General features: G+C 44.2%; 1 protein-coding gene across 1 annotated transcript; it reads right to left on the bottom strand.

Annotated features, from left to right (window-relative positions):
• Positions 1 to 34,394: 34,394 nt before the first annotated feature.
• Positions 34,395 to 125,112, bottom strand: PRL1 (pleiotropic regulatory locus 1). The gene is made up of 17 exons (XM_086522797.1): positions 124,828 to 125,112; positions 106,366 to 106,390; positions 106,165 to 106,279; positions 105,868 to 105,940; positions 105,701 to 105,772; positions 105,532 to 105,616; positions 105,169 to 105,261; positions 105,029 to 105,092; positions 104,768 to 104,853; positions 104,535 to 104,636; positions 35,945 to 36,028; positions 35,803 to 35,863; positions 35,659 to 35,725; positions 35,508 to 35,585; positions 35,246 to 35,310; positions 35,090 to 35,167; positions 34,395 to 34,969 (listed from the first exon to the last, which is right to left on the bottom strand). The coding sequence occupies exons 1-17, from the start codon at positions 124,959 to 124,961 to the stop codon at positions 34,797 to 34,799; spliced, it is 1,455 nt and encodes a 484-aa protein (XP_086378923.1). The 5' UTR covers positions 124,962 to 125,112; the 3' UTR covers positions 34,395 to 34,796.
• Positions 125,113 to 144,179: the final 19,067 nt, after the last annotated feature.

The following is a 144,179-nucleotide window of genomic DNA, read 5'->3' as shown; positions in this document are numbered from 1 at the left end:
CCTATAAAAGTTAACGTGAAGGTGACCACTTGATGGTGAGAGAATTGCACGTTTTTCTCTACCACTTCCCTATGGCCTTCTTGGCCAAAAACCAAGTGAAAGGGTCACGGTGGCTTTATGAAACAATAAGAAAGTGATCATTAGGTTGACTTCAACTGGATCCCCTTTTAAAAAATTATGATCTTAAAAAAAAAAGTAACAATGAATTATTTAAATTATAATCTATTCCAAAAGTATAATAAATAATGTTTGACATAATACTCAATGTCCCTCTTTAAAAAAGAGAGGTACACAAATGTCAACATACTCTTACAAGGGCTTAAAAAAAATAATAATAAATTTTTTACTATTATCATAGCTTGTCACGTGGCACTAATCTACAAGCTTTATCCAATGGTCCAAAGATGCGGCCAAAATCCAACCCTTTACTAAGGACTACTCACCCTCATAGATGTAGACTTATATTCCTTACATGAGCAACTATCACATCCAATTCCTCAACCAACCGTGTAGTAGTAGGAAAGTTATCTAGAAGAATTGTCAATGTCCTCAATGAGACATCATTGCTTGTTCAATTGGTAAATGGCAAGAAGAGGTCAAAGACTTGATCCAAGTTGATCTTCCTATGTCCCCACATTGAAGTGACATATTTCACAAAAGTAACAAAGATAAAACAAGTGAAAGGGTCGCTATGGCTTTTTAAAACAATAAAAAAGTGATAAAATCATTAGGTTGAGTTTAACTGGAATCAACGTTCCAAGAAGGACTGCCTCAACTTAGCCTTGAGCCGACTAAAAATCAAGACTAGCTGATTGCAAACCATGGTAAAGGGAAGAAAAATCGGTGAAATATGTGAAAAAATGGTTCAAAAATCCTACAAATTTCAAATTTTTTGCTACTATTTTTGGTTTGCTTCTTTTAGAGGAGAAAACTTGGCCGACGATTGCGTAACAAACAAGACTTTCTCAAACATTGACTAGAATTAAGCTATAGAATGCAAGAAAAGTCAAGCCATGTGAGGCTGTGAAATGAAAGGTGAAATAAAAAGAACTCCTTAATGTGTGCGTGTGTGATTTACTAGAATTATCCAAGATGAAGTTTCATTTTAGTATTCTAAAACAGTAGAATGCAAGAAAAGTAAAGACATGTAAGGATGTGACATAAAAAGATCCATTTACTATTTTAAAACCGAAATAATATTTAAGGTAAGTTTCAATCCTCGCTGAAAACATTAAAAGTATGCCTAACTCGACTCTCCTCCAAAGCTTCTTTTAGAAAGCCAAAAATGTGGGACTTCATTCCATGTTGGCACCAAACTAAAATTTGATTCTTATTGCAAGAAAGTTGTGAGACTCAAACCCAAATTATAATTGTAAACGCTATTTAAATTTAGGCAAAGACTTGACACAGTAGGCCATCCCTAATGAAAAGAAAATTGTGCAAAATCACTCTTTTATAGAGAGTGAAGGTAGTTGATGGTAGAAACTTTGAGTGCAACCACGGGAGCTTCACTCTCTCGCGCACACATGTATACAAAACCCCTCACTCAAAACAAGACAAAAATGAAAACATCAAAGCTCAATTCATATGTGATCATGGGTAGGATAAAAGGGATAAATGATATATTAATGGCGGCTAACCTTTGTGGCCCAAGCATGCTACAAACTGTCCTTTGAAATTACAGTTTAGTGCTCAAAATGATATATATATTTTGCCTAGCAATTGGGACAAGCTATGTATATAAATATTTCGGGCTCATAGCGAAACCAAGCAAAGGCTCAATTCTTAGAGAAAGAGGAATTTCTTTATGGCTAATACTTTGATGGATATTACAAGCAAAAAGGATGGAAGTTAATTTTGCTTGGGTTGTTCCTCTAGATACTTCAAGGCAAGTAAACAAGATGAGAGACTTCTAAGTACTAGACACAAAGAAAGATAAAGATTGGAAGGAAAAAGAAGAAAATCACAGCATGCAATTCCTGCACCAAGATATGAGGAGTATGACACAACTTTTATCATCCAAGCTCCACAAACTTGATGCCAATTCGATGAAGGAGTAAGAAGAGATTCTCTTTGACACGTTTTTTTAACCACCAACAATAAGGCTTTATTGATAAGAGATGATTATATAGAGCATATGAGAGTTTACAATGCTAATTGTGGGGGCAAGAGTAGTACACGATGATAGTAGTATGAGCTTGGTTTGATTAAGTGGAAGAGCTTGGCTTGATAGGGTGGAGGAGTTTGGCTTGAGAGAGCTTAGCTTGGTTTGAGATAATGGAAGTGTGGTTGAGAGATTAGGACTTGGCTTCATACAATACGATGCCCAAGTCAGGGAAGAAGGGTCCTATTGATAGGTGAAGTTGTCTCCTTAAAGAAAATATATTTGGTAGCATTCAAACAAGTGTTGAACCAATTGTGACACAAGTGTTAACCCTATGAAGAATATGCACTACAAGAGAATAATTAGTTACCGACGCTAAGTTACTGAAGCCGTTGGCGGGTGTCGATAATGTGCTGATAAAACTGAAGGGAGTGTCAATTTAAGTGAAAATTAATTCTTTAATTTTCAACGCCTATACTGACACCTATTCCGACACTGATATCGATGGGTATTTCGACGCTCTTACCGACTAATATTTCAATGCTGGTACCAATGGATATTCCAACACCTGCTATAAAACGCAAACCCAAGACTCCTTTCTACGTTTTTGTCTCACTTTTTTTGCTGCTACTTCTCTCTCACCAATGCCAAACCTCCTCCATGCTTGTAGATCTAATCATATCGATATAATCTCTCATTGACATTCCTCCACGCTTTTAGAACACAAAGGTATGTTTTTTTCTTAATATTAATGAGTGAATGTGTGTGTGTGTGCGCGTAACAAATTGCCATTTGTTTGTTGGTTTTGCAAGTTTTGTTTGCTCCCGCATTGCAAATTATTCAAATGTGAGTGCACTATCTTTCTTTTGTTTTATGTATACACAGCCACATGCACATAAATACACACACATAACCACATTGTAAATACACTCACACATAAATATGCGCGCGCGCACACACACACACACACACACACACATAACCACATTGCAAATTGTTTAAAATTGAGTGCTCTATCTTTCTTTAATTTTAAGCATATACACACACACATAAATACGTGTGCACACACATATATTTGCACATAAATATGCATTAGATTTACACACACACACACATATCGATCATATTTACACACAAAATATTGTAATTAATATTGAATTCTTAAAATAAATTTTTAATTTGCTAATTTCAACATGAATGTTCAATTAAGCAAAGTAATTTGAATATATTGTTAATTTTTTCATGTTTAAATTAAAACTTAGTCCGCTTAATACGTTTGACCATTTTAATATGTTTAAACTTAAACACTTAGATTAAGGTGTTAGGGTTGACCATTTTAATCAGTTTAGAACTTGCTGCTTACCATTGGTTAGCTGCATGTTTTAGTCGGCTTAAACTTAGTGTTTGGCCGTTTCAATCTATTTAGGGTCATTCACTCCACTTAGAGCTAGCCGCTTAGGGTTAGTAGCTTAGGGTTAACAGCATAGGATTAGCGTATGACCATTTCAATTTGCCTAGGGCTAGCCACTTAGGGTTATTGACTTAGGGTTTGTTCGCTAATAGATGGCCATATTTGGAACATTAGGGGAGACTGTGTAAAGTTGCTTAGGTTTGCCCGCTCCAAATCGGGTTAGGGTAGCAATTGGCCATTTCAGTTTGCTTAGGGTTTAGCCGCTAATAGATGGATGTGTTTAAATAGTTAAGATAGGCTGTGTAAATCCGCTTAGGTTAGGATGCTCCATATCAGATCAGGACAGTGTTTAGCCATTCCAATCCGCTTAGAGTTAGCAGCTTTTGGTTTGGCCGCTAATAGATCACCGTGTTTGGATAGTTAGGGTAGGCTGTGTAAAGCGACTTAGGTTTGGCTGCTCCAAATTGGGTTAGGGCCAGCTGCTTAGGGTTTGGCCGTATTTGGAGAGTTAGGGTAAGCCGTGTAAAGCTGCTTAGGTTTGACTACTCTAAATTGGATTAGAGTAGCATTTGGCCATTTGAGTCTGCTTAGGGCTAGCCGCTTTGGGTTAGCAGCTTAGGGTTTGGCCGCTAATAGATGGCTATGTTTAGATAGTTAAGGTAGGGTATGTAAAGTCACTTAGGTTAGGCCACTACAAATCAAATTAGGACAACGTTTAGCCAACTCAATCCGCTTAGGGCTAGCCGCTTAGGGTTAACGGCTTTTGGTTTGGCCGCTAATAGATCGCTGTGTTTGGACGGTTTGGGTAGGCCATGCAAAGCCGCTTTGGTTTGGCTGCTCCAAATTGGGTTAGGGCTAGCCGCTTAAGGTTAGTGGATTAGGGTTTGGTCGCTAAAAGATGGCTGTATTTGGAGCGTTAGGGTAGAACACGTAAATCCGCTTAGGTTAAGCTGCTCTAAATTGGATTAGGGTAGCGTTTAACCATTTGAATTTTCTTAGGGTTAGCGGCTTTTGGTTTGGTCGCTAATAGATTGCCGTGTTTGGATGGTCAAGATAGCCCGTGTAAAGTCACTTACGTTTGGCCGCTCCAAATTGGGTTAGGGCTAGCCGCTTAGGATTTGGTCGTTCATAGATGACCGTATTTGGAGCGTTAGGGTAGGCCATGTAAAGCTGCTTAGGCTTGGTCACTCTAATTGGGTTATGGTAGCATTTAACCATTTGAATCTGCTTAGGGCTAGTCATTTTGGGTTAACGACTTACTAAGGTTGACCGTTAATAGATGACTATGTTTAGACAGTTAAGGTAGGGTGTCCAAAGCGGCTTATCCTTCTAAAGCGGCTTAGGATAGGCCACTCCAAATTTCATTAGGATCATTTCAATCCGCTTAGGACTAGCCGCTTAGTATTAACTGCTTAGGGTTAGCAGCTTTTGGTTTGGCCAGTAATAGATCGCCGTGTTTGGACGGTTACGGTAGACCATTTCAATCCGCTTAGGGCTAGCTGCTTAGGGTTAGCGGTTTTTGATTTGGTCGCTATAGATGACCGTGTTTGGATGGTTAGGGTAGGCGGTGTAAAGCTGCTTATCTTTGGCTGCTCCAAATTGGGTTAGGGTAGCGTTTGGCCATTTTAGTCTGCTTAGGACTTGCTGCTTTGGATTAGCGGCTTAGGGCTTGGCTACATTAGGACACCGTTTGGCGGCTAATAGATCATCGTGTTTGGGCGGTTAGGGTAGGCCATTTCAATCCGATTAGAGCTAGTTGCTTAGGATTAGTTACTTGGCCTCGCTCTAATAGATCGTCGTGTTTGGATAGTTAGGGTAGGACGTGTAAAGTCGCTTAGTTGTGACCGCTCCAAATTGGGTTAGGGCAACATTTAACCATTTCAATTTGCTTTGGGTTAGCGGCTTAGGGTTTGGCTGCTAATGGATGGCTGTGTTCAGATAGTTAAGGTAGGGTTTGAAAAGCCGCTTAGGTTAGGTCGCTCCAAATCTGATTAGGGCAGTGTTTAACCATTTCAATCCGCTTAGGGCTAGCCACTTAGGGTTAGCGGCTTAGGATTAATGGCTTTTGGTTTGGCCGTGTACAGTCGCTTAGGTTTGGACGCTAATAGATGGTTGTATTTGGAGCGTTAGGGTAGGACGTGTAATGCCGCTTAGGTTAGGCCGCTCTAAATTGGATTAGGACAATGTTTAACCATTTGAATCCTCTTAGGGCTAGTTTCTTAGGGTTAGCGACTTAGGGTTCGAACCAAGGTTGGATCAGCACGTACGTTTGGAACCGATCCATACCGTACGGATATTCTGTACAGATCTGTACTATACGGAACGATCCGTACGGTGCTGTTTTTTTAGTAAAAAAAATGTCCGGCTTTTATCATGGCTGAGGGTTTTGCAAGGCCTAGGCGATTAGTTTTTCGGTTATACTTTTAAGCCGTTCGAGCCGTTCGAGCAGTAAGAGCAGTAACCAGTTGCATAATCTCTTCTCTCCACAGAAATTGCAAAGAAACGGTGTGCAGGTAAATTCTCTCTCTCCCTCTCTCTCTCTCTCTCTCTCTCTCGTGTCTGTCTTATTGTTTGCGACAGAATCATCATGCCTAAGCCATGCAACCCGTATTGGAAGGAACATACCGGTGTCATCCGCATTATCAACACTCCAGGCCAAGCGGGTTCCGACACTTGACAATGGAAATGCAATTACTGCAATTTTGAGCTCACGAGTACAATTTCTCATGTCGTCATGCACCTGACAGGCATTGGCACGACCAAAAATTGTGGAGGGTGCAAAAAGGTTCCACAAGATATTAGGGCCAAGCTGATTGCAGAGAGCTTTTTGGAAGTACCAACACCAAAACAAAATACAGGTGGACAACACACACAATATGCTCTTCGTGATGATCTTATTGGGGATTTTGGTGGTTCATCTTCCAAGGTTCAACAGGAGCAGCCCACTGCTAGTTCTAGTAGAAAGAGGGCTCGAGTTGTGCACGAGGAGGAAGATGGAGGTGATATGGATGCATGCAGGCAAAGCACCTTGCCTTCGCATGTGAACTCTCTTTCTTGGGTGAAGGAGCATCAAAAGAAGGTGGCTGAGATGGAGATTGCTCGCACTCTCATTGAGTGCACCATCTCCTTCAATGTTTTGAGGAGGACTGAGCAATGGAAGAGGATGGTCCGAGCTATAGCTGATGTTGGCCACACAGATTCATGGTTAGGGGTGGAGTATAAGAAGATGCGCACTACAATGCTTGATGAGAACTCTCTTTCTTGGGTGAAGGAGTGTCAAAAGGTGGCTGAGATGGAGATTGCTCGCACTCTCATTGAGTGCAACATCTCCTTCAATGTTTTGAGGACTGAGAAATGGAAGAGGATGGCCCGGACTATATTTGATGTTGTCCACACAGATTCATGGTCAGGGGTGAAGTATAAGAAGACGCACACTACAATGCTTGATGAGCAGAAGGCTTTGATAGATAAGGCTCTTGTCCCGGTCAAGGCTGGTTGGCAGCAGTTTGGGTGCACCATCATATCAGATGGCTGCAGTGATGTTCGTAGGCGGCACATCATTAATATTCTTGTGTCGTCTTGTCTTGGCACATACTTCTTGCACGTTGTGGATGTAGGGAAGGTTGGAGAGCGCATCAGTGGTGAGTTTATCTTTGGGCACATCAAGAAAGCTAATGATGAGATTGGGCCAGAGAATGTGGTACAGGTTGTGACTGACAATGCCTCAAATTGTAAACTTATGGGTGAAATGGTCCAGGCAGCTTACCCTCGGATTTCTTGGACTCCATGTTCTACGCATTGTCTTGACTTACTTATGGAGGATATAGGCAAGTTGCCTTGGGTATTGCCTATTGTTATAGATGCCACTAAGATGACCACCTTTTTCCACAAGAAACATCAAGCTTTAGCTATCTTTAGGAGCCACAGTACACTTGAGATGGTGCGGCCCTCGAAGACTAGATTTACTTATATGTATTTAGTGCTACGGAGACTCTTCAAATTGAGGGATCCACTTCTTTAGACAGTCGTGGACCCGAAGTGGATATTGATGCATCACTCGCAGACGGAGCCCACTAAATACATACAACGACGGGTGCTCAATGAGTCCCTTTGGACACAGCTTCAAAGTTTGACAGCGGCATTGCAACCAGTGTATGTGCTTCTTCGAGTCATAGACATGGAGGGCTCTACATTGGGCTTAGTCTATCATCTCTTCATGGAGATGAAGAGACACATTATAGAGTGCAGGTCTTTGACATAGAACTGGTAAGTACTTGTCTTTTGAAATCAATTATTGCTTTTGTTGTGCAAATCTTCTTGTTGTCATTTGAATTTGCCAATTCGACTTTGTTTTATTGCTGAAAATTTTAGCTGAGATGACATCATGGCCATTGTAGAAAGGAGATGGACTTTCATGAGTCGTCCCATTCATGGGATGGATGCAGTGCTTCATCCTTTCTACAAGATGCTAGAGCTTTTCCATGAGAGGAGTCTCTTAAATCTCAGGGATGATTACATCAATATGATGTAGGACATTGACGATCAGCTGGAGATAGATGATCAGCTTCATGAACATTCTAGGACCATCCTTTGCTAGAGCTGTGGTGTTGAGGCCAGAGGCTACCTAGTTTCCTCTTACATGGTGTGTAGAATTATGGGAGACAAGGTCTTCCAACACTTACACATCTGGCTTTACGAGTACTTTTACAGGTAATTGAAAATCTTGAGACTTGTAGTTTTTGTACAATGTACTTACTATTGCCATATATTAAATCTCAATGCTCATTGCTAGAGGATTGGTCGACTGGTGCATGCAAGTGCAACTGAAGCGATTATTCCTTGATACATATGAAGATCCGCAATTGTCTCAGCACTTCTCAACTAGAGAAGTTAGTCTATTGCCTAGCAAATATGAAGCTTGTGCGAGCCTACCACGATTTGGGAACACCCAAGGAGGTCCACTATTAATTTTCACATGAATGATTGAATCATGAATCATGATACACTCAACCATTGAGTACTTAGTACATACTAAATAATATTTTTTCAATTTTCATTTTTTAACAGGCGGACCCAACACGCGTGAAGATGGTGGCAGATCCTAGTGCTATAGACGAGGTGGAGACACATATAAAAAATGAGCAGAAGGAGATTATTTGACTGCTTCACAAGGAGTTGGAGAGTGTTGATCGGCGTGTGACGCGGTCACGCTCACGAGCTTTGGCTATTCCTCTGCGTGAGCATGCTCCAAACCCAGATAGTGCTCGAAGGGAGAGCATTCATAAAGGGAAGCTTCTTGTTCGTTCTTCTCGAAAACAGGCAAATGAGGCTGTTCGTCTCATTGAGGCTTCGTTAGAGGGAGTAGACGATTATCTACATGTGGCACAGGTGTTCGTGATGGTAGAACCAGAGTACAACGAAGAGGGCAATGTCCTGACGGATGGGGACTTGGTCTCTTCAAGAGAGTCTTCATCTGCATTTGATGATGATTTTTGAGGATGGGGCCATCAAATGGATGATGGGCTAGCTTTGAGCTAGCTATTTAGTGCTTTCTACTCCTATATAGACATACTTTTTTGAGTAGGATGGTTTCATTTATGAGCTTTGTACACTCTATGATGAGCTTTTTGTTATGGCATGAGCCTTGTAGGCTATCACCTATGGTACTTTGTCATTTGATGTTTTCAGCATTGGTGTGTTCACTGTTATTTCAGATCTCATTTGACTCTTGAGCTTTGATGTTCTTGTTCAATTATCAATGTCGACTTAACTTTTAAGTCTCTTGCAGTAGTTACACAGTATGTGGTTGTCTTGTAAAACATGTCTTTGAATGTCTCTATTAGTTGTTGGCTTCTCCCTTGTTTTATATTGAAAATTTCCTAGAGAATTTATTATTTTGCGGTTTTTTTACAAGAGTACATATTTTTACATACATAAATTTTTTTCCTGTACAGAACAACGTACAACACATACATATACGCCACGTACCCTACAACTTTGGCAATGCTTAACCTATAATCTATTTATGGATGGTCCGACACGAGTGTTACATAGTTTTACAGGTAAATATATATATGTCATACTAATTTACCTGAAAAGTCAACTTTCTTGTTTAAATTTTTTAAATGGTTTTCACAAATTGTTCAACAAGCAGATTTTGCCATAAGGAAATCACATGCCCCCTACCCGTCGACCCGCCTCCGCCAAACAATTGCTTATGAACTTGGGGATGGATTATAATAAAATTCGTACGTGTCCTACTGATTGTGTACTCTTTTGAAATGAGTACGAGTATTTGGAACAATGTCCCAAATGCGGATCAAATACGTATAGAGAGGACACACAAGGGAAATTTATCCCTGCAAAGATTCTGCAAAACTTTCCAATCATTCCAAGGATAAAGAGTATGTTCAGGTGCAAGTCTATAATAACTTTGATGACATGGTATCAAAACACTAGATCCACAGATTATATCATAAAAAGATGTGGAACCCTTGATGTGCATGATCTTCAGTTCAAGTAACTAAATGCCCACTGGGATGTGGAAATCTTGTGGATGTAGCTACCATGGAAGAATTTTTGTCTTCTGTAAGTGTCAATCACTAGCGTAAAATTGACATCAAGTAAGCTCCTTTGATACTTCAGAAGAAGGATTCATAACATCTACTTTGCATACACCTTATATTTGTTTAATATTGAACTAGTCATATTTAGTCACTAGTAAATGGTGTTCCACATTTTTGATTGCACACTAAAGGTTTTGTTAAGACACACTATTGTAATGCCTTTATTATACAACAGGAAGAATTACATAGCATGAAAGATCATTAAAGTACATTTTATACAAGGAGTCAATTAGTATAAGTGTGTTGGACTTATTGAACTCTGAGAAGATGCCAGAAGGTATCCAACTTTTCAAAGAACATTGGTCTAGGAGGATTATCAAAGAACCAATTAATATTGTGTTGGAAATAGGAAATCAAGTTAGGTGAACAGGTATTTGGTGGTGATCACATTGACCATGGATAATAATATGTCTGAGGACAACATGTAGACACTGACCAATATGACCTTGCACGCTCATAGAACCAAGTGCCTCCTTCAGGATGTCTACATCTCCAAGCCAACACTTTTTCCAACATCCATAAACCGACTTCGACCCTCAAATTTTTTGTATTTCCTCATCAAGGCGTCCAAGTCGAAGGGCTCGTCCACATCATGTGTGAATGAGGTGGAAGCCCCCTCGTCAGCCTCTAGCTCACCTGAGACATAATATACAATCACTATACATATCAAAAGTAACACGATTCCTATTTTATGAGGGAGGCATGCCTTACCTATGGACTCCCCACATGCATTCCCAAGAACCAAATATCTTGCTACAACATGTATTTCCCACTGATAGTCCAAGACAATGCACTTGGGCTCGATCATACAAGCAATGAAAAAGCAAAAAGGGTGGTACTTGTGGGCACATGGAAGATAATAAAGGTTGGCCACATGTTTTCTCGACAGGCAGGTGGCTACAAGAAACATAAGATCACAAATCAGGACAACGTTAGCACCTAAGATAGACTTGGAACGTGGGGTAGGCACTAGAAGGGCCGTGCCCTCTCTCTTCAGGAAGGTGCATGCCTTCTTCATGAAGGAGGCATGTCTCCTAAGCTCACATATCACATGATCCATCTTGATCGAAGCCTGCACATAATGAAAAAAAACTATCAGTAATTTCAAGCACTTTCAAATGCTCTTAGCACTCCCAAGTGGTCTAAGCACTTGTAATTGGTGGTAGCAGTTGCAAGTGGTTTGAGCGCTTGCAAGTGGTCTTAGAACCTGCAAGTCATCTAAGCACCTACGAGTGGTATGAGGACTTGTAAAAGTGATCTCAGCACATATAAGTCTGAGCCCTTGCAAGTGGTCTTAGGACCTACAAGTGGTCTAAGAACGTGCGTATAAGTTTTCTAAGCTCCTTCCAATGGTCTAAGCACTTGTAAGTGGTCTTAGCACTTTTAGGTGGTTTGAGCCCTTGCAAGTGGCTAAGAACATGCATGTGAATGGTCTAAGATTCTGCTAGTGGTATGAGCACTTGTAGGCATTTGTAAGTGTTCTAAGGACATGCATGAGATCCATACATCTGCAAGTGGTTAGGGTGGTCTAACCACTTGCAGGTAGTCTTAGCACTTGCAAGTTCTTAGACCACTACTCTCAGCATAATAGTACTCTTGAGTGTTTGAAAGTACCTGTAGGGTGGACGCCTCCTCCTTCGTCTTTGCAGTAGCGATCAAGGCACTTGCCCTTGACAAGACCATCTCTAGCACTCCTCTCTCAGCTTCCATCTTGACAATGACAACTTCATTTTTTAGGGGAGATACTTGTAATATAACTGGAGCACAAGCCGAGTAGCTCCCTTCGTTGTGCAACCACAAATCTCTCTTCTTTGCTAAGACCAATCTAGCGGAAGCGAATTTCTCCTTAGCAGTATGAACCTGTCCATCAAGATTGTTGGAAATTTTATGAACCCAATCTTTGTATAGGGCCTAGGATGCAACCTCACTTGCTTTTGCAGGGTGATTGGACACTGTTGCACTATAGGAGTCAATAACATACTTTGTTTGTCCATGTAAGATGGGCGCATCATAATCGGAGAAGAACCTGTTCACCTTGTGATCCAAGCCTCCCCTTTGGGTCTTTACATTCTCCAAAACCATACCACCCATCACAACCCATGCAATCTTGTGACTTTCAGGTTTAGCTTGAGCTGCTACATAATTCTCATAGGTGAATGCCCTAGCAAATTTTTTCATTAGTTCCCCATTAGAGAGGGGGTAGCTTGTTATACTTTTTGATACAAAAGTCGGCAAGCGACGTAGAGATTATCGTGCACCATATGCAAGAAGACCTTTGAGTTCTTCTTCTCAAAATATTTGAAGACGGCTAGCCATTGCTCATGTGGTAAATCATGGTCGGTAAGGTCTTTGGGCAGCTTGCCCTCCAAGATGAAACCTTACTCAGCATGCAACTCAACAAATGAGTAGCAAAATCGAGAGATGCCGGCAATAAGAAAGAGAACAAGTAAACATTAATCTTCGAGGGGGCATGCATGCACCGACAGGGTAACAATGTGTAAACAAAATCCAATGGAGGAGACATGTACTAAGCTTATGTACATGTAGCACACATGGAAGAAGAACTCAATACCTTTTCAAGCATCAGACTTTGCAGTCAGGGGAGCAATTTTTGTCAAGGAGGCTTCACCTTGCTCTAGAAGTGGTGAAGGGATCTACATGATAGAGTCGACATCTTTGGAGGGTCTCTTGCTCCTCCTTGAGGGGTGTTCCTCCTAAGGGTGGTAGCACTCATCTCTGTGCACGAAAATCGGTGCGACTTAGCAGAGGGATGAGTGAGCATGAAAGCGTTGGCGAGAGGGAAGGCAGGAAGGAGGTAGCACAGAAGGTATGACACACGCATTCAAGTCTCTAGTTTAGAATAAGAAGGGCAACGCAACATGTAAATTAATGGGAAACGCGACATGCAGATTAATGGAGAAAGATCCCAACTCCGTCTAATGATTACTCGCATGCATACGAAAAATAGGGAAAAATTTCTCTCCCTTTTATAGATTTCTATTCTAAAGGAAAAATTTATCTCCCTTTTACAAATTTGAAAAACACTAAAATTCCCTCCTTCTCTTAGCTATTTGGTGGTACCACCAAAACATGGAAAAAGTGGTACCACCTATAGATGCTCTCACCCAAGAGTAACATTTCTATGGAGAATCCTTTCTTTTTAGACCAAGCAAAAGTGTTCCATAATTTTTTTTTGTGTTGACTATATGTTATTTTTGGGAGTTTGGAATGTTTAGGTAGTAGAATTCCAGGATTCAATGTTCATATTTCTATCTTTGATGTACCTTAGGAGTGGATTGAAGTTTTTTATGGCAATTTTGCATACAATAAATAAACTGAGGATATGTTTTTTTACTATCTACAATCCGAATATTACAAAAAAATAGGTGTTTTTCTAAGGTATGGGCGTTAATCAATAATCAAAGTCATACGCAACAACATCATACTCTAAAAGTCCTAAAAGGAATAAGTCCTAAAAGGAATGTTAGTGTTTGAATGTCTAGTTTAAAGGTTACAGGGGCTACACGTAATATTTCTTTTTGAGTATATTTTGTTATTAATGCTTTCATTCTTTGAGTATAATGCTTCATTAATGCTTAAATTGTCTCATAAAGACAAAGAAAACAAAAACAAAGATTGAGTTGAGCTTGCAACATGAAAAGACCTAAATTTAATGAAAAAGCTCTAACTTCAAAGCTAAAAAAGAAACAAGATGAAGAGGCACTAAGGCCAGCTAATTTAAGTTAGAGGGGGAGTGAAATTTATGGAAAGTAAGTTTAAATTGAATGTCTACAATTACATGACATTTTTATCGTGTTTTAATATAAAATTATATTATCTATTATGCATATATAATTACAAATGGTTTATATATTAGAAAAAGTCTCACTTAAATAATAAGGTGAAAGATGCACATTACACATTATCATTTGAAACCAAAATAAAATAAAAAAATATATTCTATTATTTATTATGCATACACAAGTTAGATTCAAAAGAGTCGACGGTAAAAACCTTGTACTCTTTTTTCTATCTCTCTCTTCATTCACAAGGGACGGAGGTAGCTCTATAAAATTTATTGCGTACAATTTTGACGTCCAATGAGTTCTAGTGTAGTGGTATTGTTGTTGAGTATGTAACCATTGGATTCCATTCAATCACACCGATCTACGTTTCATGTTGAAAAGTGGACGGTAGAACTGCTCTTCCGAGGGGGGGAAGGCTTGCTAATTTTTTGTGGGTTCAGAGAAATATAATTTCCTTTTGTGCCAATGGACAACTTCCATGGTGCATGTCTTTCATCAGCTCCCGTGAACCCAACCATAATCTCGATTGTTATATATTAGAAAAGGTTCCAGTCAAATAATAAGGTGAAAAGTGCACATTACACATTATTATTTGAAAACAAAATAAAATGAAAAAGAAATAAAATAAAAGCAATAAAATATAAAACACATTAAAAACTACAACAAAAGAATATATTTTCATTAAAAAAGATAGATTTAATAAGCGTAGAGAATGATAAATCAATTCAATAATTTAATAAATTGAATCTTTGTGAAGTCTTTCAATAAAAGGACTCTTTACAAGAAGGGGGTACTACTGGAGAAAAATAATGGTGGTATTAATTTGATATGAAAAAAAGAAGGATTTACAAGGGACTCATGGAAGGCAAACGAAAGACGAGGACGTAGGTAGGCCACATGGAAATGGGGCATACTTTCCCTTTTCATCTCTCTCTCTCTCTCTCTCTCTCTCAGGCTTGCAAAATAATTGCCTCCTCTATGCACCCCGCGCTTTGTAGTCCCACTACAAAACTTTTCACGTGAAGAAGGGCTATTAGAATGCAGATACTGTGCGAGATAATTGGCTCCTTTGTGCACCCCGCGCTTTGTAGTCCCACTATAAAACTTTTCACGTGAAGAAGGGCGATTAGAATGCAGATATTGTGCGCGCGGCGTGAGAGAGAAAGAGAGAGAGAGAGAGAGAGAGAGAGAGAGAGAGAGAGAGAGAGAGAGAGAGGCTGTTAACCCTCATGCACATTCCTATCACCTACGACGGACGCTGTATTATTTATTTGGTAGAGTAGGTACCGAACTTGTCGGTCCAATAGGAAAAGGGTAAGAGTGATCGTTGATGAGAGACGCACTCTAATTGGAACATTCAAGGGATTAGTTGGCATGGGCGTCCAAGTGTGAATGGGGTGAGCTCATATAAAAATCAATCTAAACCTAAAAAACCTCATTCTTTCATTTGTGCAATTGAAAAGTGCTCTTGCTCCATCTCCATCTTCTTCTTCTTCATCTCCTTGTGTGTGTGTGTGTGTATGCGTGAGAGAGAGAGAGAGAGAGAGAGAGAGAGAGAGAGAGAGAGAGAGAGAGAGTGCGATCGAGCATTGCGGCGGCATGACGACGGCGAGGCGGTTGAGCGTGGCATAACAGCGTCTCCCTTTTCTTCGCGACGAGAAATCCTCCACGACAGCAAGCGTAGAGCGGTGAGTGACACACCATCGCCATCTTTGAGCTTGCTACTTTAGGCTTGTTGTGTGCTTGGAGCCATTTGTGTCTCGCACACAGTGTATCGGCAAGTTTCTTGCATTGACACGTGCGACATACGCGCACATTTTTGGCGCCGTTGTCGAGGAATGCCATACACTAAGCTTGAATGGCACTCTGTGCTTCTTTTGTGGTGCAATTTCAATTGTAGGAAAGGTAGGGAAGGAAAGTGTGTGTGTTGAGAAAAAAGATTTTGTGTTGCTATTGTGTATTTCTTTGTTAATGAAGTTTTGAAAGGTTACTGTGTTTTCTTTGTGCTAAGGTGTTAGTATTAAAGTTGTTAGTTCTGTGTAATGCAAAGTACAGTAAGTAGGAAGTAGATCTGTGAGAGATAATGAAGTGTGTTAGTGTGTAACAGTAGGTGTATTAGTTGTAAGTAGGTAGGTAGAGTGTGTGTGTGCTCGCGTGCAGGTCGTTGCTACTTTATCTTAAAAAACATAAAAAATAAAAAAAAATTATTTTTTGAAGGTAGGACCACGATCGAAAATATCTCCCAAACCCAAGCCCAAGCTTATGCTCGGGCTCAGGCCTCAGTCGCCCTTTGAAATTACGTATTTTAGCTTCACACGTAGCTAAAAATCGATTTTTTTGAGGACCAACGAAGCTTCAGGTGACCGAACGTTGTGCTGTAAAACACACAGCGATCCTCTGAGTGATACGCTCGTTTTGAGCTATCACACACTTTAATAAAAAAATCGATCATTAAGAAACATCAAAAAACATAAAAAGAAAAAGAAAAAAACGAGTGAAAACGAACGCCTAAAAAAGTACGCGATTAATCTTCGAGGTTATTCGCTGACATTTGTAGGGTGTCAAAGGCACATGCATCTGTGCTTTGGTCGTGTGCTAGAGACGGAGCAACTAGAGAGAATTTCGACTTACGCGAGTTCTCATTATCCACTTACTTTAGGTTCCGGGCCCTCGACGGGGATCGAAGGTAGTACAAACCAAAACCTGAACATAGCGGCTAGTGACTCTTCCTCTGACTACGACATCATGGAGGGTTTCCCAATGCCTAATCCCGATAGCTCAAGCCAAGACATACATGCCATGGACCCGCGGTCCGTACCGAGCGTGCTTAGCCGCTTGAAGAAAACCTTTAGTAGAGCCACTCGCTCCGAACATGGGGCTAATGATGTAAATGAGGGGGGTGGGGAAGTAAATTCTCCATTCATGACCAATTTAGACCCTATGTCCTTAGAGAATGTACTCGTGAATACTTCATTCACTGCACCTCCTGACTCTTCATAGCTATTCCCCTCCGAGGTCATATTACTTGATGGTAGAAACCTTGCCGAAGTGCAAGAGGTTGAGTGATATATCCTTACAGCAAGGGAAACGGAAGTCGAGAGCTTACGCAAGGCGGAGCAACGAAGAGAGTTAAAAGCGAAAGCTCCTATGTCAATATCCTTGCTAAGAGAGCAATCGAGTGCTCCTAACTTAGCAACTGCTAAGGGCCAATCCTTAGAAAGCAACATTGCATCTAGCTCAAAGGACACCCCTAGCACCTCAATCCTAGATGGAGCATTCTTAAATGAGAACTGGGAGTACGAACTAAAAGGAATGTTAGTGTTTGGATGTCTAGTTTAAAGGTTACATGGCTTACACGTAATATTTCTTTTTGAGTATATTTTGTTATTAATGCTTTCATTCTTTAAGTATAATTTTTCATTTATGCTTAAATTGTCTCGTAAAGACAAAGAAAACGAAAACATACAAAGAGCACATGAAAAAGATTGTGTTAGTAAACAAAGAGTGAGTTGAGCTTGCAACATGAAAAGACCTATATTTAATTGAAAATGCTCTAAATTGAAAGCTAAAAAAGAAACAAGATAAAGAGGCACGAAGGCATGCTAATTTAAGTTAAGAGGGGAGTGAAATTTATGGAAAGTAAGTTTAAATGAGTGTCTACAATTACATGACATTTTTATCATGTTTTAATATAAAATTACATTATCCATCATGCATATATAATCACAAATGGTTTATATATTAGAAAAGGTCCCACTTAAATAATAAGGTGAAAGATACACATTACACATTATCATTTGAAACCAAAAAAAATAAAAAATACATTCTATTATTCATTATGCATACACAAGCTAGATTCAAAAGAGTCGACGGTAAAAACCTCGTACTCTTTCTTCCATCTCTTTCTTCATTCACAAGGGACGGAGGTAGTGAAGGAGTACGAGCGGAAGTGCGACGCGAGAGAGAGTGCGAGAAGAAGAGCACGACGATATGGTGAACTCGCTCTACTGTAATGTGTAGAACATAGTGAGTTCTTATTAGGTTTTAACAAAAGAATACGTGTACATACTTGGCGGCCCGCCCACTTGGGCGACCACATTGGGCTTTGTACCCCAACAACCTCCCACTTAAAGTCCAATGTGGTACTTTAAGTGTGAGAGAAGCTACTATACAAGCTAATATACAAGAGATGTAGAGAAGTGATGTACTACCCTACACCTAACTGCTTGCGAAAATGCGCAAAGCTCTCTGAGGAAAGTCCTTTTGTAAGTAAATCAGTAGGATTTTCTGTGGTGTGAACTTTGACAAGTTGAAGTTGCTTATCCTCGAGCATTTCCCTGATGAAATGATACTTTACATCCACATGCTTTGTCTTTGAGTGATAAACTGGATTGCGAGCCAATTGTATAGCACTTTGACTATCACAATATAACACAGGCATCTCTTCTTTGATTAAGCCAAATTGATTCTTTGCATGCCTCTGATGCTGCAACATATTCAGTCTCTGTAGTAGACTGAGTAACACAATCTTGTAATCTAGAACGCCATGATACTGCTCCACCACCCAATGTAAAGACATACCCTGACCTACCCACTGTAGACGCATATGGAATCTTATCCATTTCAGTCTGTTCTTCCTTAGACACAGGACAATCTTGTTTGCTAAGTTTCACATATGGTGGCAATGGAACACTCAATGCCTTTCCCTTCTCCATATTGAAACGTTGCAAAACCTTGTCAATATACTCTGAATGAGATAACCAAATCAATTTCTTTGATCTGTCTCTCTCAATGCGCATACCAAGTATATGACTTGCCTCACCCATGTCTTTCATGTCAAACGATTTTGCCATCTTTGACTTCAAAGATGAAATATCTTCCAAGTGCTTGCCAGCAATCAACATGTCATCCACATACAAAATAAGGATGAGCCAATTGTCATCCTTAGCCTTCTTTGTATATAGACAGTGATCGAACTCACTACGTTTGTAGCCTTGAGAAAGCATAAACTTGTGGAACTTATGGTACCATGCCCTCGGTGATTGTTTTAAGCCATAAAGACTCTTTAACAACTGGCATACCAAATCTTCCTTGCCTTTCTAAACAAACCCTTCTGGCTGCTGCATGTAAATTTCCACATCTAAATCACCATGCAAGAACGCTGTCTTGATGTCCATTTGGTTCAACACCAAATCTAATATGGCAACCAATGCAAGAAAGCATCTCAATGTAGTCATCTTGACCACCGGAGAGAAGACTTCATCAAAGTCAATGCCTTGTTCTTGCTTAAAGCCCTTGGCAACAAGCCTTGCTTTGTACTTTGGCTGACTAGCATGAGCGGTGATCTTATACCTGTAAACCCATTTACAAGGTAGAGCCTTTTTGCCTTGTGGTAATTTAACTAGCTTCCATGTCTCGTTTTTATGCAGAGCTGTCATCTCTGACTGCATGGCCAATTGCCAATTCCCGGAGTCCTTCATTTGCACTGCTTCCTTGTAACATCAAGGCTCATTGCAATCAATCAACATGACATAGTTCATAGAGGGAACAAACCAATCAGGAGGTCGTGAGATCCGTCCCGATTTACGCAAAATAGGTGGCTGAGGCTCAGCCACAACCTGTGGTTCCACTCTATCCTGTCCTTGCTCCTCTTGGGCCCTGACATTTTGTCTTGCACGTGAAGGTTCATCTTCTTGGAAGGCAACTCTTCTAATCTCCTCGACCCTCTCTGGTTTAGAATGATATTTGGCTTCATTAAAGTGAACATCATTGCTGCGGATAACCTTTCTGGATTCGGGATCCCAAAGTCTGTACCTCATCTCACCAGAATTACCATAGCCTAGAAAGATGCACTTTCTACTCTTTGGCTCAAGTTTGTTCCTAAATTCCTTTGGAACTTGAGTATGCCTCACAGCCAAAGACTCTGAGATGCTTGTATGAGGGCATTTTGCCTGACCATACCATTTCTGCCACTGAATCCTTCTGCAAAACCTTGCTAAGAGATCTATTTATAAGATGAACACCTGTTGATACAGCTTCAGCCCAAAATCCATTTGGCAGTTGTGCATTAGACAACATACTTCTGACCTTCTCTTGTATGGTCCTATTCATCCTCTCAGCAACACCATTTTGAGGAGGATTGTAAGGAGTAGTAAGTTCACGTTTTATATCTTTTGACTCACAAAAGTCCTGAAAGGCCTTTGAAACATACTCTCCATCATTGTCAGTGCGTAAGCATTTAAGCTTCTTGCCACTCTGATTCTCCACAAGTGTCACAAACGTTTTGAAAACACTAAACGCTTCATCCTTGTGCTTGAGAAAGTAAACGCATACTTTCCTCGAGTAATGCTTATGTGGCTGCTGTGTTTGCTTACCATACAGACAATGTTCACAGAATTCAAAATCATTAAATGAAAAGCCAGGCCAATAACCAGAACAAGACAAGATTTCCATTCCCTTCTTGGACATATGTCCTAACCGGCTATGCCACAAAGAAACGTTCGGCTGCTCGGTTACATTGATTACATTTTTAGAGACATTTGATACATAAATCATGTAAAGTCCTCCAGACTTTACTCCATGTGCTACTGTCATAGAACCCTTGGATATCTTCCACATGTTCTGTCCAAAAGTGGTGACGTAGCCAGCATCATCAAGTAAACCTGTGTTGATCAAGCTCTTTGTAATTGCGGGAACATGTCTCACATTCTTCAACGTGAAAGAAGAGCCATACTGAAACTTCAATTGAACATCTCCAACACCTAAGATCTCACATGTCTGCCCATTGCCTAGCCGAACATGATCTTTAGTGGTCACATAAGAGGTAAACCACTCCTTGTTTGGAGACACATGAAGTGATGCCCCTGAGTCTATAATCCAGTCACTCAGTGCATTTCCATCAGATGCTGTAAGAGGAGCTGAGTCCATTGTATTCTTCAAGAAGTAGATGTCTCCTGACACTACACTGTCACCCTCTGCAACAGTGTTTGTCACATTTATTTCTTGAATCTTCACTGAGGACTTATTTTTCTCACCATGGTCTTCAGATTTCTCTTTGCCTTTTTCTGCTTTCATGTGACTCTTCTTGCCACAATAGTAGCATTCTATGTCACTCTTGCCTTTAGCAATGGGGGATTTGCTATGAGACTCATTCCTCTTTCCATCTTTGTCCTTTTCTTTGGTCCTTCCCCTGACAACTAAGGCTGTTCCTTTGCCTTTGTCCATTGTCTTTCTGTTGGTTTCTTCAGTAAGCAGACTGCCTTCTATACCTGCTATGGTCAAACCATCTGGAGGTGCAGAATTACTCAAAGCTGTGCGAAAAGTGTCCCAACTTTCCGGTAATGTGATCAACAGGAACATAGCTCTAACAGGTTCATCAAACTTGACACCTTGAGCTGACAATTGACTGTAGATGGTGTTGAATTCATTCGGATCATTGGACATAGGTGTCCCTTCTTTCATCTTCAAGTCAAGAAGCTTCTTAAGCCAGAATACCTGTGAAGCTGCACTCTGTTTCTCATAAAGATCACTCAGCTTTGTCCATGCTTCATAAACCGACAATTGATTGTAGATGGTGTTGAATTCATTCGGATGATTTGACATAGGTGTCCCTTCTTTCATCTTCAAGTCAAGAAGCTTCTTAAGCCAGTATACCTGTGAAGCTTTCTGCCAAAGTTAACATAATGGTAGAAAGTGCCAATTCATCCATTTCGCTCCATTCATCTTCGTCCATATCTTCTGGTTTTATCTCCTTGAGCTATATAGGTTTTATCTTCTTCTTTTGTACCAACACGTGCCAAATCTGCTTCTTCCACAATGGGAAATTGGTTCCATCCAGCTTCTTGATATTGTAAAGAGCAGTGTCCTGTGATCCAGCCAAAACTACGCTTCACAGTAGTTTTACTTTCCTGGGAAAAATTCGGCAGAGTTTCCCCTGTAAACTGACCTCTGAACCAATATCAACCTGTCAAATGAACCAAGAAAGCTTCAGATTCTGCAAAAATTTTGACAAAGTCTCCTTTGTAAAATGGCTATGGTGTACTAAAAAACAAACAAAAAACAGCTCAAAAAACCACTATCTCTCTAACACTGTAAGCTGTGGGTAAACCTGTCTTGCACCTGTACTGTCTCTCACTGTCCTGTAAGCATAGACTGCGACAATGCCTCAACGGCAGTAAAGCAAAGATGCAATCCCAACTGTCTAACTCATAGTCAATACATCCTAGCTGCCTATCTAAGGGTGCTCGAGGGATCGCTCCAAGACCTGTATCACCGAAAGGATCTCAATATTCGAGAATCCCCAGCTCAATAAAACCTCACTCGACCCTCAACAAAGGCTGCAGTAAATCTGACAATACATAGACTTCCCACAAAGTCATACATCCACAAATTTCCCACTATATGCTGTAACCGCTACGGCGGTTGTTTGCTGCGTGACTCACAGCCAGCAACCCCTCAACAGACATACATCATCTCTGACAATACATCCCATGTGGAAGTACCTGCAATGTCAGGATGAAATCTGGAATATCAAGCAGCATACACAAGCTACCTGATGAACTAGTGGATGTCGCCTACAGTCTGTGTGTAGGTGCGCCCGTGTCGTATGTGACACGCCTTCAAGAACTATGAGCCATCCTTCGTTGTGTAAACAGCCACAAATCAACACTTTGGAAGTGCAGATATCCTGAGCACTTGCAATCGTAGGCCGAAACCCCAAATTTGCAGAGTCGGATCTGCACCCGCCAAGACCACGTAGTCGAAAATGGCATGTGCAGAGCTTTGTCGAAGCCGAACGGTGGCCAAGATAACCTCAGAATGAAATTCTGAGAGCACCAGCCCTTCTGCATACCTGCAAATGCTGCCCCGAGCCTCGAACTGAGCTCTAATACCAGTTGAAGGAGTACGAGTGGAAGTGCGACGCGAGAGAGAGAGTGCGAGAAGAAGAGCACGACGATATGGTGAACTCGCTCTACTGTAATGTGTAGAGCATAGTGAGTTCTTATTAGGTTTTAACAAAAGAATATGTGTACATACTTGGCGGCCTGTCCACTTACCTGGGCGACCACATTGGGCTTTATACCCCAACAGGTAGCTCTATAAAATTTATTATGTACAATTTTGATGTCCAATGAGTTGTAGTGTAGTGGTATTGTTGTTGAGTATGTAGCTGTTGGATTCCATTCAATTACACCGATCCACGTTTCATGCTGAAAAGTGGACGGTAGAACTGCTCTTCCGAAGGGGGGAAGGCGTGCTAATTTTTTTGTGGGTTTAGAGAAATATAATTTCTTTTTGTGCCAATGAACAACCTCCATGGTGAAGACTCATTCCTTTTTGCATGTCTTTCATCGGCTCTCGTGAACCCAACCATAATCTCGAAAAGGTTCCACTCAAATAATAAGGTGAAAGGTGCACATTACACATTATTATTTGAAAACAAAATAAAATAAAAGCAATAAAATATAAAACACATTAAAAACTACAACAAAAGAATATATTAATGTTTTCATTAAAAAAGATAGATTTAATAAGCGTAGAGAATGATAAATCAATTCAATAATTTAATAAATTGAATCTTTGTGAAGTCTTTAAATAAAAGGACTCTTCATAAGAAGGGGGTACCAACTGGAGAAAAATGGTGGTATTAATTTGATATGAAAAAAAGAATGGTTTACAAGGGACTCAGGGAAGGCAAATGAAAGACGAGGAGGTAGGTAGGCCACATGGAAATGGGGCATACTTTCCCTTTTTATATCTCTGTCTCTCTCTCTCTCTCTCAGGCTTGCAAAATAATTGGCTCCTCTGTGCACCTCGCGCTTTGTAGTCCCACTACAAAACTTTTCACGTGAAGAAGGGTGATTAGAATGCAGATACTATGCGAGATAATTGGCTCCTTTGTGCACCCCGCGCTTTGTAGTCCCACCATAAAAAATTTCACGTGAAGAAGAGCGATTAGAATGCAAATATTGTGTGTGCGCGTGCGCGTACGAGAGAGAGAGAGAGAGAGAGAGAGAGAGAGAGAGAGAGAGAGAGAGAGAGAGAGAGAGAGCAAGGGACAAAAAGAGACCTAGAGCACAAGTCGTGTGTGTGTGTGTGTGTGTGTGAGAGAGAGAGAGAGAGAGAGAGAGAGAAGGAGAGGGGGTGGGGGGGGGCAAATGAGAATATTCTCGCTTAATACATTTTTCTATCGTGCGAGCAAGTATGTAAAGCTAATATAGTGTGTGAGAGTATGTCCGTACTATATTAATTTTTTTTTATTGAATCAATACTTCACATTATGGATCAAACTCCTACTAAAACTCTTCAATCCTTTGTTCTTTCAAGTTTTTTTCAGCATGCCAAAAAATAATTGAAGTAGCCTTGGGAAGTAGCATTGGAAAGGAAATGCTTTCTTTCTCTTCAATTTTTAAAAGGACACTCTGTCAAGCAAACAAATGTGAATGACCTTCACCCATATGGATACTAAGGCCTTTGGCCGAAAAAAGCAATCAAGTTGTTTGGGTGACATAGCCCGACTTGAGATATTGAAGCTCTTTATTAAAAAAAAAGGGCTCAAAATCAAGTTGTATCAAAAGGCTCGAATTAAAAGATCTAAAAAAATTAGCACTTGCGTTGTTTGCACTAGATGACGTATGCACTAATATGGGTGGTGTTGCCAGCTTCACTCCATTTGTGGCAAATTATGCTAAAGATCATCATGCCGTGTTGTTACCCATTTCAACGGGGAGTTGAGAGCTCTAGGTTTTGCTATGACACTATGGTTCGAGAGGGGAGTGGACAAGGAGGCCCGAGCAGCCTGGGGGGAACCTGGCTGAGTAGCTCCACCTCTCCCTCTTGAAGCGGCAACCTACCTAGTTTTTTTTGTATCATTGGAAGGAAATACTCCGTCTGCGTCAGGCTTGGTGCAAGTGTTGATGTTCGGGGCTTCCATAGCAGCTGTGAGGCCACTTCCCATGTGGTGGTTGGACACCCCTCGATATCAATCACGACAAGTGCATGATGCAGGGCTTGCGAAATGCTGAAGAAGGGCTCCACATGTGTCGGTGTCCTCGTGGTTGGGCTTCTCCTCGTGAACTCTTCGATCGGGTCCAAGGTTGGTGTGCCGGAGGTGCTTTCGGTGCTCAAGCTATGGTCACCCAAGGCTTAGTTATCAATAATTTGAATTGATAACTAAGCTTCATTCTTGTTACATGCACTTTGTAACTATGCCAATTTTGGCATAGTTGTGAAGTTCAAGGCATAGTTGGGAGGTTGAATGAATAACTAAGCCTCTTGCATGAGGTTGAGTTATTCATTCAATGCTCTGTTTGGTGGTTGACATAGTTATATATAAGTGATAACTAAGCCTCATGTGACTATAGCCTTAGTTCGGTGGCGTTGATGGCTGCTTGATCCTCCAACTGCTGGAAAGGTTTTCCTTGGTAGGTCCTCGTTTTCGGTATGGATTTGTCTCCTTTCTGGGTTTGTGTGGACTTACCTTGCTCAATGACAAGGGGCGGGCCTCCAGCAGAGGCACCCATGCAAGCCATGTTTTTATGCTCAGATTGGTTGTATTGCGTTAAGCTTCTCGCTGTTAGGAACTTGTCGGAACTTTCTGTTATAAAAAAACTCCTCCAATTAGTTTGCATTTGCATGCATGCCAATAACCCTTGTGGTTATTAGAAATGAGTGTGTGACCTGTCCTCCAGAAGAAACAGTCGTGGGGCCTGCAACCTTTTGGGGGGGGAGGGGCTCCCATCGTTTTTTGACGGCTCACCTTCCTTAGTATATAGAGACAAGAGTCATAGTTAATCTCTACCGCATGTTGTCTATCAATTTCTCAGAAGTCTATGTCTATTTATAGGGGAAGTTGTTAGCGATAAAACCTCCTATTTTCATGCATGTAATAGCCATTGTGGTTATTTAAAATATAAAGTCTTTTTTTATCAATAACACTCCTCTTGGTTGTACAACTTTTTGTCTGCATGAGCTATGGTGATAATTCATGCTCGAATATCCTAATATTATGGTCTCTTAACTTGTGTCCACCATGAAGATGTAAGACTTAAATTGTTGCTACATACACCATGGCAAGGATGTCAAGAAGACACCCCTTTGTGGGGTCTCCCAGAAGTGCGCTTGGTGGTAGCATTGCTTATCAAACATACCCTCTAGTGAGCCTACTATCTTTGGCTATGCCCGCCCCACTAAGAAATTTGCATGTGGTGGTTGTAAAAGTAATCCCAAGGTATCCAAATGAGCCTAGAACCTCAACTTTCCCTCTACCTATTGTGAATAGGGCCCTACTCATGACTTGTCTAGATGTATGAAAAATCAGCTCATCCAAAGCCAGGAATTTAGTCCTTCCCATGGCTCATGTACCAAGACAACATAATCATCATATAGCAAAATATGAAATGGTGCACGTATTAACTCAACCCCCATCCCTTCTACACAAAGAATGTACTCTTATATGTCATCGATGTAGAAGCCAAACAAAAGTGGTGAGAATGGTTTGCACAACAATGGGCTTTGAGGTTCCTCCTCCGCAACATACTCATTCTGTCACATGCTCATAGAGAGATCATCTTGGATGGAGCACCAAGTGTTTGTAGGTGGTGGAAGAGTTCGTCACGTGGGACTATGTTGAAAGGTTGACAAAAATCCACAAAGTAGAAGTGTAGTCACCCCTTTTGTGTCTTTTCTTGATTCTTCAAGCAATGCAAAGTGATGTAGTCTATGGTAAGAGAAGGATTGTCTAAAATCATCATTTGATGTGGTTCGTAGGCCCTTTCTTTGTGCATCTGAACTCGAATGTGCCTCAATCACTTCACATAAGAGTTTGGCTAGGGTGCCCCTTGACTTTTTGATAGGCAAATTAGTGTGCCTAGTCCACTCCGTGGGTAATCCCTTTACTGATGCTCTACTAAAGAGCAAGTCAATGAATGGGGCAGCTATGACGTATATGAGGTGCTCACTTTGCATGCATGTGTGATTTAAGAAACGACCTTGCTGCATGTGACGATTATCCCTCTCTAGCACTGCAAATGTAATGAAAGTAGACGTAGCCTGGCATGAGTATGGAGGCTTTGGAATTGGTGGCTGTCCAAGAACTTGGTAGAGTCTGTGTACAAATTCATCTCATCTATGGTTTGTCAATGGGGGTTGGTTGGATGGGGTTCCTGTAGTCGACGTCCGTAGGGCGGGGGGTTTGGTATATAATCATGTTAATATGGCACGTGAGTTGTGAAGAAGAAGGGTTTTTATATTTAAAAATTTAAGCAATTTAATGAAGATACATTAACAATGGGGTGTTTTTTTAACCATTAAAAAGAAAACCCGTTAATTCATTAAAAAAACGAGTCAATCTATTCATGTTCTCATTTTAGCATAGGGGTTTTTTAAGTACCATAAGAATGCAATTTATATAGGGGGTCTAGCTCTTGGAGCTTCTCAAAATCCTACCTTTTTCCCTATCGATCAAGTCCTTATCTCACTCACTATATGCAGTCATCTGTATAGTTCTCTGTCATCATACCATATATTTTGAGACAACCTCGGAGTATGTAGTGTTGCTTGAGCAATATGGTGTGGAAAGCTATTGAGGCTTGATGTTTGCAAAAATGGAAGGGAGCTGGGTAGTGAGTGTCTCAAGTGGTGTTGAGGACTCTACCTGGTAATTGATGTCATAGATGTGCTAAGTGTAGATATAAGACAAATTGTGTGCGAAGTATATGGTGATGTGTGAGGTGCATGCAGATGGTGTGTGTGGTGGGGGTGTGTTGTCAAGGGAGAGAGATGTATGGATGTAATCAAACATGTTGTCTCCCTAGATCAAGAATGTAGTCAACTGTGATACCTTCCTTTAAGACCGGTGGTGGGATACGTGTAAGACCTCTCAAATCTAGACATGGAGCCATCTTGTTATAAATAGCAAGATGGTGTTATGATCCCAATCTTAGCAGGTGTCGTCCATAAGTTGTGAATTTCATTGAGTTTTTTGAGGTACTCTCTAATGGTCTTATCAAAGGGGTGTAGCATTGTGGACTCCTCAAGGTCGTACAATGCTTGCTCTATGTTCACCTATTAAAGTCTCCACAAGGAAGACCTTGCAGAGGCTAGAATAATCCTTGATCTCCCCTACAAATATGGTGAGAGTGTTTCACCTTCCTCCTCTAGTGAGTCTCGTTCCTTTGCATCCAAATTTTGACTCCGGGGGGTCGCAATAGCACAAACCAATCTATATGAAGCTCTCCTAATGTAGCTATAGTCTGATCCTTATAAAGTAGGCCTTTGACTCCCACGTGATGATGTGTATCCTCCCTTGTAGCTCTCCTTAGTTAAGATTGGCATCGCCCTTGATCCTTGAGAAGTGTTATGTCGATATACGGACTTCCATACCCGTGCCCTCCATAGGCCCCGTTCAAGGCCATCATGTGTTTGAGTGAGAAGTATCATATTCTACCCTTCGTCACTGCCTCAAGTCACGATGGGTGCGTCCATGGGGATCCGCAATTTCAAACATGTTTCCATGGGAGCGCAATAGGTTTGCAATCCTCATCCCACAATAGAGAGTGTATTACTTAGTGTGCAATGGAAAGATAAGATAGTGATCGTAAGTGTGTTTACACACATCACTACCACATCTATATGGTAACATGCGGTGCATAACATTACCCTCTTATGCATATAAACGGTCTTCTATATCTCACTCCAAAATTGTATCATAAGACTCTTCTTCTTGGTTATGTCTTTGTTGGCTCTCCAAGCTTTTCTAAAGGTGAGGGACTCCTCTTACTTACAGCCAATCTTCTTGCATGGGGTCTTTCCATCTACTTCAAAAGTGTAATCTTCTCGAGTATGCCGATGATACAAATGTTGAGACGGCAAGCTTACCTCATCTTCTCCACAATAGTGTGCATAATCTGTAATTGCTCTTTTTGTGATTCTTCCCATACCTTTTTGTTAAGGTTTTCTTCACCCCCTCCATGCATCCACCTTTCTTTGTAGCAATCTTCTCCTCTACGTTTGAAGCAATAATCTTGGTAGCTCTTGCTGGATGGTGCGTATGTTCATTACTCCTTCTACTCAAGGGCTAGCCTCATACAAACATCACCTTGCCTTTGAGGAGAACAATCTCTTTTCTTGTCATCTTGTGTTCCCATGCTTTCTTCACGGCCCTCAATTCCTCCTATTTGTTCAGCTCCACTTGAAGCAAATTGACTTGGCCACGAAACTTGTGGCTCATCGCACACATGAACCCGCGTCCTTGGTGATATCCACAAGATCCTTTAACTTGGCTTTGAGTTTCACTTCCTGTTCATCGGGACAAGTGCTTGTAACAAGAGATGAATACAGTGATCCCCTCGAGCCCCGCCCTCTGTGCTCTGAGCGTGTCTCCTGTCTGTAGGTCGTCTCCCACCTGTATCCACTGATGTGAGGCATGGATTGCCCTGGGGCATGGTGTGTCTCAGAGTAAAAGATGATGTCTCTTCCAATAAAGCTATCCTCAAAGGCACCCACATAAAGACACATAGATCCATTGCAGTTCCACGCAGCTACTTTGAGTGTGGTCCCATAAGTCTCGCACGGTCATGTGGAGCGTCGTTCTAGTATTACCACTTTTCTGTCTCGGTAAAAAGCGATCTTGCCTTTTTCCCTTGCCGCTCTAATCTCCGGCATTACTTCCTGCATATGAGCGATCTGCGAGAGGGTGAGATCATCCCCGAGAAAGATGCCAGTCTCTTTAAGAGTTGGTCTTTTCTTCAAGAATGACTTCTTTGCTTCCATGAAGGGAAAACGGAGGATGAGTGCTCTTTCTTTTGAGGTTTCTCCACTACCTCCATTTTTCTTTATGTTGCCCACTCTCCATGCCCTTGTGTGTGTCAGCTCATGAATCCCCATCAAGGCTGTGAGTTCTTTTACTTCTTCGTCCACATTGCCTTTGTCTTTATGACCGCAAATTCTCACATGTAAAGCGCGCACTCTTCTCCTCTGCTCCTCCTCTAGTGTCTGATTAATGATGTTGGTTGGGTGTGGGCGTTATCTCCTTGCCTTTTCTTTTCTTGGCCACCTTGATCCATTTCTCGGCTTCGTCCGCCTTCTGTTGAGTTTTTGTGAGAACATCCACCCAAGAAGTCGTCATTTCTTTATGATGCTCTTCTCCTTCTGTGATGGCTCGTACTTGCTCCTTGATCGTGTTGATTTCTTCGATTACTGAGGGTTGCAGTTCACCCTCTTCCAGTGTGTTTCTTGATCGTGCTTCGGCGAGCTCTTTCTTGAGTGACGCGATCTATTCCTCTGCTGCACCCTCGCGCCCGCCCTGCCCGTCACCCGCTGCCCCTCGCACCCCCGCTGCTTGCGCCTGCTCCCCTGCCTTGCTTGCGCGCCCACCCCCCCGTGGCGCCCTGTTCACCCGCCCACGCACCCCCCCCCCCCCCCCCCCCCCCAACTTTCTACGCGTAGCATGTCTCCCCCCCCTCTCCTACGCGTAGGTTATCCCCCCCTACCCCCCCTCTTTTCCTTTCACGCGTAGGGAGTTAAAAACTTTATTTTATTTTTTTTTATATATTTTTTTTTCCTTTGAACCCCGCCCCCGCTCCCGCCCCCACCGCTTTGTAAGTTTCGGGCCTCATAGGTCATTATGGCCTTTTGAAGACTTTAATATAACATTTCATTTCATTTCATTTCTACCATACTTTATCCCCCCTCCCCCACCTCCTTCACTTTTGTTTTTGACACACACTCACACACACACAACTACACAACTGAGCATATTGAGGAGACCTGGCCACACCGCCTCGCGCTCCACCACTCGTCGCGATCGCCGCCAGTGTGGGTGCACACGTACATCCAATGACTCCCAGCCGCCGTGCCTGCTGCTAGGGTGGGTGCGGTGCACACATACACCTAACTCCCTTGCGGACGACGATCAAGCATGAGGAAGATGAACGATAAAGCCGACCCCCTAGAGGATGCCATTCAAAAATGCAAAGAGGAGATGACGGAGATCATGACCAAGATGAACCGCAATCTATGGGACACAATAAACATACTCGAAGGACGCGTGCTGATCAAAGAGAGCAAGATAAGCACGCTGTAAGACCGAGTGACGACCCAAGAGGAAGAGATCGCATCACTCAAGAAAGAGCTCGCCGAAGCACGATCAAGAAACACACTGGAAGAGGGCGAACTGCAACCCTCGGTAATCGAAGAAATCAACACGATCAAGGAGCAAGTACGGGCCATCAAAGAAGGAGAAGAGCAGCATAAAGGGTGGATGTTCTTACCAAAACTCAACAGAAGGCGGACGAAGCCGAGAAATGGATCAAGGTGGCCAAGAAAGGAAAAGGCAAGGAGATAACGCCCATGCCCACACCCAACAACATCATTAATCAGACACTAGAGGAGGAGCAGAGGAGAAGGGTGCACGCTTTACATGTGAGAATTTGCGGTCTTTAAGACAAAGGCAATGTGGACGAAGAAGTAAAAGAACTCACAGCCTTGATGGGGATTCATAAGCCGACGCACACAAGGGCATGGAGAGTGGGCAACATAAAGAAAAATGGAAGCAGTGGAGAAACCTCAAAAGAAAGAGCGCTCATCCTCCATTTTCCCTCCATTGAAGCAAAGAAGTCATTCTTGAAGAAAAGACCAACTCTTAAGGAGACTGGCATCTTTCTCGGGGACGATCTCACCCTTTCGCAGATCGCTCATATGCAAGAAGTAATGCCGGAGATTAGAGCGGCAAGGGAAAAAGGCAAGATCGCTTATTACCGAGACGGAAAAGTGGTAATACTAAAACGACGCTCCACATAACGGTGCGAGACTTTTTGCGCGCTTTACATGTGAGAATTTGCGGTCTTAAAGACAAAGGCAATGTGGACGAAGAAGTAAAAGAACTCATAGCCTTGATGGGGATTCATGAGCCGACGCACACGAGGGCATGGAGAGTGGGCAACATAAAGAAAAATGGAAGCAGTGGAGAAACCTCAAAAGAAAGAGCACTCATCCTCCGTTTTCCCTCCATGGAAGCAAAGAAGTCATTCTTGAAGAAAAGACCAACTCTTAAAGAGACTGGCATCTTTCTCGGGGATGATCTCACCCTCTCGCAGATCGCTCATATGCAGGAAGTAATGCCGGAGATTAGAGCGGCAAGAGAAAAGGCAAGATCGCTTTTTACCGAGATGGAAAAGTGGTAATACTAGAACGACGTTCCACATGACGGTGCGAGACTTATGGGACCACACTCAAAGTAGCTGCCTGGAACTGCAATGGATCTATGCGTCTTGATGTGGGTGCCTTTGAGGATAGCTTTACTAGAAGAGACATCATCTTTTACTCTGAGACACACCAGGCCCCAGGGCAATCCATGCCTCACATCAGTGGATACAGGTGGGAGACGGCCTACAGACAGGAGACACGCTCAAAGCACAAAGGGCGGGGCTCGGGGGGAGTGGCATGCTTCCCACACAGACATGGAGCCAGCACAGTGGACTATGTCATGGCACAGCCGAATCTCATCTCTAGTATCCAGGATCTCACAGTTGAGCCCAGACCAATGGGGGTGGCAGTGAATCATGCTCTGCTGTCGATGACCATCTCCTTCCAGTGCAGTGTAGCACATAAGCCAGGAGTAGCAACCCCTACTCGCTACACATTCACACGGGAGACGGATTCTGTATGGCTTTTTTGGCTCGACTCGAGCAGGATCTATATCAGCTATACTTGAGTTAGGACTCGCGTGAGGCGTGGCGCCTCTTTCATGAGCAGTCCCCCCCCCCGCCCGCTATTTCCTCCACAGAGACCTGGGGGCAGTACGCATCATCTTTGTACACAGTACCTAGACAGCCGGCCCTCCCCAACCCCCCCGATCCATGCCCACACGCATGTGTCTTTTTCACCGCTGAGATGGTGAAGAAAGCTATTGACATGATGAAGACTGGGAGAGCATATGATCATGATGGCCTAGTCGTCGCTGAGCATTTCATGCATGCCAAAGACCTACTAGCAGAGCTTCTAGTAGTTATGTTTAACTGGGCCATGTGTGAGGGCCTATGAGACTCTTGGAGCCTATCTACGATCGTACCTATCTTCAAATCAAGAGACCCTATGGAGCCTGGGAATTATCGCACTATTATGATTGGGCGCACACTGGCACGGTTGTATACATCCATTCTGGAGCAACAGCTGAGTAGATGGGCAAAGAGGGAAGGGATACGTGCAACTGGGCAGCCAGGATTCAGGAGAGGCTTCTCTACTCTTGACCATATCCTAACACTCAAGGCCATCATCGAAGAAGGCAGATCTCATGGGAGACGTATCTATTGTAGCTTTGTGGACTTCCGCAAAGCTTTCGACACGGTACCCAGAGCTAGAGTGATGCGCAGACTACAGGAAATGGGAGTACCCACAAAACTCATTTGGGGGATCATGGCATTGTACAGATCAGTAGTAGGGCATGTACACACCCCGGAGGGACGTTCTACACCGGTTCACTCCACTATTGGGGTGAAGTAGGTCTGCCTGCTCTCTCCTACTCTTTTCGGTATGTATGTGGATGAGGTTTTTGACTACATTGACAACGATAGGGATAAAGGTGATCAGTTGGCAGGGACATGGATTCCACTTTTGTTATATGCTGATGAAATAGTGTTGATCTCCGAATCCCCAGAAGGAATGCAACGTCAATTGGATGCTTTGCATACGTTTGCCCACGAAAGTGGTTTGTCTGTCAGCCTGGGTAAAACCAAGGTTATGGTGTTTAATACCACCCCACAGTGGATCAGGAGGTTAGCACCTACATTCACATACGGCCAGGAGACTGTGGAGTACACAGACGCATACACTTACCTTGGAGTGGTTACTTACTAGAGCCCACGCAGCATTGGGTAGATTGGAGAGGGAGGATATGTTCGTAGGTTCAATTTCAAGAGCCCCGGACGAAGCTCTGGCTCTTTGACACCTTGGTGGCTTCAGCATTGCTCTATGGAACCGACATATGGGGACCTTCACTGGATCACCACGGGAGGCCGGGTCGCTCAGATGGATGGGGGAACATGGAGAAACCTCTCGTCTCTATGATCTCACGGCTCATTAGAGCCGAGGCATCAGTACCACGGGCCATTATCCGAGCAGAGCTAACGCCCCCCCCCCCCCCCCCCCCCCCAACTTGTGGTGGAGACGCTCACCAGATCAGTCTCCTTCATAAACCGCACATGGGCACTTCCTAGAGACAGATATGCTCGCATAGCACTTAATTTCTCTCGACAGCTAGCCATACAAGGAGATACAACATGCTGGTATGGGGAGATGAAAGCCCACATCTCACCCAGCTGAACATCAAGCAAAGCCTCAGGACCTTGGATTGTGCAAGTAAAAACTTGCCGCTGCCACCACCAAACGGGTGGAAATGTCTCAAGGCACCTTCACGTGTGCAATTTGGTCCAAATACTGAACAACCTATATCTATACAACTGTCAGAGTGATTTGCTTCTGAGAAAAAAATGAAATTTATGTTGGCCAATTACACATAGCCACTGTTTAACCAAGGAGCCCCCATTATGGGGGCTGATTGAAAGAGAGCACTCTAAACCAGCTGTTTCTATGAAGTGCCTTCACAACAGTCGGACCACAGACACTGCTGACCTCTCTGCCAGCTCACAGTGCCAAAAACTTGCACAGTCTTACATAGTTGCGTATTGCCCTGAATGACAAAAACATGTACTGCCCGAGTAGCTGAACTTACTGGAGCCTTCATACAGCCTCAGATTCCTGACGCTCACCACGACTGTTACAGCTCCCCCTTTACCTCTCCCTTCAGTACGGAAACATATAAATTAAATCCTTGGCAAAGAGGCTACTTGTGTCTAAAACCGCCGCATTTCTTTCGGAGGCTTGAAGTTCAGAGGATGTGTCTCTGGAGTCGCATTCTCATCCTCTTTCCACATCTTTATTGTCTTGTCAGCCTCACAAGTAACCAGCCTCGTCCCTGTAACATCGAAGGACGATGCATAGATGCCTGCTTCACTGTCAAGGGATCCTGCAAAACACATACCATACATTCAGCCACTGTGCCTACAACCTTCAACACCATGAGACACGATACCAAAATCCATAAGACACAATATCACAAACATAACAGATCAAGAAAGTTACCCACCAGGCTGAACAATTGTCTGTGTTTGCTGAAAGTTATGGCCACTTTTCCAATCCCAGAACCAAATGCTTCCATTATCGCCTACAAGATCAGAGCTTCCCATCTGAGTTGTCTGCCCTACACATTGCCTAAACCTTAGTATAATTACGTTGAACATACCTCCTGATACCAGCACATTCTCTTCATTTATGGCCATGCAATTCACAATTGTCCGTTGTTGCGCCCTGTTAATAAACAAATTCTTAGAAAATCTACTCCTGAACAAAAACTTTTGAATATTCATTGCACTCGCACTGGAGCCGATAAAGACGGAAAAAAGCAGCCGCGTACACACATGCTGCAAGCCCATACAGCACGCTTACTCTTTTCCCCTTCAATGCAAAGAATTACCACAACTCAGGCTAAAGTTTTCATCACTTACAGCATATTATGTAAAAATTCACCCTTGGGAAGTCTGAACTTCTTGATATTGTCAGCAGAAGCAGATGCAAAAGAGGACCTTTTCAGAGGTAACAAAGTTAGGACTGAGAAGTGATTCTTGATATTAGAAATTGCAAAGAGGTTGTACTCACTCAAAAGGATGCATTGCTAGTGCTCGAACAGATTTCTTATGAAAAGTGAGGGTCGACATGGATTTGCCTGCATAGTAAGCCAGTAGAGATCAGTAACAATGTACCATATTTTGACGCAAGTAAATGAAGCCAAACAACTCCAACCTGCAGCAAGATCCCAGAGTTTGATGGTTGTATCATGAGACCCAGTAACAACTTGAGGGTCCTAGCAAAACAAGAACAAAACGAGGAATATAAAGGAGAACAAATTGAGAACATACATCCTGATAGAAACTTACATACATACCACGGCTTGAGTTATAATTGAGCACACAGTATTTTCATGCCCCGATAAGGCATGAACTTGGGCTTTTGTACGCATATCCCAAACCTGCGCCAAAGTAAGGACAACTGAAACCAGCTCGCACTAATTTGACAAGCGGTGGAGAACTAAGAAGGCTTCAAAACTGCAAACAATTCACTTTAAACTACCCGCAAGAGACCATCACTAACACTAATATAGCCCTTGTTGCTAATAGAAACTCTTAAGAGCAATTACTTTAAAAACCCGTTCCGTCGAAGCAACTTGTACACAAACATAGCCCACATGTATTTTCAGTAAAAGGCATCTGCCAAGGAGAGTTGCATGAAGTACCTACTACAATTTTCCGGAAAACACCCCCAAGTGGACTAGGAGATGACTCTCATGAGTTCTGAGCGGAAGCTTTGGAACAGCTAGGTGGGCCGATGTGAGAACATATTAGTCACGGCTGTGTTAGTTTTAACACATCCAAGGATTTGAGCTGACAGTACTCTGCCCGTTAGACTTCTATGAGGGATGTATGTCTGCAGCATACTATCTCTCGGTAACTAGTCCATTGGTACACCTGGATGGGTTTGATGTGAAAGGTCAAACCAAGTTGTAATGGCCCATGATTGACCTCTGCACGAGTCTAATGTGAAAGGTTGGACCAGGAGGTGAATCCAATGTGAAATGTTGGATCAGGATACTACGTCCAATGAGAAATGTTGGACCAGCATGAATGTGAAACGTTGAGCCAGTATCCATGTTGATAGTCAATGAATGCATTATGGTGTCTAGGCCATACTCTGTAGTGATGCAATGACATGATAATTCACATACATGTTTGTAAGTCCTGCTTACTAAACTTCTAATTTGTCTACATGTGTAATTGGAGATGATTACACTTCTTTGAAGGGGAGGGGAAGTCACAGATTTTGGACATTGCAGGGCTGATCTGCAGCTGTCACCAATTTGGCCCATAGCCAGGAACAACGTTAAATATCTACAAGTGTTGAATGCATTGATATGCTTGTTGGATTTCTAGGAATCACTTGAGAAACTGCAAGAGAGTTGCAGGAAATTATGCTACTTGTGACGCTACAGAAGCTTGACCTATGCAGGGCGCTCTGGAGAAGGGAAACCGGCAGAGCATGCATAAAAGAATGCAGGGAAAGGGGCAAGTCTATTGGCACCTAGCAACTGGCATAGCATGCAAGCAGGTGGACACTCACAAGTCCATGCATGGGAAGTGGGAGTCCTTACATGGCAAGTGGCAGTCCATGCAAGTTAGCTAGAGTCCTTGCATGGGAGGTGGCAATTCAAGGAAGGCGACCCTAGTGAAGGGCAGTTCAAGCATGAGAGGTGCATGGCAGCCCCAAAATTGCGAAGTTCAGCCAGGGTGACCACACACACAGGCACTGGGAGTTCAGGAATGGCCAGTTGTCCAAAACAGCCCATCAGAGCCTCATTCAAAAAAAGAAAGTGCACACACTTGGCACTTAGGCTATGTGTAAACACACACACACACACACACACACACACATCTCTATTTAGAGGGCTGATTTAGCCAATTGCAAGGTTTCTAATCTGCTGGCACTCTCTCTCTCTCTCTCTCTCTCTCTCTCTCTCTCTCTACACGAGGAGGACATGGATAGAGCCGATACAGGAGTTGGGCACAAAGATGGCTTTCTACAGAGAGCATCTTCTCCACCTCACGGGGGATGGGTTTGTGATTCGACCTAGCTATATGGACATGCATCTTTCTCATGGTTTGCGTTGTGCCATTGGCCAGATACGCACACCCTCACATCAGCTCGAGATTGAGACTGGCAGATTCAGAGGGACACCAGCAGATAGCAAGATATGCCACTTACGCCATCTAGAGCCAGAGACAGAGAGGTACAGTACATATGTCATTGCACAGTGTATGAGATACGAGGCCGTTTTCATTGTCTATTCAGAGAAGGTTTTGGGCCTCTATCTAGGGTCATGAGTTATGAGGATCGGAGATGTCTGGGGCTATATCTACTTGAGTTACACAGGCATAGAGAAACTTTACTGAGGAGAGCTGAAGAGAGACAATCCTAGAGACAGATCACAGATTTCTTTACACTAGATACTGAACACCCAAAAGAACAGACAGAGGAGCAGCCAACAGTGGAGAGGTCTTACCCGCACCACTGGCATTCTCATAGACCGAGCATTGGAGCTAGGGAGATCTAGACGACCCCGATGGAGAAGAGCAGCTACACACTTTCGAAGGAGGCTACAACAAAGGATTCGAGCCATTCTTTTTCGTCGTCCAGAGTGCAGATGAGGATGGATCTCTACTTCCCTCCCATATTGTCTACACATTGTACTGCTTAGTTCACACATTTCACGCCTTTCACCTTTCACACCTATCAACTTAGTTTAGGATTCCGCAGTATTTATATTTTGTTATCCTAGTTTAATTTTTTTGCTAATCTGACTTTGTATCAGATACACCGCATTGTAACTTTCTGGTCTCATAGGTCAGTTTGGCCTTTTGTAGACTTTAATATGACATTTCATTTCATTTCTCTCTCTTTCTCTCTCTCTCTCTCTCTCTCTCTCTCTCTCTCTCTCTGCCCTCACAGAGGTAGGGCACCATCTCTGATGAGCTTTGTACTATTGAAATTTTACATGAATAAAAGAAATACCTAAAGATACAGGGGCCAGTACCGCATAGGGAAGGAACTCCACCTCTCCATCTCTTTCGATCCCATCTCTATCTCTCAGTCTCTCTATCTCTCAATTACTATCTACATTATTATGTGCTGAAATTTTGGTTTACAAAGCTGAAAATTAATGATTTGTTGTCACGCATTGCCTGGATAGTAGGCCAGCCAAGAAAGATTTTCACTTTCTCAAGGCGGAAGATCAGAAGAAAGCATTGCAGTTTCTTCAGCAGTTCGACAATATCTTTTCACTCAAGAACAGTATCCGTCATCTCATTCAAATAAACATCTTGATGCACTAGAATTTCATTCAGTTCACATTCAAATTTCATTCACTTAGCCATCACATCCAGATCTTGTTGATCTCTAACATAAGTCTAGATGCACTAAGTTCAAATCATTCATCTAACAAAATGTTGCAGTCATTTCATCTTTCTCTACATGTCTCTTAACAATTTACAAATGAAAGAGCACATGTTTTCAATTCAATTAAGAAAATTTACAATTCAGTGCACATTTGTTCATAAAGTCATTTTGCAAAATACCGTCAACCTGTCAGTACCCTAAAATGTCAACGAGAAATCAGTGACCATACTCAATCTAGGCAATCTATGACAAAGGAGTGGAGTGGCTTCCCTCTCGTGCAGTCCGCACCGCACCAGATTCAACCTCCTGATTTTTGGCATAGACACTGCTAATAGCCAAAAAGCTTCAAGGTACAGCTCTCTCTGAAGAGAATTTGCGATGTTCTCCTCCTCCAACCACTTTGCATCGAGGGCCAAAAAGTACCCTTGACCAAATTATCCGGTGGACCTAGCTTACCTTTCTGTTCTTTTCTTGTGTCCTATGACCTATGGGCAACACTCCTCGCCTCCATGTCCTGGCACCTCAATCTAGATCTTTGGAATTCTTTGATCCACCAACTGATTCCCTTTATGTTCTATCCTTGTGCTCTAGGACCTGTGGGTAGCCTCGCTGGCCTTAGCCTCCCCTGTCCGCTGGCACGTCAATTTCAATTGTCCGAAGTTCGAACCCTGGGACACACTTGTCCAAGGTGGCAACGAAAGATGTGATGAGGACCTTGACTCCGATCTAGAACACCTGCAATGCCAAACACATGAACTAGGCACACCTGTGGAGAAGAAAATGAAAATGAAATGAAATGTTATATCAACGTCTTCAAAAGGCCAAAGTGACTTATGAGACCAGAAAGTTACAATGGTGGATCTGATACAAAGTCAGAGTAACAAGATGACAAAATGACAAAATAAAATATTATGGAATCCTAGACTGCTGGGTGTGGACTAGGCAGCTAAAACAGCTAGCTGGCATAGGTAGATCATAGGAGATCTAGCATCGGTCGCTGGCGGATCTCATCAATCTCCTCCATGGTCAGTAGTCTAACCGGGCGTTGTGCATGTCGAGCTAAAGTGGCCTGGATCCTCTGCTGCAGCCTCTGTCGATGTTGTGTAGTCCTCCGCAGTCGTGGCCGTCTGGATCTCCCCAGCACAGTCGCTCGTTCGCTCAGTATGCCTCTGGTGTAAAGCGACGAGCTCTACTGTGGTAGTAACTCCTCCGGGTGTCCAACAGCAGCTCTAAAGAAGTCTGTGATCTGTCTCTGAGACTGGCTAATCTTTCCTCTCATCAGGCTCTCTCTATGTCTACGCAGCTCAAGCAAAAACAAACCCAGGCATCTCTGATCCTCGTACCGCATGACTCTAGAGAATGGTCCAAAGCCCTCTTTGAACAAGCAATGGAAGCGGCCTCGTATCTCGTAGTAGACGAGGCAGTGGCATGTGTAGTGCAAGCTCGATGTCACACAGGGGGCATGTCCTGGCCTCTTCTGGTACTCCGCTGTATCTCCCAGTCTCGATCCGCAGCTGGTGTGAAGATGTGCGTATCTGGCCAATAGCACATCGCGCCCCATGAGACAGGTGAGTGTCCATGTATCTGGGCCTCGTCACAAAACCATCCTCCGTAAGCTGGAGGAGATGCTCTCTGTAGAAAGCCATCTTCGTGCCTAGCTCCTGTACTGGCTGTATCCATGTCCTCTTGGTGTCTAGCTGAGTCAAGTCTTGGCGAATGAGCCCGGTGATCTAGGACTGTGTAAGAGTCAGAGAGTGCGCATCCAGTGAGTACTGGAAAGGAGGCAATCTGTCTATGTTGAACCCATGCGTCTGAAACCATGACGTCATCCCCCCATACCAGCATGTTGTATCTCCCTGCACGGCTAACTGTCGAGAGGACTCGAGTGCAAGGCGTGCATATCTGTCTCTGGGGAGTTTCCACATGCAGTGTATGAAGGAGACCGATCTTGTGAGCGCCTCAACCACCAATGGGGAGACAGCTAGCTCTGCTCATATAATAGCACGTGGTACAGAAGTCTTGGCCCTAATGAGCCGCGAGATCATAGAGACTAGAGGCTTCTCCATGTCCCCCCATCCATCACTTCGGCCTGTCCTCCCGTGATGGTCCAGTGAAGGCCCCCAAATCTCAGCTCCATAGAGCAATACAGAATCCACCAAAGTGTCAAAAGAGCCAGAGCTTCGTCCGAGGCTCCTGAAACACGACCTGTGAACACATCCTTTCCAATTTACCCAATGCTGCATGGGCTCTGGTCAATCGAGTCTCTGCTGCCCTCCTCAGTGAAAACCACTCCAAGGTATCTGTATACTCCACCTTCTCCTGTCCGTATGTGAAAGCGGGCGTTGACCTCCTGATCCACTGTGGGGTGGTATTAAATACCATGACCTTGGTTTTGCCAAGGTTGACGGACAAACCACTTTCTTGGGCAAACCTATGCAAAGCATCCAGGTGACGTTGCATCCCCTCCGGAGAGTCAAAGATCAAAACAATATCATCAGCATATAACAGTAGTGGAATCCATGTCCCCGCCAGCTGTGCACCTCTATCACCATCTCTCTCAATGTAGTCAGAAACCTCATCTACATACATACCAAATAGAGTAGGAGAGAGTGGGCAGCCCTGCTTCACCCCAACAGTGGAGTAAACCGGTGTGGATAGACCCTCTAGAGTGCGTACATGCCCCACTACTGACCTGTATAATGCCATGACCCCCCAAATGAGCTCTGTGGGTACTCCTATCTGCTGTAATCTGCACATCAATCTCGCTCTGGGCACTATGTCAAATGCTTTACGGAAATCCACAAAGCTGCAATTGATCCGTCTCCCACGCGATCTACCCTCCTCAATGATGGCTCTGAGTGTCAAGATATGGTCAAGAGTAGAAAAACCCCTCCTGAAACCTGCCTGCCCGGCTGCGCACATCCCCTCCCTCTCTGCCCATCTACTCAGCTTCTGCTCAAGAATAGATGCGTACAACCGTGCCATTGTGTGTCCAATCATGATGGTGCGATAGTTCCCAGGCTCCATAGGGTCTCCCGACTTGAAGATAGGTACAATAGTAGATAGGCTCCAGGTATCAGGCAAGCCCTCACACATGGCACGGTTAAACATAACTGCTAGAAGCTCTGCTAGTAATCTCTAGCATGCATGAAATGCTCAGCCACTAAGCCATCATGATCATATGCTCTCCCAGTCTTCATCCTGTCAATGGCCTTCCTCACCATCTCAGCGGTGAAAAAAACACGGGTGTGCGGGCATGGATCGGGGGGGTCGGGAAGGAGGGGGCTGCTCAGGAACTGTGTACAAAGATGATGCATACTGGCCCCATGCCTTTGTAGAAGTGATGGCACGGGGGGAACACTCTTCATGAAAGAGCCTCCACGCCTCACGTGAGTCCTCACTCAAGAATAACTAGTATAGATCCTGCTCTAGGCGAGCAAGGAATGCCCTCTTCTTCCGCCGCACTAGGCGTCGAAAGGCGTCGGAAGTCAATCTGTGACTGCCTATGAGTGATGTTCCCCAAAAGCACCTCCCTCTGACGTCTAGTTCTAGTGTCCCGACATTCCTCATCATACCAACTGTTCTGGGGCATGCTCCCTGAACAGCGTCTCTACTCAGGCTGGGTATGTGGGTATGCCTCTGTTGCTGCATCATGTAGTGTCTGTGTCAGTATAGTAGTAAGCTCCTCCAGAGGTCGCCCGGGTTCCTCTGTGCACAAGCGTCTGTAGATCCCATCTATGTATACAGAGTCCGTCTCCCGCGTGAAGGTGTAGCGAGTAGGGGGTGCTGCCCGTAGCCTGTGTGCTACACTAAACTGGAAAGAAATGGTCAGCGATATAATCATATAAGAGCATGATCCACTGCCACACCAACAGGTCTTGGTCCAACCGTGAGCTCCTGAATACTAGAGATGAGGCTTGGTTGTGCCATGACATAGTCCACTGTGCTGGCTCCATGTCTATGTGGGAAGCATGTGAAACATCCCGAAGCAGGAAACCTCTGTAGGCCATTCAAGATGGCTAGTCCATTTGAGGTGCCCATATCTATCAGGTGTCGTCCATACTCAGTATGTTCCGCATCGTGTGATAGTCTAGACAGGCCCGTCTCTACAACATCTAGCTCTCTCATCATCTCCTCTGAAGTATCATAAAACACTGTCTGGTGATGGGCAGTCCTAGCATTGAAGTCCCCTAGAATGATAATGTCACCATCTCTAGAGAACTCCCATATGTCATCATCCAAAATAAAAAAGGGGGACTGTCCTCTGGGTGATGCATAGCCCGACGTACTCGGGAATGTAGAGATATTTGCCTGTCTCTGCTTTCAATCTCACCCACAAGTACCTAGCCTGCTCATCCCTATGGGCTATATGTATCAATGGCTACAAGTCCTCTCTAAATAACACTGCCACACTCCCCGAACCCCGTCCTCTGTGTTCTGAGCGTGTCTCCTGTCTGTAGGTTGTCTCCCATCTGTAACCATTGATATGAGGCATGGATTGCCCAGGGGCCTGGTGTGTCTCAGAGTAGAAGATGATGTCTCTTCCAATAAAGCTATCCTCAAAAGCACCCACATCAAGACGGATGGATCCATTACAGTTCCAGGCAGCCACTTTGAGTGTGGTCCCATAAGTCTCGCACCGTCATGTGGAGCGTCGCTTGAGTATTACTACTCTTCCATCTCAGTAAAAGGCAATCTTGCCTTTTCCCCTTTAATCTCCGCTATTACTTCCTGTATATGAGCAATCTGCGAGAGGGTAAAATCATCCCCGAGAAAAATGCCCGTCTCTTTAAGCGTTGGCCTTTTCTTCAAGCACGACTTTTTCGCTTCCATGGAGGGAAAACGGAGGATGAGTGCCCTTTCTTTCGAGGTTTCCCCACTGCTTCCATTTTTCTTTATGTTGCCCACTCTCCAAGCTTTTGTGTGCGTCGGCTCATCAACCCCCATCAAGGCCATGAGTTCATTTACCTCTTCGTCCACATTGCCTTTGTCTTTAAGACCGCAAATTCTCACATGCAAAGCGCGCACACGTCTTCTTTGCTCCTCCTCTATTGTCTGATTAATGATAGTGGGTGTGGACGTGGACGTTATCTCTTTCCCTTTTCCTTTCTTGGCCACCTCGATCCATTTCTCGGCTTCATCAACCTTCTGCTGAGTTTTGGTAAGAACATCCACACAAGAAGTCGTCATCTCTTTGTGTTGCTCTTCTCCCTCTTTGATGGCCCGTACTTGCTCCTTGATAGTGTTGATTTCTTCGATTACTGAGGGTCGCAGTTCACCCTCTTCCAATGTGCTGCTTGATCGTGCTTCTGCGAGATCTTTCTTGAGTGACGCAATCTCTTCGTCCCGAGTCGTCACTTGGTCTTCCAATGCGTTTATCTTGCTTTCTTGGATCAGGACACGTCCTTCCAACATTTTTATTGTGCCCAACAGATTGCGGTTCATCTTGGTAATAGTCTCTGTCATTTCCTCTTTGCACTTTTGAATGGCATTCTCTAGGGGATCGGCGTTGTCACTCAGCTTCCTCATGCTTAATCACTGTCCGGAAAATAGCCACTAAGCGTACATATGCATCCACACTATGCATACATTGTCTCTCGCATCAAGCATACATCCGCATCAAGCATTCCACTGCGTGTAAAGGTACAACCACAGCCCACTGCGGGCGTCAGCCTTAAAACAAAAATAATGGGGGGCCTTGAGTCCAATGTCCTGGTCTGCTCCTGTTCTAGCACCTGTAGGAGAATCGGCCTTACTGATTTTTGTGATTTTTCGGTGGGCAGTGTCTGCAGGGAAAATCAAATAATTAAAGCGCAGCATAGCAAAGCAATGCCATGCAATTTTCAATTGATTTGTGTTTTAATGCCATGGGCGATGGCGACCTTAGGGCAAGGACGAGGAAAAAAGGAAAAAAGGAAAAAGAGGAAAACGGGGGGGGGGGGGGGGGGGGGGGGGGGCGAGGAGATAGGGGCGAGGGGTGAGGCTAGGGGGTGGGGGACGAGGGGCGAGAGGCGAGGGATAGGGGGCAAGGGATGGGGGGGGGGGGGGGGGGGGGGGGGGGGGGGGGCGAGGGGGGGGGGGGCTAGGGGCGAGCTGGTGCAGGCCGGGACGAGGGCGAGCAGGTGCAGGGCGAGCGGGTGCAGGCCAAGACAAGGGCGAGCAGGTGCAGGGCGCGCGGGTGTAAGGCAGGCGAGGGGCGAGGGCTGGGGGGGCGAGGTGGGTGCAAGGCGAGCGGGTGTAGGCCAAGACGAGGGCGAGCAAGTGCAGGTCACGCGGGTGCAGGGGAGGCGAGGGGCGAGGCCTGGGGGGCGAGGTGGGTGCAAGGCGAGCCGGTGCAGGACAAGACGAGGGCGAGCAGGTGCAGGGCGAGCGGGTGCAGACCAGGACGAGGGCCAGCAGGTGGAGGCCAGAGAGAGAGAGAGAGAGAGAGAGAGAGAGAGAGAGAGAGAGAGAGAGAGAGATCTAGGAAAGGCTCTCCATGCTGGGAACAATCTGCTCATAGAAGTGACCAAGGGTGGTCCGGGATAGGACTGACATGCCAATGGATAGACTCGAGGACACACACAACTGAGACTGCTACTGACACTGCTAACTGCTCCTGCACACAAGACCATTGTCACGGCCTCCACATGGACTGGACTGTGCTGCATCTCCTCCCGGAAACAGGATGGATCTGGAGAGAGAGGAATCAAGGCTCAAGATCGCCGTCCGTATGGCTGCCCTAAAGAGGGAGAAGGAATCCTCTCCTCTCCTATGCCTGCATCAGAGTTGCAATGCCTCTCCAAGAGATCGTCCACCATAGGGATGCCCTGAAGAGAAAACGCTGGGAAGTAAGGCCTGCTGTCCATGATGTGCTGCCCAAGGAAAACGATGGGGCTGTACTGATGTGCGGGAAAACACCGGGCTGATCCAAGCCAAAAACGCTGGCTGATCTGCAGCACAACGCTGGGCTGCTCTGTAGAAGAAACGCCTGGGCTGCAAACAGAAAACGCTAAGCAGATCTGCCCCTCCTGCCCATCACCCGTGAAAGTGTTGCCCTCTAGGGGCGCCCTCCTGCCCTCAGGGCACTGCACACTGTAAAAGACTCCCCCCTGCTCCCTATATAGGGCCATCCGTAAACTGCCCGAACCAGCCCTCAGACCTCACGACCTTGGTAAATGGGGGAAAATAGGGAATAGGTGTGAAGAGGGCACTGGATGCACATAGGCTCCGGGGGAAAAAAAATGCCAGGGCTAGGGAATGCTATTCCCAGCCTGCAAGATAACTAGAGACCATGAAACCAAGCCAAAACTGTCACAAATGGGTGACGTGGCATGGCCCTGGACAGAGTGGAAACAGACCTCGGAAACACACACCCGTAAAATGCGGAGACAGGCTGACGTGGCAGTCCCGGATTTCACGCTTTAAATCCCGCTGGCATGCTGACGTGGCAGAGCGTACGGACTTCCGCTTTTTACGATGATGATTGTACGGAAATCTGTTTTTGTGCTGCTGAAAAGCTACGCTGGCTGATTTGAGAAGCTTTTGCTCAATTGCTTTATTTTGGAAGCTGATGATTGCTTTTGGAGCTCTGCTTTTGGGCATCCCTTGTAACTTATAAATAAGTAGACAGGGCCCTCACTTCTCGGAGCATCAGGACGCAGAGTCTGAGAGTGAGAACCCTCCCACTATCTTGTACTTTGAACTCAGATTAATACAAAAAGAAATACCGAAAGGGGCGCCCGTCTTTGGGGCCAATATCTCTAGGCACGGAACTCTCCCGGGCCGTGTCGAATCAATTGTGAATTGTGAACTGTTTTGAAGTGAATCTTTGTTGTGTCGCAGTAGAATCTTGGCTTGGAGTGTCCAAGTTTGTTATAGTGGTATCAGAGTGCGGCCGATTTCTCTTCTACCAGGAAATCAGATCCTTTTCTCGCGACACTTATGGATTCCGACAAAGAACAGTTGACTTCCTCTGCATCTGCATCTGGATGAGGGAAAGTGTTTTGGATGCGGGAAACATGGGCACATCTCCGTGAAATGCCCTAAAAAGGCACACAAAGAACAAGATGAAGAAAGGCCAGAGAGTTCGAAAGTAGATAAGGACGTGGACGAAAAGGCAAGATGAAAGCAGGACTAGTTCCAGATTGCATGGGTACTGACCCAAGCACGATTGATGAAAGTACAGAACTTTGCCGAGCTTGGGGCAAAGTGAAAGATCAAGAAGCCCTGATTTTCTTTGATGGAGGAGCCAAGGCCAACTTCATTTCACCTGAATTGGCGGCGCAGCTCGAGATTACACCCGATTGGATGGAACCACAAGCACGTGCAGTTCTAGCGGCGCCCGACAGGGACGTGGCCATTACACCTATCATTGGCAAACTTCGGTTGCATTGTCAGGGGTATTTGGAAAATGAGGACTTGTACATAATGCCCTTGGAAGATTGTGATGTCCTCTTGGGAATTCCAAGGTACCATAAGAATAACGCCGTGGTCGACTGTCGGGCGAGAAAAGAGACTTTGACTACAGAAAAGGGCCGAACCATTGTACTTGATGTAAAGCTAAAGGGCGAGTCTGTCCCTATTGTATCAGCTTCGGCTGTTTCAAATTTAATTAAATCTAGTCTGTTTGTTTACTCGATCTTTTTGAAAGAGTTGAATGATGAACATAGGACAAATATGTCGGAACTTGATAAAGAACGCCAAGATTTTCTCCACACTCATGCCGATTGCTTTTCAGAGGGCTTGCCAGGCGAGTTACCACCCGCTCGTCCTGAGGATCATACCATTGATCTGATACCTCGAAGCACACCACCGAACCGGCCACCTTACCATGTGAGCCGACCTCAGCCGAGCTTAGAATGAAGAAATTATGAACCAAGTAAAACACCTCTTGGAAAAGGGTCTTATCCAACTCAGTACTTCACCTTATTGCTCTCCGATGTTGTTGGTTTTGAAGAAAGACGGATCTTGGAGAATGTGCATTGATTATAGAGCTCTCAATAAAATCAACATCAAGAACAGATTTCCGATTCCTAGGATCGATGATATTCTTGACCGACTACAGGGATCCTCTTGTTTCAGTAGGATCGATTTCAAGAGCAAATATCATTAGATCTGAATCGCACCGGGAGATGTCTACAAGACAGCTTTTCGAACGACCTTCGGTTTATTTGAATTTTGGTGATGCCTTTTGGCTTGTACCAATCTATTGTTGGCACTTTCTTTGATAACATTGTTGTCTTCTCCAAGGATGAGGCAGAACATAGAGAACATCTGCTAAAGGTCTTTCAGGCATTGCGAGATCACAAGTTGGTGACACAGAAAGGAGTCCCTTTCTCATGGGGACCCACAGACGTAACTGCCTTTCAGACTTTGAAAAAGAAATTGACTACAGGACCATTTTTTACTTTGCCGGATTTGTAGAAGTCTTTCGAAGTATATTGTGATGCTTGTGGTCGTAGTCTCGGTGCGGTCTTAAAGCAAGAAGGCCATGTCATTGCCTATGAGAGCCGATTGTTTTCAAGACGGAATTGACAGCACAGATTTAAGAGAAAGAGCTTTTGGCGGTTATCCAGCCTCTTAATCAGTGGCGACATTACCTACTCGGTCCCGATTTTACGGTCTTCACAGATCACCAGAGGTTACGCTACTTGTCACAGAAGCAGCTATCGGAAAAGCAGATGCGGTGGGCGTGATTGTCCATATGCATGGACAGAAGAATTTGGTGGCAGATGCTTTGTCCCGGAAGCCGTTGGTCTTGGCTATTTCCGCGATACATCAAAGAGCTTCGAGTATATGGTCGATCAGTACGCATACATCCAGATTTTGCAGATGGATTCGGTCCAATATAGAATGGGGAGGTAGTAGCGGGATATTCCATTCGGGATGGCTACTTGATGACGAAAACGATGTTGTGCGATACACAACCATTGAGGGAAAAGGTTCTAACCGAATGCCACTTTCCACCATTTACGGGTCACCGCGGCATTGATACCACCTTGGAAGGTGTGGAGCAATACTTCTTTTGGCCGAGACTCAAGAAGGATGTGGACAATTTTGTATGCAGATGCTTGGTATGCCAAAAGGTCAAGTTTGACAGGCATAAAGCACAGGGATTGTTACAGTCTTTACCCATTCCCACTCGCCCCTGGGAAAGTATTGCTATGGATTTCATTTTTTAACTCCCGAAGACACAGACTAGGCAAGATGGTTTCTGGACTGTTATTGACAGATTTAGCAAGCAAGCTCATTTCATTCCAGTGAAGAAAACAGTCAAGCCGGATCAGTTAGCGAGACTGTTCATTGCCAAGATAATCAGTAACATGGCATGCCTGAGACAATAGTCTTTGACAGAGATCCCCGATTCACGATGTCAAGAAGTGCGAAGTGCGACTAGGAAAGCGGCGGGCCTTTGACTGTGAGGATTCATAGCACAATCAAGCAAGGCGTTGATGATTTGAAGCCAAAGACACACTCAAATAGAACAAAACTCCAGCCATGAAAGCTCCACTTTGAAAAAGCACCAATACTAACTCAAAACTCTTGAGGGTGTGAAGATTAGGTGTAGCCTCGCTCCCAATTGCACGGATGCAGTGCTCATTCGACTTGTTAAATACCCTAAAATGACGCTTCGATTTCTCGTCGCGACCATTTCATGGAAGCTTCAGTACTTCATTGGAGAAACCCAAGTAGTTATTTGAAGAGTGGAAACCCTAATTCGAGGCCCCACAGCCTCAACCATGTAGTGGAAGCAGCACGGGACTGCACTAGCACCCTGTAAAAGGAATGCCTGTATCTCCTTGCTAATATGTCCAATTGAGCTCATTCTTGGCTCTAAAACTTCCCACTCTACTTGGGCAATGATGGCACCGTCGTTAATGTGGAATTTTGAGCTATTTTTAGGCTATTTTTGACCATTTTATGGCCATTTTCAGTCAAAAAATGGCCCTTTCTGTCCGTAAAAAGCCCAAACGAGCTGGGAAAAGTATTTGCCCTTGGTGGAATTTGCCTACAATAACAGGATTCACTCTTCGACGAGGAAGACACCATTTGAGATTATTGAAGGTGCTACGAAGGTTCCACCCTTCCTAAGCACGAAAGATAAGATTTTGAAGGCGACCAGTACACGAAGAACTTGGACACTGTTTTTACAAAGGTCCGGGAGGCTTTACAGAAATCTCAAGAAAGAGACAAAAAGGCAGCAGATCGACATCGTCGAGATTTGAAATTAAAGGAGATCCATTAGGTGCTTTTACGTTTTGAGAAGGCACCCCTGAGAAAGAAAAAGGGAAAGGAACGGTTTTTCCAAAGCTTAGCATGAGATACTATAGACCTTTCCAAATAACCGAAAATATAAATGATGTCTCCTTTAAACTGATGCCGAAAAAAACTTCGAGAATTCACAATGTTTTTCATGTGAGTCTCTTGAAGAATTTTAAAGGCGATGTGCCCGTTGATGGGGAGCCAGATGAGCAACCCGAAGTGGAGGAAAGCGAGGAAATACTCGTTCCAGAACAGATATTGGCACATAAAGATAGAAAGATAAAAGGTAAAGTGATAAGGTGGTTCTTGGTTAAATTCAAGAACTATCCCGCATTGGATGCGAAGTGGATGGAGGAGGACCTCGCAGATACTCCTCAGATTATGAACCTTTTGAACCTTTACCATGAAGCATTCGGTTTAGCATAGTCTACTCCGATAGAACCCCGATTTCAGCATGGGTGGAATTTGGTGCAGTGGGCTTGCACAAGAGGGGAGTCACTCCGCTCCTCTGTCAACAAATTGCCCCGATTTTTGATAATAGAGTCATTGATGTCCCTATTGAATTTCAGGGATACCGTGAGCTGACAGTATTCTCTTGTAATGACTTTAAGATTTGAAATTCCCGATAAAATGATATTGATTTGTACTTAGACTTGTTTAAGTGCAAGAACTGATAGACGAAATGACTACAACATTTCAGTCTGATAAATCTCTATAGGCATGATTGCAATAAGGATTAGTTAACCGGGCATCTGAGAGGTCCCGACTGGATCTAGTGCGATTGCTAAATATGTTGCCGATTAATCATGGTTTGAGATTGGAATGATTGTTGAATGTGACTTGTCATGTGATGTCCTGTGATTGATACATGTGCTAGATGTGTTGTTCCTAGTCCATCTGTACTAACAATCAGTGTCTGCTAAGACAGTTTATGGCCTTTGTCTGATACCGTCTAACTGATCATCCAAGTATCAGTTAGAAGGTATCAGAGTTGTGGAGCGCACGACCATGAAGAGGAGATGTTAGGTGTCACAAGGCGAGCACCACGTGCCAATAGAAAAGAACAGACTGAACAGACATTTAGCACTTCATTAACAACTGAACTGAAAGAGAGAGACGACACGCGACACAGAGTGGCGGAATTCCACCCCATAGGGTATTGGCCCCAAACCTTGGCGCCCCTTTCGGTATTTCTTTATATTATCATCAAAGTACAAGACGGTACTCCAGACTCTGCACCTTCTCCAGGAAGCATGCCAAAGAATGAGACCTAGCCTGCCTCATATTTAAAGGCCCTTGGTGAAAAGCTTTCAAACTCAAAAGCTTCTGGTCCCAAAAGCGGTTTACATGAAAAGCTTTCAAACTCAAAAGCTTCTCGTCCAAAAAGCAATGCCAAAAGCTGCCAGCGTAAATCACGGAAATCCGTACAGCCTGCCACGTCATGCAAGCGCAATTTTCGAAAATCAGCCACGCTGTTGCAGTTTTAGGGTTAGGGTTTCCAAAATTAGGGTTTGCAGGTTTTAGGGTTAGGGTTTTCAGAAGTTAGAGTTTTTGGAATTAGGGTTTCAACAGTTAGGGTTTCTGGCAAAAATTAGGGTTAGGGTTTTCTACTCTCGGGCAACCACGTCATCACTTTGTGACACTTCTTCTGTTACTTGTTCTTCTTAGGGTTTTAGGCTCCTCGGCCACATCTGTAAGTTGACTCCATTCTTTAGGCTTTGACACGTCAGCAGTTTGTTACATCTCCCCTTCTTGAAAGAGAGTAATCGTCCTCGATTACAGCATATCTCCAAAACAACTCAAGTTACCTCAAAAATTTCCGAGGGAAATTCCGAGGGACAATCAGTTTGCTCTTTTTATTAAGGAGTTAGCTTCTCCTTTCTGCTCTTTTGATCAAGGAGTTAGCTTCTCCTTTCGGCTGTTTTGATCAAGGAGTTAGCTTCTCCTTTCGTCCAGATCGAAACTCTTGATATTCCGGCGTAGTAAAATTAGCCATCACACCCAGACGGTACTGATCTTCCACGGGTGTCTTGATGCACTAAAATTACATACCCAGGTAATCTCATCCAATTAGGAATATTCAGTAATTGGCACATCACAATGCAACACAAATGCTTACATATGCATGTTACAAGACACAACAAATAGCGCCGCTGAGCACTCCCCCGAGACAAATGGTCTGCGGTATGAAGCTACTCAACGACTACCTCGTCACTCCCCCCGCAAATTGTCACAAAACGGGAGCGTACACGAGCACTTGGAAAATCTGAAAATTATAATTCTTTGAAAACATGAGAGAAGGGAGAAGATCGACACAGTATTGGGGACCAGAAGATGGGCTGGTCCCCCCCGTAAAGAGTATTCTTTTATTCAGGGAGAATTCTTATACAAGCACAAGAACCCGAGGAAACCCCTCCGCTCTGTAATCTTAGACCCGAAGGTCGTGCTTTCCCGTAAAGGGCTTGGGCACAAGGCCGTTCCTTCCCCTAACGGACTTAGGCGCGAAGCCGTGCTTTCCCGTAAGGGACTTGGACGTGAAGCCGTACTTTCCCGTAAGGGACTTAGGCGTGAAGCCGTACTTCCCGTTAAGGGCCTTCTCGTAAGAGGGGAGATTCTTGCAAAACAAACCACACAAACACGCGACAACAATTCGTATGGCAAATCCACAATAGATACCTGTCGCTCTTGTGTGGGAAAAAGTGACTTCCGTGCTTCGTAGTCTCGCGATCTCTTGCAGCAGAGTCTTCTCTTGCTGGCGTTGGTACCCCCTTTGAGTGAGGGCATGTGGTGCTTTTATAGCTCCCTGGCCACGGCACAAATAGCTGCTCGCGTAGAGATCGCGGCCGGGTTTTCTTTTTTTTTTTTTTTTTCGTTGTTCTACCCGAAATAGGGAGAGAGAATTCGCTGGCTGGTTTTGTTGCTTTATCTTCTAAGTGGCTGCCCACTTATTAAGTGGACGGCCGGCATGTTTTAAAATTGGTCTGAACCTGCCCAAAAACTGAATAAAACCTTATAAGTTAAAACCAATGCATTTCACAACACTTCCCAAGCGTCCCTGGATGCAACCACATGCACGAATGCAATGCAAACATAGATTCCTCTGGAGAAAGCGTCTGCCTTCCCGCGATTGTTCTTGCTTTTCGTAAAAAGCTTCATTGAACCCATCTTTATTCTTGTGCTTGCGTTCTTACGCGTATTTTCTTACTCAGTTCCGATTTCCTCCTTAGCCTACGGGATGCCCCCTTACTGATGCACCCGTCACCCATCATGTGACGCATCAGGGGCACTCGTAACCCAGCCCTTTCCACCGAACGTACGGAAACTCCTTCGCGATGTTTACCGTCACCCATCAAATGACACATCAGAGTTGTTCGTTCCTGATGGCAATTCTGTAGCTATAATCTTTTAATAGTTCTTAGTGCACATAATAAAATATCCTAAAAAAGAAATTAATCATTAAAAATAAGAAAATAGTCCAACTAGCAACACAAATAACCTTAAAAGGTTTGGGCCATGAACTCAGAGGACTGTCAAGAATCAACCGCGTCAGCACCAAATAACCACTTCAAAACAATTCACAGATCACAATAGATTTGCACTGGCCCGGCGGAGTTCCGTGCATAGAGATATTGGCCCCAAAGACTGGCGCCCCTTTCGGTATTTCTTTTTTTATTAATCAATCATCAAAGTACAAAGAGCGGTTAGGGTTTCACTCTCAGACTCTGTGTCCAGATGCTCTGAGAAGTGAGGCCCTCACCACTAATTTAAAGGTTACAAGGGATGCCCAAAAGCAGAGCCCCAAAAGCAGGAATTAGGGTTTCTGTCGTCCGCCACGTCATCACTTTGTGACATACCCCTCTCTTGAAAGCATTGTAATCGACCGCGATTACGCCTGCAAAACCGACAAAGCCATAAACCGTCTTAGCAGACACTGACTGTTAGTGCCTACGTACTAAGAACACACATCTAGCACATGTACGAAATGGACAGTCACATCACACGACATCACAGGACATCACCAGACATCACATGACATTCAACATTCATTCGGATCTTAGACCATGATTTATCGGTAATGTAGCTAGCAATCACATCTAGGTCCAATCGGGACCTCATCGATGTCCGATTGACTAACCCCTATTGCAACCATGTCTATTCGAGTCATACCAAAATGCTGCAGTCATTTCGTCTATCAATTCCTGCACTCACAAGAAGTCAAGAACAAATCAGTATCATAATCAAGAATTCCTTTTCATAAAGTCATCCAGCAGAATACTGTCAGCTCTCAGTATCCCTGAAGTTCAAAGAGACATCAATGACTTTAGTATCAAAATCGAGGCATCTGTTGGCAAAGGAGCGGAGTAACTCCCCTCTTGTGCATCCCACTGCACCAGATCTTCGGCCAAGCCGAGTTTCTGGGTTCCGTTTGGAGTAGACTATGCTAAACCAAAACATCGAGGTAAAGTTTCGCAATCCGAGGAGTATTTGCTAGGTCCTCCTCCTCCATCCACTTCGCATCAAATGCAGGAAAGTTCTTGAACTAAACCAAGAACCGCCTTCGGACTTTACCTTTCTTCGTATCATTATGTACCAAAATCTGTTCAGGAACAAGGATCTCCTCGTTTTCTTCCACTGCGGGTTGCTCATCAGGCTCCCCATCATCAGGCACATCACCCAAGGTTCAAGAGACTCACATGCAATGCATTGTGAATCCTCCAAGTATCTGGCAGTTTCAATCGGAAGGAGACATCATTCATCTTTTCAGTAATCTGGAAAGGTCCATAGTATCACATACTAAGCTTTGGAAAAAGCCTCTCCTTTCCCTTTTTCTTTCTTAGGCGTGCCTTCTCAAAAGTAAGAGCACCCAATCATCCTCCTTCAGTTTCAAGTCGCGACGATGGCGATCCGCTGCCTTTTTCTGTCGTTCTTGAGACTTCTGCAAAGTATCGCGAACCTTGGCAAAAGCCGTATCCAAATCTCGCGAATATTCATCCGCTTCCAATATCTAATCTTTCGTGCTCAGGAAGGATTGAACCTTCGCAACACTTTCAACAAGCTCACATGGCGTCTTCCCCGTCGAAGAGTGTATCGTGTTACTGTAGGCAAATTCCACCAAAGATACGTTCTTTTCCCATTGAGTCTTTTGATCCGAGATAAAGACTTCAATAAATCTAAAATCACTGAATTGGCAATCTCAAATTGCCCGTTAGTCTGCAAGTGGAACGATGACGAGAACTGCAACTGCGTGCCAATGTTCTCTCAAATTGCCTTCCAAAACAAAACTCATAAATCTGGGGTCTCTGTCGGAGACAATCGTCTCAGACATGCCATGTAATCGGAAAATCATCGTGATCATTCTGTGTTCTTGGGAGATCAAAAATGAAATCCATTGCAATAGTTTCCCAGGGGTGGGTGGGTACGGGTAAAGGCTATAACAATCCATGTGCCTTACGCCTGTCAAACTTGACCTTCTGGCATACCAAGCAACTGCGCACAAACTCTTCCACATCCTTTTTAAGGCTCGGCCCAAAGAAGTATCTCTCTACCCCCTTCATGGTGGTAGCAATGCCACGGTGACCCGTAAAAGGTGGACAGTGGCATTCAGTCATAACCTTATCCCTCAACGACTGTGTAACGCACAACATAGTCTTTTTCATCAAGTAGCCTTCCCGAAGGGAGTATCCAGCTACTGTCTCCCCATCCCGTATCCGTGTGAAAATATCTGCAAAATCTGTATTTGTGGCATACTGATCGACCATATCCTCGAAGCTCCTATGATGTATCGCGGAAACAGTTAGAACCAACGGTTTCCGAGACAAAGCATCTGCCACCACATTCTTCTGTCCCTGCACATGGACAATCTGGAAGTGGAACTGTGACAAGATGTTCGTCCACCGCATCTGCTTTTCCGAAAGCTGCTTCTGTGACAAGAAGTAGCGCAAACTCTAATGGTCTGTAAAGACAGTAAAATCCGCTCCGAGTAGGTAATGCCGCCACTGAGTAAGAGCATGGATAACCACCAAAAGCCCTTTCTCATAGATCTGTGCTGTCATCTCCGGCCTAGAGAACAAACGGCTCTCGTAAGCTATGACATGGCCTTCTTGCATCAAGACCGCACCCAGACTACGACCACAAGCATCACAATATACTTCAAATGACTTCTGCAAGTCCGGCAAAGTCAAAATAGGTCCCGTAGTCAATTTCTCTTTCAATGTCCGAAAGGCAGTCACCTTTGTGGGTCCCCATGAGAAAGGTACTCCTTTCTGAGTCAAGGTATGCAAAGGGGAAGCAACCTCTGCAAACTTTCGTATGAACCACCTGTAGTACGAACACAGTCCCAAGAAGCTTCTAACTTCATGGACATTCCTCAAATCGGGCCAATCACGGATAGTCTCTATCTTGGCCAGGTCCATTTGCACTCCTACTGCTGACACAATGTGTCCAAAAAAGTGTATCTCTGGTAGGAAAAATTCACTTTTCTTTGCATTAATCACTAACGTGTGATCTCGTAATGCCTAAAAGACTTGAAGCAGATGATCTCTGTGTTCTGCCTCATTCTTGGAGAAAACAATGATGTCGTCAAAGAAAGTGCCAACAAATAGCCTGTACTCTCGAAAAATCATGTCCATCATCCGGTTAAATGTCGCAGGAGCATTGGTTAAGCCAAAAGGCATCACCAAAAACTCAAATAACCCAAAAGTCGTCCCAATAGTTGTCTTGTAGACATCTCCTGGCACTATCCTGATCTGATGATATCCACTCTTCAAGTCAATCCTGCTAAAGCACGAGGATCCCTGTAACCTATCGAGTATATCATCGATCCTAGGAATCGGGAATCTCTTCTTGATGGTGATTTCGTTGAGAGTGCTATAATCGATGCACATTCTCCAAGATCCGTCTTTCTTCAAAACCAACAACACTCGAGAGCAATACGGTGAAGTACTAGGTTGGACAAGACCCTTTTCCAAGAGGTCTTTCACTAGGTTCATAATCTTTTCATTCTGTACTCGGCTCACACGGTAAGGTGGCCGATTCGGTGGCGTGCTTCCAAGTATCAGATCAATGGTTTGATCTTCAGGCCCTCTGAAAAGCAATCGGCATGAGTGTGGAGAAAAATCTTGGCGTTCTTTTGATCAGATCAAAACATATTCAACCTTTATCCATCGTTCAGTTCTCTTCCAAAAGAATGAGTAAGAAACTGAAGTTCATCAAGTACAATCTCTAAGCCCTTCATTTATCAAAGTCGCTTTCTCGGCCCGGTAGTCAACCACGGCATAGTTCTTGTGGTACCAAGGGATCCTGAGTAGAACGTCACTCGCGTGCCTTGAACACCCCTGTCATTGCAAACGAAGTTTGCAAATGCTCGGTGTAATGACAACATCCCATCCGGGTGCCACTCGAACTACCTCTGCCTGTGGCGTCAGTCTGTCGAGCGTAATTCCAAATCGAGCCGCCAATTCCAAGTGAAAAGAAGTTGGCCTTGGCTCCTACAGAGCTTCCTGATCCTTCACTTTGCCCCAAAAAGCGGCAAAGTTTGTACTTTCATTCATTTGATTCGGTGCAAGTCCAACGCCATGTGGTACCATTTCTGCTTTTCTATCTGCCTTTTCTGCCACATTCCTCAGCTGCTCTCGAACTCTCAGACCTGTCGTCGTCTTTATCATTCTGTTCTTTCTGTGCCTTTTTAGGAAGCTTCGCAGTGATATGTCCATGTTCCCCGCATCCAAAGCACTTCCCCTCTCTGATGAAGCGAGCTCTCTCCTCAGGAGTAAGCTTGGGTCGTGCATCCTTTTTTTCTCTGGGTTGCTCTTTTTCTTTCTACTTTCATTTCCATAAATCTGTTCGGCTCGTTGTGTCATGGCCTCATCTGTGGGGTAGGTCAGACTGCCACAGTGAATGGCAAAGCCCCGCTTCGCATGACTTATCAACTCCTAAATAGAAGCTGACTTCTATTCCAAGCAGTGATCTCGGATCTCTGTAGGTAGACCCAAGGTAAACTGTTCAATCTGTTGTCTGAACAAGATCTTCTTGAATGAAGAAGCGGGTAGAAAGAGCTCCAGAATCTTTCACAATAAGTATTTACTGTATCGCTCTTGGCCATCCGAAGATGGTTCCAAGCAGCTCGTATATCTCGTTCAAACTCTTGCGTCAACCAAGAAGAAATAAAATGCCTCTTAAATTTCAGCCATGTAACTGGCGCAGTCTTGTTTAAAAGAAGCGTGGACCACCAAGTACGAGCATTCTCCTTAAAGTAAGAGGCAGCTCTCTGAATCTTGGAGTGCTTTGAATAGCGTCCTCCCGCGAAAGTAATGTCAAACTGCTGTATAAAAGACAAAGCCTTCGAAGCATTTGAGTATCCTGAAAAGTATCAAACTTGATCGAGTGGCCACGTTCCTTAAACTCTCGGACTTTCTTGCTTTTATCTTCGAGAAAGTCATACTGGTTGGCTTTGTAAAAATTCTTCTTGTTCGCATAAAACTTTCCGTCATCGAAATCTAAGCCGTCTGTAGACGAGTCCTCAGTAGAACTGTCAGTCTCTGGGCGAGATGTAGCCTTCTTTGCCCTTTTCTTGCCCTTTCTGAAGCTTTGTTTCTTGCTTCGCTTTTTACCTTTTTTGTCTTCTTCGCTCGAATCCGAGGAGCTAGAAGAACTATCAGAAGAAGAAGAAGAAGAACTGGGTGAGCCTTCAAACTTGACACGCTTCTTCTGTTTCTTTGCCTTGTCGAATGTCGACTGACGACCCAAATAACCTGGAAAGTGAGTGCTTTTCTTCTGCTTTTTGCCGTGCTTTTTGGCTTTCTTTTGCGCGTCAAAAAGCTGAGCAATCCGTGCATCAACCACGTTCTCCAGTTCCTTCTCCGTATATTTCTTGAAGGCAGAAGGTTTCTTGAGAGCGGGTTTCGGGAGTGGTGTTGTGGTTCTCTGCCACTCCGTCTGTACCTCTTCCAAAGAGGTCTGGTTCATATATTTTGCCATCTTCGGGTCCTTGGCAAAATTGAGCATCATCTTTGTTGCATCGCCGATCGACTGGTGACGCTCCATCTCTCGCCGCTCCGCCTAAGTAGGCCAAGGCGGGCCATACTCTCTGCAGGAATCTTCGTTGTGATCCCTGCCCGCATCTCCAGATGCAGAGGGAGTCGACTGATCCTTGCGTGGAGCCATAGGTGCTGCAGAAAAAAAAGTCGGGGATCTGATTTCTCGTAGAAGAGAAATCGGCCGTGCTCTGATACCACTGTAACAGACTTGGACACTCCAAGTCAAGAATCAACCGCGACAGCACCAAATAACCACTTCAAAACAATTCACAGATCACAATAGATTTGCACTGGCCCGGCGGAGTTCCCTGCCTAGAGATATTGGCCCCAAAGACAGGCGCCCCTTTCGGTATTTCTTTTTGTATTAATCAATCATCAAAGTACAAAGAGCGGTTAGGGTTTCACTCGCAGACTCTGCATCCAGATGCTCTAAGAAGTGAGGCCCTCACCACTAATTTAAAGGTTACAAGGGATGCCCAAAAGCAGAGCCCCAAAAGCTTTTAAAATAAAAAGCATCAGTTCTCTCTCTCTCTCTTAGAGAGTCTTTTTCTCTTTCTTTTATTAAAAAAAAGCACTCACTTTCCCAAAAAAACAAAACACTTTTTAAAGCCTCTGCGATTTCCGGAAATTAGGGTTTTTGGCAGAAATTAGGGTTTCTGTTGTCCGCCACGTCATCACTTTGTGACACAACGAAACGCTCCCCAGGCATCGGCCTGCGTCGTTCCGAGGTTCAAACAATACCAAAACAGTATTTCTCACTTCTCCACCTGGGAGTAAAAATCACCAATCAATGAAACCAGTATTGAAACCAGAGTCAAACATTTCAAATCGGCACCAAAACAGGTCCAAAACAGATACCATCCATTTCAAACAGATTCCAAACAGGATCACCAAACAAGATCAAACAGAACTCAAACTTAAAAAGCAATCTCGACATCAGTCGACCTCAAAAAGTCGACTGACTTTCCATCTTGAAACCTGCACCAAAAATTAGGGTTAGCTTCCTTCCATGAGGTCGTAGCCGAGCACAGCATGGTCTATCAGCTCTTGGACAAACACTGTTTCTTTAGCGGCGATGGTAGTCCCAAGGGATAGCAATCACACCGAACCTCCAAGGTCATCTGATCGTGAAGAGACATCTACTGGGAGATGTAGAGAAACTTCAAGTTATAATCTGCTAGGGTTTCCATGGCAAGCATTTCAAGATACTCCACTTTGCCAGAAGTTGCACTCCGAAGGAAGATGTCAAAAACCATATAACTTCGGGCAAAAATTTTCTTGAAAGCTTGCCAAGTACTTGGAGTATGCTGCTTGGTAGCTGTAGACATCAACATCTGCATGGCACTACTTCTGAGAAAAACAGTGACTTGAAACAAATCTGGATCCTTCTCTTGCAAGTGATCTTAATTGGCTTATGCCCTGTAAGACACTGCGGTGAAGACGGGAGCGCACCCGATGCGCGATGAAGTAAGGGTGGGAGTCGCTAATAAGCCCGGGTTGGAGGACGAAGATACCTCAAATAAAATTCCAAAAGCTCTGTCTGCTCTATTGTAGGACCAGTATGCTTTCAGAAAAGCACACGCCTGATGCTCTGATACCACTGTCACAAGGCGGGCACCACATGCCAATAGAAAAGAACAGACTTTTAGCACTTCATTAACAACTGAATTGAAAGAGAGAGACGACACGCGACACGGAGTGGCGGAATTCCACCCAAGAGAGTATTGGCCCCAAACCTTGGCGCCCCTTTCGGTATTTCTTTATATTGCATCATCAAAGTACAAGCCGGTACTCCAGACTCTGCACCTTCTCCAAGAAGCATGCCAAAGAATGAGCCCTAGCTTGCCTCATATTTAAAGGCCCTTCGTGAAAAGCTTTCAAACTCAAAAGCTTTTGGTCCAAAAAGCAATACCAAAAGCTGTCAGTGTAAATCACGAAAATCCGCACAGCCTACCACGTCATCATGCCAACGCAATTTTCGAAAATCAGCCACGCTGTTGCAGTTTTAGGGTTAGGGTTTTCAGAATTAGGGTTTCAGCAGTTAGGGTTTTTGGAATTAGGGTTTCAGCAGTAAGGGTTTCTGGAATTAGGGTTTCAACAGTTAGGGTTTCTGGCAGAAATTAGGGTTAGGGTTTTCTGCTCTCGGGCAACCACGTCATCACTTTGTGACACTTCTTCTGTTACTTCTTCTTCTTAGGGTTTTAGGCTCCTCGGCCACATCTGTAAGTTGGCTCCATTCTTTAGGCTTTGACACGTCAGCACTTTGTTACATTAGGTCTCAACAAATCATGAAGATAAGTATATACTTGTATAAATTATCGTTCAGCGGGCGTAATCGAGGGCGATTACAATGTTTTCAAGAGGGGGGTATGTCACAAATGGGTGACGTGGCATGGCCCTGTACAGAGTGGCAACAGAACTCGGCACACACACCTGTAAAATACCGAGACATGCTGACGTGGCAGTCCCGGATTTCACGCCGTAAATACCGCTGGCATGCTGATTTGAGAAGCTTTTGCTGAGTTGCTTTATTTTGAAAGCCTTTAAAAAAATGACTGCTTTTGGGGCTCTGCTTTTGGGCATCCCTTGTAACTTAAAAATAAGTAGGTAGGGCCCTTACTTCTCAGAGCATCTGGATGCAGAGTCTAAGAGTGAGAACCCTCCCACTCTCTTGTACTTTGAACTCAGATTAATACAAAAAGAAATACCGAAAGGGGCGCCAGTCTTAGGGGCCAATATCTCTAGGCACAGAATTCCGCCGGGCCGTGTCAAATTAATTGTGAATTGTTTTGAAGTGAATCTCTGCTGTGTCGCGGTAGAATCTTGACTTGGAGTGTCCAAATTTGTTACAAAAACCCGAGCTAAACATGGCTAGACATGACCTGACATGAGAGAACAACCTCACACTGGCCGGGCACAGCCACAAAACAACCCTCACTCCCTAATCTGCTCCTGGGAGATACTAGAGCTACCATCGGACAGGGAATATGAACTCTAACACCCCCTTTCAGATCCTTGACGAGAAACGGATCCAAGGAGCTGGAGTGAGCAATCTGCAATTGTAAAGAGAGGGTTTCGTGGACGAGCTACAGAACTCCGAGGTTGAATAGTATCTGGCCAGTATACCATCCAACCGCTACTCTCGAAAGACGTTCGAGAAGTATAATGTTGTGTGCTGAAAGTAAATCAAGCTCTACGAAGAATCTCCTCAAGCCAACCGACTCACAAGTCGCATAACCAACATCTGCAAATGGTACTGCTGCTGACCGCTCCTAGAGTATACATCCGAAATGAGGGTAAAAGGCATAAAAAAGAATGGTATCCGGATTATTTCCCAACTCTAAAGTACTCCATCCTCAAGGAAAGAGTCGAAAATTTGCACCTCCAGTCATATACCACGCCAGAAACTCCAAGCTGCTACGAAAGTCTAAGGGTAGGAAACAATCCGAGGCTATTTGGGAACTATATGTCTAATGATAAGGAATCCAAGAATTGCACCAACCACCATATAGAATGATGATATGTAAACTATGTCTGAAGAAACTTCATCAAAACAGTAACTGATCCGTCTGGAACACCACCCGAGAGAATATCAGCCCACTCTCAGAGTGAATCGGGAACAAACATCCAACAAAATGGAAACACACATCAATACTGAGACTGCAGCTACATAGCAAGATCAAAGGAAGATCCTGCTCCCAAGCTTTGCAAGAGAAGAACAGGGTGTTGTAGAAAGCAACCAAATAGACTGTCAATCCTGTTCGCTGCACATGGAACCACAAGAACAGAAAGGAAGTAGTCCACAAAAACCAACTCCCAAGCTGGCTCCATATCCCCCTCTGAAGGGAGAACACTCAAACCATGGATAACTTTCATAACTCTCCAACAGTCTCTGCATGTGTAACTGGATCACCAAGGATAGGTGAATCCGAAAGGAAAAAAATATAATGATTTACTTGTGGAACCTGGAACCAAACTTGGGAGAAGCAAGAAGATTGTCTCCCCTCTTTGAAGAATGCCATGGCTAACTGTAACTGGTTCCTAGTCCGAGAAGGACCACTATCCACCTGTACAAAAGAGAACATGCCAGTCTAAGGATAAGGGAAGTAGGTGTGTCCTGTATGGTACAGTGTCCAGGGATCAATTTGGAAGACGAGACATAGGAACTATTGCTCAGGTGTGCGTGAAGAGCAAGGGTCACAGCACAAATCCGAAAGACGAGGCAACCATCGAAATGGCTAAGGGAAAACATCCACCAAGGTAATAATTGAACTGTGGGCTCAAGCACACCATTCAAAACCGCAAGAAATGGGCAAGGGAAACCTAGGACTGAAAGACACCATGCGTGGTACTCCGTTGAATGGAGCACCGGTAGTCGTCTGAAGATAGTAACCTGGAAGCCCCCTCTGAAAGAGAAGTATCCTCAAAAGTACGCTCTGAGGTAGCAAGTGACTCAAACCACGGCGGAATAAAGCAAACACTGACATTGAAAGCTCAAGAGCTAAAGCTGAGAACTCCTCCAAAGATAGGAAGTTCCCCTCCCGCTCAATCCTAGGAAAAGAGAATAAGTACCACCAAAAAGAAATCTGAGACAACGTGGAGTAAAACTGCTTCCTCTGAAAATGAATAGCAAAGCCTGAATCTCATGAAACTCGAGACTCAAAGAGAATCACACCACCGGTAAACTCGGACTGCGAAGAATAGGAAGAGTCGTCACTTGAGGAGCATGTTTGCCAAAGAAGCCATCGGGGTCCAAAAAGACCTAGCTACTCAAGCAAACTCCCTGAGATCAAACCCAATGTCCACCGTATCTCTGCATCTACCAAGATCAAACGGGTCGGTACAATCCAATACAATATGCAAAACTGCATACAGACTCGGAATAGCACATATACTGCCATTGTTGTAACTTGCTTCCTTGAAATCTTCATCAGAAAACTGTCCTTTGTACTTATGCTGAAGAGAACATACCCACAACTGAACTGTGCAATCAACATCCAATACACAATATAGTTCCAATACCCAAATGGAGAGTGAAGGAACCGGCTCGAGGAACTAGCCCGTAGAAGGATGTTGGGGTTGATTTGTAACATGCCAAAGAAGCTGGACAAAAAACTGCAAGGGAAGAACCTAATCAAGAAAAATTGCCCATAAAGGGTTGTAAACCTCTCCCAAAAGTGGTGTAGACTAGCTGACAAGGATCGTAAACTGTCCCACAACTGATACTGACAAGCTCACATGAGGGCAAGGAAGTAACCAAATCTGTAGGGCCACACTACCACTGGGAAAATAAGAAAACATGGAGAAAAGAAGGGTTGGCTAAGGGTCTGGCACCACATGCTCCACCTCTAAACATCATCCAACGAAGTCCAATGATCAAGCAAGAAGTGGTTCTGGAGGTAGAACTATCCCCCTTTGCCTGTCAAAGCCAACTCCAACACATGCACTGGAACATGTACCTGAACTGTTGCATACCGGATAAAGAAGAGTCTACTGAAGCCAGAATTGGAACTTCCATCCTGAGATGGAAAATGAAAAAAAAAAACAGGGAACATCCCCTGCTTCAAGTCGGGAAGAAATCCCCCTCTGTCATCCATAATCCACAATCTGGAACAAAAGTGCACCTGAATCATCAACTTGCTACCCAAAGGATAGGAAGCTCCGTCGACAATCACAAGAAAGACGTGCATTTGCAAAAGGCAAAGCAAATCTGCCAATCCATTTCCTCGAAGAAAACACAGCCATAGAAAGCTCCTCCAAAAGGGATGAAGAACATCCTATTGCCGTCCAAACACTTCTCTCTGAAGAAGAAGCCAGAAATGATTAGCTCCCCCTCTGGATCCAATAACCGCATGCTTGCTCTCCTTGCAGAAAGCATGGTAGCATGACTCCATTTGGGATAACTAAAGCAATCGAGCACTACTACACATCCTAGAGTCTCCATCGCGTTCCCCTCGGTGAATAGAGGTCTATGTAATCAAGGGTAAAGGTGGAGAAGTCGTAGACAAAGATCCAAGGCCTCCACATACCCAAAGCTGCCCCAAACATGGAGAAAACCAGAAAAAAACAGCAAGCTTCTTCTCTCTCAATCATGTCCAATAGCGTATCGGATCAGCCATATCCGAGCACTCAAGTGGTCGTAACACCATAGAGATCTGATACTATGTCAAAGGTCGCAGCGGAAGATGCAAGGTGGACAAGACGTGGCTCTTGATCCGGTGGTACCTCGACTCCGATATAGAACACCTGCAATGCCAAACACATGAACAAGGCACACATGGGAGAAGAGAGATCACATAGGTAGAATGAGACAGGACATCTGAGAGAGAGAGAGAGAGAGAGAGAGAGAGAGAGAGAGAGAGAGAGAGAGAGAGAGAGAGAGAGAGATTTGGGAAAGGCTCTCCATGCTGATAACAATCTGCTCATACAAGTGACCAAGGGTGGTCCGGCATAGGACTGACATGCCAATGGATAGACCTGAGGACACACAACTGAGACTGCTACTGACACTGCCAGCTGCTCCTGCACATGAGACCACTGTCACGGTCTCCACATGGACTGGACTGTGTTGCATCTCCTCGTGGCAACAGGATGGATCTGGAGAGAGAGGAATCAAGGCTCAAGGCTGCCGTCGTATGGCTGCCCTCTAGAGCTCTGCTCTCCTATGCCTGCATCAGAGATGCACTGCCTCTGCAAGAGATCGTCCACCATAGGGATGCCCTGAGGAGAAAACGCTAGGAAGTAAGGCCTGCTATCCATGATATGCTGCCCAAGGAAAACGCTGGGGCTGTACTGATGTGCGGGAAAACGCCAGGCTGATCCAAGCCAAAAACACTGGCTGATCTGCAGCAAAACACTGGGGTGCTCTGTAGAAGAAATGCCAGGGCTGCAAACAAAAAACGCTGGGCAGATCTGCCCCTCCTGCCCATCACCCGTGAAAGGGCTGCCCTCTAGGGGCGCCCTCCTGCCCCCAGGGCACTGCACACTGTAAAAGAAGTGACTTGCTACCTATATAGGGCAATCCGTAAACTGCCCGACCCAGCCCTCAACCCTCACGACCTTGGTAAATGGGGGAAAATAGGGAATAGGTGTGAAGAGGGCACTGGATGCACATAGGCTCACGAGGAGAAATATGCCAGGGCTAGGGAATGCTATTCCCAGCCTGCAGGATAACTAGAGACCATGGAACCAAGCCAAAACCTGAGCCAAACATGGCTAGACATAACGTGACATGAGAGAACAACCTCACACTGGCCGGGCACAACCACAAAACAGCCCTCACTCCCTAATCCGCTCCTAGGAGATACCGGAGCTACCACCGGAAAAAATATGAACTCTAACAGCACTATCATCTGATCCCCTTTCGTCCCTGGAATCTTCTCATGAGCTTGCATCCGGTTTCCGTTAATACATACGCGGAAGTCCTAGGCGTCGTACCGAAAATCCTTGCAAAGAAAACCATAAGATTAAAACTCTCCTTGCTTGAGTTCAACTTTTAACTTTTTCATCCTCTTCCAGTGAGTTCTCTCATCGAAAACTCCTTGTTACTTTGAGAATTACTGTTGTAAATTCCTCTCTCATCTAAATGGCAACCCTAAACCTCTTTAGTTTTTACTAAAAACAATCACTTGTGGCACTTTAGTGACTAAAATACATAGACCAAGCATCCATACTACTTGGTTGGACAATCTGATGTCCCCTCTTAAGTAATTGTCATTTGCCTATCTTTAGAGATCTTTAAATCAAAGTTATTTGGAACGTGGCACGGGAACGCCGAAGGAACCTCCGCGGAACGGGGGAATGCCCGAGGGGTCCAGAACACGAACCACGTGGAGCGAGAGGCATGAAAAACATATAAATAATGCAATTTTTAGCTCTATGTGTTTGAATACAAGTAGTATGAAGCCATGGATTATGCGAGAGAGAGAGAGAGAGAGAGAGAGAGAGAGAGAGCTTTTGGGCCTTAAGCTTTGTAGACTTGAGACGACTTGAGAGATTCCATTCACCAATAGGTGGATAGGTCCTATAAGTCTCTCATCTCATAGTCTTACAGTGGGTAGAGTGACGTCTTTTCATTGAGACTTACAATGAGCACTTAGTTGATTGCCATTTTCTTAATTATGAGTTTTTACCCTCATATTTTCTTGAAGATAACTTATTGTTATCTCTATACTTGTTAGGTGCAGCGGAATGAATGTTGTATTTTCTCAAGATTAGTGATCTTTATTGCTCAAGGTTCTTTTTAGTTCTTAGGGAAAGAGAGAGCTTTCCGTCTTGTAGAGTGCTGTGGTCACGAACAAAGTGAGTGGATTGTGCGTGCAAGTGAATGAGCCTGAGAGAAGGAGAGAGAAGAGATACGACACCGAGAGGTTGTAAAACCCTCCTCCGAAGGCCCCACTCTCGTCGGCAAGAGTGGTCTACTTTGATTGCACAAAGGTGTACAATGCGTATGCAATGGACTGATGCAATGGGACTATGCCGATGACGACGACGATGATGACGACGACGACTTGATGGCTGAAATCTGGGATCTTCTAATCGCTGAATTCGGGGACTGTTTCGGTGGCTGAAAATGATTGTTTTGGCTGTGTTTTCTTGGCTGAAAGTGGGGGAGGAACATCTGCAACCATCTAGGGGCTGATCTGCTACTGCGTCATAGGCTGAAAAAATGCGAGAATCCAACTGCTGAATTCTGCGTTTTTGCTATTGCTGAGCTGGCGTTTTTTACAGGGCTGAAAAAACGCTGAATCTGCAATGATGTGGCGTTTTTGTCAAGGGCTGAAAAACGCTGGCTGGGATGTATCTGCTGAGGTTGGAACGTCAGGCAAGAGGACTTGTCGGTGATGGCTTGCTGGGAGGAAACGCCAAAGGGAAGGAGTGGATGGCGAGGGTCTATTGCTGAGGGGAGTACTGCTGAGAAGTTGCCTGTTGAGCGGGAAGCTCCTGCTGCCTCTTCTGCCAGAAAGTGCTAACTTGGGTTTGCTTATATATTAACTTAGCAAAATTGCCCTACCTACTTTTGTTGGAAAGTCACTTAAAATTAATAAGTGAAAATACCAATAAATAGGAAAATAGGCTAAATGCATTGGAAAATCCCCCTAACTGATGCTAATGGATTCTGATGGGAATTCCGATGATCATGTTGTGTGCAATCGGAGGATATGCATCTATACTCAGTGACTGGGCATGCACGGTCTACGAATAGACTTACAAAGGTGCCAGATCATTGCTAATTTATACTGACTGAACTGACGGGAACCCTGCTGTGGTGTAGCTTGTCCACGGACACATAGGGTTACGATGTGACACGTGACATTCCCTCCTTTTCAAAGTGAGGTACTCGTACCGAACTGTATGGCGTCGAGGGAGATCGCCAATAGCATCCGGAATCCTGGAAGGGACTCTTTGCCGGCCCACTCTACTGTGTGGGTCGAGCGGTACTTGAACTTCATAAAGGTCTGCAACGCTTGCTTCTTTGGGCCGCGCCGAAAGCGACACAAAGTATTATGTGGCTCCTTCGATGCTTCAACTTCGTCTAGAGATCCGCTTCTTTCGTCTTCAAGAATCTCCATGGCTGAAAATTCCTGAAACCATCTCCAACGCAAAACCATGAACATACCCATTCCATGTAAAGTGAAGGAAAAAAATCTTGTCTTTGCTAAAGATTGTGTATGCAATGTAGATGAACATAGAGACGGAGTGACAAACCGTTCATCAAACACATGCAAACAATGAGATCGAATCTTTTCTGTTTGATCAAAATCAATCAACTGTGGCAAATCACAATGGAAATACCCATGCTTGGTGCTCATACAATCATGTGCTCTTCCTACAACTGTGTCATGCCAAGGAAGAGACATGGAATGTGACTTCTTGACATACAGACTTTTCAACTTTTCATGAACAATCCGCATACATTCGTGCTCATCCATGAGAGAAACGTGCTCAACATACAATATGTCATGCCTAGGAAAAGGGATCACATAACGATGCTGACTAAAATACAGGAAACCGTCACGAATGAAACACTCGAACAATGCGTACGTATCAATCATGTGAACACATAATACTTCCTGTGATGGTTCTTTGGACCAAGGCTCGAGAGCCAAGATCGCTTCTTCGGGATCTTCCGAATCGTCTTGTGGGGGATCTGTGGACCTCGACTCGAAAGCCAAGATCGATTCTTGGTGATTGATCGAATCTACAACGAGGTTAGCTTCGCTAGAAAAAAGCATCGACTAACACATCATCCTTGTAAACGATCATTTCTTCGTGCAACTCATCATGCTTGTGAGAAATCACATCTTGATCATGCAAATCATCATGCTCGTGAGAAATCACATCTTAATCATGCAAATCATCATGCTTGTCATTGTCATCCAAATCATTATGCAAATCATTGACATCCAAATCATCATGCTTATCATTGTGCTTCAAATCATCATGCAAGTCATTGTCAATCAAATCATCATCATGCAAATCCTGTAGGTCATGCTTTGGAGAAGAAGAGACTGAGAGAGTCTCCTTTTCCCGAATCTCTTGCATCGGTGCCGGCACTGGAGACGAGAGTCGCAAGAACTCTTGCATGTGTCGATCGCCCTGTTCTTGTCTTGCCTTTCTTGCTGCTTCTCTTTCTACTTCTCTTGCCTTTCTTTCTACTTCTCTTTCTGCTTTTTCTTCTGCGTGTCTGCGTTTCGTTTCTGCCATTCTTTCCTTAAACATGTGCTTTAACTCCTCCATAGGAGTTAGTGCAATCTTTGTTGTAGATGGGGAAGGGTCGGAAAAACCTCCCGGTGGGGAAAATTCTTCTTCGCCTCTCTCATGCTCATCACCTCCAAGCGAAGTATCCATTCCGCTTCGGGGGACAACCATTCTGCAATCGTGGGTTCTTGTGGGTTCTTGGGAGTCTTGGGTTCTTAAGTTCACGAGGAACTTGGGTTCTTAAGGTTCTTGAGTCTTGAGGGTCTTGGGTTCTTGAGGTTCTTGAGGTTTTCTTTCGCTTGCAAATCGCGTTCAGAAGGATCTTCTCTTCACCCGAGTTCTACCCTTTTCTGCGGGCGCACCCCTAGGCAGCCTTGCACTCACACCAAGGTTCCTTTTTCCCACCTCACGTCGATTGGCCGGCCGCTAAGTGCACGGTCCGCTCTCAATGAGTGAAAAGAGACACAAGGGGAGGCTGGACAAGCCCTTCTTTCTTGGGATTCTTGTCACTCTTCAACAAAACACGATTAGGAATCGCCACGACCAAGTAAACTTGGGTTCGTGCGATCACAACAAGCAAAAAAAATTCCTGTGATTCTTGTGGTTCTTTCCTTGAGTAATGCAGAACACTTCCAAAGCTCTGATACCAATGTTAGGTGCAGTGGAATGAATGTTGTATTTTCTCAAGATTAGTGATCTTTATTGCTCAAGGTTCTTTTTAGTTCTTAGGGAAAGAGAGAGCTTTCCGTCTTGTAGAGTGTTGTGGTCACGAACAAAGTGAGTGGATTGTGCGTGCAAGTGAATGAGACTGAGAGAAGGAGAGAGAAGAGATACGACACCGAGAGGTTGTAAAACCCTCCTCCGAAGGCCCCACTCTTGTCGGCGAGAGTGGTCTACTTTGATTGCACAAAGGTGTACAATGCGTATGCAATGGACTGATGCAATGGGACTATGCCGATGACGACGACGACTTGATGGCTGAAATCTGGGATCTTCTAATCGCTGAATTCGGGGACTGTTTCGGTGGCTGAAAATGATTGTTTTGGCTGCGTTTTCTTGGCTGAAAGTGGAGGGAACATATGCAACCGTCTAGGGGCTGATCTGCTACTGCGTCATAGGCTGAAAACTGCGAGAATCCAACTGCTGAATTCTGCGTTTTTGCTCTGCTGAGCTGGCGTTTTTGACAGGGCTGAAAAAACGTTGAATCCGCAATGATGTGGCGTTTTTGTCAAGGGCTAAAAAACGCAGGCTGGGATGTATCTGCTGAGGTTGGAACGTCAAGCAAGAGGACTTGTCGGCGATGGCTTGCTCGGAGGAAACGCCAAAGGGAAGGAGTGGATGGCGAGGGTCTACTGCTGAGGGGAGTACTGCTGAGAAGTTGCCTGTTGAGCGGGAAGCTCCTGCTGCCTCTTCTGCCAGAAAGTGCTAACTTGGGTTTGCTTATATATTAACTTAACAAAATTGCCCTTCCTACTTTTGTTGGAAAGTCACTTAAAAATAATAAGTGAAAATACCAATAAATAGGAAAATAGGCTAAATACATTTGAAAATTCCCCTAACTGATGCTAATGGATTCTGATGGGAATTCCAATGATCATGCTGTGTGCAACCGGAGGATATGCATCTATACTCAGTGACTGGGCATGCACGGTCTACGAATAGACTCACAAAGGTGCCAGATCACTGCTAATCTATACTGACTTAACTGGCGGGAACCCTGTTGTGGTGTAGCTTGTCCACGGACACATAGGGTTGGGATGTGTCACGTGACAATACTTTCTTCCTCCATTAAGTACTTCATATGTCCTCATATAAACCTTTGTCAAGTGTAACAACCTCTTAGACTTAACCTTTTTTCTATGTGTTAGAGGCTGAGCACAAAAATGTATACAAAGTTTGTAAGACCTCGTCTTGCTTCCCATAGTCCAGATAGTTACTTTTATTACAGCTAACCTCATAAATTTGTACGGTAACAACATACATTGCAAACATACTCCTCATTAGGCATTTGAAATGCCTACTTCATTGGGTGAAGCTATCTTTCCCTTAAAAAGGAGTGTCGAGTCCTCTCGACAATGGTCGTTGCCAATTTCAAAAAAATTGGCTCCCACCACCTCTATGGTATGTACTTTAAAGCCAGATGTTTCTTTTAAACACATGACATGCCTTTGATGCGCCATATACATTCGTTACTTCTTCATGCTTTTATACATTCCTGTCAACACATACCTCTGATGGGTTTTAAAACCCTCTTTTGTCATTTACCTATCTCTTGTTGTGAGGGGCCTAAATATCTCGACTTTCTCCTCTCCTTTTATAGTGGACACCAAAAATGTGTGCCATATGTATAATTGATATTCTTCTTTTGTTGGTCACATGTAAGAACTACTTACCATGACCTATCTTTGAGTGCTTAGCACTTTTGTTCCCTCCTATAAAACTTGTGTTGAGTCCTCTTAACATCTTACATGCCAATGTAGGGTTAAGGTGGATATGTTAGTGTGTCATTCATGGCATAAGCATGCTTGGAGAGGTTAGTGTAGAGCTTGAGAGAGAAACTATTGCACAATACAATATAGAGTATAATTGCAAATGATAAAGCTTACATTTATTCAACAGAATGTGCTTCTATATAGGCCTATACAAATAGACAGCCTTTTGACGCATGAGCACAAGATGTGGTTGCCCATGCACAAATACACTTAGTGGTTGCTCTTTACACAAAGGTTCTTCACATGGCTTGACACATGAAGTGAAAGAGTTTGTTCACACAAGAGATGCAACAAAACCTCGCATCCCAACAATCCTCCCCTATATGGATTTTCTTTGCATATCACTCACACAATCCTCTCCTCAAAACACACTAGGGTGAGACACACAATTCACAAGCCTCCCCTTGAACACAAAGTTGCCTCCCCTATACACAAAGGGTGTAGGCATACAAAACATCAGGGTGTAGGCACACACAAGCCTTCCCTGGCACAAATAGAGAGTAAGGTACAATTGAGATAATGCTTAAGCACAAGTCGTTTGTTGTTTGTTAGAGGAATTTTTTTATTTTGTATTTAAAAACCACATACTGTAAAACTTGTTATAATGTCGTCGTTGTTCGGCCCCATTGTGATGCTGTTGTTGTCGATATTTTGATCCAATGCAAAATGCAAACAAAGACACAATGCACAATATGTACAGTGGAAGAAAAAACCACGTGGGAAAAAGCCCTCAAATTATTTATGATAAGCACATGGATTTTTAAATTATTTGGAATATGTTGGAGAATGTCCCCCTATATATGGTCCTTCATCTTGATGTATCAAGCTTCGTCTGTGTCGTTCTTTCTTCATCATTTGCATGTTGATGTTGATTTTCTTCATTCTTGTTGTTGGTCCGTTATGACAAAGATGCAATCTCCATGGTGAAAAATACACATACATTGCAATAGTGGTGCTCATAATTGTGTGATGCTTGTGCGTGTGTGTGTGCGTGTGCAGATGACAAGTGGTCTTACTGTATACGTGATGTATAGCTGGTGTCTAGAACCAGTGTGCTTAGTGCTTGTGTACACAAATATTTCATGCATAGCGTGTAGTGTCTCTGGTGTCAGCAAGTTGTAGTAGGGCAGCGAGGGTAAGACAGCAGCAGAGGAGGTTGGCGGGCAGTAGCGTCTTCACCATTCACGTCATCGGCATCATCTCCAGTGCACTCATCAAAGCCAAGGTGGACTCGAATGCTTAGCCATGTGCAGATAAGCGTTAGAGAGGTGCCGGGAGCAAAATTCGAGTAGACGCCTACAAATTAGGTGTTGCACAGCGCTGCTACAAGCACAGTTAGTTGGGGCTTACTCTGTGGCTATGGTAGGAAATGTAGCAAGTGAAGTTGCTGCCAAATTGACGAAGGCAGTAGCATGGAGTGCTCGTAAGTGTGATGAGCCTCTTAGAAAAAAAAAAAAGGGCTATACAAAAGATTTTTAAAATTAATAGTTTTTTACTGTTGCGATTTTGATGGTGAGGATGATGAGGCGCTGACAGTAGCACAGACGAGAGGGGGGACAGTTTGTGTGGTGATGGGGACCAAGAGAGTGGGGGTGGGGAAAGATGGCAGGGCTTGTCAACATAGGGCGGGTGTGAGCAGTTGTAGTGAAAGCTTCAAGAATCAATACGTAGGCAAGTCGGAGATAGGGCCGAGTATTTGCAAGTAACGGGTACATGCGAGCACCGAGCCGGCGAGCTGGATAAGGTGATGATGGTTACGCTCACGAGGAGCTGGAGCCGAGCGGAATACAACCAGAAAGATCCGTTAGCTCACGAACGAGTAAATGGGTGTTGCACAATGAGACTCAGATGTGAGGTTGCAAGCTACAAAATTGCAGACACTGAGCGATGCCAAGAATTGAATTGCGAAGCTGGTGATGACTTGATGAATCGAGAGAATGCAACAAGGATGGCGGGCATAGGATGACCGCAAGGACTTGATAGTGCTACACGAAGGTAGTGACGAGGAGCACTGTCAAGGAAAGTTATGGAGGGCCGAGCTTTGAGCAGGTAGCACAAAAGAAAAATAGTGTGTAATAATTGTGATGCCAGGCAATCCTTGTGTATGAGAGTGCCTAAATTGGGTGATGACCTTTTGCCTCCTAGATTCCGGTGGTTCCCACCACCAAAAGACAAAAAATTGCCTATGTGGCTTAAAACAAAAGGGGCAACAAACTTTTAGTGCTCTGCTAAAGCCATGCACACACAACTCCAAATTGATGCAGGGTTTCCAAAACCTTTCAAGACAAAAAACCATGCACTTCTAGTTATTTAGGGTGAGAATTAATCGCATAGGATATTGGAGTATAGGGATTCAAAATAGAGCTCGTGCAAAGGGTTATTTACATACGCAAATCGCGAAAGATAATAAAAAACTAAGAAATAATGAGCTGCTAATCCGAAGATTAAAAAATAAAAATAAAAATGTCGCACAAATTGACCTAATTAATGATGCAAAGGAGCCTAATCACTTCCATTCTTTCTAATTCTATTAATGTGGGTAGTGGCACTTCAATAGTACATATCCCATCATCAATAGAGTTCAAAAGAAAGACGATTAGTGTATGCAATGTGTAATGCAAAGAAGCTTTAATTGACGATTACAATGGCGAAGAGGGAGAGGATGTCACTGCAATCTAGCATAGTGAAGATACTTAGGATCTAAAATAGTTTAGGAAATGCTAATCTAAGCCATGCTCTGATACCAGTTGTAAGGTTAAGGTGGATGTGTTAGTGTGCCATTCATGCTTGTAGAGGTTTGTGTAGAGCTTGAGAAAGAAACTGTTGCACAATACAATATAGAGTATAATTGCAAATGATAAAGCTTACATTTATTCAGCAGAATGTGCCTCTATATAGGCTTATACAAATAGACAGCTTTTTGACACATGAGCACGAGATGTGGTTGCCCATGCACAAATACAAGTGGTTGCTCTTTACACAAAGGTTGTAAGAGGTTCTTCACATGGATTGACACATGAGGTGGAAGAGTTTGTTCACACAAGATATGCAACAAAACCTCGCATCCCAACAACCAATTCAAAAGATTGGCCGTTCAATACCATCTCCATGATGCAAATACTTGTACATGGTTGAGCGCTCTAAGAACTCTGTGTCTATAGGCGTGCCATGTGCACTTCGTGCCTAATCTACATGGTGCCTTGTGAGTATCATTGTGCATGGGAGGGTCAATATTTTCTCCCTCCATTTCTAATTGTTTTACATGTGTACAGGTGAATTTTCTTTTCCTTAACAACGCTTTGAAAATAATGCTAGAATTCTCCTTTTGATACTATTTAGGTCCAAGACGTGCTCTATCTATTTTGTTTTCTTAATTGTGAGAGAATAATCTCTCTCTCTCTCTCTCTCTCTCTCTCTCTCTCTCTCTCTCTCTCTCTCTCTCTCTTTAAAAAGAACAGTTGCTATATACTGAGTACAGAGAGACTCCTAGAGATGCTCAAGAGAGCCCGTCTTCTAGAAGAAGTACAAACTGTGGACGATCACTGGAAGGGCTTTATATATAGCAAGGTGGAAACTAAGAAGAATGATGAATAAACCACCGTGGAGGGACATAATGCCACGTGATCGTGCCTCTATCCATACTGAAAAGCAATGTAGTACGCGCCTTGAGTCGAAGAAACTGATGTCGTTTCCTCTCTGATGCCCTAGAGAGGCCTGCGGAAGAATCCCATTGGCTACGCAAGGTATGCAAAAGCTCAGACCAAACTGCAACCAGAGTAGTGGTCACATGGGAAGGACGACCTCCCAAAACCTAAGCACAACAAGCCTTCCATATAATCCACAATACTATGTTGCATATCGTAGCAAATAGAATATCACGAGGCTGTATGTCAAACTCACGTTCTAAAGCACCATGTCCGGTGTGCCACGTCTGTATCCGAAGGCTATCAGCAAAAATACTCGATCTGTGAAAGATCCCTCATACATGGTATGTGAGCCCGGATGTCGCAAAAGCCAGGTGACTGTCACGATTGTGACTATGTTAACAACATTACATCTACTCCTAGTTGCACATACGCGAAGTGCCATGCCAAGGAGGCCTCCCTGTCTCTCACACGGACAGAGATCACAAGACTCATAAGCCAGGACCTGATTCAGCTAGATACCAGGAGCACGTGGATAAATCCGACACAGGAGTTGGACACGAAGATGGCCTTCTACAAAGAGCATCTTCTCCAACTCATGGAGGACTGCTTTGTGACTAGGCCTGCATACATGGATACACACTTATCTCATGGGATAAGATGTCCAGTGGGCCACGTCTGTATCCCAAGGCTACCAGCAAAAATACTGGATTTGTGGAAGATCCCTCATACATGGTATGTGAGCCCAAATGTCGCAAAAGCCAGGTGACTGTCACGATTGTGAATATGTTAACAACATTACATCTACTCCTAGTTGCAGATACGCGAAGTGCCATGCCAAGGAGGCCTCCCTGTCTCTCACACGGACAAAGATCACCAGACTCATAAGCCAAGACCTGATTCAGCTAGATACCAGGAGCACGTGGATACATCCGACACAGGAGTTGGACACGAAGATGGCCTTCTACAGAGAGCATATTCTCCAACTCATGGAGGACGGCTTTGTGACTAGGCCTGCATACATGGATACACACTTATCTCATGGGATAAGATGCACTATTGGGAAGATACGCACATCCTCACATCAGCTCCAGATCAAGACTGGCCGATTTCGAGGGGTGCCAACAGGGGCCAGGATATGTCACCTATGTAACTTAGAGCTAGAGACAGTGCTGCACTACACACGTCATTGCCCGGCGTACTATGAGATACGCGGCCGCTTCCACTGCCTGTTCAGAGAAAGTTTCGGACCTTTGCTTGAGTCAGCTGCGCAGACATAGGGAGAGCTTGCTGAGGACATCAGGGGAAAGACATTCTCAGAGACGAACCATAGATTTCTTTACACCAGCCAAAAAAAAAATCCAGAGGAGTAGTCATTGCAGCTGATCTCAGGGCCCACCCATACTAGAGGTACGCTGCTTGACTGAGCCACTGAGCAGATCAAGACGCCCACGACCTCGGGGAGTCTCCCACCATCAACGAAGGCTGCAACAGAAGATACAGATCACTCTAGCTCAACATGCAAGACGCCCAACCAGAGTACTGACCATGGAGGAGGTCGATGAGATCCGACAGCGACCGATGAGAGATTTCATCTGAACCCACAACCCCTCCTCCCCCCCCTATTTCCTTTCTCCTTAGTTTTTAGATTTAGTTCTTTGTAACTCTGTAATTTCCATACTCATACATGGTATCAGATTCACCAATTGTAACTTTTTGGTCTCATAGGTCATTTTGGCCTTTTGAAGACGTTAATATAACATTTCATCTCTCTCTCTCTCTCTCTCTCTCTCTCTCTCTCTCTCTCTCTCTCTCTCTCTCTCTCTCTCTCTCTCTCTCTCTCTCTCTCTCTCTCTACGCGCGCTGGTGCTACTGCTGCGTGCTGGTGACCTGCGCGCGCTGCCGCTGTAGGCTTGTCGCCCCTTGTCGCGAATGTGAGCGGACCCAGCCCCTGGTCGCGACAGCTGGTCCTACTCGAGCTACAACCCACATGGGCTGTGGGCTATCGCGCCACCTGTTGGGGCTACCCACCCTCTCTCTCTCTCTCTCTACATTGGCTACCAGCACACCATGGCCACATGAATGACACTGTGAACCTGCGAATTTCCAGAAGCGTCCTCTCTGTCAGGTCCTCACCTACACGCACCATGGGACCCAAACCAATCAAGCAAACAACCCCCCCGAAACCGGACATCATGGAAGGGAATACGCCACCATGCTCATTACGAGACAGCTGGGGACTCATCTCCTTGATGCATACCACCACCATGAAGCAAAGCGATGAAATCAAAGACCTAGCTCTAAAAAACCAAGAATTGGAACACAAGCTCCAAATGCAAGACCTATGAGTCCGTCACCAAGAGGAGAAGATGCAAGAGCTCCAGGGTGCTCTTGATAAGCACACAGCTACAATGCAAGATACGCTAGCCACACATGATGAAAAGATTGCGCAAATGAATGTATCTGAAAATGTGGGCTCTTGGAAAGATGCATTGACAAACACACCAATGCCTCAGACTTCCTCAATGAACAGAGACATGTATGCTAATGAGGATGACAAAGAATACACCGAACAAGAGAAAAGAAAAATGAACATCGTGATATGGGGCATCCCCGAATCCGACAACGAGAAGGTCATTACCTTGAACACCGACATCACGGAAATGATCTCTGCTAACTTCGGAATGCATGATGTGGTGGTATATGTTGCACATCGAGTAGGCAAGAAGAAACCCGAAGCAAATCGGGCAATCGTATGCACACTTCTGGATGCCCGCAAGAGGGCTATTATCCTCGAAAATGCCCGCATCTACTTAAAGGACAGCTCACTATACATCAGTGAAGATAGAACGCCGAACCAACAAAAGACCAGACGTGAAGCATACGAAGCTTGCATGAACAAAAAAACAGCCCAAGCGGACACGAAAGGGGAAGAAAAAGAGGAAACAAAATGACAATGCGAGACCCATGGGTTCACGGAACTACACGTGACAAGTTGGAATTGCAGAGGCTTCCCGTGGCATAAAGGAGAAGGATTAACGGAAGTCCTACCACAAGCCGACATTCTCTTTTTATTGGAAACATGGGAACATGATGCATGTAGAATACCACACATTGAAGGATATGTCACACACTCCCTACGGATGCCATGTACAAAAATGAGGGGACAAGGAGTCGTCGCGGTGATATACCGAGAGGAACTCAGAAAAATGATCACAATTTGCAAGACAGATGCTCATAACCGGTACATATGGATCAAGTTTGACACAAAACCTAAACCTATGTTCATTGCCGGGTGCTACATCCCCCATAGAGAGTCACCATTCTATGGTGCCTTCAATGTAGAGAAGAATTACCCTTTCGAGGATATGTATGCCGATATCCATGCCTATGCACAAGAAGGGATGATTACGCTTATTGGGGACATGAATGCTCGCATGGCACATGCGCAAATGCAAATGGTGGATCTCATGACACCTCCAATGCTTGAACATAATGAAATACTAGATCCCACATGGGAGAGACGTTCGAAAGATCTCATTACAAATCCGCAAGGTATTGCATTGCTCAGTATGATGACATCCTTACAACTAATCGCCGTCAATGAAACAAGTAAGTTTGAAAAATCGGGAGAATGCACATGCTACACGGCCAACAAAGGCATGAGTGTTATTGATTATGTATTGATTGCATATGAGGCATCCCATATTATAAGTAATTTTACAGTTGGGAAGAGGTCACCCAATTCGGACCACACCCCAATCCATGTATGGCTACAAGTTCCCACTCAAAAAGCACAAAAACAGCCCCATGCCCGATCATGGACATACAAAATGCAAGTGGACAAGAAAAGAATGTATACAGAACATCTAGACAATGCACTTGTTCATGTACCCATGCCATCACACATTGAACAAACATGGCTAATTTTCAAACAAGCTCTATGTGACGCCGTGGAACAAACAATGGGAAAAACGCATCGGCGAGGAAATCATGTTAAAGGGCTACCGCATAACCCATGGTTTGATGAAGAGTGCAAGTATGTAAAAAAACAATTGCGGGCACTGCCAATGACGAACACAGAATGGGAAACTCTATCAAAAGACTACACAAATCTCAAGAGGCGGAAAAGAAGAAACTATGAGCTACGCACAGAGATACAAGCCATAGCCAACTTCAAAAAAAATCCCAAAAAGGAATGGCTGAAAATAAAAGAACGAAGACATGACATTATGGGGGACATAAGCTCAGATGACATGTACATGTATGTGGAACAACTATATGTGCATAATAATGCGGAAGAAATGCCACACATGCAAACCGATCTCCATGCCCAAGACCACTTTGATTTCAAAACAGTTAAAAAAGGCATACAGAAACTTGCAAATGGGAAAGCTCCGGACATACTACACTTGAACTCAGAAATGCTTAAATGGTCAGGTATGAGAGCCAGAGAGTGGATACATAGAATGCTAAACCAAGCCATTGTTCAAGGGCTACCCGAGGATTGGCAAAAGAACTGGATCAAAGCACTTTACAAAAAAGGGGATGTAAATCAGCCTACCAACTACCGTACCATTATGGTAGGATCTTGCATGGCAAAGCTTTTGGGAAGCATCTTAGAACAAAGCATAAGCACATGGGCGGAGAAAAATAGAAAACGAGCAAAAGAACAAGCAGGTTTCCGACCAAAACATAGCACCATTGATCACCTTGTTTCACTCAGGGTATTAATGGAAGAGAGTCGGCTAAAGGGAAAAACATTATACTGTTGCTTTGTAGATTTCACCAAAGCCTTTGACACGGTCCCGAGAATGGGTATATGGAAAAGGATGGAATGCATAAAAGTACCGATGCATCTCACGAGTACGGTAGCACGTCTCTATGACCGAGTCATATGTCAACTAAAAACGCACGAAGGGCTGTCCAAAGCTTTCTCAAGCAACATGGGGGTCAAACAAGGATGCCCTCTCTCCCCTACTCTTTTTGGATTGTACATTGATCAAATAGAAAGCTTCCTCCCTCAACTAGAAGGGGATGAACCAACCATCGGGATGCTTACACTTCTCATGCTCATCTATGCAGACGATGTGGCTCTTTTCGCCCATGACATTACAGGTCTACAGAAATTGGTCGATGCGTTACATGCTTTTTGTGAAAATGTGGGTCTATCAATCAATGTAGACAAAACAAAGTTCATGATTGTAAAGACTCGTAAGATGGATATCCACGCCCCCCTCATGTATCAAGGGAAACAAATTGAGAAAGTCGACAGTTTCAAGTACTTGGGGATTGACATCCCGTGCAACTATGCTTGGGGACAATGCGCACATAATAGAATTGACATCGGCCATGCCAAGTATTATCAATTTGAAAACATGTGCACACAAAGGAGCATAAAAAGATGGGAGATAAAAGCGACCATTTTTGAGACATGCGTGGTGCAAGCCATCCTCCACAGAGTGGAAATCTGGGGAGCAAGCATTTCAGCCCACACATGGAATGAGATTGAAAAAATTCAGAAAAAGTTTCTATGTCGACACATGGGGGTCAAAAAGACCACACCATACTCCGTGCTACCCTTGGAGACAGGCAAGAGACCACTAGAAATGAAAGCATTGCAAAAAATGTACACGTATATCATGAAGGTCAAAGCGATGCCTCCTACTCGAATCCCCCGCATTGCATGGGAAACGGGATGTGCGCAACAAAAGACAAAAAAAAAGTAAATTTCTGTCATCGAGCCTCATACAGGACATTAAGAAATGGTTCGCTAAATGGAATGTAGAGGCATATGTGGACATGCTTATTGAGGAGGGCAAGGAGGGAGAACAGATGCTGAATTTTGACATTGCATTACTAAATAGCCTCCACACCAAGTGGAAGACAACGCAACACCGCTCGAAATTTGAATACTATTGCAAGCATGTCAACACAAAGTATTGGGAAGGCTATAGCACAAACCCAATGGAAGCCCATGCCCACATACGAACACCCATGCCCCACATGGCACGAAGAGCCATCTCTTTGATGCGCACAAGGTCACATATGCTCAAAATAGAAACAGAGGGCTGGCTGAAAATTGATGCTTCTAAACGGATATGCACATCATGTACAATGCAAGCTCCCGAAGATGAAGCACATGTGACATTGGAATGCCTAGAATACGCTCACATCCGGGCTAATTTCCAACCACTTCTAAGCGGTTGTTCTACCTTTGCGGACCTATTATCCAAGACAGACCCCTCCCCTACAGTTCTCGGAACATACCTCACCGGCATACTTGAGCATCAAAAGACACTCATAGGAACACAAAAAGAGAATAACACACACCACACCATACACCCCCGTGAGGGGAGACTATGCATCACTTTGAGGTCCCATGGGTCATTTCTGGCCCCCCGTGGACGTTAATACCAAATCAAATCAAATCTCTCTCTCTCTCTCTCTCTCTCTCTCTCTCTCTCTCTCTCTCTCTCTCTCTCTCAAGTTTTTATTTTTTGACTATAGTCTATCGCCCACCTCCCCTCCCCTCCTTAAATTTTTCAAACTTTCGCCCCCTCACCTCACTCTAGCGCTCCCCCCCCCCCCGCTGCTTCTCTCTCTCTCTCTCTCTCTCTCTCTCTCTCTCTCTCTCCCCTCCTCAGTCTATCCACCCCCCCCCCCCCCCGCCCCCGTTCCCCCCACTCTATCTACCATACTTAGTCCCAACCCCCCCCCCCCCCCCCCATCTCTCTCTCTCGCAAGGTTGTCCACGCTCGACGTACGGGATGTTCCGTACGACTCGTACGTTCCGTACATGAGTCGTCCGGTTTTTTTTTTTTTTTTTTTTTTTTTTTTTTTTTTTTGGGGGGGTGCCGGGCGATTTTTGGTGTGGGAATGTTTTGCATCTCGACTGCATTTGAACAAGAGCCCAATGGCTGCATTGGCTCAAACCACCATGACCTATGTGCGACGAGGCTTGGGTAGCGGATCTACTATGGCCGCCACCACTTTGGAGATCATGATTCTTCTTTCTTCGGACATTGCCGTTTCCAATGTCCATGGACAGATCTTTCATGTTCTAACTTGTAAGACTTAAGTTACAAGTATTTAGTACTAAGCAGTGTTAGAAAAAAGCCGGGGTCTACTGTATTTTAACCGGTTGAAAATATAAAATCCCGGTTAGATTTTGAGCTTGCCTCTAAGAAAACCGGCAAATTTACACAAGTTTTAGTGTAATTACCGGCAAAAGCTTCAAATTTTGACCTGAAAACTCAAGTTTTTCCTTATTTTGATCGGTTAGGAAAAATGTTTGTTTCTAGCCCTGGTACTAGGTACTAAGGTCGATGTCATGACTCATATGATCTATCATGTGTAAGACGCATGATTTTTTTTTGCATCGTACGTTACGTCACCGTACGTCTAATTTTTTTTAGTTCGATTAGTACCGCACGTCTTCGTACGTGTACCCGTCGTACGTGACCGTACGTGTCAACTATGCTCTCTCGTAACTACCGTTTTCACCCCCGGGGCCGTACCACCTCCGCTCTACCACTCGTCGGGACCGCTACTAGTGTGGGTGCATACGTGCATCTAACCCCCCCCCCCCCTTGCGGACAGCGTTCAAGCATGAGGAAGACAAACGATAAAGCCGACCCCCTAGAAGAGGCCATTCGAAAATGCAAAGAGGAAATGACGGAGACCATCACCAAGTTGAACCGCAATCTCTGGGGCACAATAAACATTCTCGAAGGACGTGTGCTGATCCAAGAGAGCAAGATAAGCACACTGGAAGACCGAGTGACAACCCAAGAGGAAGAGATCGCGTCACTCAAGAAAGAACTCGCCGAAGCCCGATCAAGTAACACACTGGAAGAGGGCGAACTGCAACCCTCAGTAATTGAAGAAATCAACACGATCAAGGAACAAGTACGGGCCATCAAAGAGGGAGAAGAACAGCACAAAGAAATGACGACTTCTTGGGTGGATGTTCTTACCAAAACCCAACAGAAGGCGGACGAAGCCGAGAAATGGATCAAGGTGGCCAAGAAAGGGAAAGACAAGGAGATAACGCCCACATCCACACCCAACAACATCATTAACCAGACACTAGAGGAGGAGCAGGGGAGAAGAGTGCGCGCTTTACATGTGAGAATTTGCGGTCATAAAGACAAAGGCAATGTGGACGAAGAGGTAAAAGAACTCACAGCCCTGATGGGGATTCATGAGCCGACACACACAAGGGCATGGAGAGTGGGCAACATAAAGAAAAATGGAGGCAGTGGAGAAACCTCAAAAGAAAGAGCACTCATCCTCCGTTTTCCCTCTATGGAAGCAAAGAAGTCTTTCTTGAAGAAAAGACCAACTCTTAAGGAGACTGGCATCTTTCTCGGGGACGATCTCACCCTCTCGCAGATCGCTCATATGCAGGAAGTAATGCCGGAGATTAGAGCGGCAAGGGGGAAAGGCAAGATTGCTTTCTACCGAGACAGAAAAGTAGTAATACTGGAGCGACGCTCCACATGACGGTGCGAGACTTATGGGACCACACTCAAAGTAGCTGCCTGGAATTGCAATGGATCTATGAGTCTTGATGTGGGTGCTTTTGAGGATAGCTTTACTGGAAGAGACATCATTTTCTACTCTGAGACACACCAGGCCCCGGGGCAATCCATGCCTCACATCACTGGATATAGGTGGGAGACAGCCTACAGACAGGAGACACGCTCAGAGCATAGAGGGCAGGGCTCGGGAGGAGTGGCAGTGTTATTTAGAGAGGATCTGCAGCCACTGATACATATAGCCCACAGGGACGAGCAGGCCAGGTACATGTGGGTGAGACTGAAAGCAAAGACAGGCAGATACCTCTATCTAGCTATTTGTTACTTTCCCCCGAGCACATCAGTTTATGCACCACCTAAGGGACAATCCCCTTTCTCTATTTTAGATGAAGACATATGGGAGTTCTCTAGAGACGGTGACATTATCATCCTCGGGGACTTCAATTCTAGGATTTGCCCATCACCAGGCAGTGTTTTATGATACTTCAGAGGAGATGCTAAGAGAGATAGATGTGGCAGACACAGGCCTTTCCAGACTATTACACGATAAGGAATATACTGAGTATGGGCGACACCTGATAGACATGGGCACTGCACATGGATTGGCCATCTTGAACGGCCTACAGAGATTTCCTGCTGCGGGAAGTTTTACATGCTTCCCACACAGACATGGAGCCAACACGGTGGACTATGTCATGGCACAACCGAATCTCATCTCTACTATCCAGGATCACACAGTTGGGCCTAGACCAGCCGGGGTGGCAGTGGATCATGCTCTGGTGTCGATGACCATCTCTTTCCAATTCAGTGTAGCACACAGGCCACGAGTAGCAGCCCCTACTCGCTACACATTCACAAGGGAGACGGATTTTGTATACATGGACGGAATCTACAGACGCCTATGCACTGAGGACCCGGGGCGACCTCTGGAGGAGCTAACTACTATACTGACACAGACATTACATGAGGCAGCAGCAGAAGCATACCCACACACCCAACCTGAGCAAAGCCGCCGATCTGGGAGCATGCCTCAGAACAGCTAGTACGATGAGGAGTGCCGCCAGACTAGAGCCAGACTTCAAAGGGAGGTGCTGTTGGGGGACGACAGTCACAGATGGACTTTCGACGCATGGTGCGGCGGAAGAAGAGGGCTTTTTTGGCCCGACTCGAGCAGGATCTATATCAGCTATTCATGAGTCAAGACTCGCGTGAGGCGTGGCGGCTCTTTCATGAGCAATCCCCCCCCCCCCCGGGCTATTTCCTCCATAGAGACCCGGGGTCAGTACGCATCATCTTTGTACACAGCACCTGAACAGCCGCCCCTCCCCAAGCCCCCCGACCCATGCCCACATACATGCGTCTTTTTCACCATTGAGATGGTGAAGAAAGCTATTGACAGGATGAAGACTGGGAGAGCATATGATCATGAGGGCCTAGTAGCTGAGCATTTCATACATGCCAAAGACCTACTAGCAAAGCTTCTAGCAGTTATGTTTAACCGTGCCATGTGTGAGGGCCTACCGGACACCTAGAGCCTATCTACGATAGTACCTATCTTCAAATCAGGAGACCCCATGGAGCCTGGGAATTATCGCACTATTATGATCGGGCACACACTGGCACGTTTGTATGCATCCATTCTTGAGCAACAGCTGAGTAGATGGGCAGAGAGGGAAGGAATGCGTGCAACTGGGCAGGCAGGATTCAGGAGAGGCTTCTCTACTCTTGACCATATCCTAACACTCAGGGCCATCATCGAGGAAGGCAGATCTCATGGGAGACGGATCTATTGTAGCTTTGTGGACTTCCGCAAAGCTTTCGACACGGTACCCAGAGCTAGACTGATGCGCAGATTACAGGAAATGGAAGTACCCACAGAGCTCATTTGGGGGATCATGGCATTATACAGATCAATAGTAGGGCATGTACGCACCCCGGAGGGACTCTCAATACCGGCTCACTCCACTATTGGGGTGAAGCAGGGTTGCCCACTCTCTCCTACTCTTTTCGGTATGTATGTGGATGAGGTTTCTGACTACATTGACAAGGACGGGGATAAAGGTGCACAGTTGGCAGGGACATGATTCCACTTTTGTTATATGCGAACAATATTGTGTTGATCTCCGAATCCCCAGAGGGAATGCAACGCCAACTGGATGCTCTGCATACGTTTGCCCACGAAAGTGGTTTGTCTGTCAACCTTGGTAAAACCAAGGTTATGGTGTTTAATACCACCCCACAATGGATCAGGAGATCAGCACCTACATTCACATACGGCCAGGAGATTGTGGAGTACACAGACGCTTACACTTACTTTGGAGTGGTTTTTACTGGACCCACATTCTCACTCAGAAGAGCAGCAGAGACCAAACTGACTAGAGCCCACGCAGCATTGGGTAGATTGGAGAGGATGTGTTCGCAGGTTCAGTTTCAGGAACCCCGGATGAAGCTCTGGCTCTTTGACACCTTGGTGGCCTCAGCATTGCTCTATGGGGCTGAGATATGGGGACCTTCATTGGATCACCACGGGAGGACGGGTCGCACAGACGGATGGGGGAACATGGAGAAGCCTCTCGTCTCTATGATCTCGCGGCTCATTAGAGCCAAGGCATCAGTACCACGGGCCATTATTCGTGCAGAGCTGGCGGCCCCCCCACTAGTGGTAGAGGCGCTCACCAGATCAGTCTCCTTCACAAACCGCACATGGGAACTTCCCAGAGACAGATATGCTCGCATGGCACTTGAGTCCTCCCGACAGTTAGCCATACAAGGAGATACAACATGCTGGTATGGGGAGATGACATCATGGTTTCAGGCGCATGGATTCAGCATAGACAGGCTGCCACCATTCCAGTATGCATTGGATGCACCATCTCTCATTCTTACACAGTCAGAGATCACCAAGCTCATTCGCCAAGACCTAACCCAGCTAGACACCAGGAGGACATGGATACAACCAGCACAAGAACTGGGCACGAAGATGGCTTTCTACAGAGACCACCTTCTCCAGCTTACGGAAGATGGTTTTGTGATGAGACCCAGATACATGGATACCCACCTGTCTCATGGGATACGGTGTGCTATTGGCCAGTTACGCACATCGTCTCACCAGCTGCGGATTGAAACCGGGAGATATAGCGGAGTACCAGCAGAGGCTAGGACATGCCCCTTGTGTGACATGGAACCTGAGACAGAGCTGCATTATACATGCCGCTGCCCCGTCTACTACGAGATACGAGGCCGCTTCCATTGCTTGTTCAGAGAGGGTTTTGGACCACTCTCAAGAGTAATGGGATACGAAGATCAAAGATGCCTGGGTCTGTTCTTGCTCGAGCTGCGCAGACACAGAGAGAGCCTGATGAATGGCGAGGCTAACCAGTCTCAAAGACGGATTACAAACTTCTTCAGAGCAGACACAGGACAGCCGCAAGAGCCACTCCCACAGCAAAGCTCCCCCCCCCCCCCGTCCCCCCGTCTCACACAAGAGGCACATTGATTAACCGAGCGATTGAACTGGGGAAATCCAGGCGCCCACGATTGCGCAGGACTACACAACATCGACGGAGGCTTCGTCAAAAGATTCAGAGCACGCTAGCCAGGCATGCACAACGCCCGGTCAGACTACTAACCATGGAGGAAATTGATGAGATCCGCCAACGACCGATGCTAGATCTTTTGTGATTCAGCTATCCCAACTAGCCGCCCATTCTTGCTTAGTTTTTCGGATTAGCTCACATCAACCCATCTAGAATCCCATAATATATATCTTTGTTTTGTACTGTTGATTAGGTTATTTTGTTACTCTGACTTTGTATCAGATCCACCACCTTGTAACTTTCTAGTCTCATAGGTCACTATGGCCTTTTGAAGACGTTAATATAACATTTCATTTCATTTCTCTCTCTCATTCCACCGTTGGAGTAAAGCAGGGATGCCCACTGTCCCCTACTTTATTTGGTATGTATATAGATGAGGTATCAGATTACATTGATAGAGAGGGTGACAGAGGTGCTCAACTTGCAGGGTCATGGATCCCTCTGTTGTTGTATGCAGATGGTATTGTATTGATAGCAGAATCACCAGATGGAATGCAGAGGCAGTAGATGCATTACATAAATTCGCGGAGGACAGCGGACTGTCGGTAAATTTGGGTAAAACCAAAGTTATGGTGTTTAACACCACACCGCAATGGGTTAGGAGATCGGCACCTACATTTCAATATGGCCAGGATACAGTGGAGTACACAGATGTATACATGCACCTTGGTGTGGTATTTACAGGACCGAAGTTTACTCTTAAGAAAGCAGCGGATGCTAGATTGTCTAGAACCTCTGCAGCCTTGGGAGGGTTGGAGAGGATGTGTTCACAAGTGCAGTTTCAGGAACCACGAACAAGACTTTGGCTCTTTGATACTGTGGTGGCTTCGGCTATGCTTTATGGGGTCCAGATTTGGGGACCATCTGTGGATCAGGATAATTGGAAGTCAATGGAGAGACCTTTGGTATCTATGATTTCCCGAATGATTAGAGCCAAGGCATTCGTACCACACGCGATTACCCGAGTGGAACTAGCTGCCCCTCCGATAGAAATTGAAGCTCTTACCAGATCGGTGTCCTTTATACACGGTTTATGGGATACAAATAATTGCCGATATACTAGATTGGCCCTCGAATCCTCTCAACAATTAGCAATGAAAGGAGATACATCATGCTGGTATGCGCAACTGTCCCCGTGGTTTCAGAGACATGGGTTCAGTATGGAAAGATTACCCCCCTTCCAATACTCTCTTGAGGCTCCATCACTGGCAATCACACGAACGGAGATTAATAAAATCATCCGCCAGGATCTTATACAGTTGGACACTAAGAGGACATGGGTAGACCCTACACGAGAATTGGGCAAGAAGATAGACGACTACAAAGAAAACTTCCTACAGCTATCTGAAGATGGTTTTGTGATTCGCCCGAGCTACATGGATACCCACCTATCTCATGGTTTGAGATGTGCTATTGGTCAGATTCGTACATCCTCACACCAGCTGGAAATTGAATTTGGCACATTTAGGAAAATCCCACCTGAGAGCAGAATTTGCAAGTTATGCGGAATGGAGCCGGAGACAGAATTACACTACATATGCCATTGCACCGTATACTATGAGATACGTGGGCGTTTCCATTGCCTATTTAAAGAAGGCTTTGGACCTCTAGATAGAGTCATGCAATACCAAGATCAAAGGTGCTTAGGACAGTACCTACTGGAACTACATCGGCACAAGGATAATCTAATGAGAAGACAAAGAGCACTACAGCCTCAGAGGCAGATCACAGATTTCTTTGGATCGAGAGAAGCAGGAATGGAAGGAGAAGCAAGAGGCCAGCTGCGAGCACAAAGGAGTACCCTCATTGACAGGGCGATTGAGCTTAGGAAATCGAGACGACCACGACCGAGATGCAGAAGCACACTTCATCGGAGGAGACTACAACAAAGGATTAGAAGCATTCTAGCCAAACACCCAGAATGCTCCTAAGAAGTTTATCTAATACTTTGTATTTAGTTTTTCGCATTTATTTTCACACTTTCACACTTTTCAGACATTGTAACAGATTCACCACTTTTGTATCAGTTTGGTCTCATAGGTCACTCTAGCCTTTTGAAGACGTTAATATAACATTTCATTTCATTTCATCTCTCTCTCTCTCTCTCTCAGGGAGAGAGAGAGAGATGAAATGAAAGTGAGAGCATGGTACTCACAGGTCAGAGCATGGTTTGAGGGACACGGTCTTGACATGGAGAGCCTACCACCATTCCAGTACGACCCCCACTCACCATATGTTCACCTCTCTCGCAGTGAGAGGAACTTGGTACTGAGACAGGATCTGTGGCAGCTATACACTAGGAGAGTCTGGGAGTCACCTGGCTTGGGGACGAGGATGTCAGATTACAGAGACCAGTTTCTCACCATATTGTCCGGGGGGTTCATACAGAGACCACGCTACATGGACACATATATGCCACATAGCTCACGGGTGGCGATTGGTCAGCTGAGAGTGGCTTCACACAGGTTAGAGATTGAGATCGGGAGACATACTGGTGTTCCCAGGGAGGAGCGCGTCTGCAGAGCCTGCACAGAGGAGGTGGAGAGTGAGGAGCACTTTGTATGTAGATGCAGAGCATACACTGAGATCAGAGGCAGGTATGAGGCCCTATTCAGAGGACAGCCCACTCTCCGAGAGATCATGGACTCTCGAGATCAGAGACAGCTCGGACGGTTCTTACTAGAGATACAGAGCCATCGGGACACACTACTACAGCCACACACAGCTACACAGACAGAGGGGAGACAGTCGCAGCTCACAGACTTCTTTCAGAGGATTACCGCCCCTCCCCCACCAGACACTCAGAGGGGAGTGACACTCCCACAGGCGGAGGTGAGCCGAGCTAGACGACGACCACGAGTCACAGGCTACAGGGGCGCGAGCTCCCACCACCGACAGATCGAGGAGATCCGAGCCCGGGAGCGCCGTGCCACTGAGGAGCGAGTGGCCCGGATGAGGGCCGACCCGACAGCTTTCATCCGGGCAGCCTTGGCACCAGACCCGCCCATGTACCACATCTTACATCCCCCCATTAGTACAAGATGGAGCTAGATAGCTTGATGCATTCTCATGATTGTACTACCTTGAGCATATAGACATGCATATACCCCTAGAGATAGAGCTCCATCCCTCCTCAGATACCCCACTACCTACACTCAGTTCAGTTTTGTATCAGTTTTTGTTTCATTTGTCTTTCCGATAGACGGATGACATACACACCATGTACATTTGATTTGTCTCATAGGCCGATTTCGGCCTGACATAGACGTTAAAAATCTTTCTTTCTTTCTTTCTTTCTTTCTTTCTCTCTCTCTCTCTCTCTCTCTCTCTCTCTCTCTCTCTCTCTCTCTCTCTCTCTCTCTCTCTCTCTCTCTCTCTCTCTCTCTCTCTCTCTCTCTCTCTCTCTCTCTATTTGCGCAGGCTGCAGTTGTGAAACGAATTCATAACCGTTCTCAGCGCTGGGCAATCTGCCTTGTTGGCAGGTTTTTAGTATTTTATCACAATCTAGTAAACTCTATCTCTGCCAAGTTAAACCCCTCCATAGTCAGCGAAGCCACAATGCAGGAATGGGCTCAGATTTCGGTACAGTTTAAGGAGGCAAACTCCCGTCTGTTCACGTCGTTCCATAAGGACCTTATTCCTGGCTTGATGCTCATCTCTGGGGTATCTCTCCCTTTAAGCATGTCCCAGGAAGAGGGCATAGAACTCCTCTTGAAGGTCCCCTTCTCCCAGGAAGTGATAGCGCATTATGCCGCGCAAATAGTCTCCCAGGTGCAACCTTTGATTGACATGTATAAAGCCATGGTTGAGCTCTTGCCTTCGACTCCAGAAGTAGTTTTTGTTGAGCAAGACATGCCGCTGAATCCAGAAACAGAAATAACTGTTTCGCAGGAGGAGGCGGATAAAATCCAAGCCGTTCATAATAAAGCCAGGGACGCTGTCCAGATTTTCGTTAAGTTCCATAGGCTTAGAAGCCGGATTCGTAAAGGGACTGCCTTTAAACTTAAACGTAGACGTCGTGGTTAAAAAACCGTCTCACGGGCAGAGCGGACACCCTGGGGAGGGTAAAAACCACAGCTGACGACTGAATCCGAATATTACGGATTACATATATCAAGTAATTACTTTCTTTTAAGGAAGGGATGGTTAAATTATTCGGTAACCAACCGATGTTAGGGAATAAAGGCCTAAGTGCCTTGTACTTATAACTTATAAGTTAAAAAGACTTATAAGTGAGGGGGCCCAAGTGTGAATGGCCCCCTAGTCACTTACTCATATACTCAAAGGTGAAGCCCAAATAATACATAGCGTGGCTTTTTCCCAAAATCCAACGAGCCCTCTCTCTCTCTCTCACGTTCTTCTCTGCGTGTGCTCTTTCTGCGCCAATCTCCTCTCCTCCTTCACTCTCATTGCATAGGACAGCAAGTGGGCTCTCTCTCTTGCTCCCCCACACATGGTATCAGAGCTTTAGGGTTTCCAAGAGAGCCATCTTCGCAACACAGATCAGAATTCTGTTTTTGCTCGCTGCGGGAAGGATACTCAACCGTTTTCGATCAACTCTGTCGCGAAGGGATCCTCTCACCGTGTAGAATCGACCTCGGGTGACAGTTTCCCCAAAATTAGGGTTTCAAAAACTGGCGAACAGCAGCCTATTTCTGCTGAAATTGACCAATTTCGGGGTCAATTTGATGTAATTTCATTAGGGCAAGTCTCACAGGTCAATCTTACAGGTGTTTCCACCAACGAGGTTCTGAAAATTCAGCAAAACAGGTGTTTACAGGTCTGAATTTTGCCCTAAAACAGGGAATTTCAGCAAGCAAATGATGTATACACCTTGTGGAAACCTTTGGTAAGGGTTTGGCAGTGAATGTACGCTGTTTTGGGGTGATTTCGCGTGAAATTTGCTCGTTGTTTTTCTGTAACAGCAAGCTGTTTTTTGCCCGATTGCGCACATTTGGGCGTGTTTAGGTCGGCAAAACAGGGTTTCAGTGTTTGCAATCACTCAGAATGGCTTCTAGCAGTGAAAGTGGCAATTTGTTGCACATTCGCAAGCTTGAAGGTGCCCATAACTTTGCTATATGGAAGAAGCAATGTTATAATGTGATGTTGCAGAAGAAACAGGCGAAACCTATTAAGTTACAGGGTGTGAAACCGGTCGATATGGAGGTTGAAGAATGGGAAGAAGTGGACGAGTTGGCTCGCTCCACGATCATGCTTTCGGTGTCTGACAATTTACTCTTCAATGTAAAGAATGAGCAGACAGCATGGGGCATGTGGAAGCGTTTAGACGAGTTGTATGCACAGCAGAGTGCTGCCAGTAAAGTGTATTGGCTCAAGAAGCTTATGGATCTCCGCATGAAGGAGGGCACGCACATGTCGGTGCACCTCAACGAATTCAATTCTATTTTCAGCCAACTGACAGAGCTGAAATTCACGATTGATGAGGAGTTCAAAGCTACTTTTCTGCTATGCACATTGCCCGAGAGTTGGGATGTATTCCGGACAGCTCTTAGTAACTCAAGTGCGTCACTTAAGTATGCAGATGTAGAGAGTTCTCTCCTGATGGAAGAGATGAACAGGAAGAACACCACAGGTGGGTCTTCTAATGCATTGCACTTGAGAGGCAAGTCTCAACAGAGGGAGAAATCTGACAGTAAGGACAGGGCACGCAGCAAATCTCGTAGGAAAGATGTTGTGTGTCATCATTGTGGAAAGAAAGGGCATTATAAACGGGAATGCTATGAGTGGAAGAAAGAGAAGAACAAGGGTGCTGAAACTGATGCAAAGGACAAGGGAAATGCCAAGAAGAGCACTGTGTTGATTGAGGAAATCAATGTTGCTAGTAGTTGTGACAGTGACAGCAGCATTGATGTACTCAATGCCTCTTCTGTGGATGCACATACCCTTGCTATGGGTTCTGATGTGGACATGCATACTTGGATTCTTGATTCAGGTGCCTCCTTTCATGTAACACCTCATAGGGATTGGTTTACACAGTACTCAGGTGAGGTGCAGGGCACTGTTTATTTGGGAGATAACTATGCATGTGACATTGCAAGTATTGGCAGTGTCCAGTTTTCTTTTGCTGATGGTATGACTTTTGTTTTGCACAAAGTGCGTCATGTGCCACAACTCAAGAAAAGTTTGATTAGTACAGGGCAGCTAGATGATGCAGGCTATCACACCACTTTTGGTGATAGTAAGTGGAAAATTTGTAAAGGGGCCCGGATTGTAGCCAAGGGTTGTAAATCGGACACTTTGTATCCTTTGCATGTATCTAGTGTGCGTGACCATGTTGTCGCCGTAACCGAGCAGCCAAGTGTTTCTTTGTGGCATGGCCGGTTGGGACACATGAGTAAAAGAGGAATGGAAACTCTGTCTCGTTGTGGTTATTTGCCGTGTTTGAGGTATGCTGATTTTTCTCATTGTGAGCACTGTATTTATGGTAAGCACAGTCAAACACCGCACAAAAGGTCACTTTCTTTGAAGTCTGACAGGTTAGACTTAGTGCATTCCGATGTATGTGAAATGCCACAGTTGTCCTTAGGGGGAAAGAAATATTTTGTCTCGTTTATCGATGATGCTACACGTAAGGTGTGGGTGTATCCAATACGTGCTAAAAGCGATGTTTTGGATACTTTCAAGAAGTTTCTTGCGTTTGTTGAGAATCAAACTGACAAGAAGCTTAGGTCTTTGCGCTCAGACAATGGGGGGGAGTATGTATCAAAAGCATTTATTGACTTTTGTGCTACTAAAGGTATTAAAAGAGAGCTCACGGCTCCTTTTAATCCCTCTCAGAATGGAGTTGCAGAGAGGTTGAACCGGACTATCCAAGAGAAAGTTCGGAGTATGCTGTCACATGCTGCATTACCTCATGGTTTTTGGGCAGAAGCTGTGCAAACAGCTATTCACTTGATTAATCGCTCACCTAGCAAGGCTTTGGGTGGAAAGGTGCCTGAGGAGGTGTGGTCTGGCAAGCCACCCTCATATGCACATTTAAGAGTGTTTGGTTGTGAGGCCTATGTTCACATCCGGAGTGAACTGCGCACCAAACTAGAACCAAAGTCTCATAAATGCATTTTCTTAGGATATGGTGAGGATGGTGAAATGGGGTATAGATTATGGGATCCCGCATTACGGAAAATCATACGCAGCAATGATGTCATCTTCAATGAGAATTGCATGCACAAACAGCCCACAAAGGTCGAGGAAGTGCGCCGGGTTGTTTTTCGTGAAGATGTTACATATGGACAGCCAAGAAGGCCCAATGTTCAGCAGCCTTTACATGCTGAAAATGGTGCTGAAAATCAGCCCCAACAAGTTGCCATTGATGCACCACAGGTAGGGGAACAGGTTGATGCTCCTAGACCGCCCGTTGTTGCGATACAACCGGCTGAACAGCCTGCTGTCTTTGATGGTTTACAGGCTGAAAATCCACCTGTTATGGATCATTGGGTGCGTAGGTCTACTCGGGTGACAAGGCCCCCCGATAGATATGAACCGTCTTTGGACTATGTCATGCTTACTGATTGTGGTGAGCCATCTTGCTATAAAGAGGCTATGCAACGGGAAGACAGTAAGAAATGGTTCAAAGCAATGGTTTCGGAAATGCAGTCTTTGGAGAAAAACCATACATGGGACTTGGTTGATTTGCCTAAAGGGCATAAGGCTCTGCCATGTAAATGGGTTTACAAGACCAAGGTCACATCTGATGCTTCTTCTAAGTACAAGGCACGTTTGGTTGCTAAAGGGTACAAGCAAAAGCATGGTGTTGATTTTGATGAGATTTTTTCTCCTGTTGTAAAGCTTGCCACATTAAGTCTTGTTCTAGGCCTGGTTGCTTCTGAAGATATGGAGTTAAAGCAAATGGATGTCAAAACAGCGTTTTTGCATGGCGATTTGCTTGAGATGATCTATATGATGCAGCCAGAAGGTTTTGTGTCAAAGGGGCAAGAGAAGAAAGTATGTAGACTCTTGAAGAGCTTGTATGGTTTGAAACAGTCTCCCCGTGCATGGTATCACAAGTTTGATACATTCATGAGGTCTCAAGGATAAAAAAGAAGTAATTCTGATCACTGTTTGTATATCAAAACGGCAAGTGATGGATCTCTTCTATTGCTGATTTTGTATGTTGATGACATGCTTATTGCGGGTAACAATATCACGGAGTTGGATGCACTACAGCAAAGCTTAAAGAATCGCTTTGACATGAAGGATCTTGGTAATGCTAATCATATTTTGGGCATGCGTATCTCTCGAGATAGGATCAACAGGCGTCTGTATCTATCTCAACGAGATTATGTCAATAAGATGCTACATCGTTTTCATATGGATGGGGGAAAGGCACTTGGTACTCCGCTGCCTCCATATGTAAAACTGACTGCACATGACTACCCAAACACAGATGATATGCGGGCTGAAATGGCCAAGGTTCCTTATGCATCAGCCGTTGGCAGTTTGATGTATGCTATGGTTGCTACACGTCCGGACATTGCATTTGCGGTGGGAGTAGTAAGCAGGTACATGAGCAATCCTGGCAAAAAGCATTGGGAAGCAGTGAAGTGTATCTTGAGATACTTGAAAGGCACTAAAGACTTGTGCATTTGTTTTGGGAAGAGTGAGACATCTGTGCATGGCTTTACAGATGCAGATTTTGCTGGACATCCAGATTGCAGGAAGTCTACCTCTGGATATGTGTTTACTTTCACAGGAGGTGCAGTTTCTTGGATTTCGAGACTGCAAAAATGTGTTGCTTTGTCTACCACTGAGGCCGAGTATGTGGCTGCCACTGAGGCATGCAAAGAAGCTTTGTGGCTCATGCGTTTGGTAGAAGAGCTTGGCATTAAGTCACCGGTTCCTGTGCTACACTGTGATAGTCAGAGTGCTATTATGCTTGCAAGGAATCCTGTTTTTCATGCCAAGACAAAGCACATAGAGGTGAAGTATCATTTTATCAGGAGTGTGCTTGATGACAAGAGCATTACACTTGTCAAGGTGCACACAGATGACAATCCTGCAGATCTTTTGACCAAGAGTCTTCCAGCAAAGCGGTTTGCATATTGCCGTCAGATGATGGGTGTTGGATGAGTAAGTGCATGATCAGCTGTTGTATCATAGTTAGCTGATTCTTTGATCTCCCAAGGTACATTGCCTTTAGGTGGGAGGTTGTTAGGGAATAAAGGCCTAAGTGCCTTGTACTTATAACTTATAAGTTAAAAAGACTTATAAGTGAGGGGGCCCAAGTGTGAATGGCCCCCTAGTCACTTACTTATATACTCAAAGGTGAAGCCCAAATAATACATAGCGTGGCTTTTTCCCAAAATCCAACGAGCCCTCTCTCTCTCTCTCACGTTCTTCTCTGCGTGCTCTTTCTGCGCCAATCTCCTCTCCTCCTTCACTCTCATTGCATAGGACAGCAAGTGGGCTCTCTCTCCTGCTCCCCCACAACCGAGAGATCATCAACGACAAAGATTGACTTTTTTGTCTTTTAATTGAGTTAATTTTCTTTAATTACGTAAACTCATTTTGAAATAACGCAAAAAACATTTCCAGGGTTGGGCTTTCCTTGACCCAACCCCCCCGCACCGATAGCTCAATTGGATAGAGTCCCTGGCTTCGAACCAGGTAGTTAGGGGTTCGAGTCCTCTTCAGTGCAACATCGTTTCATTTCGGGCTTCGATAAAGCTATATACCACTAACTCTCACTCTTATTGAGAAGAAAGCTTTCACAACTTGCAAGGTAAAGCATGTATCTTCCACCCGGTATTATGTTCGGTCCTCTTTCTTTCAGTTCTTGTTTTATTTAAAGTAAGCGGTTCCCTACGCTTTTTCCTATAGCCCACCTTTTCGATGTTTTAAATCCTATGCCAAGACTAGGGAGCGAGGGGCACAAAGTGTCAAGCAGGGTTGGGTTAACCTTTCTCGCCGATCCAATTTATACTGGGATCAAAGGAATGAGTTGAGAACGCCACTACGTTCCTGTACCCTTTGCTCTTAAAAAGTATCGCTGGTTTCCCTGCATAATCTGGGCGCATGGTCGAATACGTCCAGTCTAGCGTTGGTAATTCCGTAGAAATAAATGGATGCACGAAGTTCATTCTAACGCCGTAGACACCGAGAGTTTAATTGGTTGAGCCCTGAAGTGCCGAAGGGCAATCCCAACGCAAACCGTAGACATTGATAGTTCCTCATACACGCCTTGTTTCTAAATTACCATGTTATCGCCATGACGGGTTTCGTAACCTCGTCGTGTACTCGAAGCGACAGTGAATTGATCTCTAATCACAATCACCCAGTCCTCTTAATGGTGTCGCTAGGACAAACAAAACAAGCCAACCACGGGAAGGAAGGCAGAAAATTGAGTAAATAGAAGCAGAGGATCAATAATGTCTGGGTTATTGCACTGGCCCACTTTCCCTTCTTGCCTGCTTTCGATACTTTCTGCCTACAACCTCTAGTCTTTCTTGCTATCAAAGCAGTGCTTGATTGGTTGCGGGGAGGCTAACCTTTCTCAGTTCCACGAGGCCTACTTTGGCTGCCTTTGCAGGATATCGCCTATCTTTACTTTTTAGGGGTTACGGGGGCTATCTTTCTTTCTTGATCGTATCGGTTCCTTTTTTGCTTTGTACGTACCCTGCATTAGTCTTGATCCTAAGTGGCGAGGCAAGGAAAAGGTATTCTGTACAATGAAACAACGAGGGCCGCAGGCAACGGGCAGTTCATATCTATGGCAACGCCAATCTATCGGTTACACGAAAACGCGTCGCGCCTTCGCTTCGGCTGCCCCCTTCGTCCCTTAGAGAGCAGTAAGACTTTAGCCATCGCAAATCAGTCAGTACTAACGTGTTCATCCCTTCGGGCCTCACTTTATTCATGTATTCAAAGCGGCAGCTAAAAGTTCAAGTGCTTCGCCGTGTTGCACGTAAGTAGGGTCTAAGGTTGTATAACATAGGGACGAGGCTCTTGTCCTAAGCGTAGTAATGCGATTAGGCCATGCCAATACGATTTCAGCGGCTTCGCGCCTACGTATGCCCTGGTTACGTGTTATCGCTTCCCTTCAAAAAGGCTTGTATTTTCTCTAGGTTTCGAAGCAACACAAAAACAAGCCAACCTATGTAAGATTCAGCTTGCCAAGTTTAAGTTTAAGTTCCCTCCCTCCACTCTCTCTCTCTCTCTCTCTCTCTCTCTCTCTCTCTCTCTCAGTGCAGCCGTTTTTTGACCTAGTAGACAGCAGTCCACTCTTTTGATCATAACTTCTTCATCCGAACTCCGATTTGGGTGATCTATAGCCTCAATCGAAGAGCACAAAGTCCTCTACGCATTGATGTAAAGACATAAATTTTCAGAGTTATGGAAGGCGTTTCTGTAGCAGCATTTCCGAAGTGAACAGGTTCAACAAAATTGATTCTCATCTCCTATTTTACATACAATGTCTTCCGGCACTCGTAAGGGTTCTTCTTCTTCAACAAGGTCCACAACCATTGTGGAAAATGATCCAAAATCTCTTAAGTGTGGAGATAGCAACACAACCACCCAACCAACGACATCGGAAACCATGATCATGGCGTACTTGGTATCATTGCAAGAGACCGTAAACAAACAAGGTGAAGACTTACGAGCACTTGCAATGGAGAATGGCACACTAAGGGTACTTGTGGTTGAGAATGAGAATCTCAAGAGGACACTTGAGATGCAAACAACACGTTTGATGCAACTTGAAGAGGAAGTCAAGGAATGTAAACGCTCTCTTGTGGACTTGAATGCTTTGAAGGAGCGGATGAGCAAAGTAGAGCATGACCATGTATTGAAAGAGGAGAAATTTGACACTATGAGCCGAGATGTATGCGACATGAAAAATGTATGCACAAACAAGTCTTGGGCCGATGTATGTGGTAGCAATGTGGTTTCTAATTCCTCACTCATGCAAGCTATGGTTCAAACAAAGAATGTTGAGAATGTGGATGTGGAGGAGTTGAAGGAACGGGAGCGACGTTCCAAGAACATTGTTATTCGTGGAATTCCCGAAGAGAAGTTAGAGACACCTCCTTCTCTTGCCATTGTTATTGAAGATTTCTTCAAAACCCACTTTGGCATGTCCGGAGTTATGGTCTATGGAGCACATAGAGTGGAGAAGCAAGGAGCTCCTCGCTCGGGAGAACGGCCAATTGTATGCACCATGCCGGATGAGACCAAGCGAAAGATTATCCTTGATAATAGTTGGATCTATTTGAGGGATACAAAATGTTTTGTATGTGAAGATCGCACTATTAAGCAACAAAATATGCGTCACAAGGCATACGAGGAAAAGAATAATAAAAACAAGGAGATATCTCATAAAGAAAATGTGCCCAAGGAGGAGGCAACTCTCTCAAGCAAATAGGGATGCGTGACCTATGAGACCGAGTTACAATTGAAAATATGCTTTTGGAATTGTAATGGATACCCATGGAATGCGGGGGTTGGCATTGATGAACTAACAAGCAAAGCCGATGTTGTACTTCTTGTTGAAACTTGGGAGCATGATACACAAAGGATTAACGGCTTGGAGGATTACAATGTACATTCATTGATGTGGTCAAAGAATCTCAAGCAACGAAGAGGACAAGGAGGGTTAGCATGTATGGTTAAGAAAGGATTGGAATATTTTGTATCAATTGTGAAAGATGACAAGTACAAACGTTATGTATCGCTGAAAATTATGACACCAAAAAGAGCACCCATTTTTGTAGCCGGTTGCTACGTTCCTCATCATGATTCTCCCTTTTATGCTTGCATGGATAGAGATCAACCATTTTCTGATTTGGAAGAGGACATTGCTTATTTCAAAGGTGAAAGTGATGTTATTGTATTTGGGGATATGAATGCTCGCACAAAAACATTGCAACATGATACTCAACAATTTGATATGCCATACATTTCAAGGGAGTTGGAGGAAGTTCGCTTGTATGATCGTACTTCAATGGATGAGAAAGAGCCGGATCACTATGGAAAGTTACTTTTACACATGTGTAATAGCACGGGTACGCTCATTGCCAATGGTGTATCTTTGTGGAGTGGAACCAATGGATTTACATGTAGAAGACATAATGGGGATAGTGTGATTGACTATATGCTACTCTCTGAAGCCATCATGTATCGCATAAAGAGTTTTATGTTTGGTCAATGGACCCCGGAATCCGACCATCGCACCTTATGTATTGACCTTTCATGTGGAGAAGCAACTAAGCATGATAATCTCAGCCAAAGGAAAGAGAAGTTATCACTATGTATGGATTTCAAACGGGCACCAATGTATATTGAAATGGTTGAGAAAAAATTATGGATGACAAAGCTTCAATGTGATGCACCATTGGAAACTAAATGGGAAGCTTTCAAGAAAGCTATTTGTTCTTGTGCGGAAGAATGCTTTGCCATAAAGCATCTCCATGGTATCAACAAAGATAGATCACGCAAAAGGTGGTTTGATAAAGAATGTCAAGATGCTCAAAAGTCCTTGATAAAGCTTGATGCAACTATGGACAAAGACAACTATCAAAGTCATTTGCATACATACAAGGCATTGATTCAAAAGAAGAGAAGAAGATGGGAAGTAAAGCAACAAGAATTTCAAGTCCAAGAAAAGGCACATGCATGTGGAAGATTTTGGAGAAACTTGAGAGGCAAGCGGGTTGAGAATTTTGGTAACTTGAGTCTAGTGGATATGTACACACATTGTAGGCAATTATATGAGCAAGAAAATACTGAAAAAATGCCATTTTATGGTTCACTCCCATGTATGCCGTCTTTTTTTACTATTGAGGATGTATGCGGTGGGCTTGAAAAGTTGGCCACTCGCAAAGCGGGAGATCTTCAAGGTATCAAGCCGGAGATGATCAAATGGACGGAAGATTTTACCCATGAGTGGATGTGTGATATGTTCAACCTTGCACTTCAACATGGTATGCCTTATGATTGGAGTACTAATTGGGTTAAGCCTTTGCATAAAGGAGGGGATGTAAAGAATGTAAGCAACTACCGGACTATAATGATTGGGTCTCTTATGGCAAAGTTGTTTGGGTGCATAATGGAGATGAAATTGAGTGATTGGGCTGAAGAGAATGACAAGCGTGCAAAGGGACAAGCGGGTTTTCGTCGATGCCATAGCACCATTGATCATCTTGTCACTCTTCGTGTTCTCATGGAGGAGAGTCGGTTGAAAGGCAAGCGATTGTATTGTTGTTTTGTGGACTTTAAGAAAGCCTTTGATATGATGCCACGTAACAATTTGTGGAGAAGGATGGAAGAACTCCAAGTGCCAAGTGAGTTTATGCTTGCGGTTTCTCGAATCTATGAGAAGGTGATTTGTCAATTGCGCATGGGAAGAGAAATTTCAGAAATTTTTGTAAGCACTATTGGGGTTAAACAAGGATGTCCATTGTCACCAACTCTCTTTGGTCTATGCATCGATCAATTGGAACAAATGGTACTTGACTTTATGCAAGAAGAAGGCATTGAAGAGGTCACTATTTGCAATGCGGTAATCATGCTTTTGTTGTATGCGGATGATGTAGTGCTTCTAGCGCACACTTTAGAAGATGCACAAAAGCTTATGGTTGTCCTTGAGAACTTTTGCTTGCATAGTGGGCTGATTGTAAATGAATCCAAAACAAAGGTTATGCTTGTGAAAACCAACCATAAGGAGAAGCCATGCATTGTGTACAACAACGAGACACTTGAAGTTGTTGAGAGCTTTAAGTACCTTGGCCTTGAGGTTCCATCCAATCACAAGTGGCATGAATATGCTATGCGTCGTTTGGAAGCGGGAAAGAGAGCATATTATGCATTTGAGAACATGTGTAATGTGGGAAACATCAAGTGTTGGGTTCTCAAGAAGTATCTTTTTGATGCATTGGTGACACCGGTTCTTCTTTATGGAGTTGAAGTGTGGGACGGGAGCATCTCAAAGTCTACTTGGAAAGAGTTTGAGAATGTCCAAAAGCGTTTTCTTACAAACTTTCTCCAAGTTAAGACACAAACACCATATATGCTCCTACTTCTTCAGTCGGGATCTCTTCCAATTGAGGTTATGGGCATGGAAAGGGTTGTGGAGTACATGATAAAGATGCGTCAAAACCCCTCACATCGACTTCCTACAATTGCACGGGAAGCAAGCAAAAAAGTTCAAAAGACGCATAAAAGCAAGATCTTGAGCACGGGATGGATGCAAGACATAAAGAAGTGGTTTGGGAGATGGGATGCATTACACTTGCTACATGATGCTTCAATTGACTCTCAAGTGAATGAAGCTTTTCTACAACGCCAATGTATTACGGCTTGGGAGAAATCCGGTGGGTCACGCTTCATACATTACACCACCTATATTGCCCCCAACTACAAAACCATGTTCTTCGCTGAGAGAGGAAACCGTACTCACACTTACATGCTTGAGCCTATTCCCTTGTCCGCGATACGCACTATCGCAGCAATTCGGCTTAGCTCCCATTTCCTTCGATGCGAGATAGGGCGTTGGGGCAATGGAGAAGAGTCAAATCGATTGTGCACATTATGCTCACTTCAAGTTCGAGAGTCTGAGTACCACACACTACTAGAGTGCTCAGCTTTTGATCACATCCGAACTTGCTTCTCTCACATTTTCAGCCATAACTTAGACCTACACACTTTCCTCTCCCAGCCAAAGTGTGGGCTCTCCATTGCGACTCTCATCACTACAATTTTGGAGCATCGAGAGTCACTCATCAGCCATACACATACTACATCACATGTAACTTTGGTCCCATAGGTCATATTTGACCTCCGAGGACGATAATAAAATCTATCTAAAATCTAAATCTCTCTCTCTCTCTCTCTCTCTCTCTCTCTCTCTCTCTCTCTCTCTCTCTCTCTCTCTCTCTCTCTCTCTCTCAGGCACCATGTCCACACCTCGCCTGTTGGTACAAGCCCTTTTGACACGTGGAGTGATGCAAGGAATAGAGCAATTGAGCCTGTTTTGCACAATACACACATTAACACACGACAAGCACGATGAGACTTGAGGGACTAGTAGTAGTCTCTCTAATAATGTTAATCCTGAAAACAAAACGTCTACAGATGCTATGGTCTTGGCATAACAGGAGTCAACGAAAGCCAACGCTGCCCCTACCCTGACTATTTAGAGAAAACCTGTAGACACAATCGTTTTATAGAATCTACAAAACCTCTGTTGGTCATGTCCACAAAGCGCAATATTTTAGCACCACAAATTACAATAAGGCTGAAAAAGAGTTTGCAAACATACTCGACAAACAGAGTCTCGACCACCAGTCAATAAAATGTCCAAGGTTGGGTGTAGTGTCAAGCAGTATACTCCGCTTAGATGTCCATGGTACGAGCGTATAACCTGAAAAAGGATTCAACAGATCTTTAAACTTCCAATGTCATTGAAGGTACAATGAATGAGAGAGAGAGAGAGAGAGAGAGAGAGAGAGAGAGAGAGAGACCCCAGGCATGCAAAATGAAGAAACAGCAAACCTTGTTGTATTCCAAATCCCAGCATTTTACTTGTTTATCATCACCAGCAGAAAACAAGTAAGGAAACTTTGAGCTGACTGCAAGACCTGCATTGAGAGGATGGTAAGAAGCTCATTTCTGAGGAGAGTGATGAAGATGATAGAGCACTGTCAGTGCTTATTGAGTAGCTCAAACATTCTGTAAGGTCTGGTGACAGGAATGTTCTTATCTTATATTTTCTGAAGACATGAATCTAGCAACATGTTAAACATGCAAACGGACCTCTAACTTGTTCAATATGCCCGGTTAAAGTCAGCTTTAACTGCCCTGATCCAAGATCCCAAATCTGGGAAACAAGCGTATTAAAATGTGAAACAACATCAAATGTTGCACTAACATAACAATGGATGCAGATGGCATACCTTTATGGTTCTATCAGCTGATCCAGTGCAAAACCACTCATTTCCAGGATCAAAAGCTACTGATCTGACCCATCCCAAATGGCCACTGATGACCTGAATATCACATAACAGTCTGGCAATTTTTTAAAAACCCAATTGGCAGCTGCTTGCAGCGTCTCTAAGGCATAAACAAGCAGCTCTTGATCTATGATTCTTCCCAACTGTCAGTCCAACCTTCTTGCCATTAAGTTTATCAAGAGCATTATGAAAAATCAAGTTGTCAAACTATCACCAGCCAACCACGTCTAACTTTATTCCAAATCTATTCAACAACTAACCAGCCAAGACTCTTCTGCATATCAAAAGCAACCATTCAAATCTCACCCGATAATTTTTCCACGGAGGATGCCATACAGGACGCGGCCACTTACTGGGAAGCCTTCTCATGATCGCAGCACTTGGTGTATACCTATGCAGTGAGGACAGAATGAAATTGGAATTTCTCTTTGTAGTCGAACTCTATTTAAGGTACTGCAAAGCTCAAATAAAAAACCTTTCAGGGGGCTTGTAATCAGTAAGAGTGGTCGTTGGTGGTGCTGCATTTGATTCCCCTCCCCCTTCCATTCTGCCAGCATTTTGTAACCCATGAACAATTTCCAACTTGAACTGAACAAGAAGCTACAGACAGAAGATTCAGTTGAGTCTTATCTAAATACAAACCTTCCTACTGGTTGAGAGGTAACAATTGCTAGAGCAGATTCTGCAACCTTGTTATCTGGCTGTGCACCGTCAGCTGTATTGAATTCCATGACATGAGTAACATTGAAACACTGCTCAAACTTACACACTGTAGCAAGTACCATTGACATAAACACAAAATATAAATGCTCTGAAAGTTTGTGGTTGTGTGAATATACCCAGCCACAGATACCGCACGTGTTCAAAATCTGTCCAACTATCCACATTTGAATTTTCAAATAAAGACAAACAAGAGAGATTACATAAAATCTAACTCACCACGTGCAGGTGAAGCCAGAGGAGGTGCGCTCTCAATGCTCGTGTTAGCTGCATTGGCTCCATCCCGTCCAAAAAACAATGCTGAATCTTTCACAGCTTTGTACTCATCATGAATCTGAAAGAGACAATTACTTGCTGATACAGACACAATAGCGACAATTTCCTTACCAAAATGATATCAGTAAAAGAATGAATTCTTACCTTGCAAGCTTTTCGAATCCGAATACTACTCAAGTCCCCATGGCAAACAACAAAAAGAGGATCAATAAGGTTGAAACCCTGGGTACCGCACATTTTTTTTATTTTCTTTGTGAGACCAATACTTAATGTATTGGTATCCTAGTGGCTTCAAAATATATATATTCACCACCTTTCTAGTGCAAGGACACTCGAAGGAGAAGAAAACATTAAAGGGAAAATAAGCAAAAGAAAAACACAAATGTATGAATGTGCACTCGACCATCTCATCTTTATATAAGATGTTTTGAAAGCCTTTTTATTTTTCCGAGATTGGGGAGACCTAATTGATATTTTGCCTAAAAAGAATGCACATGGTTCACATGTCCACTACTTGGTATTTCCCTTTACCACCATCGTAATAAATAGCTATATAGAGCTATTTTCCTCCAACATCTACTCTGTTAGGGATATGCGATCACCAGAAGGGGCATTCTCGGTTGATTCTCATGGCTATATGGCCATTGGTCCTGCATATGCATTTTACTCTATTTTGGTGATTTATTAGCTTTTTATGCTAATTTGGCATATTATGATGATGTGCAGCCATAAACTGGATCACCGCCATTCTCCAAAAGTTTAGCTCTCCTTTCGAGTGATCTCTCATCATTCCTTCATAGTATCAAAGCTAGAAGGCTGAGGGACACTTTGAGACAATACGACATGCTTTGGGAAGCTTCTATGACAGATTTCATCGCGGAACCTCGCCTCATTTTGCTGTGTCTTTACATCAACCCTCAATACGACATGCTTTGGGAAGCTTCTATGACAGATTTCATCGCGGAACCTCGCCTCTTTTTGCTGTGTCTTTACATCAACCCTCAATTTTGAGGCATTCTTTAGCGGAAACCCTTTTGTTTGTGCGAGATCTCACCTCTACTAGCAGCCCTCCTCAGACACGTTCGGAGGAGATTCGTCATGACATAATGCGTCAGATCTGCGCTTTTCTTTTGGCAGCTGCTTCGTGGCTAAGTTTTCTCAGCACTTTGGAGGCTCGGCATTGCAAGATCTCCTTCTCCATTGCTGAATGTTCAGGAAAGCAACCAGGTCTGACCTCCTCATCACAAGCCATTCCTCTCTGGTGGCGATTCATGCTCACACAACATATGCATCTGTGTTTTCACACCTTGTATCAGATTTGCATTCAGCCCTTAAATCCGTGCTCCTGGATGCAAAGTGACCCTTATATCTTGCAAGTTTTATCTGCATTTTTTCTTTGACTAGCTAGATCTGCCCCTCGTCCCAAGCGACACCCTTTGCACGCATTTTCCTCTGCAGTATTGCGCTCTCTCTCTCATTTGCATTTGTATCACTTCCATTAGCTAACCCATTATATCAGCCCTCACCCTATCACCCCTCGCCGCCTATTTTGTTTCAGCTTCAGTTTTTTCAGCTTTTTGTACTTTCTGTACTGAGACATTATATCAGATTCACCAATTGTAACTTTTTGATCTCATAGGTCATTTTGGCCTTTTGAAGAAGTTAATATAACATTTCATTTCTCTCTCTCTCTCTCTGTGGTCTCATAGGTCACTTTGGCCTTTTGAAGACATTAATATAACATTTCATTTCATTTCTCTCTCTCTCTCTCTCTCTCTCTCTCTCTCTCTCTCTCTCTCTGGACATCAGGGGAAAGACAGTCTCAGAGACAACTCACAGATTTCTTTACACCAGCCAGGGGAGAGCCAGAGGAGCAGTCATTATAACAGATCTCAGAGCCCACCCATACTAGAGGTAGGCTGCTTGACCGAGCCACTGAGCTAGGCAGATCCAGACGCCCACGACCTCGGGGGGTCTCCCACCACCGACGAAGGCTGCAACAATAGATACAGATCACTCTAGCTCGACATGCAAGACGCCAACCAGAGTATTGACCATGGAGGAGGTTGATGAGATTCGACAGTGAACGATGAGAGATTTCATTTGAACCCAACACCACCACCCCCGGTACCTTGTCTCAATCCCGAATCAGCTTCAAATTTATTTCCTTTCTCCTTAGTGTTTTTAGGGTTAGTTTAGTTTTAGTGTTAGTTCTTTGTAATTTCCGTACTCAGACATGATATCAGATTCACCAATTGTAACTTTTTGGTCTCATAGTTCATTTTGGCCTTTCGAAGACGTTAATGTAACATTCCATTTCATTTCTCTCTCTCTCTCTCTCTCTCTCTCTCTCTCTCTCTCTCTCTCTCTCTCTCTCTCTCTCTCTCTCTCTCTTTCTCTGCGCGTGGCTCCCTCCTGCGCGCTGCCCCACCCCTGCACGCTACCCCTGTGGGCTGCTCCCTCCTGCGCGCTGCGCCTCTCTCTCTCCTGCGCGCTGCCTCCCCTGCGCGCTGCTCCCTGCGCGTGGCTCCCTCCTGCGCGCTGACTCCTCTGCGCGCTGCCCCACCCCTGCACGCTACCCCTGTGGGCTGCTCCCTCCTGCGCGCTGCGCTGCTCCCTGCACGTCAAGTGAAAACACACACCCCATCCCCATCCCCTGCCCGCTGCCCCCTGCATACACACAAGCTGAGTGTTCTCTTCCCCTCTTCTTCACAATATGAAGAGAGGGTAGCTACGAAACCAACCATGTCTTCCCCCATCATCAAGACGCCGACACCGACAAAGAAGACAACGTCCTTCATGCTCACGAATAAGAGGCTTGCACAATTGGAGAAGGACATGAAGGAATGGCGGATGGAGAGAGAAATATGGAAGGAGGAGAAAGCCAACTTCATCAAGCTATGGAACGAAGAGAAGGAGGACATGAGAGCGGAAATCCAAAATCTCAAAGAGGAGAAGGAGAGAAGGGAACGGGAGAACGAGAAGGAGAGGGAGAGATGGAGGAAAGAGCAAGAAGAGATGAAGGCACAAATCGATCTCCTTCATGCTTCCCTCACATCCCTCACCCCCGAGGAAGGAGAGATTAAAGGGGAGGCTAAGGAAGCCCTCAAGGAGGAGATCACCAAAGCCCTCACCGCAAGCATTGAGGACAAATTAGAGGCCACCAAAGAAGGATGGGTCGAAGTAGTCAAAAAGAACATCAAGAAGGTAGCAAGAGAGGAAGCCCAAAAAGATGAAGTACTCATCGTACACACAACCATCGAAGAGGAGAAGATGCGACAAGCTCGCCGTCTCAATGTGCGAGTGACCGGCATCAAAGAAGAAGAAGGGTCTACACCCGAAAGCGATGGGAAAGCTTTATGCAAGAAAGTGGGATACAAGGAAGAAGAGATCCCTTTCTCCAAAGTTTGGAGAGCCGGCAAAGATCCAAAGAAAAGAGCTCTCATCCTCCAATTCGCCTCCGAGGAGTCTCGAACTTCCTTCCTCCGAAAGAGGGTCATCTTGAGAGGGATCGACGGCCCACCGATTTATCTAGATGATGACCTCACAAAGATGCAACAAGATCACCGTCGCGCGTGCATGCCTCGAGTCCACCAAGCCCGCAAAGAAGGGAAGAAGGCAGTATATCGGGATGGTAGGGTTATCATTGATGGCAAGACCATCGCATAGGGACTCACGGCCTGTGGGACACACGAGGAGATTCATGTCACGGTTTGGAATTGCAATGGAGACTTATGGACACACCCAGAGAGACTTGAGGAGGTGATGAGAGGTCGAGACATCATTCTACTTACAGAGACACACGAGAGCCCGGAGAGAGGGTTACCACGGATACATGGATTTCAGTGGGAGTCTCTACATCGAGGATGTATGCGCCAGCACACCACTCGCGGCTCAGGAGGAGTGGCCATACTCTTTAGACAGGGGCTTCACAGCAGACTACAGATTGTTGCCCGGGACCCAGAGGCCCGCTACATGTGGATTCGCCTCGAGCTCTCACGAGACAGGATCGTCTACATTGCCCTTTGCTATTTTGCTCCCACAGGCTCCACATTCGCCCCTATTGAGCAGGAGTCACCATACGCATGCCTCACGGAGGAGATTATGGAGTACTCCACACTGGGTGAAGTCTTCCTTATGGGAGACTTCAATGCTCGTACACGCAGTGAGCAGTGTGAGACATATGACCATGAGGACCCAGAGACACTACACACTCTAGATGAGGAGGCTACTATGAGAGACACATCAGACAGAGCTCCAGTCACAGCTTATGGACGACATCTACTTCGACTTGGCTCCCAGCACCGTCTCGTTATTTATAACGGGATGGTCCAGTGGCCCACCTCAGGGGGCCTGACTTGTATGCCACATGGAGTTGCAGAAGGAGGGGGGAGTACAGTCGACTATATTCTGGGACCCAGGGAGGCTACACACCTTATCACATCCTTCACCATTCCACCCATACCCATCGGAGCCGACCACACATACCTCTCTTTCTCTATCACCGGAGATACCATCACACAGAGCTCCACAACACGCACTCCACACACCACCATCCATTTCACACATGAGTTAGCCTCTATTTACTCGGCCAAGGTCGAACATGGCCTATGTCTCCTCCACCCATCCACACCACTCTCAGTTCTCACATCACATATCTCTTCCGTTCTCCACACTTCAGCTATTAGCTCTTTTCCACACACCACTCACACAGGACGCACTCCCCCCCCCGGGGCTATGCCTCAGAACCGCTGGTATGATGATGAGTGCAGAGAGCTATACCGACGCCTCCATGCACGGCGAGCCTTAGGAGAGATCACAGAGAGAGAGGCCAGACGGCATATGAAGACGCTGACACGCCAAAAGCGGCGAGCATTCGAAGAGGCACAGGAACTTGAGCTATACCGCCTATTCATGAGCATGGATAGCGCGACGGCATGGCGCACCCTGCGCGAGCCACGTCCGACTACAGCTATTGAGGATCCACAGAGATGGCATGATTATGCAGAGCGACTTTATGAAGTGCCAGGGCAGCCTCCTATTCCACAACCACACGAGCCTCGCCCCACGTGCTCCTCCTTCTTTACAGCAGAGATGGTAGAGAGGGCCATACACCGCATGCAGCACAGACGATCAGCTGACCATACTGGATTACAGAGTGAGCACATCATTTATGCGGCCTCCACTATAGCCCCGTTGATTGCACATGTCTTCAACCGGGCTATAGGGGAGGGCTTCCCAGAGGAGTGGACACAGCACACCATAGTGCCTATCCACAAATCTGGCGACACCCTGGACCCAGGGAACTACAGGACTATCATGATTGGCCACACGATGGCCAAGCTATATGGAGCAGTACTTGAGGCACAGCTCAGCTGCTACGCAGAGATCGAGGGTTTACGAGCTCCAGGCCAAGCAGGTTTCAGACGAGCTTTCTCCACCATTGACCACATCTTCGTTCTGCGCTGCCTCATTGATGGGGCAAAGGCGCGGAAGAAGAGGCTTTACTGCTGCTTTGTGGACTTCCGCAAGGCCTTTGACACAGTCCCACGTGAGAGACTCTTCCAGCGCCTTCACAACATTGGGGTACCAACAGAGATGATTTGGGCCATATATGCTCTATATGAGAGGGTGACGGGTCGGGTTCGTTGCCCAGGCGGTTTTTCAGAGACCATTGCTAGCACCATTGGTGTTAAGCAAGGATGCCCACTCTCCCCGACACTCTTTGGGCTATACATCGACGAGATCTCCGACTACATACTGCGAGCAGGGGGAGAGGGGAGCGACTTGGCAGGTACTCCGGTCCACATCATGTTATATGCTGATGATATTGTGTTGATTTCAGAGTCACCCGAGGGCTTGCAACGCCATCTTGAGGCCTTGGACGAATTCAGCACACACAGGGGGTTGACTGTGAACCTTGGCAAAACCAAGGTTATGATCTTTCACACATCCAGTGCAGTGAGGAGCGCCGCCACCTTCACAGCAGCAGGAGGACAGGTTGATGTAGTCACCTCCTATGTCTACCTTGGCATCACATTCACCAGCCTACCAGGACCCTTCACTATGAGGCAGGCTGCTGTTGACAGGCTCACCCGAGGATATGCAGCTCTGGCCATGCTAGAGCGGAGGTGCCACCAGGCACACTTTCAGGAGCCCCGCACGAAGGGGTGGCTTTTCGACACCTTAGTCACCCCGGCCTTGATGTACTCGGCGGCAGTATGGGCACCAGGATTGACAGCTGACCAGTGGACACAACTTGAGAGACCACAGGTATATATGATCTCACGCTTGCTCCGCAGCAAGAAGACAGTGCCACACGACATTATTAGAGCCGAGCTCGCCACACCACCTATGGTTGTAGAGGCACTATTCCAGACAGTTTGCTTCATCCAGAGGATGAGAGAGCTACCTCCTGACAGACTTACCCGTAGAGCATTTGAGGCAGCTATACAGCTCTCAGAGAGTGGACATGAGAGAGCATGGTACTCACAGGTCAGAGCATGGTTTGAGGGACACGGTCTTGACATGGAGAGCCTACCACCATTCCAGTACGACCCCCACTCACCATATGTTCACCTCTCTCGCAGTGAGAGGAACTTGGTATTGAGACAGGATCTGTGGCAGCTACACACTAGGAGAGTCTGGGAGGCACCTAGCTTGGGGACAAGGATGTCAGATTACAGAGACCAGTTTCTCACCATATTGTCTGGGGGGTTCATACAGAGACCACGCTACATGGACACATATATGCCACATAGCTCACGGGTGGCGATTGGTCAGCTGAGAGTGGCTTCACACAGGTTAGAGATTGAGATCGGGAGACATACTGGTGTTCCGAGGGGGAGCGAATCTGCAGAGCCTGCACAGAGGAGGTGGAGAGTGAGGAGCACTTTGTATGTAGATGCAGAGCATACACTGAGATCAGAGGCAGGTATGAGGCCCTATTTAGAGGACAGCCCACTCTCCGAGAGATCATGGAATCTCGAGATCAGAGACAGCTCGGACGTTTCTTACTAGAGATACAGAGCCATCGGGACACACTACTACAGCCACACACAGCTACACAGACAGAGGGGAGACAGTCGCAGCTCACAGACTTCTTTCAGAGGATTTCCGCCCCCCCCTCACCAGACACTCAGAGGGGAGTGACACTCCCACAGGCGGAGGTGAACCGAGCTAGACGACGACCACGAGTCACAGGCTACAGGGGCGCGAGCTCCCACCACCGACAGATCGAGGAGATCCGAGCCCGGGAGCGCCGTGCCACTGAGGAGCGAGTGGCTCAGATGAGGGCTGACCCGACAGCTTTCATCCGGGTAGCCTTGGCACCAGACCCACCCATGTACCACATCTTACACCCCCCCATTAGTACAGGATGGAGCCAGATAGCTTGATGCATTCTCATGATTGTACTACCTTGAGCATACAGACATGCATATACCCCTAGAGATAGAGCTCCATCCCTCCTCAGATACTCCACTACCTACTTTCAGCTCAGTTTTGTATCAATTTTGTTTCATTTGTCTTTCCGATAGACGGATGACATACACACAATGTACATTTGATTTGTCTCATAGGCCGATTTCGGCCTGACATAGACGTTAAAAATCTTTCTTTCTTTCTTTCTTTCTTTCTTTCTCTCTCTCTCTCTCAGATCCACCACTTCGTAACTTTCGGGTCTCATAGGTCATTATGGCCTTTTGAAGACGTTAATATAACATTTCATTTCTCTCTCTCTCTCTCTCTCTCTCTCTCTCTCTCTCTCTCTCTCTCTCTCTCTCTCTCTCTCTCTCTCTCTCTCTCTCTCTCTCTCTCTCTCTCTCTCTCTCTCTCTCTCTCTCGGGGGTGTGTGTGTGCGCGCGCAAGCTAGTAAAAAGAGGAAAATTGTATGACCTTTCTGTCACCCAAGTGTTGTAGATTGGTTATGCCATTTCCCTCTTGAATGACAAGTCTTGAGTTCAACTCTCCTCGTCAGATAGATCTTTAAGGTCTCTTGGGATAGTTTCCTATTGCGTTAAAACAATCTTCTTCTTCTTCTTCTCTCTCTCTCTCTCTCTCTCTCTCTCTCTCTCTCTCTCTCTCTCTCTCTCTCTCTCTCTCTCTCTCTCTCTCTCTCTCTCTCTCTCTCTCTCTCTCTCTCTCTCTCTCTCTCTCTCTCTCTCTCTCTCTCTCTCTCTCTCGTGAGCAAGCTAGTCGCGAGCAGGCAGACAGCGGATGAGCAAGCTAGGTGGGTGAGATTGAGAGCAGAGACACGAAGGTATCTTTACATTGCTATTTGCTACTTTCCCCCAAGCACGTCAGTATATGCACCACCTGTTAGGATGCAAATAAAAGTTCAGTCTATGTGGAGTTTGCATGGCCAATCTCCTTTATATTGTAAGGTTTTTAAACAGGAAAATATATCATCATAGCGTGTTTGTCTCTTGTTGAGTATCGACTCTCTCTCTCTCTCTCTCTCTCTCTCTCTCTCTCTCTCTCTCTCTCTCTCTCTCTCTCTCTCTCTCTCTCTCTCTCTCTCTCTCTCTCTCTCTCTCTCTCGTTTCTGCACTTGCACAAGCCATGGCCTACCCACGCCATCACCCACCATAACCGGCTCTCAACACTGGTATTAGAGCCTCTTGGCGGCCTCGGCTTGAGTCGACACAGCGCGGGAGCAGCCGCTTGCAGAGGGGGAAGCGAGTCTGTCGACCTGCATCAAAGCGAGTAAATTCAACGTCAACATGGTCGCCCTGGCATGCTGACAACATCTCGACCCTGCAAGCCTTGCCAATTCGGCCTCTACAACCCGCCCTAAGCACATATCTGCTTCGTCCTGTCGTTCTGCGCCATTGCTGCATACAGAGGTCGTTTTGTTTTTAATTGATATTTCACACTATTCAAGTGTCCACCTTATTTGACCCCGTGGGGCTTTAAGCAAGAGGGATTTCACACCCTGCAGTTCCGTCCTAGATGCTCGGTGCTCATAGTAGATTAGCAAGTGATTTTGGAGGCTTATTTTCAAGCTTAAGCCACTGCAAATGGGCTATTGAATGAAATTCAGTTGCTACCGACTCTTCAAAGCAGTGTTGAAGGTTTGGTTATTTTATGCTACGGATCCACTGATGTGTTAAAAGGCAATTCGAAATTCTATTAACCAAGGTCGACGGTCATTACTTGCCTTTGCAACATAGCAAACAGGACCAAGCTATCATTGGCATATCGAATATGGCATCAAAGGTAGATAAATTCAACGGATCCGGCTTCCACACTTGGCAAATCAAAGTCAAGGGCTATCTGATGCTCAAGAATTTGTGGAGCGTCGTCAAGCCGCTATCAGCCAACGAAGTAGGCACATCCGCTGCAGTTACCAGAGCGTTATTTGCCGAGCAACAATGCAAGGATGAGCAAGCATTAGGTATTATTCTGACATCTCTCGAAGATGATTTTATTCATTATCTGGATGACATGCAATTTGTCAACGCTGCTTGGATACAGCTACACAAGGTTTTTGGTGCTAAAGCTAAGTATTCAATGATGAGTCTAAAGATGGAGTTGTACTCTCTTGCTATGCATGCTGATGAAAATATTACATCTTTAGTTAACCGGCTGAAGAGTATTAAAACTCAACTTGTTTATGTCAACGCCCCAGTACCAGAAGAAGATCTCATAGCCGTTTTGTTAAAAAGTTTGCATGATAAATTCCATCAGATTGTTACTGTTTTAAAGGAGAAAAGATCAGTTGCCCTCCTTGGATGGTATTATCAATTCATTGCAGGAAGAAGAACGAAGGGTACCCCATACAAATTCTCCTATTATTCCTAGTGTATATACAGTCTCCAATGCAGTATCTCCCATCAGTTCTTCTGATACTTCCAGTGCCTATGCAGTCACTAATTGTGCTTCTACATCAACTTCATCTCGACCATCCATTGGTACCAGATCTTGTGCCATTTGTGGGCGCAATAATCATCAGACAAAAGACTGTTTCAAGAAGAATCCTTGTGTTCACTGTGGTAAAACAAATCATCCTTCAAATAGATGCTTTCAAAAGGGTAAAAATCAAATTCGTGTGATTGAGGGAGACAACAAATCTCCAATATATTGTGTTGACAATGAAGCTTTTTAGTTCAACTCTTTTCATGTTTTTTAATCAAAGTAAATTGTATGGGCTATAGACGCTCCCACACGAGTGGTAAGACCTCCCAAATTATCAATTTTTTGTTCAAGTCCATTTTTGTTCCGCTTCTCGTGAGGTTATTGGGTACACCTTAAACCCAAGGTTTTGCAGTGAACCAAAAACTCCATTTATTGGTAGCTAATTTTTTGACCTACACCCTATCTATTCAAGGGGGCGTTTACTACCTAGTTATGGATACACCAGAAATCCTTGGTTGTGAGAGAACCTAAAACTCACGGAATTACCCCTTATAGCATGCCGATAAAAGTCCAGTCTATGTGTAGTTTGCATGGCCAATCTCCTTTATATTGTAAGGTTTTTACACAAGGAAAATATATCATCATAGCGTGTTTTTCTCTTGCTGAGTATCGACTCTCTCTCTCTCTCGTTTTTGCACCTGCCCACACCATCACCCACCATAACCAGCTCTCAACACCACCCACAGGACAGACCCCCTTTCCTATTTTGAATAAAGACATATGGGAGTTCTCTAGAGATGGTGATATTATCATCCTAGGGGACTTTAATGCTAGGACTGCACATCACCTATCACAATTGTGACGTATTCTTTGTCTTTGTTATTACATTATACACTCTTCTTGATTCATTATGAATGCAGATGCGAAGTGAGACTAACCCAAGAGGAAGGACCCTTGTTCTCGAATGGTGGCAACCCTTCGCTCTAAAGTCATGCCTCTTCACCAAGAGCCACACTCCTTCAACGTCTAGTCATGCCCCTTCAACCGATGGTTGCGGCTCTTCATCGAATGTATGTGTTTATTCGCCTAAAGACGTGTCTATTCGCCTGAAGGATGTGTCTCTTCGTGAAGGGTCGTACCTTTTCATTTGTGACTCTTCGTCTCCTATATAAGGAGCCTATTGTACTCAGTTTTTAAGCATTCATCCAATCAATCAAACACAGAGTCTTCTAAGTTTTATTTCAGATTTAAGTTCAAGTTTCTTAAGTCTTAATCATGAATTTAAGTACTTAATTAAGGATTAGTACCTAGAATCCTTACAATGGTATCAAAGCAAATTTTTTTCCTGGGACCCGAAGGTTGTGAGCCTCTCACCCTCACCGCTACCCTTTCCCCCCCTTCCCGAAGTTGTATGGAAGCAGAAGAAAGGTTACACACACACATACAAGCATATGAGGTAACTTGATTTTTTTCCGCTCCAATTCTATAAATAAAAGGGCGTGTGTGTGTGTGGCGTACCTGGTAATTTTCGAAAAATTTATGTTGGTGACCCTTCATGCATCCCTTCGTTGGGATGTACCCCTTCGAGCTCGTGCTCATGTCCCTTCACGCAAACGAGTCTTGAACCGCAGGGCGGCACCCCTTCCTAATCGATATTCCCCCTTTGCGCACCCTTTCATGTGAAAGGACACTGATCGGTGGCACTCCATCGTGCTTTGCCATTGTGTCCGAGTCGTGTCTCTTCACGCGGGCTCTTCTCTACGGAGGTGCCCCTTCACCAAAGCGTTACATGCGCCAAGCGGCTGAAGTTGCGCATAAAGAAATTTACTCGCTAGTTGTGTTGCGTTGGTAAAACATACGCTGGTTGAAAGTTACGTAGAGAGAGTTTTTTTAAAACGTTGGCTGCACCCTGTATTGGCCTCTATTATTTAAGTTGCCCGCCCGCCCCAAAATTGGGGCGACCTGGTATTAATTAACCAAAAGATAACTTCATCAAATGAAGCCAACAAAAATTCTTTACGAACGATCCTTGTAGAGAAAACCTCCAGCGCTGCCATTCTTGCGCACACTTCCTCTCGCGGCAAATCACGAGTCCCAGCCTTGCCCTCCTCATGGACGATGATGCCTATGATGTGTCAGTTCCGTACTTGTCATACGTAGACGCATTGCCTGTGTCACAAACTAGTGACGTAGCAAGCTTCTACACACACACAGTGACCGCGGCAGAAATGCCACGTGGTAGTAGTACGGACCCCCACATAACGCGCTGGCACGCTAACGTGGCCAATTGTACGGAACTCCGGAAATTGTGGCACAGAATACGTTGACAAAGCTGACGTGGCATTCTGTATGGAATAAGCGAAAATTACGATGGCTAATTTACGGCAGCTTTTGGGGCTGAATGCTTTAATTTTTGAAAGCTTTTGGACAGTTGCTTTTGAGATCAAAAGCTTTTGAGTTTAAAGGCTTTTGGGGCTCTGCTTTTGGGCATCCCTTGTACCTTTCAATAAGTGGGCAAGTCCTCACTTCTCAGAGCATCCGGACGCACAGTCTGAGAGTGAGCACCTACCCGCTCTCTTGTACTTTGAACACAGATTAATACAAAAAGAAATACCGAAAGGGGCGCCAGTCTTTGGGGCCAATACCTCTGGGCATGGAACTACGCTGGGCCATGTCAATTTTGTGAACTGTTTTGAAGTGAATCTCTGTTGTGTCGTAGTGGAATCTTGACTTGGGATGTCCAAGTTTGTTACAATGGTATTAGAGCACGGCCAATTTTACTTCTGCCGGGAAATCCGATCTTTTTCTCGTGGCACTTAAGGATTCCAACAAGAAACAGTCGACTTCTTCGGCATCTACGCGAACGCGGAAGGAGATCACGAAGAAGATTCATATGAGCAATCAAAGGAAGAGTACGGCCCACCTCGGCCTACTCAGTTCAAGATTGAAGAGATGGAACATCGACAATTGGTTGACGAGGCAACAAAGCATATGATTAAAGGATAAAAAATTGGAAATTTTTTTGTCTCAGCAATCCCTCGTAGAAGTACACACCCAGTAGCAGAAGGCCATAGAGCCACCCATTAAACCGACAATCAAGAAACCTCCTTCTCCGAGGATGTTTAGAGAGCAAGAATTACCAGAGGTGGTTCAGGCACAGATTAGCCGGCTTTTGGACGCAAACAACAAACCCCAAAAGCATGAGAAAAAGCACAAGAAAGAAACTGACTTCCCAGGTTATTTGGGTCATCAATCTTCTTTTGCATCGGCAAGAAACCAGAAGAAGCGTGTACGATTTGAAGGACTACCCAGTTCTTCTTCTTCTTCCTCCTCTAACAGTTCTTCTAGCTCTTCTAACTTGAGCAAAGCAAACAGAAAAGGCAAAAAGCAAAGCTTTAGAAAGAGCAAGAAAAAGGCAAAGAAGCCTAAATTTCGCCCAGTTTCTGACAATTCTACAGAGGACTCCTCTTCAGATAGTTCGGACTCCGACGATCACATGTTTTATGCAAAGAAAAAGCATTTTTACAAAGCCAACCAATATGACCTCCTCAAAGATAAAAGCAAGAAAGTAAAAGAATTTGGACAGTCAATCAAGTTTGACTCTTTTTCTGGATTCCGAGATGCTCCGAGGGCTTTGGCCTTCATACAACAGTTTGACATAGCTTTCTCTCGAGGACATTACTCATAGCACCCCAAGATTAGGAGGACTACATCTTTCTTCAAGGGAAATGCTCAAACATGGTGGGCCACTCTTCTTCTAAGAAAGGAAGCTCCAGTTAAATGGTTGAAATTCATTTATTATTTCTTCTTGGCTGACTCGAGAGTACAAACGAGATATATGAGCTGCTTCCAATCATCTTCGGATGACCAAGGGAGATTCTCTCGACGCTTATTGCGAGAGATTTTGGAACTCTTTTCTAACAGCCTCTTCGTTTAAGAAGGTCTCGTTTAAAGAACAGATTGAGCGGTTTTGTTGCAGACCTCCTACAGAGATCCGAGACTACTGCTTGGAACAAAAGTCAAATTCTATTCAGGAATTGATGAGTCATGCGAAACGGGGTTTTGCGATACATTGGAGCAATTTGACTTACCCCACTGATGAGATCTTGACTCAGAGAACCCAATAGGCTTCTAACAATGAAAGTAGAGAGAAAGAGTTCCCAAGAAAAGAAAGACAAGGATTCACAACCCCGGCTCACTTTTCGAGAGAGGGCCAACTACATCAAAGAGGGGAAGTGTTTTGGATGCGGTGAACATGGACACGTCTCCGCAAAGCGCCTTAAAAAGGCACAGCAAGAACATATTGAAGACAAGCCAGAGAGTTCGAGAGCCGCTGAGGTACGTGGAAGAAAAGGCAAGATGAAAGCAGGACTAGTTCCAAATTGCATGGGTACTGACCCACGCACGATTGATGAAAGTACGGAACTTTGCCAAGCTTGGGACAAAGTGAAAGACCAAGAAGCCCTGATTTTCTTTGATGGAAGAGCCAAGGCCAACTTTATTTCACCGAAATTGGCGGCGCGGCTCAAGATTACACCATATCGGATGGGACCACAAGCAGAGGCAGTTGTAGCGGCACCTAGACGGGACATAGCCATTACACCCGTCAATGGCAAACTTCGGTTGCATTGTAAAGAGTATTTGGGGCACAAGGACTTTTACATAATGCCCTTGGAAGGTTGTGATGTCCTCCTTGGAGTTCTCTTGGTACCATAAGAACAACGCCGTGGTCGATTGTCCAGCAAAGAAAGCGACATTGACAAATGAAAAGGGCCGAAAAAGTGTACTTGATGTGAAATTAAAGGGCGAGTGTGTCCCTATTGTATCGGCTTCGACCGTTTTCAAATTAATGAAATCCAGTCTGTTCGTTTACTTGATCTATTTGAAAGAGTTAAATGATGAACACAAAACGAATATGTCTAAAATTGATAAAGAACGCCACGATTTTCTCCACACTCATGCCGATTGCTTTTTTGAGGGACTGCCAGGCGAGTTGCCACCATCTCGTCTTGAGGATCATACTATTGATCTGATACCTGGAAGCACACCACCGAACCGGCCACCTTACCGTGTGAGTCGAGCCCACAATGAAGAAATTATGAACCAAGTGAAAGACCTCTTGAAAAAGGGTCTTATCCAGTCGAGTACTTCACCCTACTACTCTCCGGTGGTGTTGGTTTTAAAGAAAGACGGATCTTGGAGAATGTGCATTGATTATAGAGCTCTCAATAAAATCACCATCAAGAACAAATTTCCAATTTAAGGATCGATGGTATTCTTGACAGATTACAGGGATCCTCTTGTTTCAGAAGGATCGATTTGAAAAGCGGATATCATCATATCTGAATAACATCGGGAGGTGTCTACAAGACAGCTTTTCGGACGAGCTTCGGTTTATATGAATTTTTGGTAATGCCTTTTGGCCTTACCAATACTCGAGAGACTTTTAACCGAATGATGGATAGGATTTTCAGAGAGTACAAATCTTTTGTTGGAAATTTCTTTGATGACATTATAGTCTTCTCCAAGGATAAGGCAAAACATAGACAACATCTGCTACAAGTCTTTCAAGCATTGCGAGATCACAAGTTAGTAATCAAAGAAGAGTGAATTTATCTTACCGAAGATACAATATTTGGGACACATTGTCTCAGCAGCAGGAGTACAGATGGACCCAGCCAAGTATGAGACAACACGTAATTGGCCCAATTTGAAGAATGTTCATGAAGTTAGAAGCTGGCCTTATGTTCGTACTACTGGCGGTTCATTAGAAAGTTTGCAGAGGTCGCTTCCCCTCTGCATATTCTAACACACATAGGAGTCACTTTCTCGTGGGACCCACAAAGGTGACTGCCTTTCAGACTCTGAAAGAGAAATTCACTACGAGACCAGTTTTGACTTTCCGAATTTGCAAAAGTCGTTCAAAGTATATTGTGATGCTTGTGGTCGTAGTCTAGGTGCGATCTTAATGCAAGAAGGCCAGGTCATTGCCTATGAGAGCCCATTGTTTTCAAGGCCGAAATTGACAGCACAGATTTATGAGAAAGAGCTTTTGGCGGTTATCCATGCTCTCACTCATTGGCGACATTACCTACTCGGAGCCGATTTTACGGTCTTCATTGATCATCAGAGTTAACGCTACTTCTTGTCACAGAAGCAGCTTTCGGAAAAGCAGATGCGGTGGGCTAACATCTTGTCACAATTTCACTTTCATATTGTCCGTGTACAGGGACAGAAAGAACTTGGTGGCAAACGCTTTGTCCCGGAAGCAGTTAATCTTGGCTATTTCCGCGATACATAATAGAAGCTTCGAGGACATGGTTAATCAGTACGCCACAGATCCAGATTTTTCTGATGTATTTAGTCGAATACAAAATGAAGAGGTAGTAGCGGGATATTCCATACGGGATGGCTACTTGATGAAGAAAACGATGTTGTGCGTTACACAGCCGTTGAGGGAAAAGCTTCTAACCGAATGCCATTGTCCACCATTTACAAGTCATCGCGGCGTTGATACCACCTTGAAAGGTGTGAAGCGTTACTTCTTTTGGCCGAGACTCAAGAAGGATGTGGACGATTTTGTACGCAGTTGCTTGGTATGCCAGAAGGTCAAGTTTGACAGGCATAAAGCACAGCGATTGTTAAAGCCTTTACCCATTTCCACCCACCCCTGGGAAAGTATTGCTATGGATTTCATTTTTGATCTCCCAAAGACACAGAGTGGCACGATGGTATCTGGACTGTTATTGACAGATTCAGCAAGCAAGCTCATTTCATTCCAGTGAAAAAAACAGTCAAGCCGGATCATTTAGCGAGACTATTCATTGCCCAGATATTCAGATTACATGGCATGCCTGAGACAATAGTCTTTGACAGAGATCCCCGATTCACGAGTTTGTTTTGGAAGGCTTTTTGGGAGAACATTGGCACACGGTTGCAATCCTCGTCATCTTTCCACCCGCAGACACATGGCAATCTCAGATTGCAAATTCGGGACCCAACATCCCTGTGTCGTCTCTTCTTTTTCTCTCTCGTGTCTCTCTCTTTCTTTCAATTCAGTTCTTCAAGTAAAGTAAAGTGTCCCTTGTGTTTGTGCAGAGTACTAGATCCGAGCTAAATCCATAAACACTTCCGCTGCACCTGACAAGAGGCTAGCAGTAGCAAATCCGGGTCGTTTCGGGCGAGAAGAAAGACTAAAAACTGAAACACTCGTTGTTTTGCTGCTGTAGGTAAAACGTTGGGCTGACTACGATATTGGAGCAAAACGCCAAGGCAAAACACTTGACTGATCTAGTGCTCTCAACTTATGCAAAAACGTTGGGCAATGGGCTCCCTATATAGGAGTTTTTCAGACAGGTCGGGTTTTTAGGCCAGGACGGGATAAATGTGCAAATATGAGTTTTCTGAGACGATAACTCACTACTTTGTGACCCATTTGACAAACCGACTAGAACAACATGTACCTCTAACCTAGACCTACATGCTCGTCAAGTCAGATGTCCACCAAAGTGCAATAACATCTATCAAAATGCTTGTACAAACCATTTATGGAAGAGGATTCCAAAACTTGAAAACCTAATCTAATGAACTCGTCCGAACATGCAGGTCCTGCAAACAGGCTCACCAAATTGCCAATTCTCTTAGGATTCTAATCACTCCTATCTAGGAATACATGCAAAATTGACTTTGAAAGTCGATGAAGCATGTCCACGTAGCACATAGAGCCCTGTCCTTGTGACACACACACACACGCTTCACACATAAGTGCTCAAGATTTTATCTCCCCCTCCTACTATTTATGCAATCTCCCTCTCAAGCCTTTCCACGGGGTTATGTAAAGGTAAGACTATTTGGAAAAAAAAAGAATTCCGTTCCTTGCACTGACCTGTTCCTAACTTTTGTAATCCTCACCTTGACCTTAACCCTATTCTCCCTCCCCGTTCTCTGTCCCATGTTCTATGTTCAAAATAGGGTGACCCAGCATCATATGGGCATTGCCCAAGTCAACTACACGGAGATTATCCTCACAAGTTCGGGCGCACCCACAAAGAAACCTTGTCTCCTTACATATAGGCACAAAGCCCAGGAAATTACCCTCAAAACTCTACCTTAAAAGAGAAAATTCCAAGGTCAACCCTTGTATATCTTTCAACCTACAACCCAATACCAGTGCCTTGGGTCTGAAAATCTTACCCACCTAACTCACATGTTAAGTCCACAAAGGTCACCTTTCAACCATCAAAGGTCAAATGATAGACCTCGTCTAGCTTTCCTACCAATGTCTTAGCTTACGCATTGCTTCTCCTCATAATACGGGCCTTGAATCCATTTAGGATCTCACAAGGGTCGTGTATTGAACTTATCTAGATGCCCGACTCTAGAATGGACGATGATCTATATCTATATTGGACTAGAAAATACCTTGTTAAGCGGCTGCTTGCAGCCACAGCTAAAGACTAACCTAACGTTGTTCAGAAGATTTAAAGACTTTTGAATGATTATCCGCACACTTGTTGTGATATTAGTTTTTTGGGGCTTTTGAGCTACAACAGACCACTCAAGAAAATCTGCCCATGCATTCAAATAGCAAAAATCACTTGGAGCTTTTCCAGCATCACTGCCGAAAGTGAAGCTGGTTAGAAGCCCTTCTATTTGCAAAGTGGGCGCCTGAGCATCTTTGGAAGGAATTAAATAATCGAATACACAGACATAAGGACTAAAAAGAAGAGATGTGAGGAGGGGGTTTACCTGTCCGGATTCGGGGGAGGCCTTTGCGCATGGCAAGACGCAAAGAGGTCAAAGGATCGCTTGAGGGACTTGAAGGTGAGCCTCTTCAGAGACTGAGGCTCGATTGGCTGTCCGTTTTCGACAGCCACCGGCATCCTGCTCCCTCTCCCCTGCTCGTGAGGAGTGACAACGTCACCGCTTGAAAAAAAAACGTCTTTCTCGAAAAATCGTCATGTGGTCGTGATCAGGAGCTGCTGTGATTGCTAGTCGAGGGCTCCTGAGGCAGGGGAGGGGCAGGGGGGAGAATCTTAAAACTAATGAATTTTAGTGAAAATTACCTAAATACCCCTCTAATTTGTGGAAAGTCCCAAAATACCCCTCAAATTTCAAAAACTCCCAAAATACCCTTGTATCTATTTTGGTTGAATTGTTCAAGTTTTTTTATTCTTTATTTCTTGTTTGTTGACGATTGAGATCAGTTTTTGAGTGCTTAGCATGCAATTTGCCACAAATTATCACATAAAAAAAGGTAATTATGTCTTAAAATAATGAAACAATTCATCTTCAAAGTCTACATCACCAACTCAAATTCTAGTTTTAGCATTTTGTATTGATAAACGATCAGTCTTCTTATGGAAAGCTACAAATTTTTTTATCTTTGGAGATATTTAATCCCATGACTAGGGTATTCTGGTAATTTTGCAAAATTTGAAGGGTATTGTGGGAATTTATGACAAAATATTTGCAATATTTGGGGAATTTTTAAAATTTGAGGGATATTTTGGGAATTTCCACAAATTAGAGGGGTATTTTGGTAATTTTTCCTAAATTGTATTTATGTGTTTGTTGTCATGTGTATGTGTAGATTATAGTAGGTGAATTTAGATCTTTTATGGATTATCTTTTGGCATGCCATTGCTAAGACTTTTTGGCTTAACTAAAATTAGTAGAGCCATAAGGCATGATCAAACCAGAGCACATTGCCAATATGACATTGATCACCTTTACCATCAAACTCACAGCCACACTTGATAAAATGTCTGTGAATTTTCGACAGATGTGTAATGTAGCTAGATCTTTACCATTGAGGGATATGACACCTTTGACCCCAAGAACACAACCCAAGTTGGTAGAACATCTCCGTGTCTCAAATGTGCCATAGTAAATGGGCACTCGATGAGATAGGGCTCAATAATATTGGAAGAATTTGTCACAAGAATGTGTTACAAACCAACTTTTTATGCTTCTTCATCCTTATCATTTAGCAAGGTGAGAAGAGACTTCTCATTAATGGGAGCTAACAAAGCAAAGTTCCCAAATCCCCATACCTTTTCATGGTTGTCTTGTAGCATATATACTAACCATCGATGTAGGATGAAGGGGTCAGTGTACGCTCCCATGCTAAGAAATATACCAGGAAGATGCACATTAAGCTTAATTGAAGCTTATCTGATTAATGATCAATGTTCAGGGCTTGCTAACAAGCTAGTTTTATTATTAATGTATGCCAGATGTGAGTTTAAAGGGCCAATAGATGCCTTGATGATGCTAAAAAAGAGTATCCTTTAAGTGAGCACGTACGGGAGTTTACAATCTAGAACTGTAGTGCTTGAAGTGCTCTATCGGCCTGTCTTTACGGCTTGTCGATTGGAGCTATGGTGAAGAAGTTATGGCAATTTGAAGTTTAAGTTGATGGAATATCCGTACCAGATTGGGCAACTGCTGCAGCTGAGAGGTTTGCGATAAATTCAATGCATGGGCCTAAAGTGCTCACTTTGTGGAGCGCGTCGGTCTTTTCAGATCAGCGATCAGAGTTCTAGTTGCCAAGATATTGGTCGTTAAAGATTCACCAGTGGCCGGTTCCATACCAGTCTGGTCGGCTCGATCGGTGTGCCATCTGGGAATTTTTTATTTCGACTGGGTTCTAGAATGTGGTGCACTTAATAGGGCAATAATTGATCAAGGAGAATGGCCCAAAATGTCATCTCCTACAGTGCATTGATAGCAGGGTATACTGCCAGGCAGCACTATGATGGTCTACATGTATGCCAAATGTGGTATACTTCATAAAGCACAAAAGGTGCTTGAAGAGCTTCGTGTCCGGAATGTTGCCTCTTGGAATGCAATGATCGCGGGATATACCCAACAGAGGCAGGGCCAGGAAGCTGGCTATTTTCAACAAATGCAAAGAGCGGACAACTCACCAAATGCAATCACGTACGCTTTTATCTTGAAGGCAAGCCGCACCATGCAAGATTGATATGGGCAACAAAATTCACGATGATATTTTCAGTCAAGGGTTTCTGCAAATAAAAGCCGTTCGAGGCAATGCCTTGGTTAATTTTTGCATGCCAAATGAGGTGCCCTTATGAATTGGGGGGTGCACTACAAAGGCCGTCCAAAGGCCAATTTAGTGGCCGCCCAAGAAGGTGGGAAGGCCGCCCAAATTAAAGGGGGGGTAAGTGTGAATGGGGGAGAGAAAATAAGAAGGAAAGCATGGCAAGGGCAGCACTGGCAGCAAGCATGGGAGAGAATGAGCTCACACTAGGCTTTGCGGTGCTCGGGCGAGCATGACAATGAAACGAGAAGTGATCGAAAGTCTCTGGCGCAGCGTTTTGGCCCTAATCCCAGCGGATTTGTTGGCGTTGGTCGAAGCCGAGCATGCCACGCCAGCAGGGGCAGTTTTCTACGCTCCCTAGCAACGACAGCACAGTCGTTGCTTAGGGAGGGGAGGTATTTCTAGGGGAGTTTTAGGGCTATTGCATGAGATGGAAACGTGAGGATGGCTATTGGAAGAATTAAGGCGGATGCACGAAGGGAGAGGACGACTATTAGAAGAAGAAGGGATTGCATGAAGCAGGGGAAAAGGAACGCGAGGAAGGAGTAAAAGCAATCAATCTCTCTCTCTCTCGCTATGGACCTCGAGGAGGAAGGACTCAATCTCTCTCTCTCTCTCTCTCTCTCTCTCTCTCTCTCTCTCTCTCTCTCTCTCTCTATATATATATATATATATATATATATATATATATATATATATACACACACACACACACACACACATATATATATATATGTATGTATGTATATATTGAGGGCTTTAAGGCTCTCTCGCGAACTTGGTGAGCAAGAAATGATAAAATTTTTGGGCAAGGAGCAATCGGAGCTCAAATTTTTGGCAACGCAAGGCAAGAAGGAAGGATCTCAAGGAGAGCTATGAGGACAAGATTAGACAATCAGAGAATGCCATAGAGAGATAGTTTGCAGATCTTTTGATGATAATTGAAGCACGAAGAATGACACAGAGAACAGGATTGAAGATTGCATAACTCAAGGGCAGTTGAAGCAATTAGTGTGACATGGAGAAAATTCCCATCAGCATCATCAATTTAAACTTGATTAATCACCTTGTTAAGTCATTGAGCAGTTAACGGCCCACTTAATCTTGTAAAGGGAGCTTAAACTCCTAGTTTTTAGTTAATCCGAGTGACGGTGCTACTAACAGCCCGCTTTGGTCATTGATTAAACTGAACTCAAAGCATTATACGGTGATTGTCAAAGCTTTCAGTGTCTGATGTTCTTTGTCTTTCACACCTCCCATAGCCAGAGGCCCCGCGCCTACCAGGCTCAGATTTCGAACACATATCCCCCGACATATTTGGTAAACTCGATGCGAAACCGAGTCAGGGTGGGAGGTTAAGATGGAGATTCCAGAACAATTGATGCAGTTTATTGACGATTTCAATTCCAATGGATTTGATAAAAATCTAGCAGTTGCAGATTTGCCAAAAATGTTGGCACTTCAGGGATTTGACATGAATTATTCTGAAGGAGTTCATCAAGCGGATGAGCCTCTACAGGATACTAATGAAACTATCAACACTATAGCCGAGCTAGACAACATATTTGTTGTAGATGATTGCATCAATAAAGCTATTATATACACAGTAGTTGATGAAGTGACCGAGATTGTGGACCAAGCACAGGATGAGCCCGAGAATGACAATGAACCTATGATTGCTACTAACAATATGTTTGCAAATGTTGTTATCATGGAAGAAGATGCCATAATCGATGATTTCTTGGCTAGATCTGAAGGAGATGATCATGACAATAAAGAAGAGCTTTCTGATGCGTGTACCTCTTCGGAGGGGGTGCCAGATAAACCTTTGCAATGCTATGTTGGATTGCTCAGTAACATGAATGCAGATGAGGAAGCAGAGGATGACATGGATGAGTATAAAGATTGCCTCAATCATGCTAATTGTGAACAGGTTATCGACATGGATTTTACATCTATGCTTGTACATGGGCTGTATGAGGAGATAACTCCCACAATTTTGATGAATGTTGAGACTTCCAAGGGTGATTTTCCCGAGGATGCTATGGATAAATATTTACAGGCTAAAGCTGTTTTCCATGATCAAGCTGAAATTCCAGCAGGTAAAAGTTCCTCTGATGATACAGGTGTCATGCCAAGGGTAGGACCAGGCACGGCCAAGGGCTAGGACGAACATGCAGTCAAGGGGGTCCCTATATTTAGCAGGCCAAGGGCCTATGTAGGGCATGGTTGGGTGGTGATGAGCATGTTCCAGTTCCCTATGTCTTACACTGGTATCAGAGCTCAGGGAGGAGGAGCCATGGAGGAGGGGGGAAGGAGATCGATTGCATGATTTGTCTCTTGTCTCTCTCTCTCTCTCTCTCTCTCTCTCTCTCTCTCTCTCTCTCTCTCTCTCTCTCTCTCTCTCTCTCTCTCTCTCTCTCTCTCTCTCTCTCTCTCTCTCTCTCTCTCTCTCTCTCTCTCTCTCTCTCTCTCTCTCTCTCTCTCTCTCTCTCTCTCTCTCAGAACAAGGCAACCCCTCTCTCCTGCGGGTTATGGAGGGCGAGGTCCTCACGTTTGGGGGGTTGTTGCATGTCTTGCATGAGGAGAAGAAGAAGACGCAGCAGAACTGCGCGGGCAAGGCCGCCTAGCAGACGACGAGAAAGTCAAAGGTCAAGGCCCGTGTGCAAGGCCGCTTGTGGGGAGGGAGGAAAGAGTTTTGACCTGCACCAATCGCCACGAGGGCAGGCTTGAACTGTGCGCGCCGCCATGCCAGACGATTCAAGTCATAAGGCCGTTCCTCGATGAGCAGCACAATTCGAGCCCCTTCGTCTGCAAACTCTGTGCAGCTACCCGCCGCCATCGCTGTGAACAGTGAGGTGTTATTTTTATTTATTTTTTTGTTATTTTGCATTTCAACTTTGAAACAGGTACCCTATTTTGGGGGCACCCACATCGCATAAGGGCAGGGACCCATGTAGCATGGCATGCAACCTTGCATGCATGGATTACATGCCACCAGCGCCATGAATTGTTGATGCTGCACAATCTGAGGTTGTGGCTTGGCAAAGACAATAATCCTCATTGATTCGAGGATTTTCGACACATTGATCCTGTGAAGCAGAGAGAAAGCACTCAATTCACTTTTTTCGTAGTTTTTGCAATAGAACCACATAAAGGTTTTCATGGCATGTTTGCATGTCAATTTGGCATCGAAATTCAAGGAACTTTGAGTGCACAAGCTATGTACCTTACAAGGTCAGGAAGCTACGAGACAAGAATAAGGCATCAGGTGGTAAACTTGGGGCAGTTTTGGCAAATATGCTTGCAAACATCCTTCTACCTAAGGCATGGAGCTTGCACGAAGCACGACAGGAATGACATGATGTGCAACATTGGGATTTTCCTCGAGACGACGGGAATCATGAATTGTCAGCAATAAATGGTATTTGGCAAGGCCGACTCTGAGCAATAATTGGTCAGTTATTTAGTTGCAGTACGGTAAGTACTGGTCAGGCTCATGGCTTGTACAGTAAAGATATTTGGCAGGGCCGACTCGTTATTATCCTTCAAGAAGCCGACATGCATTTTGAAGTGTCTGCACCCAATATTGCATTACTCAGGTATGCTTTGTTTATGCAATAGTTTATTGGTGATTTTATGTTTTTTAGATGGTATCCTACTCAACAAGGTCGATTCTAAAAGGGGCATACAACCAAGGTTCCAGGGACATGGATCCCTATCTCTTTATGCATTGGATACATAAGTATGTCGAAGCCATTGTAGCTTGCTAGGCAATATAGGTATATGAAGCATAATGGACATCCACAACTATGAGCTGAATTCCATGTCGACCACCACATGAATTTTCACTCCAACTTGTCAAGCAAAGGTTGCTTTGATCAAGCAGAGTTTGATAATAGCTGACATTTGATAGCTCAATCCATTTGACGAACTTATGTGAAGCAAGGCTTCTATTTATGCATCTTGCATTGCGATTCCCCACGTTTGGTCTATGCTATGAGCATACAAACTTGGGACGAGCTTGACAATATGCTTGCAGGTTATTTCATACGTGACAAACGGGTGTATATGATACAAGGGACGTATCTGTCCATATGACAACTCCCACTCGTGCAGCAGATATGGCTATGCGCGATTTTTAAGCAAGTTTTCTTTCACCGAATATCGGGCAATTGATTACAGCAACGACCAGGTTAGCCAATCTTACAATCTTCTTATTTTTCCATGTTTACATCTTTGATAGGAAACTATTGCTTTTGTGCAAAGCCATGTGCTTTGAAAATTTTACATGAAGCAAGGCTTATTCCTTGTGCTAAGGTACTGCCCAATGACTTGGCACCAAGGGCATTGGCACACAAGTTCGAAAAACTGGAAAAGTAGGGAATCTCAACTCACAAAATCCCTACCAGTTTAAACTGTGCAAGGCACTTATGGTTTTCGCTCTCACGTTTGCGGCCATTATTTTTGCCAAGGGCTTAAGTTTATGTATACATGGTATGCTAGCTAGGTGAATTTAATTCTATCGCCTCCTGAAACACGCTTCCGCTACGACACCAGACACTTGTCCAGGACACTAAAAAGCACCTAAATCAAGGACTTAATTCAAAGGCAAAGTGCTATCATTAGGTCACACTACTGTCGTCACAACCACATACATGGTAGGTGGGTTAGTCTATGACTTGTTTCTGTTTTCCTGTTACCTCTTTCGATGAGAGAGTCATAGCAGAAAATTGTGGCACGCTTATATGATAAGCTGCATGCTACGCATAAGATGCACACGAGCTTGGGCACAACATATACAAAGTCGTCACTTAAGGAAAGTTCCTCAGCCCAACATTTTCTCTCTTTCTTATTTCTCTGCATGAATAATGAAAACTTTCTACGTAGTTTTTGATACATGTTTTGTTTGGGAGTCAGCATGAGCTAAGGTGCTCTAACTCTCAGCTCAAAATTGGGCAAGACGTCCTCTACATTAGTGTTCATCATTTCGTGGATTGAACACTAATGGCCATACAGGCTATGAGCCACACACATTGGCTAAGAGTCATTGTTAGATTTCGGGTATGACCCAACTGTTGGCATTCCTTGGGTGATTGTTCTTAAGCTCGAACAGATCTACCTACTGGACTACACAATCACATTAATGGACAAGCAAGAGTCTTGTCATTACGAATGTTTATGGTGTTATTTTTGCATGACATGGTTTCAGTGCGACACTCGAATTGAGTTTTTGATAACCATAAACTCAACTCAGTTGATTTCTACCACGGATGTTAGATGCAACATACCGTTGCGACAGCATGTCCGTCCATAAGAGCTAGGCTTTCCACTTGTGTGGATCTCCTGCTCTCTCTATAGCACTATGAGTGTCTATGGACGCATTGTTTTGGGGTAAGACCCCGCGGGTGCTTACTAAATCACCCCATAGGCATTGTGGATCACAGTTTGATCTATTCCCTTTATACTCTCAAGGAAAGAATTCCGCAATCTACCACGCGGTAGCGGAAAAATTCAACTTTTCAAGTTGATTCTCATCATTTTGTACATGGTTAACTATGTTGGTTACCGTTACCTGCTAGTTGAGCAGTTTCTACAAAGGGTCTTACCAAGGGGTTGACTACGTAGATTCTACCCAACGGGTTTGGGTTACAAAGGCAACACCCAGGGTTTCCAGTGCAATGTTGCTTGGTTTTTTCACTGGTGGGAGACGTGCTCCTGTGCATTTGAATATGGGTAATTGAACTTTCAGTTCAATCCCCAAGGCCATGCCACGGGCAGGTCATAACAAGTATTTTGGGCCATAGTGTCCAATATACATTATGCTGTTATGAATCCACTTGTTGGATTCGATTTGTCACATGTTGTCAAATGGGATACAACATGGTCTAGGGACTCAAGGAGTTCGGTTTAGCCAGTGTGGAACAATGAATGAGGGTCCTCTCACTCTTGTCGCAGAGTGTTTAGAGTTACCTCCACACACAAGTACATCTTGTACTTGTAGGATGTTCTTTTTTCAAACACCCTTAGTTGAGACATATTCCACATGTGGCAAATATGAGCCTCTGGGGCTGACACTGGTGCCCACTATTTCCAATATGTGTTAGGACAAAGTCCCTAGGTGCTAATCACATCTGTTTTCTAGACCATTTTCAGCACGACGTATCAGGAGCAATTTTGTGGCAAAAAATTGTCGGATACTTAGAATGACTTGTTCAGGTACAAGTACTGCTAAACAACATTATAGATGGTTGTTTATACATATAGCAAGGCTCAAAGTTGTTAATGAAAAAGTTTCATTGTTTGTCCCTAGAAGTGATTAAGGTTTCACCTTCTATTATGGTTCAAATGTTCTAGCATATCCCAATTTCCACTTTCAAAACAAGCTAAAGATTTGACCACATGGCCAAATCTTAGCCAAAGTTTTGAGAGCGTTGCTGAAATCTCCCTTCTTTCAGTAGCATGTTGTTGTTGCATGAACATTGCAAATGCTTGAAACATTCGCATTGTTGCTGGGTCAAAATAAATACCCTGTTGCTCAACATGATCACCCATGGTTACCCACAAACTCTCACCCTAGCAGATTCGCGTCGGGTTCACCAAAAATATGTCGAGAAATTTGCGGTCTTGCCAGGAAAGCACCGGGCTTATGGCTGTGAGAGTTTGTGAGAGAACACAACAAAAACTATATGAAGGAGTTAAACCATAGATGCCATGAATAATAGGGTTTGGAAAGAAGTGCAATCAAAGAAGACTCACTCTTTCTCTCTTGCACTCACACACACAAAGAAAGAACGCAAAAGAGAATGTCAAAACAATACAAAGATGAAAACATCAAGGCTATGGTCATATCGTATCATGGGTAATATGAAAGGGTTAATAGATGAGTTAATGGCATCCAATCTTGACTGACCAAATAGGCTACGAATTGTTCTTTGGAATTGTAGTTTTGTGCTTACCATAATATATATATTTTGTCTAGTGATTGGGATTAATTGTGTGTACAAATCCTCTTGGTTCATAGCAAGATAACTACGCTTACATCAAAAGAAAATTTATAATCTATGAGAGGTAGTATGATGGGATCCGGTGATAGAAGTATTTCATTGAGCCTTTCAGGGCCGAAGAGAAACACTATACGTTGTTGAAAGTGTATTTTACGGCTAATCCATACGTTAATTCTAATAGATCGTACAGAGTGAAAGCGATAGAAATGATCATCATGTGGGTTATTCATCTAGGATAGTATGTGAGAAATGTAGATATGAGAGAAGTGAAGAGATGAGAAGTTTCCCTCCCAAGCCCTATTCTTGCCCGTAGGCAATAAGGATACTGCGGGGAGAGATGTACCTGTAGCAAGAGAACCTAGAGAGGATGAATTACTAAGAATGAGAGAGATAGGTTTGGTTAAGGAGATGAGATTAGATACATATATATATATATATATATATATATATATATATATATATATATATATATATATATATATATATATATATATATATATATATATATATATATGTTGGATTAGAGATAAAAATGAAAACAACAAGAAATCAAGAAAACGTCAATGTAGAACACATCTTACTTGAAACCCTTCGGCACCATTATTGATGGGGGAGAGAAGAAGAGTGGATAATTCCACTTTGATTGATACACCAAGTGCAAGACCTTCTTTGATTAGAGTTGATCTTCCAAGGTTAGCTTGTTGCAAGAATGGCCAGTCTCCCTCTAGGAGAAAGTGTAGGCTTGGGCTTATGTTAATGGCTAAGTACAATTAGGCATTACTACTCACTCCCTCAAGAATTCCTCTCATCAATGGCTTGAATGCTTGAGTTCCTTTTCAAGGAAGAAGAGGTCCCCTTTTATAGGTGAAGGGAGCCTCCAAAGGTTTACACAAAAAGAGAGGAGCCAGTGTGAATAGAACTGGAAAAGTTGGAAATGAGTTGTCCCTGCATGATGTGGGCAAACTGGGGTCCAGTATTCTGATCATAAGTCCTCAACCGTGGCTCCAAATAAAAAAGTAAAAATATGGGCAGAAACTTCAGCTCATTAGCTACGATTTTCATTTTAAAATCATTTTCCAATTCGGATTGGAACCTTGTGTAAAAAATCATCAAAATACGGTCCATTAATGGCAGCAAAAGTCTTCATGTGGTCTCCTTAGCCTAAACTTTCATTTAATTCCAAAGGACACCTCATCCCATATGAAAGCATGACATTGCTCCTTGACAAATTTTTGTAATCATGCTTGCAATAATGCATTAAAATAAGTGTATCTTTGAAATCATGCCATCTAGTGTCCCACTAGGATTTGATTCTCTCCTAGTAGCTATTTAAAAAAATATATAAGAAAAGTATAAAAAATACATAGAATATATATATATTGGAGTTTACCCTAGATATAGGATCTAGCTAAGGTGTGAGATGATAATTAAATAGTAGAAATAAAGAATCAATGCTTTTTGCCCCAAGTTAAAGAGGCGGAGCTATTGATGCTTTTCCCATAGTATTTTCTGATGGTAAAGTAAGGATATGTTACCCTTGAGAAAAATAATAGGATGAGATAGAAGGCTTATTATTATACTTAATATGCATATGTACACTATAGGAAATATAATTATGTATCTAAAAAAATACAAGATAGATCTTGTAGCATGCGTTCCCACTATGTACGTGTCAAAGCACGACAGCGTATGATGTCTTAAGGGCTAAACAAAGACCAAAACAAAAAAATTGACATTACCAGAGTGTTCAGAAGGGGGGTTTTACCCTAAGATCAACATAAAACAAGGGCTTTAACACTTCTAGAAACTAAAAATACCAAGTCAGAGTGCAAAAAACGCAAAGAATAGGGAAAATTGATTCAAACTCATTATTGCATTCAGACTTGATAAAAACACTTGAAACTCAAGATAAACACTGGAAGAAGCTTAAAATTGAAAATTGGGCAAATATGTGAGAAAAGACATCGTACGAGTATAATGTCTTTTGACACTTGCTGAAGTGATTTTTCAACTTTGACTTGACAAGGTTGTTACAAATACTGTGCAAAGCTCAAATATCAATTTTGGACTGAAATTGAGCAAAAAGACATCATACGGGTATGATGTCTCTAACCTAATTCTGGGCATATTTTGATATTTTGCTAACACAGATCCTTTGTACTAGTTGTCTAGAGCTTGTATTTCAAGTTTCATGTCATTTGGATTCATGTCATTTGGATTACATTTGACCCCAAGTAAGTCAAAAATCGAAAAATTACCAAGAAAAGCCTAATCTAGCCATAACTTGCACAAACAGAGTTCAAATTGAATTTTGTGAGTGGACAGAGGATAAGGGTGATACTAAGAGTAAGCAAAGCAAAAATATCCAATTTCTGTGGAAAAAGACATCATATGCGTATGATGTCTTGAGGGCTAAACAGAGACCCAAACTGAAAATCTGACATTACCAGAGTGTTCGGAAGGGGGGTTTTACCCTAAGTATGACTTGAGATAAGGGCTACAACACACCTTGAAACCTAAAAGACCAAGTCAAAGAGGAGAAAAAACGCTAAGAATACGTGTATGATGACCACTTGAGTATTTGTGAGCAAATTTTGACTTTTGACCTTGCAAGCTGATACAACATACTGTTTCAATCACCCTTAGCAAGATTGGAAGAGTTTGGACAATTAACTTGAGAGAAAACGAGTGATTTGAACCTAGGAGACTGAAAACCAAAAACCTGAGTTTTAAAGCAAAATAGAGTTTCAAATTTTGTTTTAACCACATATATTTGATACTCTAGACAGTGTGAACACTTGACAGAAACAGATCTGAAATATGGACCAGTAGACATCATACGCATATGATGTCTTTTTGCACTTCTGGAGGTGATTTTTAGTTTCTGACTTGACCAGTAGCTTGTAAACATAGTCCACATCTCAAATATCAAGTTTGGATCAAAATTGAGCACTTAGACATCATACGCGTATGATGTCTTTTGGCAACTCTGGGGGTGATTTTCAAATTTTGACTTGACAAGTTTCTTGCAAACATAGTGCACAGCTTACATATCAACTTTTGACCAAAATTGGGCAAAAGTGACATCATACGCGTATGATGTCTCAACCCTAAATCTGGGACAAATTTTGAATTTTTGCTAACACAAATCCTTTTGACTTTGTTTTTAGAGCGTGTGTTTCAAATTTCATATCATTTGGAGCACATTTGACCCAAAAAAAAGTCAAAAGTCGAAAATTGACAAGAAAAGCCTAATCTGACCTTAGCTTGCACAAACAGTGGTCAAATTGATTTTTGTGAGTTGGTAGAGGGTTAGGGTGACACAGAGAATCAACAGAACAAAAATATCCAAAATCTGTGAAAAAAGACATTATATGCATATATAGTCTTTTTTGGCAAATCTGGAACAGCTTTCTCAGTGAAGTTGACAGAAGTCTTCCATCTGATCAAACAATCCCATTAACCAAGTGTCGTTCATTTTGGATCACATTTGACCACAGAAATTAGGAATAACAAACTGCCAAGACTGAAAAGTCAGACCCCTCGAGAAGGAGTAATGTATTCGAGATCTCGCAGATATCTCCAGAACAACCAACAAAGATTAAGGGAACATGTCTCGTTAGAAGATCATATGGAGATAAATACATTAGCAACTCTTAGACAAGAAGCTACAAAAGGTCTTGAAGAACAAATGCTACGCTTAGGAGACCACATACATGAGGCCGACTCGTTCTCTCAGTATAGTGATTCATCACAGACAACAGAGTCCACGACTAAGCCAACTACAGGATTTGATCTAGATCAAGAAAAGCTAATAGAGGGAGTTGGTTCAAAGACTTACTCCTATTGTTAAGCCAGAATTTAGGGAACCCATGTGGTATGAGAAAGATCAGAATTGGACCAATCACACAACAGAGGAGTGCTACTACACAGGGTCCGTGCGAGATAGACCCTATGAACGACCACTAGCACCAAGGTATGCACACAAGAAATTGCCAGTACCCCTAGGTTTTGAGAGAGTAACACCAGTCGTCCGGGGACAACCACAACTTTTGTCAGAGGTCAAACCCATAGGACAGAGAAACACAACAATGGTGGGCCAACCGAGGATGCAACCGCTAGTAATGACCCCAATGTATTACAATGAGCCTAGGAGATACTATCCTTTAGGAGCAAGAACGGGATATGGAGCAGAGGGAATGGTAAGGCCGAAACAACCATTACCGCCTACGGCTCAACCAACAGAGGAAAGGTATAACATGGACGGAAAAACGTTGAGATTCATTGCAAAGAGAGGTATAGCACAGTGGCAACCTGCTTACAGCCACCAAGAAAAGCCAGAAGCCCTACAAATGAGGTTAGGTTGTAATAAATGTGGTGGTAACCATTTGATAAACGATTGTCCACACACAGAAGTTGTGCCAATCAATGTTTATTGCCTCAGTGTGCCACAGATCATTTCATTTGTGATTGTCCACAGAACCCAAATAGGGTAGCAAAGGCTGCAAAAAATACCGAGTCTATCGTACAATTACCAAGCAGCTCCGAACACGATAATGTTGTGCCTGTTAAAGCCATGACGAGATTAAAAACGCAAAAAGCTGTTGAAACCCCGTCAAGTGAAGAGCCTAAAACGGATATTCCAAGCGTGACACGAAGACAACGTAATACATGGAAAGCTAGGAAGGCAAGGATGAAAGTGAGAAAATAACGTGAGGAAGCAATCCTAGCAGAAGAGTTAAGACAAACGAGAGAAAGATTAGAGAAATTAGAGAGTCAAAACAGAATTCAAGAAGATGACTCTGAAAAGGAGAAGACAAAAAACGGCAAGGAAACAACAAGTGTGAGCTTGGAAGGGTCGGTGTTAGTTGAAAAGGTACACGAACTATTGGACGCACTGATGAGAGATTCCAAAGCAAAGAGTAAAGAACACTCAAACCCAAGAACAACGTTGGTTGACATATCCAAACGCAGAACTGGAAAAGCAGAGACTAGAGATGTGTTAGAAAATGATCGAGACGGCACAAGCTCTATTAGAACCGCTGAGAGAAAAACTAGAGCATGAGACCGGAAACCCAACTCAAACAAATGCTATCCCTTCACCACATGAACAGATAGCTGAAACCGCTAAAAGTGCGCAAAAAGCTGAGAGAACGAATAGGGATGAACACATAGTGATGAACTCAACTGATCAGGAGCTGGAAAGTTTCCATCCTCTGATACAGAGGTCTTATAAAAGAGACGAAGATTATGATGAGTTTTGGAAACAAGTGAGAGAGGCAAACTTAGCAAATGAGCTAAGTTTTCAAGCTAATCAGACAAATGGGGAAAAGGATATCACGAACCCACCCATCGAGGAATTTGAGGCAGGATCTCAAATAGACCTAGATCTGCACTCATACTGGGGAGATAGAGGCTCTGTTAGATCAATAGAGAGTAAACCTCATTCGTTGAATACCTTACCCTCATACTTAGGAGAGTATGAAGTCAAATCCGAGATTCGAGCACTTCCCTCACGAGGAATCTCTTCAGAGAAAGCCATGGACTCGCAAGGATTGATAGAGATATTGTCAACTCCAGTGACATGCACTATCACCCTAGCTGAGCTTCTAAGACTACGACCAAATATGTGGGCAACGGTAGGAAAATGCTTAGAAAAATTTGGCGTAAAAGACCCAACTTCAAAGTTGCAAGAAGGGATACGAGAGCTGAATAAGCCGCAAAAAACGCAAAACTAGTACCTTTCGGAGAGTATTGTGAAGGAGAGGATGGGAATACAACTTTACCAGTTGAATTCCAAGGAGTAAAAACGATGGCAATACTTGACAGCGGAGCAGGGGTGGCCATTTCCACAAAAGAAATATGGAAGATATGGGGAAGACCGACAATCAGGAAAACAAGGTTGAAACTCCAACTAGCTGACGGACATATGGAGAAACCTTTGGGACTCTTAGAGAAAGTCATAGTGACTTCTTGTGGGATTGAGTATGAGCATACATTCGCTATTGTTGATTTTGGCAAGGAGAGCAACTATGATCTCATACTGGGAAGACCATTCATGAGACAGCTGAAAATGGTCCAGGATTGGGGTTACGACCACATATACCTGAGACACAAGGAAACCACGACACAAGTAAACTTGAAAGACCATAGTTACAAGGACGTGAATCGAACACCTGTCGAGGATTTCGATTCAGCTACATTAGCAGGAATAGAACTTCCAGCTTGGCTAGGTAAACCCAAAGAGCTATGGATGTGTGGTGCTTCAAATTGTGGAAGCCTGAAACGCGAGGAATGTGTCTTAGAAAGGGCGATTGAGGATGAAACTTACATTGGTGAACCCTTTCCAGAGGAAGTTCTTGAACCATTAGAATGGACACACATTCTCGCCACACTAGATGTCTGTGCGATTCCAGATGTTCCCACAACAGAGTTTTGCGACAAAGACGGATACGATATAGTTCCGTATTTCATGATGGGAGTAGTGATTGATAAAGAATCAGATCAGAGTGATACACGAGCAAAAAAGGATGAACGAGAAAAGATAAATGAAGAGGATATGTCTCACGACATTTCGGATCGTCTAGATTGGGGAGATGACGCAGACAAGGAGTCTTCAGACAACTCTAGTGCACAAGAGGAAACAATCAAGGTGTCAGTGACCGGAGCTATCGACGAAGTCAAGGACCAGCAAGAAGTTCAAGAAGTGATGCTTACACAAAGCTTTAGCAAGTGCGCAGAATCTGCTAAACCCAGTAAAATGGCAGAGAAGCTTAATTTACAAGAAGCTGACACAAGATTCAAGGCACAAGAATCAAAGATTACTAAAGCATGCAAGGAGGACATGAAAGACCTGGTAGTGAACAAGAAGATCAAATTCTTGATAAGTACGCATGATGGAGTCAAGCTAAATTTCACAGCAGAGATTGATCACATTGCCACGACGAATGTTATGTCATATGGCATATGGTTACTTTTAGGTAAACCAGAGCTTTATGAAATTCAAGTAAAGGTTTTTATATCACCGGAAATAGAAGTCATAAGTTTGGGGCTTGCAGAGGCGACCCTTAAACTACAGTCCAAAGAAAAAAAAGACAAATTCCTAGTGGTGGACTCTCAAAAAATGAGTACACACTTGATTTTGTCCAAGCAATGGGCAAAAATGTTTGAAGAAGCACCTGAATCTTCAACAGTGATTAAGCCTACGACAACTCAAAGATCTTCGGCCACTATCGACAAAGGAAAAGCTAAAGCAAGTGAAATAGTGTTCTGCTACCAAAATCCTTCACTTCAGTCAAAGTCTTTAGCCCAGCCAATTCACGTACATGAAGAAGCCTCTACATCAAAAGCCAAACCCTCGACAACACAATGGAAACCAAAGCGCAAAGTCTATCAACCAAAGTTTCCATCGCAACAAAGACTCCACAAAAGTCAACCAAGTGTTAGTATCCAAGGAGTACATCAAGGACAAAGATCCAATTTGGGTACCAGCATCAAAAGAACCACGACAAGCAAAAGTCACAGGTTGGATAGCATCAAACAGTTCAATCACTGCTCAAGGCTACTATGACGAGAACATCAAAGTATGGGTCAAAAAACCAAAGGTAACAGCTTGGACATACCCAGCATGTGGTATCTCTTCACAACAAGATCAACAAGGCATCAAGCGCAGGTCTAACTGTTCATACAGGAGTAAAAACAGGTACAGGAAGAAGAAGCAAAGACCTTCCAAGCAACAAACATTGAAGCAGTTGTGGGTACCAAAATACCCCACAAAGTCAAGCTAAGGTTACACAGCAAGCAGTGCAACGAATGATCCCAATCAAGCTACTGGAAGCACAAGGATATTATACAGGTAACACTCAAATTTGGTTGCCAAAGATTAAAGCTTCCCCCGAGATCATGAAGAAAACTCATGTAGCACAATGTGCCCAACAACGACAACCCAACTATGCAACCATGAGTGCTACAACTCCAAGGTGGATCCCTCGTCATTTACTACAGGAGCAAGGCTTTTACAAAGGTAATAACAATATTTGGACACTGAAGCCAAAGGACCATCAAGTCGAACAAGCAACAAGGCAAGTGGAAAAACAGGTCACACAAGGACCAAGGACAACTTGGATTCCAAAACCTATAGCCGGAACTCAACAACAGAGGCCCACAACTAGTCTACAGCCTCTTAACAACAAAGGTAAAGCAAGGATACAAGAAGAAGTCATAATTTTAAAGAACACAGTCTGGAAGAAGACTTCATCAACCATTGCTTCAACCTCAAAACCTGTCTCACCACGCAACATCAGTGTGCTACCAAAGCATGAAGAGCAGGTATTTGTCAATGTATTTGACAAAATGGCATCACAAAACCAAACCAAAGAGAATGGCCTAAACCTCAATAACATATGGAATTGGATTTCAGGACGTGATCAGGTAAGTCCAAGTCGCCATTAAAAGTACATGGCATAAGAGTCTAGAGTCGGGCAGCCGAGCCACTAAATGAGCAAAGTGTTAGACCCAAGCTTCAAGTCTAATATTTTCTATGTGGTCTATGAGTCTAGCTAATAGATATAAGCTCAAGCTGGAGAGTTGAGCATACATAAAGTCACGTCGCTCATGCTGGAAGAGGTGAGCATAAGAGTCGAAGTCTATTATTTTGTACGGTGGAGAAAACGGAGTAGTCCAAAAACACTCACGCACTTGATGCAGTGAGGAAGAGTGGAGAAACCTTGTCAACAAAAACCCTTCTTGTGCGAAGTGATAGGTTTTGCTACACTTGCTCTAAGAAGAACCCCTCAATACTCTTCTCTGGCACCGCATCTTGTTTAACATGCATAACTCAGTGCAAGCATATAGATGTCCTCACATTGGACCTATGCATCAGACACTCTTTGGTGTTCCACCCATGCACTTACACAAAAACAGGATGATGACTCGGAATGCAACGGAACTTCACAAGAAGTTTAATCTTATAGAGATCAAAGCAACCATGGAGTATCTCCGGGTTTGGACAACCAAAAGTGGGTCTAAACATCCGATTCGGCGACAGACACACAAAGCGTCATTTTGGCATAACGGTCAAATTTGGCAACCATTCGCCACAAAACTTCGCGAAAAGCTTCGAATGAACATCATCGACAAATGTCTACAACCAAAATCCAAGGCGAAGCCATGTCACTTACCAATGTGGAAAAAGACGCTTTCGGGCAACTAAATGGCAAAAAGGGTCCGATTTTGACTCTCGGACAGGTCTGTTTTCAGCTAGGAAAAGGTGGCGACTCAGGTCGATTCCCTTGCTTCCTGACCGTTTTTGTGAGATCTACAACTTTGCAAAAGAAACTTTTTGCAAATTCCTCACTGATTTTCTGATATTCAGCTCAGAAAATTTCAGGTTTTCCGCTTTGACGCAGTATGCAAGTTTGATGCACTTTTGGAAGAACGAGAGGTGCTCAAAATTAAGTGCATAAATTATGAGCTGAAAATGTAATTTCAGCTTCCGCAGAGCTTGTGGTTTGAGATTTTGTGGTAAATTTGAGCAAAGAATCACGGAGACGTATACACACCAACAGTGGTCTCTTGAGAGACGCGCTTTTTCGAAACACACAGATACAGCTTCTTTCACAGGTTTCACAGGACACTTTGGCAAAAAGTGGTATAAAAACAATCAAGGTCAACCTGAACCACATAGACGACTTCCCAACAACTCACACAAGCTCGGGATAACTCTCGAGGACTAAGATCAAGAAAAGTCTACTTCGAAACCAAAAGACGGACTCGAAGATTGAAATGCCTACAAAGGGGGCTTTTAGCTAAACTTGTGATTTTTAAAGTTGAAAACTAGCTACAAGGGCTTAGGGCACAAGCACAACACAAGCCTTGCATGAAAAAAGCGTTTTTGAGAAATCAGACATCATACCCATATGATGTCTCATAGCATTTTTGCACATAACACTCCACTTATGAGTTCATATTCACTATATACATGCTAAGACCATCCAAAATACAAAGTTACAAGAGATTTGGAGCTAGTT

The sequence above is a fragment of the Adiantum capillus-veneris genome, chromosome 11, assembly GCF_014529385.1.
Source record: "Adiantum capillus-veneris isolate H3 chromosome 11, ASM1452938v2, whole genome shotgun sequence".
NCBI lineage: Eukaryota > Viridiplantae > Streptophyta > Polypodiopsida > Polypodiales > Pteridaceae > Adiantum > Adiantum capillus-veneris.
Note: the sequence above shows the minus strand (reverse complement) of the source record. Positions and strands in the feature narration are given on the sequence as shown.

Excerpts from the sequence above, each read along its gene's own strand:
- PRL1 (XM_086522797.1), bottom strand. The coding sequence starts at position 124,961 with ATGCCGGTGGCTGTCGAAAACGGACAGCCAATCGAGCCTCAGTCTCTG. Across the intron at positions 106,391-124,827 it reads CCTCCCCCGAATCCGGACAG|TATTCGGATTCGAAAAGCTT; the intron begins GTAAACCCCCTC and ends GGACTTGAGTAG. Across the intron at positions 105,941-106,164 it reads TCTGGCTTCACCTGCACGTG|CTGACGGTGCACAGCCAGAT; the intron begins GTGAGTTAGATT and ends AATTCAATACAG.